This window comes from Danio aesculapii, chromosome 7 (assembly GCF_903798145.1).
Source record: "Danio aesculapii chromosome 7, fDanAes4.1, whole genome shotgun sequence".
Classification (NCBI taxonomy): domain Eukaryota; kingdom Metazoa; phylum Chordata; class Actinopteri; order Cypriniformes; family Danionidae; genus Danio; species Danio aesculapii.
This window is the reverse complement of record NC_079441.1, coordinates 27980079-28124257: the sequence shown is the minus strand read 5'-3', so window position 1 is coordinate 28124257 and position 144179 is coordinate 27980079. Positions and strand designations below refer to the sequence as shown.

Here is a 144179-nt window from a genome sequence, read left to right as displayed (position 1 = left end):
GGAAGTGACAAACTGGAAGATTTGGATGTGTATATCAGGTGTATATTTGTAAATGCACATTTTTCCACTGTTTTGGTCCACATTACCTTAGAAATAATCTTTCAAGAGTTCACACTTAGATAATGCTTGACTATGATAGCACGTTTGGCATGCTGTCCCGGGAGAGAACCCTGAGCTCGCAGATAGATGAGCCCAAGGTTCCCGCCTGGTCAATGAGTATTAGGAGGGATAAGAGATCAGGAGTTTCTCGAGTGCCCCCTTTTGCTATGTATGCGTTAAGTGCTTGTGACTGTATTACGATTCACTTATGTACATGTTTTAGACAGTGGGAGGAAACCGGAGGACCCGGAGAAAACCCACGCAAACACAGGGAGAACATGCAAACTCCACGCAGAGAGTGCCGACTGGCTCAATTAGAACTTGAACCTGTGGCCTTCTTACTGCGAGGCAGCAGTGCTAACCACTGAGCCACCGTGTTGCCCGATCATGAAAGAGGAGGAGGGAGAAGGGAAGGATAGGGGGGGGTTTTCCAAAAACGGAGATAAGGAATGAAGTTTAGGCAGGATATTTATAGTAGTTTTAGAATGATCTGATAGGCTAGCTAATGATTAGCAATGAGGATCAACTGTAGTCAATCATATCACGTGCTCCTCTCAAAATTAGTTTGTAAAACTTCACTAAGAATAACATACTGATACTAACATCTTAAAAACTTCACAGGACCTTTAAATGAGTACATTATCGGTGCTCTTGCAAACATAAAACTGCCCGAAAATGTCGTTTTGCACCACCCCACTTCTGTAGTTTGCCTCTTTGCAGTATTATGAGTGTAAACTCAGTTTGCTATGTTGTCGTATTGGTACTATTTGCCTATTTTTTAATTTTGAAACTGATCATATGTCACATGTTGTTTTCCCATCTACTGCATAGTAGGGAAGGATGTGACTTTTGGATTCGGCCAGTTACTTCCTACATTATCTTTCTGAATTAATTAACACTTTTAAACAAAAAATATGCTCAGCATAAATATTGCGTAATTATTTATTTGTTTAATTTTGCTGGTCCACCAAAAGACATTTTACTGACTATAAGTAACCCAAAACCTAGCCACCTAACAGTCACCTAGTAATTTAGTGACTAATAGTTAATCTAAATTTCTTATTAATCCTATTTAATAGAATGTCTAAACACACCATCAAAATAAAGTACACTATAACTAAACATTATATAACAGGTAACACTTTAGTTTAAGTACCAATTCACACTATTTACTACTGGTCTATTACATGCTTATTATTAAGATATTGGCTTTTATTAGTACGTAAAAAAGTATGATCTGACTCTACATCCCTATTCATACCCAATACTTACTACCTTACTATTAGTAAGCAGCAAATTCGTAGTTTGAGCTAAAATGCTTGGTTAATAGTGTGACCAAATGATAAATACATGATGTATTAAACTGCATCATATAGCATTGTTATCTGTAGATAGATTTTCAATATGAAACATTCTGCCATGCCCTAAAGGATTTTTCCATTTGGCTGCCTTGTTGATGAATACCCCTCCTGTACACTAGTTTTTTAATATCATATCAAACAACTCATTATCCAACCATGAAAGTTTCACACAGCAGTGTTCTGTAGCATCACCACGTGACTGCATTAAATTTCATGTTTAATTATTAGTGATTTTGTCCAATTAATATTTCATTAATTATTTGAAAGTCTGTGCATGCGGGCTTTGTAAATATTATTAATATTTTAGTGGTCATAAAAACTGTGAAAATGACCACACACTGGTAGGGGCGCAACTACACATTTACTGAGGGGTATGCGGGTTCAAGTTTTGCGAAAAAAAGTTACCAAAAGGCCTTATGTATCAATATGATACATAATTTATAAAAATGTGTATATGGTATAAACAATAGATCTTGATATAAAGATTAATAAACATTTCCGTTTTAAAAAAAAGTGAATATTATGACTCATTTTGACTTATTATGAATCATTATAATCAAGTAAATAAAATTCTTATAGGGGAATTTTTATTCCAAATATTATTTTCTATTTTATCTGAAATATATTCAGGTCATAAACATACATTTTGTGTGATCCCTCTTATTTTGGCAAAATAATTAATTAATTAATAATAAATAAGGAAATAATTTCAGATTAATCTTATAACGTTTGACCTCAACTGTACTGTATGTATGATTTGACAGTTTATTTAGATGAAAATGTAAAAAATCTAAATTTACATCCACATGAACACTTTACACTTGGCTGTGTGACTGCATGTTATTGTGTTAAATGATTTTGAATTAAAACGTGTGTGCCAACGTATGCAACTCATCATTTTTTATTTAATAAAATACAATATTATACTCGCATAAAATGCAAAATAATTTTTTTTTAACAAAACACATTTGTTTATTTTTATTATTTGAAACTTTTAATAAGGATAATTTCAAAAATCGTTTTGGCACAATGGCGCCCCCCATGTGTGGCGCCCCTATGCACCGCATATACTGCACCGCAATATACCCTCTTTTTGCGCCCCTGCACACAGGCATACACAAAATCAGTATTTACACATGCAGGCTCAACTGAAGGTCCTTTTTTCCTCTCTTCCTACTGAATTGTCCATTTGGCCATTATGTTTGGCCTCTGCCAGGTAAGAGTCAACATCTCATTCATTAAGCAGCTGGACCGAAGCCAGGCTATTAGTCTTCCGTGACAGTTTTCCCACTGGTTAAGGCAGGTGGTTCAGGACCCTGACGCAGCACATCTGCAGATGATGTACTGTTGCAGAGGTACAGTACAGTGGAGGAACATCTGCTTTTCTGTAAAGCCGGGACTTTAATTTCCTGGTGATCAGTGTTGTAATTTATCTGGTTATCAGTTGTGTTAGGACTTTGTAATTAGACCTTTTAAACGGCCATCTTATCTTGATGAACCGAAAGGCCGGTGTCAGACAGGAATATTTAGTGAACCAACAATGAACCCTTATGCATCTCATGTTGCCTTTTATATCCAGTAGCAGAACTGATGTTATTTAGCTCATCGTCTGGGTTGTTACCACAGACCTTCGTGTTGAAGTTATTCTGTAACCACAGTGACCTTAGAGAAGTACTAGTTCAGCTTTTGATAAATGTTCAGTATGTCCTGTTCTCGTGTTCTTGTTTTCTTGTTGATCAGAAAATGTTCAATAGTGCGGGGAAAGTTAGGAAAGCTCATCCCAACTGGAAATTAAATTTGAAAATATATATGTATATTATAATTAATTAGGTCATATTATAGTGATATCACAGTGATATTTTTTAACTAAGAGCTAGGGTTAGGCGATGTCGACCAATTTGGCATCATACGATTTCTAATGGGAAACATCACTATGGACGATGGCATTGTCGTCGTAGGCAGCGGTGAATTAGTAATTTATAAATAATTAATTAATTCATACCGGATTAATTATTTGTAGCCGTTTCAACTACCTAACCCGCATGGTCTTTGTTTCACCCATAACCAAATCATAAATAATCAAAGATAAGTTACACACAAATTACCACCTGTCAGTCACTTTTTCTGCAGGACTCTGGCATGAATAGGCAGAGTGATCTGTGTCGTTATAATAGCGTTGAAAAATTGGTTGGTGAAAAGGTGCATAACCAACAGTATCTGAGCAGTATCGCTAAAATGACAAAATACAAGTGTGAAAGCGAAGATTGAAGCAGTGTACTGATGCCATGACACGTTACCTGATAGATTCAAAAGACCGAAAAGTTGTTAGATAGAGACAAGATTAATTAAATATCACGTTTAACAACTATAGTGAGACACGATCCAGCCGTACATCCTTGATAAACTGTCTGACGTGCACTGCTCTCTGGGGTTTTGTGCTCAAAGCACCCACTGACTGCCTGGAGCCCAGACGTTCACATATGTTGCAGCGCATGCCTGTTTGTGTGGTCACGTGATGTGCATTTTCTGTGGTATAGAGGGAGATCTTTTCAGAAATGCTAGATGAAACGCCAGTGTGGACGTGGATCCTTTTCGTTCTAAATGCCATTTAAAACTAAGACATATTAGTGTAAACGGGGCCTAAGTGTGTATTTTTTGTGAGCGGGTTGCTGCTGCCACGGGGACGGGGCGGAGGATCGCGATGCCGGCTCAGCGGCGATGGATGATGGCATCGTTATCGACTCAACCCTACTAAGAGCTGTTATTTTTGTTTTTTAATTTCAAATTGTCTTAACATTTTAATATGTAAACTGTTATTAAATAATTGTATTATTTTGAAAGAATCCTGCTTACTAAGTCTGCATTTATTTGATTAAAAACTATGTAAAATATTTTTACAAATGAAAAGCTTTTTACATTTAATATATTATTTAATTTAGTTCACATCTGTTATAACTGTTAAAACATGATTTTAATACTTTAATTTAGAAATCTATCTAATATGCTTATTTGGTGCTCAAGTAAATAATTGAATCATTGAACAAACAGTGGAAAAAACATGTATGTTTCACAGGTTTCTTCAATTACTAGTACATTAAAGAAGAGCAGCTTTTAAATAATTTTATGAATACATTTATATTGATTATTTCTTTTTTATGGAAACAATGTAGACGTCTTACTACTCTTGAATGCATATTTTCTGACAGGAATTAATTTTTAAACAAGGCAAGAGTGCAATCCCATAAAAGTGCAGAATGGAGTGTAAAGTTTAGTGAGTGACATAATGACAATGACAGCTCATTTCCATAATGATGACACAATGTAGCAAGAGCAGTGCAAATTAGATTGCACATAAGCAGATCCCATGATAATGGAGTGCAGGTGATCTGCTAAAGCACTGGCACGAAATGGGTAAATGACTTGCTTTTTCTAGACATCAATGGTTATATCAATAACTGATTACCCTTATTATAGTATGATTTATTTAAATATCCTCCCATATATGTTGCATTTGAAATGAAACTTCTATACACATGGAATACTATATCTCTTTTTTATCTGTTTTTCGATTGAGACATTAAACTGAGATCTTGACTCTCTGTGGTCATTCAAAATCAAATGGCACTTCTCGTAAAGAGTAGGAGTGTAACCCCGGTGTCCTGGCCAAATTCCCTCCATAGGCCCTTACCAATCATCCCTATCTACTAAATTGACTCTATAACTGTCTCTCCTCGCCCTATATAGCTGGTGTGTGATAAGCGCACTGGTGCCATTTTTTTGTAGCTGCTGTAACATCATCCAAGTGGATACTGCACACTGGTGGTGGTGTGGAAAGACCCCTGAAGCGCTGTGGGTGTATGGCCATACACGATAAATGCACTATAAAAACACACATTACATTACATTACTACTTTTTTGGGTAAATCATGACAGCGCTTTATTTTGTAATTTGCAATTTTTACTTTATTACCTACTCCTAATATCTTAAAATAACCTTTTAAAAAGTTGGACAATTAGCAGTGTTGGAGAACCTTCCCAATAGCTAACCATGGTGTCATTTGTGGCACAAATATAGAGTTAGTGAGGGCCTGTTTACACATGGCCACTTCATGGTCCGTTTTCTCTGATAATAGAGAGTATGTGGTCAAATGTAAATGTATTTACTTTTGGCCACCTAAATGTGTCTCTTCTAAACCGATATGATTCCAATCATTAAATCCTGTGCTATATGCAAATATAACTAGTTCAAAGTGCGAGATACACTTAGAATTTTATTTTTTTAAATTGTTTTTACAGAAAAGTAAGCTATACAGTTGAAGTCACAATTATTAACCCCCTGTTTAGTTATTTTTTCCCCAATTTCTTTTTAATGGAGAGATTTTTTTCAACACATTTCTACACATAATAGTTTTAATAAGTCATTTCTAATAACTGATTTATTTTATCTTTGCCATGATGACAGTATATCATTTTTGACTAGATATTTTTCAAGGACACTTTATACAGCTGAAAGTGACATTTAAAGGCTTAACTAGGTTAATTAGGTTAACTAGGCGGGTTATGGTAATTAGGCAAGTTATTGTAAAATGGTGGTTTGTTCTGTAGACTATCGAAGAAAAATATAGCTTAAAGGGGCTAGTAATTTGGATCTAAAATGCTTAAAAAATATCAAAAACGGCTTTCATTCTAGCGAAATAAAACAAATAAGACTTTCTCCAAAAGAAAAAAATATTATCGGTCATACTGTGAAAATTTCCTTGCTCTGTTAAACATAATTTGGGAAATATTTAAAAAAGAAAATAATTCAGAGGGGGGCTAATAATTCTGACTATAACTATATATCTTATTCTGCATACAAAAGATGTTATATGTTGACTACAGGAGGCTTTGTACTTGAGCGAGTAAAACATTATCACAATGCACAAAGATCCTCTCATAGCATATATTTTTGTTATACAGACACATGCAAGACATCATTCAGAATAATAAAGGTACATTTGTGTATAACTTCCGCCAAAAACAAACACTTCATTTGTCTAGTATTTTTGCCACAGGTATTTGATGTGTCTCTGTTATTAAATCTGTCATTTGATATTAACTTAACATTCTATATATATCACTTAATGGTTAATTATTGATCAAAAACATAATGAAACAATAAAATAAAATTTAAATATGGCGTTGCATTTGTGTTGCATGTTACATTAGCGCTGTTATATCTGACTATGACAATCTCTTGCATCTTTTTATCTATTTGTTTTACATTTTGGGAGTAAAAAAATCCACATGTAGAGATGCATTCAGACCTGTCCAGTTTTTTATTTGTTTTTTTTATGGCGTGCATCCCAGACCACCTCCTGAAGCAGTTTGAGCGATCAGATTTATATGATCATTTTCATGATCAGATAGCTCTCCGATCAGAAAAAAAATGTCTAAACAACAAACTGGTCTGAGTTCTTCTCCTTCACTTCTCTCACGTTGCCTTTCAATCGGCTTCTTACACTGACATTCAACAGAAGATGTGAGTGGAGAGCTGAGTGGGTCTGTGTCTGTGTACACAAGGAGAGTTTTAGGTGTGACGCTTGCCACATCCAAACAGGGCGAACCAGTTGTCCACATCAGTTTAAACTAGGCATTGTTTGCGCTGCGGATCTCTCGTGTCATCAGTTGACATTTGCATTGTCATAGGTCTTTGTTGAAGAAAAAGTGAGAGCTCCCCCTGAGATAACATCTGATTCAAATGCTGTTTAAGTCGACGAGCTAATTTTGATGAATCTCAGACGGGAGGGAAACAGACAGACATGGTGACTCTGTGGCCCAGGGAAATCTGCATGCAGAGTAAGAGCGATGTGGAATTTTAAAACGGAGATGACGTCAATAAATCCATTACATTTTTCCATTTAACTCATCCTCCGTTCTGTTAAACACAGCGGCCTTTACTGAAGCTTCCAGCTGCAGTTATAAACACATATGCTTCCTCCTTCAGCAACTAGTTTGTCAAATAAACATCTTTGGAGTGCGATTGAGCAGAACAGCTCTTTAAGAAGCTTCATCACCATGTCTGTCACTGTTAGGTGTCTGCTTGAATTGTAATGTTATGGCTGGATGTCATGTGTGTGTGATTTGGTGACTCAGATGCATTAGCTGCTCTCGGTTACACCACTTCCCTTTAGCAGGGGAAATGGCATGCTGCAATTATTTACCTGGTATCTAAGGTGTCACGCTGCCACTGGCAGGTGCTATAAATAATATAATAATATGCATCCCAGTTTAGAAGATTGGTTTGTCCTCGTAGTTTTAGGATGGATTTGTAGTTTTTGAAATGTATATAGGTCTGCTGGTGCTTGAGGGAAATGCTGGGTTGTTCTTCTTTTAAAGAAACAATTCTATTTAACAACAAAAAACTCTCCTACAGTAAAACAGTAGATTTTTAATTACTCCCAGGGTCCCAGGGTTGGTTGTTAGACCAACACTTAACATACAGACTATGGACAATTTAGCTTAACCAATTCATGTCTTTGGACTGTGGGGGAAACCCAGAGCACCCGGAGAAAACCCACGTGAACATGCAAACTCCACACAAAAATGCCATCTGATCCAGCCGAGGCTCAAATCAGCGACCTTCTTGCTCTGAGGCGACATCGCTACACACTGTGCCACCCAAACAGTAGAGTTTTACTATTTTTAAATCCATTCAGCCTTCTCCTGGACTGGTGGGAGCATTTTTAGCTTAGCTTAACATAAATCATTGAATCAGATTAGACAATTGCATCTTGCTCAAAAATGACTGAAGAGTTTCTGATTGGGTTAATGCATGTTGTGTACAAAACACACCCATAACTTGAGAGAATAAGAACAACCTTTGTTGAACGTGCCTGCCACTGACTGCGTTTTTCCATCTGAATTAATTTGTTTGTATGTGCTTTAGACCAGTGTTTCTCAACCACGTTCCTAAATGACCACCAGCTCTGCACATTTTTCATGTCTCGCTAATCAAACACACCTGATTCAGATCATCAGCTCATTAACAGACTGAAAAACTTGTAATGTGTGTGACATACAAAGGAGACATCCAAAACATGCAGTGTTGGTAGTCCTCTAGGAACGTGGTTGAGAAACACAGATTTAGACCATGTGCTCAGATTGCTAAAATAGAGAACAGGATATCTTTGAACAAATCACATGAATCAACAATTTCATTAATAAAGACAAGATCAATGTAGAGAACATTCTCGTCGCCAGAGCTGTGAAGGCAGACATCGTTGGTGCCAGGGTGGCCAGAGCAAACTTTGACGCTCTTGCCACCTTCGGTGTTAACACACAGTTATGGGTGTGTTTTGGGTGCAACATGCAATAAACCAATCAGAAACTCTTCAGTCATTTTTGAGCAAGACGCTAATGGTCTAATTTGATTCAACGATTTATGCTAAGCTAAGCTAAAAATGCTCCCACCAGTCCCGGAATAGGCTGATTGGATTTAAAAATTGTAAAACTCTACTCATAAACTCTAGGGGAGCTTTTTGTTGTTAAATAGGATTGTTTCTTTAAAGAAGAACAAATCAGCATTCCGGTTTATTAGATTTACCTTACTAGTACCACTTTATTAGGTACACCTTACTAGTACCAGGTTGGACCCTCTTTTGCCTTCAGAACTGCCTTAATCCTTTGTGCCATAGATTTAACATGGTACTGGAAATGTTTCATGATGACATGATGTTGACTGCACATCAATGAATCTCCCATTCCCCCAAATCCAAAGGTGCTCTATTGGATTGAGATCTGGTGACTGTGGAGACCATTTGAGTACAGTGAACTCATTGTTCTATTTATATCTTCTCTTTTTCGGACCATTGGGCTATTCAATTAGTTTGTCATGTGGGCCAGTTCATAAAAAGCATCCCAAATGAGGGGCTGGAGAGATATGACTTGCAATATAAGTGATGACACAACAGCAAATAAGAGCCCATATGTTGTATTTTTGTTCCTTAAGACACCCAAGTTTTATTTTTCTACATTAAAATGTTAATAAATTGTATTTTGAAACTACATAACATCAGTGCATTGTACAATGTGGCTTTTTTTTTTTTTTTTTACAAACATTTAAATGTTGTATTTCAGAGCAGAACAAAAGCAGTGCATTGCTGAAGTAGGCTTCTTCTACATTCAGACACATTCATATTTTATTTTTTGAACTGCATAACAATTATGGATGCAACAATTATAGATTTTGTTTGTACAATTATATAGTCTGAAGAATAATCATGGTTTCACAGTTATCATGTCTAATGTAAATTTAAGCTTTATATTAGGTAAGTGTTTAAATGAACAGTTGTTATCATCTGCGTTCATACACACATAATCATTTTAATGTTTATAACACATGTAAGATAACACATCTTTTGTTTACATTGCACTGAAAGCCGCTACTGTGTAAGATCTTTTCTGCTTGCTGCATCGCTCCACTTGCGCACATATTTTCATATATTCTTACATTGGAAATAACAAACTTGTGTGCGGAAAAGACGGGATATGTGAATGGCCTGCTGCTATAGTTAATCCAGTGTGCGTGCGTTTTAGCCTTGGTGTAGCTATAAGCTCAGAACTTTAAACTAGGGCACAGGTAGCATAACTTTGTTTAGTTGCAGCAGGTTCGTTCCGTGCAGCAGAAACGTGGCGTTGAAAAGCCTTAAGCTTGGATATCCAAATGTTTTCAGCTGCTCGCGCCACTCGCTTAATGTCAGGTGGCTCACACTCTGTGCAGTCTTCAACTGCAGCTCATGCTGTGTTGAACAGACACATGTCACTTCATAACTATAGCGGGCCCGTTTTTCGACTGAACTAAATTTATTTTTGATGTACGTCACACTATTTGGAGGACGGGAACAAATTGCCTCGTGGGCCAAGTTCGGCCCGCAGGCAGCCAATTGAATAGCCCCACTGTAAACCCTATAGATGGTTGTGCGTGAAAATCCCAGTAGATCAGCCGTTTCTGAAATACTCAAACCAGCTCGTCTGGCACCAACAACCATGTTTAAAGTCACTTAAAAATCACTTTTCTTCCCCATTCTGATGCTCAGTTTGAACTGCAGTAGATCGTCTTTTTGATGTCATTTTGACAATTGAAATTTGTGTTAACGAGCAGTTGGACAGGTGTACCTAATAAAGGGACCTTTGAGTGTATGGTTTGATTGAGTGAATCCATGACTCATTAAAGGCGAGATCACATTTATAGATTGGTTCTCTTGGTTCAGGTGGTCTGGAACAAAAAATGTACATTCAGTCCTGGTTCACTGATTGCTACTAACCACAATTTTTTGATAGAAACGAGTAATCCAAAACAATGCTGAACATACTCATTGTATATGCTTATGTGCGTGCCTTGTAGAGAAGTCAGGACAGCTCCATGAATTACTCTGCTGCATGCAAATGAAGACTTGCTGCAAAGAGACTTGTTTCAGATGCGTGTAATAAACTGTAATGAGCAACATTGCGACTATGACAAGAAAAACCAGGCTTGCTTGAGCTTTCTGTCCTTTTTTGTTCACATTTTGTGACATCATGTGCTGTTTTTGGTTGGCTTAGATGTCTTTGGTCCGTGTTGCATTCATATTTTACTTAAACTGCACTAGCGTATGTTTAAAAGCAAATCAAGACCTTTTGATCTTGATCTATATTTTTGGTGTGCATCAGGGTTCAGGCACTGGCATACACATTTATTCAAATACACCACACAAACACTATATGACTGCTTTTGTTAGTTTTATAGAGTCATGCGAGTCAATTATTTTAAAAGCCACCCATAAAGACAAGCAAATGAATACTAATGAATCAGTTGAATGATTTGAATTGTCGCCACCAACTGGCAGTTTTACTTTTGTTCTGGTGCTTATAGCTAATATTGCCCTTTATCACAACTGTGAGAAGGGTGAATTTGTTTATAACTCATCCGTTTCGTTTTTTTTAAGTTATAAGTGGTGTGGCCACTTGAGTAAGTCTCACTGGTCGCTGTCTCGTCACCTCAGCTGATTCTGGCTGATTAGCCACTGAACTCTGCATATATATTGTATTTTTGTTTTGTTTTGTTTTATGTGGCTTTACACAGCCAATTGCCTTTTGGAATTATTTTCTACAATTATCAGATAAAATGACATGCTGTGTGCACTTAATTGTGCTCACAAACCACTCACTTTGCCTCCATTTCCCAGGTAAGTGAAATTATATACTTATATTGCATTTCTATAAATCTATTTGTTTTACTTAAGATAATTTCTCATTTAGAATTTTCTTTAGACCTGTAATGCACTCCAGAATCTGACAGATTGATTAGCTAAAGGCTCTAGAGCAGTCATATGAAACGTTGTCATACAGTGTTATGCCTGGATTTCATCAATAGTCTTGCATTTACTAACACAGACTATATTTAAGGTATTTGGAAGTAATTTGTGTTTTCCTCCTGTAGAAAAACTTCATAAGAACAATTCTTAGTGGCTCAATGTATTACAGCAGTGTTTTTAAAAGACTAAATCCTTTATTGATATAGTACAACCAAGCACATGTGGTCAGAACACAAACGAGTCGCAGGTAATGAAGTATTAAGCGTTTCTCCCAATGAATAGTCTGTCTAACCAAAATACTAGCTGGTGTCTGTAGCTCCACTAACGCTCCGCCTCTTTGCCCTTATTTGCTCACTCCCAGTGGCTGCGATGACACGCGAACAAAATGGCAGCGGTTGGCCACGCCTACTTGTAGTTTTATTTGCACTCCTCAGAAACCAATGGGTGACGTCAAGGATACTATGTCCATATCTTTTAAAGTCTATGATTAAGACACTGGCCGTCTCTGTAATCGCCTACTACACAGTAGGTACTGCGTTTGAATTTAAATGTACTGACCCATTAGAAAAATATGTTCTATATAGTACGAATGTGAGTAGTATGAATAAAGCTACTAAAACGTACTACATCCGCCATTTTGTCATGATCACGTGACCTACTCATGTCAGTTGCGTCACTTCACTCCCATTTATGAATTCTCTCATGGTGCATCATGGGATAGCATTGCGTCCATCGAATGTGCACTTCAGAGTCTCGTCGGAAGTAGTAGGTCATCCGGGTACTTCTCGCATACTGCATTTGGGCATACTACTCGGCTTACATACTCTTTTTAGCGTACTATATAGTTTGGAAATATGCAATTTTGGATGCAGTGACTGACTGGCCACACCTTACTGGATTTGTTTTATAATTTAAAGATTGAATGATTTGGGTTAGTCAGTGATTCAATAAATTATTATACTATTCAACTATTATAAAAAGACAACCTCTCGTTTAGGCATGGGACGATTTGGAAAAGTCAAGGTTTTAAAACCACCAAAATTTTCTGCTATACCGTTCTTAAGGTATGTGTAAGATTTTTATTTCTATAATATTTTATTCATTTTTATTTTATTTAATTACATTTTTTTTTGTTTTTTAGGACAAAAGAATCTCCAGCAGAAAAGATATTCAATGATGCCGTTTTAAATTGTAAAGAAATCTGTGTTTTTGAAACTAATGAAGACAACAGAAGTCAAAGATACATTTGAATTATTTAGCCTGACATGTTTACTGCTCCAAATAATTATAAATGTTTCTCAAAATAAAATACTTTGTGTTCAAAGGGGGAAAAGTGTTTGTTTTTTACCCAGAAATTTAAAAGGAATATATTTTAGAGCACTAATCACAATACCTTGAAACCGTTAAACCGTGATATTTTTATCCACGCTCATCCTACCGTCAGAATCTTTTATTGGCCCATGCATGCTCTCGTTTCATACATATATATGAATCTATCATTGATTCACTCATTAAAATATTTTGCATTTATTTTCAATAAACAGCATTAGTAAAAAAAAAAAAAAAAGCTCTAGCCATTTATAAAGACAGACTCTTGCTTTAGGAATAGTTTTAATGACTCATTTAGAAATTGTCTTCCTACCTGCCATCACCTTTAATACATTTAATAAGTCAACATAGATAAAATGTTCTCATTTATAGAAAAATCAATTAAGGGACAAAACTATCACCGGTTCATAGAAAAATTGATCAGTCATCAGTTTCATCACTGAATCTTGCAAAGTTTGCTCTTTTTGGTGATCTAGAAAAGACCACCATTATTTTTTATTAGCGAATGTCAAGTGTACATGCATTTTGACTGTTAGCGTTCTCAGGATTACACGTTTAATTTGGCCCTGGAGTGAAAACAGGAGCGCTGGTCGTTCGGAGAGAGAGATGCTCATGGAATTGTTGTTAGTGGAAACCTGGCAGTTGCTGAAATGAGTAATTTGACAGATGCAGCATCCGGACGGGAGGGAGGAGAGAGCTGAGCCGTGGGCTTATGTAAGATGAAGCTAATCCTTAGTGATTGGGATTATATAAAGTCTACATTCAAAGTGTATTTTATTCTCTCTCTTTCTCCCTCTCCTCTTTCTCTCTGTTATAGTAGCTTCTGCTATGTCTTTCACCCCTACCATCTGCATTGGTTTTAGTTGTATGTATGAAATGCATTATCGTCTGAAGACATTACAAAATACAATTTTTACATATAAATTTCCCCACTTTAATATTTTATCATATTTGTTGCTGCTCAAAGAGGAAGAAACAGTCTGAATTTTGATTATATGCGTTATTTGTATGTACCATGAGGGGGCGATACATCATGACCTTCTTCTCATGCTGTGAAGTGTGATCAAATCTTGTAGTGCCGCTGAGAGTGACATCTCGTGGGTGATTCATAAAAGCGACTTATTATGTAAGAATCTATACTGACGTCTGCCCGCTACGCATCTGTACATTAGCAGATGGTTTTATGAACAGATTATTGACAGAACAGCAGTTGCTCTTAGCTTCAGAATGCACACAGTGGGGGCCGAAAAATATGAGATCATGTTGAAAATATGTCATTTAAACCCAGTTTCAGTCTGGAAATAAGCAGGATGTTTGTTTGAGGGTTTTAGGGATTTATTATGATGTAAAATGATTAATGCATAATTCACATGATTAATGACAATAATTAATTGAGTTTTATTTTATTGTATTATATTTATATTATTTGTATTTTATATTTATATATATTTATAGGACTAGGCATGGGATGATAACCGATTTCAAGGCTTACTGTGCTTTGCAAAAGTCAAGGTATTAAAACTGCAAAAGAAATTCTGTTTCACCATTCTTACGATATATTTAAGTAGTTTTTTCATGTTTCGCGATTATTTTATTTAGTTTTTTTAGGGCAGTAGTATCTCCAGCACAAAACACACTTAAAACTACTGGTCAACGCAAGATTCAGGAAACATTTGAAAAACGAATCACTTATAAATCAACATCAAAGCATGCTGTAGAGCTGAACAGTGCAGTTGCTTCCCTTTATATCCAAACACAAGAAAGATATCCAAAAATGCCTTTAAAAGTTGTAAAGAAATCTGTGTTTTTGAAATTGTTGAAGTCAGTAGAAGTGATTTATTTTAATTATTTAGCCTGATATATTTTAATATATTTGAAATGTTCCTAAAAATAAAATATATTATGTTCATGTACAAAATATGTTCTTTTTAAATGTCTGGGTAAAACGACAACTGCTTTCCCCAGGCATTAAAAAAGAACATATTTTAGAGAAGTAATACCGTGAAACAGTCATTTTTATTTATTTATTTTTTAATTTATCCCAAGGTTATCATACCATCTTCTTATACTAGCCCTGTGAAACCGTGATATTTTTATCCAACGTTATCATATACCGGCCCAAGCATATCCACTTCCACTTTCCACTATCCTTCAAAAAAAAAACTAATCGAAAAAAATATAGTAACATTTATTTTGTTTACTTATACTTTTCTATCTTTAATATCAGAATAAATATATAGATTTTTTTTCCATAAGTGAATGTTACATTAAATGACAGTATAATACACTGTTAAACCCAAATAGTTAAGGTAACTCAAATCATTTGAGGAAACCTATTGCAACAAACCATTTAAGTTAATGAGTACTGAGAACTTAATCCATTTGAGTAAACAATTTTTTTAGCACAGTAAATCCAATAAATAAAGAGAACTCAAACCAACTGAGTACTGTAAAACCCAATAAATAAAGGCAACTCAAACCATTTGAATAAACCGATTGCTTCAAACCATTTGAGTTAAAAAAAACTAATCTATATGAGTACTGTGAACTTACTCCATTTAAATTGAAGTAATGAGGTATTTAATTAACTCATTTCCTTCAACACTGAGTTCAAAACTCGTCAAATGAGTAGTATAAACCTTCAGTCAATTTTGAGTTAACTACACTCATTTCATTTGATAAAGTTGGCTGTTGGGTTTTACAGTGTACTTTCTCCATTACTTGGATTATTTCTACAAAAGTTATTTGAAGCATTAAAGTGCACGCTTGCATTTAATATGCTTTTGATTTAAGGCTGCACAATATATATCTTTCAGCATCGATATTGCAATGTGCGCATCCGCAATGATCACATCGCAAATATATCCAATGTCCAGTCTGAATTATAGTTGAGCAGGAGCTACAGAATGGTTTTTAATCACTGTATTTATACAGAATTTATATGATTTATGCAAAAAAAAATATTAAAAATGTTGTCTTGTTTCTAGTTCACATATCTTCATTTCAAAGCGAAACCAAGATTATTTGACTTACCCTACTGTCAGATAATTTAGAATGTTGTAAGGGAAAACTCTTAAGTTTGACTTATTTGTTCTGAAGTTGAAAATAAAACAATATTTTTACTTGCTCTAGGACTGGAAATTAGACAAAACAAGTTAAGAAAAGCATTTTTTTTTTTGCAATGTGGTTATTTAATTTTAATTAATTACCTGACTACTGTTAGACTCCCAAGAAAGCCGTCAAATAGAGCTATTCAAACCATCTTGTGAAACTGTATTCATATCGCAATATTTATCGCACAAAAATAAAATATTGCAATATCAGATTATTCCAATATCGTACAGCCTTTCTTTCAATGCATAAAAAACTCACTTCTGTAATTTAACGCAGAGGCATGCCGTTACACATTTTGACAGGCAGGTCAGTTAGCCTATCATAGTGTTCGTACCAAACGTTTTAATTGGACAAACTTCTCTTGGTCCTACACCTTTCACAGGATATTAGTATACATGTAAATATGTTTGGACCACTTCATTTAATGATGGCAGTTCATTCCGCTGTGGCGACCTCTGAAATGGAGACTAAGCCGAAGAAAAATGAATGAATGAATGAATATTTTAATGATTGCTGCGAGACTTTCAACTAGCACTACAAAAATTGTTTTGTAGACAATCACTTATTGACATTATATTTTTGTTTTACTGATAAACCTGAAAAAAAAACTGCGTTTCTCAAACTGTTGTGCATAGCTAAACCTTTGAATTCACATATCCCAGAGTCCTGGAACCAGATTTTTTTTAATCCCTTTGGAGCTTTAAGCTCTGTTATCCTGCTGCTAATACACACTCTCCATGATCTCTTTATGTGATCTCTCGCTCGCTCTCTCCCTTTGGCGCATAACCGCTATTTTCCTCTCCGCAGTAGGAGCCGAGAGCCCCCTCATTACACCCGGCAGGGGAACATCAACATGCTTTTTTACTCTCCGAGATTAACATGCACAGCTGGTCATGGGCAGCGGTGCTGGCAGTCCACTTCACGACCGCTCCTTCTCGTCCCTTTATCTTCCTGCTTGTCTTCTCCTCCTCTCTCGTTCCTCCTCGGTGTGTGTGTTTGTTGTTCTGTGTAACCCAGTACTGCTCTACTAACCCAATTTGGCATAATCTCAGTGCTGTGCTGTAATTCACAGTGGGAGTGTTTGTGTAAGTGCTGTCTGAATCACCGTGGGTGTGTGTCTGTGAGCGAGTGTGTGCTCCTATTACGTAAATGCGATCATCATCTCTTTTAAGCCTGTCAGCCAGAAATAGACTGATGGAAAAATACAAAAGAAAGAGTGGTGTGTGAAGGATGTGAAGAAGGAAAATGGACTGGATGAAGGTGATTAAATATGGTGTGCAACTCAAGATTGGTGTCGATGTTCTCCATTTCCTCTGAAGCGTCGCGTTATGGCATTAATTCAGCTCAAATCTGAATGTCAAAATAATGTTTGAAAAAAAACAACAACAACAACATCCAGAGGGTTGAGTGACAGAAGTTGCTTTGTGGGCATACGCTCAATTCCGCAATCTAGTTCAGTCCGAAATGAAAATGCTGGATTTCGCCCATAAGGGTTTCGTTCATTTTTTGAAACACGAGAGAAGATATTTTTCATCAAATCATTGAGAGATGTCTGTCTCTCTGTTGAAAGTCTACTCACTCAAATCTCAGACAAATCAAAACATTGGTAAAGAGACAAATCCATATGAACCAAGCGGTTTAATCCAAATCTTCTTAAGAGACTCGACCGCATTATATGATGAACGGATTTAATTTCGGCTTTTGTTCACATCTAAACATTGATCAGCGAACATAAACTAAGCTCAACCATGCATGCTTGACATGCAAGGGCAACCTCATTGGCTCTTGCAGAAGCTCAGCCGTGTTGAGTGACATGTAAGAATCCACCTCATTGGTTCTCGTTCGTCAAGGTAGCATGATTGAGCTTTAAACAATGCTGTAAACATTATTCATTGGTCAGTTTGTCTCTTCAGACAACTTCGATTTAAGCCCTCAATCCATTAATTTTTTTAAATCTATGAATTCATCAAGAATTAGATTTTTGATCTTTTTATAAATGTTTTGAAGTGTCAGTTTTGGGAGAACAGTCATTCTGTGGCACAAAAATCTAGTTAATTTTTATGAACAGCCTTTTCTGCAAATAGAAAAGATGGACTGGACACAAACTATAGATAATATCTTATTAAATGGCATACGCACATCCATTGTTTATCAGCTATTGTTAGCAGATGATAAATTATGAGGCCCTTCACTCTGAGGCCCTTTACATTGGTAATAATGTTGAGTGTAATTACTTACAAAGTAACTAGTAACTGCAATTAAATTACTTTTCCATTGATGGTAAAGAATTACTTTAATTTTAGAAAATTTAATATCAGTTACTTATGTAGTTTCCTTGAAAACTGTGCATAATGTTTAACTTAAAGGGCACCTATGATGAAAATCATCTTTTGTAAGCTGTTTAGACTGAACTGTGTGTAGGTATAGTGTGTCCACAGTCATATCGGGGTGATATAAACACAATAAGTCTCTTTTTAAATTTCCTGATGTTAAAATAGTATTCGAATCCCTCCAATTTTTAGGCCCACCGCAACGTGAGGTAGGAGTGCGGTTTCCCTGCCCACTGAATTGATTGACAGTATTAACGCGTATAATCATATCTACAAGACAGGACGCAAAGCCACTGGGATTAAAAGATCTGTTCAGCTCTCTGTGATCATCAAATGTGATCAAGAATGAATTTTACGAGTTTAAAACGTTTTTAAAACAGTGCATGTTTGTAATGAATTACATTGATTTTACCATCTTTATCACCACAGCCGCATGTCAGTACAATTATAAAAGTTAACGCTTCAATCGACGCTGGTTTGTGGACATTAAATAAGGTTTATTTTGTACATTAAAGATATCCATAAACAGCAGTGTATATTAACATGTATCCTGTCGCATTTGCCGTGCAAAAATGGTGCAAAGTTAAACGCGCGCACGGTGTGTGTGTCTGTGTGTGCGTGAACTTTATAACGACATCGTGTGTGACTCATCGTTGCAGAAAGGCTTGAATTAACGCCACAACAAATACATTAAATAATCAGTGGTTAAGTTATTACTGTAGTATTTCTCACAAACATTATGTGAGATCTGCTTCCTCCATGTCTGTCACTGTGCTGCTTATCTGGCGCCTCCGGAACGGTGGAAATTAATGATAGTATATGCTATGTAAAAATATGGTGTCGTTACTTTAAAACATTTAATGTTTTGATAAGTATAGTGTTTTAAAGTTTTCTTAAGCAAAACATTCTTCATAAAAGAAATATAAAAGGCCTTGTTTGACTTAAATCTTTAATTTATAAAGAGTTTAGTTTCTATTGTCTATATATTTTCAAGTAATAAAATTACTTTTAAGACAAAGTAATTAGAAAAGTTAGCTTCGGCTTCGTTTACACAAGTGCATTTTCATCTTAATATGGCATTCTACCATGAGAACGCTCATTGTCTGTTTTGCCATTTTAAATGTGTTTCAGAAAAACAATCTCTGTCCATACTTTACAGCCTAAAATGATGTTTTCACATACTGTTCAAAATAAACCTGATTTAACGTCCACAAACACAGAGTCCTAACGTAGCCACTATGTGGATATGCTGATACCAGCAGTTATGAATTACACAGCGATTTTACTGTCTTTATTGCAAACTGTTTTAAAAACTCATTCTTGATCACAGAGAGTTGGAGCAGATCTTTTAATCCCAGTTTCTTTGCAAATCCTGTTCTGTAGACATGTGTATACACGTTACTACGGAGACATGTTAATGCGCACCTGTCAATCGATTCGGTGGGCGCACTCCTAAAGCACTCCCACTGTATATCAGGTTGCGGTGGGCCTCAAAATGGCTAGGATTTGGATCATTTTTTTTAAAGTCATGAAATTTTAAAAATGAGACTTGTTGTGTTTATATCACTCCGATTTGACTGAGGACACGCAATACCTACACACAGTTCTGTTCAAACAGCTTCCAGAAGTTGATTTTGCATCATAGATGCCCTTTAATGATGTCATTAGTTATGTTTTTCAGTAATTTCCCCAACACTGACTGGTAAGCACATTGTTGATTATACATATGTATCTTATATTATGAAATGCATAGTAATTTATTCATCAACAAATACTTAAACTAATCAATAATATCTCATTACATTAATTCATATCACTAATCTGTGTGAACTGGTTCATTAGCATATCCATTGTTCAAAGGTGCTTCAAAAGTACCTGTAAAAACCTGGCACATTAATATGGATCATATTGTCACAGTTACATGTTTATCTGCTTTTAACAGTGGCTTCAAACACAGTCTGAACTATCCTCTGTATTTTATTTCTTTCATGCTACAATGATTTGCGTTTGACTTTGATGAATTGAGGGGTTCGTGATTATGTTGGAGCCGCGGGGAGTGTGTGTACAGCCAGTGTGAGGCCTGTCATGCATATCAGTGTGATCTTCAAACTGAAGAGAAAACCTGTCATCGTCGTAACTGACAGCCACTGATGCCAACACTGTTAAAGAGTTTAGAGAAGCACTGAAAGAGTCACACAGAGTGCAAAAGAGCGACTGACTGAGCTACAACAACTTTATGAGCTGCATTCCTGTCTCATCTCATGGTCTAGAAGATCATGGGTGAGAAAAGTAAGTATTGTGAGCATGTGCGTTTGAACTCTCTGACCCCTGGATTATCCTCAGTCTTGGACTACATTATATACAGTGCCTTGTTTGTTCAAACAAGCAGTCAGATAGTGATCGGTAGACTGTTTTTAGAAGAATATAGACAGACTACTGTATTATGAGGTTTTGAAGCCATTCTCTTAATAAAAAAAGTCAAGTTTTTTATAATTAAAAAAAAATAATCTAATAGCTAATTTCTTTTGTCTTTGCCATGATGGCAGTGCAAAATATGTTACTAGTATACTAATATTCAGCTTAAAGTGCAATTTAAAGGCTTATCTGGGATAATTAGGTTAACTAGGCAAGTAAGGTTAATAAGGCAAGTCATTGTAAACCAATTGTTTATTCTGTAGCCAAACAAGAAAAAGATCTTAAGCGTGCTCTTGGAGGCTCTGTCTACTGGTGATTATTAGTTTGGAATATACCACAGCCAAAATATAGGGTGCCTGTAAGAAAACTGTACAAGTTTGGTTAAATATGATAGAGACTGTATCAGATATGTTTCGATACTGATTTTGTACCTGTTATTGCAGTATTACTGTTTTTATTTTATTTTACTTTTTTGATGGGTGGATCTCGGGCTTTGTTGTATATAGTTCAAAATCAAAAATGTTCAATAAAAAAAGGAAGAAAAAAATCTTAAGGGTGCTAATAATTAGGGTTGGGTACTGAAACCTGGTGCCATTATAGCACCGGTGCATTTGCAACCGGTATGTACCAGACCGAATCAGCATATGAATTTCGTTGCCTAATTTTGGTACCACTGGTGCTGCGACAAGGACGTAAGAAGCATCAAGGGGTACATCAAAGGCACACATAGGTATCTAAACAACTTTGAGGAATACGAACATCGTATTGTTAGGCGTTTGTTCTTGTAGTTTAAATAAAGAAGGCAAAGCAGTATGCAGTATGGCGCTTTTTTCCAGTAAGCGACTCCCTTCATGAATGTGCATAAACTTATTTATCTAATTTTCTTAAACTAAGCGATCTAAAGTGTGGCTATATTTTACAAGCAAGGATTCTGACACACCAACGTGAAGCTGATGCTTTAGAATAATTGTGTGTGAGGGGGAAGCAGGTCAAACATATCAAATTTGAGGGGTCATGGAAGCAACTTTGTCTTTGACAACTTCACGTCCGCATCACAAAATGCGGAGTTTTTTTTCTCCATTCGGCGTGCAGAGTCAAATTCCATTAAAACAACACTCTTCCACCAGACCATACTTTATATTTTCACTCAATACCTCAGTTCGTCATGGGGGCATGACTGAGATGTTCTCGAATGAAAGTGAAACTGGCAAGCTGCAGTTAAAGTCGAACAATTGTAAATTAACATTACTCCAGAGGAAACGTGTATAGCGCGGTGACGCAATGATGTTAATGGGTCTATGTGCTATAACATGTAACATGGAATCATGAAAGGAACATTCCACAAGTAACTCATGTAGGCACCTTAATCATGTTATTGTCTTATTCAGAAAAGACAAATCATTAGATTACGGATGTCCATGTAAACATAGTCACAAGCCCCAACCGTAGAAAAAAGGTATTCCCTGATTTTGATGACCGCCTTTCCACAGGTTAGTAGTAAGCTAATGTAATTGCATAATGCAAATTTTAAATTCATGCTAACAAACAAATGATCAAAAGAAATACATTAATGCAATTCAAATATATAAAACATGAATTGATGTATACTTTACACTTATTATAAATATATCATTATTTTGTTAATTTATAATGAATAAAATATATATATTTTTTGTCTAACAATTTTGTGGCTCAAAAGTATCGGTTCAGGCACCATTTTGGCACCGGTACTGTTTTAAAAGTATCAATTTAGCACCGGTTTCTAAAAAACCCCAAATGATACCCACCACTTATAATAATACTGCCCTTTAGCATGTTTAATCATTTACATTAAAAAACTGCTTTTATTCAAACTTCAAGAATTTTTCGAGAAGAAAAAAATAATTAATTTGAAATACTGTAAAATGATTTGGTAAACATCACTTGGGAAATATTTGAAAAATAATTAAAAAAAACTTTAAAGGAGGGTTATTTTGCAGAATATTCAAAATAGTTTCACATTACAAGGATTCTTAACCGCATAGATTATATGTCATTCTGTTTACAATGTGGGTGATTTCTTTCTTTTTTTTACCAAGAACATGTTAAATAGGTCAACAATGACACCGGCAATATTTACTAGGGATGCTCTGATCAGGATTTTTGCACTGATACCAAGTACCGATTCTTTGTCATGGTGATCGGCCAACACAGAGTACCGAATCTGATGCTTTAAGCTTTATAATGTATTAAGCACATTTTCACACTAAGTATCATAATCAAGTGGCAATATCTCCTTACCTCAGAAAATAAATTAAGGATGTTGCATATAATCCCTTAAACGTGTCTCTTATAGCCATTGTGATGTGAACATGTCATGGTCAGAAGCAGATTTACTGAAAATAATAGACAGAACAAAATGGTAAGAAAAATGACAAACAATGCAATTTGGAAACAATGCACTTGATTACTTAAAGGAAATAGGCAGATAAACTGTTTATTGCAATAAGTATTTCACAAGAAGTTCGATTATTAAATATTCATGTTATAAAGATTGTTTTATTTATGTAATATTTCCAGCCGGGTTTTAGTGAACTTGCAATAATGTCAAAAACACAGAACTTTCAGTTCTTGTATTTAAAAAGGCCTAAATACATGCAAACTCTTCAAATATTTTGCTTGTCTTCAACTAACACACACTTATGATCAGTTCATAATATCGGCTAGATCAGCGAGTACTGATCGAGTCATTAAATGTGATTATCAGCCAATACCGATCTCTGGCCAATCGATCTGAGCATCTCTAATATTTATACCAGAATATTACATTTTACATTTCTGTTGCAAATAAATGCTGTTTTGGAATGTTTAAAAATTCAAAGTCTCCTAAAAATGTACAATGGCTAACACAAAAATTTTAAGTAGCACACATTTCTAACACTGGTAATAAAAAGAAATGTTTCTTGACCAAATCATATTAAAATGATTCTTACACTGAAGCATTTATGGCTGCTGTAAAATCAGCTCTGCGTGAGGAAAAATATGAAGATATTTTATTAAAATTCGAGCAGTTAAATTTTTTACAATATTACAGATTTTAATCTATTTTTAACCAAATAAATGCACCCTTGAGAAACCATAACAGATCTTACAGACACAGAATGCTGATGTGTACAGTAGTGCATGTAAAATGTATATTCATTTTATACAGTCCATTCATTCACCGGTAAGCAGCTTAGGTTGTAGAACTGTAAAAATTCAGCGTAAGATGGAGGAGGTTTTGGGATTTGCATTGTTTGTTCAGGAAATGAATCTTCGTGTAACATGTTTTTGACTGAAGATCCTTCTTATGGTAGATTTTGTGCTCTCAGATTTTCATCATTCACATCAAACAAAAGACTCCCTCAACAGCGCTATACTTCATAAAATACAAAAGCTGTTTGTCTAAAAACCATTATGTTTCTGATGGCGACATCAGTTCCTGAGCATTGTGAGAATACTAGCTCAGCCTGATTAAACATTAAGCCAGAACAATAAATTAAACATATCAGATTCCCAAGTGTTTCCAAGTTAAAACCTCAAATATTTATGCACCAACCCCCCCCTAACACAGCAGCTCAGATGAATAATGATATCTGTTTCAAAATGCAACTCTAACCGCCAGTCATAAGCTCTTCAATTGGTTTAAAAAGTCACTGTGTCAAACTCTCATTAGGTTTCTGACTCCGAATGACTTTGACAACCTATTACTTCTTAAATGAGCAGGGCCTCAAAACTATTCGCAGTGTCGAAACAGTCACCCAATCTCACATGAACCCATTCAACTCAGGAGGACAACATGATTACCAAGGTGTATTTGCTTAGATATAATCAGTGAATTAAGTCATCAGACCCTCAGGGCTTTAGCAGAAGAAACCATCTGTTTATTTAACGAAAACATCAGTAGCACAGTCATCGTCAACAGTAGCGCTTATTAATTGGTACAAGTCAAATTGACGACTAAAGATCTATCCATCATAAGTGAATTTATTAGACACTTTATTAGATGATCTGTCCTCTCAGCATCCGGTTTAAACCAGATTGAGAAAATAACAGAGCGAGTAGTTTTAGCTCAATCCTGAGGCGGTTTCTGTGTCACTCAGCTCGGACTAATCTCTCAAAAAGATTGAAGGCACACATGTTCTCCCCTAAAAGCCATCCTAAAAAATTTAATAACCCAGTGTGCCCTGCCAACTGACACACATTTATAAAGCCAGTGGGTGTGTTTTAGCAATCTGCTTCTTTTGCAGGCCAGTAGGTTTTATATAGCATGTGTAATTATGCTGTTAATACTATTTGATGAGTGTATATGTCAAAATAAGGCTGTCAAAATAAAAGCTCAGTTTAACCATACTATTGTATGGTAAAATATACTTATACCAATAATGATAACAATAAAAATTATTTTAAAGAATATGTCGCACTTTACTGTAAGCTTCCAATAAGTAAGAAATAAAGCACATTCCAAGGCAGTTGTTATTGTAGAATAAAGTCCCAACAGGCTTATAGGCAATATACTTCTAATACTTTATTTTGCAAAACAACCACTTGGATGGACTTTATTCCTATTATTACACGGCCACAAAACTTAAATTAAATCATTGTTCGAAAGCATAATAATTCGTTAATTTTTTAATGACAATTAAAGCTGACCAAAACAAAAATGGCTGAATGAAGCATACACTAACCGTTGTATTATTTAGTCACAAGATGGCAACAAACAGTTAAGAACAGCAGCGAGACAGACAAGCAAGTGGATGTCAATGTGGTCACTAATGATCAAGATGATTTGAAGTACCCGGATGAGCCTGTATTATTAGTTTTAGAAGTTGGTAATGACTGACCAATCAGAATCAAGTATTTCAGACAGCAGTGTAATAATGAAAGGCCATGTCCACACATACACTAGTATTTTTATGAACAGTTTTCACCGCTTTCGCTTTTCAAAAACAATTCAGTCCACATGAAATGCAAAAAATGTGATGCATGTTAAAGGTGTCCCATTTCACTCCAAATGGGAATTAAGTTTTTGCATGAATAAATTGCATACAAATCAGTGCAAATGTGAGAACAGAAGCGAATTACCATCCTGCAGGCGAACGACATGAAATATGCAATGTGTTTGCCACGAATGTGCGGAATTTTACGCGTCTTCCATGTTTATTGTAAACCTACCTGTGTACATCCCTAGTAATAAGACAGATATGTGATGCAAATGTGCTTTGAGATAAAACCATAGTACTGTATAAGAAACCTTCCAGAACGAGTCTTCATTTATTAAAAATCTGCGTCATAATCATCATTTCCATTAGTAAGAATAAAACTGAAGGTGTTTTACTTTCACTCATGTTTATTCTAGCTGAAAACTGCAGCAAATCACATGTAGTATGAGTACATTTGTGGAGTTTTACACATGTTGGATGAGAGGCGTTCTCATTGCTTCAGTAGATATAAGATAGATTATTCAATTGTAATTTTTTTTAGAGGAACAGAGCGCAGGCATTTATCAATGCAGAGATCAAAAAAATCTCACAGCAAGTCAATTTTACATGGTATCAAACCCGTCCATCTGACTTTTGCTTTCCTTTAACGTTACTGCAGTCGAGTCCTCTCAACCTTCAGCCATTTTTGTCTATGAACATCCACATGCTCTCTGTTCATAGGAGCCAAACTCGGCATGGAAGAAGAATTACAGGGAAATTTCAATGTGAACAGTCAGAAACAAAGAGACTCAGGGGGAGGCTGTTCGAGACTGAGACCGAGGAGTTAAACCAATTAGGAATGGATGGAAAGAACAACGACTTGTCATTTGGCTGCTGAGCATCATCAGATCTGAAGCCCCTTCTTTCTTAGCGTTGAGAAGATGGGAGGGAGACAAAGCGGGATCTTTTCTTTCTTTCTGCGCCTCTCCTGTTTCATTTCATAAATAGATGGATAAATAAAGGTTTGCAGTCAGACTCGCTCTTTTCATCATCCTGATTTTCAGCTGGAGAGGAATATTGAATGTGCCTCCTCAAAAGCCGCAAGCCAAAACGTTTGTTCTGGTCCGGCTGAAAATAAGAGATGAAAACGAGCTGAGAAATGAGAAAGCTTTCTCATCAGTTTAATGAATATGCTAGTTTAATTAGAAGCTCCTTAAGATCATGTAGTCATTTTCTGCGTACAATATATAGATTTGAATACAGCTGCTTGAGATTTTCAACATTATTACTTTCATATTCAAAATGAAACACACATGTCTGACGTCTAAAAGTGCTCATCTTTTTTTACATCGTCTTCCGTGAAAATTTCAATTAGTTATTCCTTTTCCTCATGCTCAATGTGTGCTGTGAGTTGGACATGAGCATTTTTTGTCTAATTTGTGAGCAGAAGGAAATTAATTTGGCATAAATTGCTTGTTTTGTTGATTGGCAGTTGCTATTTACCACTTGTATCTGGTTTCGACAGTATCACAAGTCATGATAGATTGTATTTCTCTCAGATGGACATTTTACATGACAATAGAGCTGGCTGGAGTACAATAGCCCTGATTAAAGGGAGTGGATAGATTAATGGCGATTGACTGCGCTGGCCTGAGTAACCCTGAATTTTAAAATATAAACCAGGGCCTTTTAAATAAACATCGCTCTGTCATTTCAGTCACTCATATAAGTACTATATGTTTGTTAGTGTAATTTTTATTATATTTATTTACGTCACAGCACATCATTGACTGATTAATCAACTGATGTTTGGCATTTTGGGATAATCAGCTGATTGCTAGTTAACTAGCTCGTCAGATAGTAGCATGGCGATGTCTTTTAAGCGGTTACATTCTGTTGCATATGATGTACATGTAAGAATGCACAGTGCTGCACAGACGATTTCTTAGCTTGGTTCAAAAGAAAAAGCAACTCATGATCACTAAATACATTATGAAATACATTGATAAGTAAAGCTGCGGTGAAAAATCAATTCTGAGATTTCCAAAATGCTCATTAATTTTTATCTGTACACAAACGCTCACAAGGAAGAATGCTTGTGCATTCAACCAAAAATGATAGATACACAAAGACAGTTCACTCCCATTACTATGAATGGGGAAAAGTGTGGCGATCGGTATGGCCGCCACAGCGAAGGAACACAAAGGCATTTGTTGACTAACATGACAGAACTGTGTTTCAGATCAGTCTTTTTTCCTTTAGGTTTTTCTTTGCTTCCTTCAACAAAGCACTCTTAAGATTCTTTGGCCAGCCTGTCTTGGACAGGGGTGCCCAAACTCAGTCCTGGAGGGCCAGTGTCCTATATAGTTTAGCTTAGTTTAGCTGACCCCAATCAGCATAACTGAGCCAGGTAATCAAGTTCTTGGTATAAATGTTCTGACAGGTGTGTTGAGGTAGGTTGGAGCTACTGTAAACTCTGCAGGACACCTGCCCTCCAGGACCGAGTTTGGGCACCCCTAGTTTTGGCATTCATGTTGGTTTTGGTTCTACAGTATATTAAGTTGTTTCATCTCACGGCAAGTCATTTCACTCGGCGGCCATCTTTGGAATGCCTCTTGGGCAGTATGCTCGGACATTCTGAATTGCATTAAATTATTGGAACCACCAATAAAATTAAACAACTTTCTCATAAGTTTAGTTTCTAAACGTCCGAATCAAACAAAATTGGTGTATTTTCAGGTTGCCCAAGCAGAATTCATCTAGTTAAAAGTTATTCTACCACTAAAAATTTTAAAGACGTTATTCATAATGTGAATTTAAAATGTTCTGTATTTTTGTTTCATGGTGTTCTTAAATCTGTAATATATACGGGCTCATTAATATAATTTGGTTATAATAGGCCTACTGGAGTGTCCCCAGAAAAATGTGTGTGCATACCTTCGTATTCTGTTGACAGCCTTAATCACAACACAAAATTTCAGTCCATTCACATTACAAATGTATGTCTCAGTTTACATTTTTACAAAACGTAAGTTACGGTAATGTCTGGGTACGTTTTGTTGCACATTTTAGATAACAAATCCACTAGAGGGTGCTGTCTATATTTTTGTAAATCTGTAATATGTTACTTAAGCAGGTTGCACACCAGAAGCGCCACTCTGCGGCACACTGCGTAACGCCATGCAGCGCCATACATTTCAGAATTCTAAACATAGGTTTCTATTAGGGTACACACACCGGCGAAGCAAGTCGGCGGCTGTCAGCGGCGCCCAGCCAAGACTCAGGATGCTGTTCATATTCCTGCCGCACCACAGAGCGCCATCTGATTAGTTTCATGTTAAATATCATGCGAATGTGCGCGTCTGGTGTGTGATACTTTTAACTGTCATGTGTGCGCCGAGCGGCGCTTCTGATGTGCTGATGAACATTTGTTGCACGTTTGAGATACACGTCCTTCTTAGACATGTCTACAAGGAGGCTGGGCTTGTTGCACAGATCACCTTGTTAACCACTGACCTCAGCTCCTCCCTAAACCCAGCCAATGGTGTTTTCAAAAGCAAAAGTAAAAGAGATGTGCACTGGGAGCTTGTACTTTTCTTCATTGCTTTTGTGCCATCTCTTTTGGGAACCCCAAGGCTCTGCATGGCACAACACCATACAAAGTGAGCTACAGAGCAAACTGAAAAGTATCATTAGTGTGAAAAGGAACAAATTTTGTTAGCATCAAACTTCCTCGTAGCATACATTTTACCTAAAAACTGGAGTCAAATGTATGTTTAAGTACGTTTTTGCAGATTCACAAAAATGTAGGATGAAACATGTATTTTGAATGAGCATGTGTTACAAAATTTTTGCAAATGATTTTTAGGTTGTATAAAATACACCCTAAACAGTCTTGTTTAACATGTATTTTACTTCTTGTCTTTTTCAGATGTGTCCTCTGGAAAGAAAACACACACTTGTAAGTATGATCTTTATGCAAAAATGTTTCTGTCACATATTAAACTTGGCTGTGAGATCAAATGATAAGGAAAGTTGTTACAAAAGCTATTGAACAGAGGAGGAGATCCGGAACTTATAGAAAGTTAAAAACAAAAAGGAGAATGTTGACACTCAGTTTGGCATTCACCTCTCATTGCTTTAATCAAATTCTTTGCGTTAATGTTACAGAGTGACAGTGAATGCTTTGATGTTGAAGAGAGCACAGATCAGATGACACTGATGATAAATGTTGGCTTAAAAGCAAATATTTCTGTACGATTTTATTTCCTAATGAGTTCTTGTTACACCAACTGTAAGTTCCTTGTGAGATTTCTGTGTAACTGATTTTTAAAGTTGTGTTAACCAGTTTGTCAGTGGTGTAACTGATCTTTCTCACCTACTCTCAGCCACACCATGTTTACGCACCGAGTTTCTCTCTCAAACACAATCATAAAACATACATTTTCATGAGTTGCCATTTCTTTAATTATTTCTGTTATTGCAATAAAAAAATAAATATATAGATTTTATATATATATATATATATATATATATATATATATATATATATATATATATATATATATAGTGTGTAGGCTTGTCACTGTTTCTATGTTTTGTTGTATGATATATTGCACCAAAATATATTGCGATAAACGATATTAATGTCATTTTTATGCCACTCATAATGCCAGAATGTCAATATAAATCATCACAATGCAAGTACACTCTTCCAAAGAACACATTATTTTACTCTTGACAATATTACATTTAATTATAATCATTTTAACAATTTAATAATTAGACATTGGAATCGGTCGGCGCCAATAGCCTAGTGGTTAAGTGCGCTGACATATAGTAGCACTACGGTGCTCCCGGCGACCTGAGTTTGATTCCCGGCTCGAGGTCCTTTGTCGTCCCTTCCCCTCTCTCTGCTCACAATACTTTCCTGTCTGCAACCTCTACTGTCCTTTCCAAATAAAAGGTGACACCCCCCCCCCCCCCCCCCCCCAAAAAAAAAAACAAAAAATTAAAAACTGCTTTAAAAAAAAATAAAAAATAAAAAAAATAAACCTGCAAGGTAATATGTAACCGAGGCCGCAATATCTGCTATCAGAGCTATTTTCAGTTGTCAGACACCCACATGAAAATATACTGTAGTAATTTATAGTAAATACAGTGTTTTTTTAACCATACTGACACCTCTAATAGAGATATTGCACAATCAGCTAAAATGTTGCTAGAATTGGTTTTTATGTATGGGTGATATATATTGCATGACCAAAAATGATTGAGTACATCCTGTGTGTGTGTTTATGTGTGTATTTTATAATATACAGTTGTGCGCAAAAGTTTACAAAAGTATACACAAAGTTTACAGTTCACATCAGGAAACACACACAGTATTGAAAACCAAGGGTATGTAAACGTTTGCACTGGGTTATTTTAATCATTTCAGCCATGTTTTTGTTTTCTGAACCATATGTAAACAACTTTTATGTAAAATATCTTACTCAAGACCAGTGTTGGGGATAAGACATTAAAAGTAATGCGAGTTACGTAATAATATTACTTTTCTCAGTAAGAAGTACAGTAATGCATTACTTAAAAAATTAAGTAATAATATTTGAGTTGCTTTTTTGATTTTTTGATTAATTAATATGCTTTTAAAAAATAATTTGCTGAATTAAAATTAGTGTAATCACGTTGAATCACACTCAATGAGAAAATGAGCTCCCTGCAGGAACAGACAATAACCAAGTTGGCAGAGCCTTACTTTTCTGTGATGGAGGTATTATTTTGAACACATTGAAGAAAAGGGGATAGTCCCAATTAACAGTGCTGTTACTGAACAGGTGAGACAAAAACACAAAAGTAGCAAACCCATTGCTTTCAACTTTCATTAATCTGTGTGTACAGCATGTATAGCATCAGGAAGTTCTCAGAATGTAACATTATTCTATATATTTTTAATTAGTTTTTTTTAAGGTAAATGAAGGCGTGGGTTATACAGTGCACCAATAAATGCAAAAAAAGAAGAAGGAAAAAAGCTCTGCAAGTTCTGAAAGAAATCACGCCTCAGTCATGTATGAAAAAGTATCTCAAAAGTAACTCACAAGTACGGAAGTGACAAGAGGCCATGCATTAAAATATTTTTTCTCTCTTGTTTTGTCATGATCACGCTTTAATTATCTCGTGATCTTGACATACTGTAACTCACTTTGTCGTGATCTTGACGTAATTAAAAGTTGTTTTCTCGTAATCTCAAGGTAATTTTCTCATGATCTCGACATAACAAATAGTTATGTCGTGATCACAACTTTTTTATTTTATTTTTTTGCTTTTATTTATTTAGGTATTATTTATTTATGTGTTAATTATTATTATTATAATTGTTATTATTTATCTTTAATTGATTTTTAATTTAATTAATGATCGATCATGGGATTTTGTGGAAATTAACATCCCTAATACAGACCAACTCAGTTATTTTAAATGAAGAAATTTAAAAACAATCCTTTTCTTGCACTTTTGGATCCATCAGGGCTGCTTTGAACAGACGTGAGGCACCTTCCTCATATCTGTAGCACAACATGTCCAGCTTAACTACACTGTTTCTATAAAAAAGCCTTAACTTCCGTATAAGCTTGTGTTTTGCACAATTCTCAGCTGTATATGCATATAGGGCATCCACGCAGAAAAAAATAGTAATAATAATAATTAATAAATTAAAAAAGTCATGATCACGAGAAAACAAGAGAGAGAGAAAAAAAATTGTAATACATGACCTCTTAGGACTTCCGTACAAAAGTAATGTAACTTTTTGGGGGAGTAACTTTCCCCAACACCTCTCAGGACAGTACTAAATGAAGAATAACACACATTTTGTATGATCTCTTTCTTATTTTGTTAATATTATGGGGTATGTAAACTTTCGAGCATGATTGAATATTTACATAAATATTGTACATATATTTTGGAAAGATTTAGAATAATTTGCATGGTTGAATCCTTATTTACTCGAAATCTAAAGCAATCTAATTGTTTTAAAAAGAAAATTATTCATGATATTTAAAAAAAATAAATTAATTAACATACATGACATAATAGTATTGCGGTGTTCTACATGCCAATTCAAAATTAATAGTAGCTGTTTATGGCAACAAAAGAGAACTGTTTCTTATATATTGGTTTCATGCTGAAAGGTTTCGCCAACATGACACAAAAACATAGGTCAAGGTGAGAGAAGCTGCTGAAGAAAATGGCTGCACCCCAGTGGGATGCTTGTGTGGTTTACCAACAGAGACTTCCTGTTTGTGCAGTGAATGATTTGAAATCCCCTTTACAGTCTGAGATGTCCCTTGAATACTGACATAAACAGAGTGTAAATATGTGAATGGTTTTCACACTGTTCTAAAGTCTACAGTAGTGTATGTACTGCATTGCATTCACATTGAGTTCAGGTTGTATTTTGGTGTCTTTATAGGAATAGTTCTCCCAAAAATAAACATTTACCCTACATTTACTCACCCTGAAGTGCTTCCAAAAGTTTATGATTTATTTTTTTCTTCTGTTGAACACAAAGATATGTATTTTGAAGAATGTCCCAAAAACCAATGACATCCATAGATGCCAATGGCTACTTGTGTCCAATATTCTTCTAAATAACTTCTTTTGTGTTTAACAGAGGACTGAAATTCAAACAGTGGAGCGTGGAGAGGAGTAAATCATATTTGGGTGAACTATCCCTTTAAATAAGAGGTTTTGGTGTGATGGAGTGACTGAGGGTGTTTGCACATGTGTGCCTGTGTGTCTTGATGTTTGTGTTGGAGACGCCAAGCAAACAAGCAGCAGCTGTGAGCATGTATGAGCATGTCTGTCCTGCTGAAGTTAAAGCTTGCGTTCAGGATTGCGGAGGGATGAATTTCTCCGTAGAGAGTGTCTCACACAACACAAGCCCATCCTCACACTGCTGTCAGGCCCGTGAAACACGAGACCGGCAGAAGCAGCTCCAGCATCTCTATTTCAACTATTCAAGCCTCAGTTGGGCAGCATGTGGGTGATGTTTCTAGAGGGAACGGGATTTAGAGGATCGGGTTTAGAGCAGTCCTTTTCAGAAGAACGGCTTTGAGGCATGAGATAGATGTGCATAATACAGAGTTTCACTCTTTTTTTTGTAGGGATATCAGCAACCAAATCAATATGCGCTAATAAAGGTTATATTTAATGTTATCGTAATCAGTCTGATAACAAAAATAGACCGATATCTGAAAGCTGATAACTTATGTTTTAATTGTGCTGGGTGAACCTCTTCATGCTTGCTAGCTGGCTTTTTTCTTAATGTTTGACTGGTATTTTGATTTTGGTTAATGTTCAGTTGCTTGTGGCAGTTTTTTTTTATCAAGCAGTAGATTTTATGTATTAAAGAAAGCAGTAGAGGTGTGAACCTACACTGGTCTCACGGTTCGTTTACGATTATTATGCCATCGATTTGGTTCAATTGGATATCTCAGTGAATCACGGTGCATTGACGATGCTTTCCATACACAGTTTTATATTTTCACAGCAATTCTTGTATTAAAATGTATAAATATTAGGGCTGTCAAATTATTTAAAAAATTTACGTAATTAATCACACTTTTTATGTAATCAATCATGATTAATCACGAAACTTAATTAATCACGAAAAGCCGTATTTATTACATAAATAAAAACAGGCATTTAAGTGCCATTTGAATTTCAAAACAATCAATGCCAATAACAAACAAAAATGATTTCCATGTTGGATTCTAAGTGGACTACAAACACACACACACACACACACACAATGCGCGCAGTACAACGGACCCGGTGAGCGAGGGAGGGATCCCTTCAGATTCATCAACACGCATGATCGCGTTCATCAAATTTGCTTAAACTAAGCATTCTAAAGTATGGCTGTATTTTACAAGCAAAGATTCTGACAGAGGATCGTGAATCAGACACTTTACAATAGGGAGGGAAACAAGAGGGAGTAGCAACATGCCAACAATGCGCCTTAACACACCTCTTTTCTAGACCGGAATACCCGTAAGTCCACAAAGTGGTGCAAATGGATTTACTATTTAAACAACGTACCACAAAACGTGAAATTTAGGCTTTTGCTGGTCTAAAAATAGCAGCAAATTACGTCAAAAACGTGTTGCGCCTTATTGCGCCAGGTGTATGATAGGGCCCTAAATGTGTTTGCCTTTTGTTTTTGCAATCATGCAGATAGAAAATGAATAAAAAAAATCATTTGTGCATTTATTGGCTAATATGTCAGCTATCTGCCTCCAAATCTATTTATTGTATCGGTAAAAAATGCATATTGGTGCATCACTACTTTTTTGTTTAAATTAGAGACAACTTCATAGGTTGTTATGGGTTAAGTTACTTGAGCTTCTGACACAAATATATATTATAAAAGCACTGTATATATTAATGAATTTATTTGAATAATCTTCTAAAGGGTCGGTGACATACTCATGGAGACTTGTATTATTACTGGATGAATCACTGTTTTTAAATGTATCTCTTGAATGAGTAAACCAATTAATTTTTTTTTATGGTTAAACATATTGGCTGTCTAATTATATAAAACCAATATGTTTAAGCAATTAAATTAATGTGATTGGCACAACCTAGTGATCCAAATAAAGTACATCAAGTAACCTGATGTACATTATTTTGATCACTGCATTGGATATCATTGTTTATATCTGAACCATGAACTGTTACACCAGTACTTCTGTGAGTAATTTAAATGCTTGCATCAGAAATAATTCCCTGTGGTCAAAAAGACTGAACTGGTTTCATAGCTATAAATGTCAGCAGATTTCTCTGGGTCAAACGTAGATTTGACTTGCAGTTGCACTTGTTAAGGGTTAAAACAGACCAGGAAACCGCAGTCATTGTTCAGATGGGTTTTTTCAGTAATACAATTGTATGATTATGAGTAGAAAAGTCTGAACTGTGAGATTTGCATAAAATAACAGTTGCAGTTTCTTATTATTTTGTTTTGTTTTTTTTGTTTTGTTTTGTTTTTGTTTTGTTTTGTTTTGTTTTGTTTTGTTTTGTTTTGTTTTTTTTTGTTTTTTTTTTGTTTTTGTTTTGTTTTGTTTTTTGTTTTATTTTATTTTGTTTTTTGTTTTTTATTTTGTTTTTTGTTTTGATTTGATTTGATTTGATTTGATTTGATTTGATTTGATTTGTTTTTATTTTATTTTATTTTATTTTATTTTATTTTATTTTATTTTATTTTATTTTATTTTATTTTTTGTTTTGTTTTGATTTTATTTTATTTTGTCTTTTGTTTTGTCTTTTGTTTTGTTTTGTTTTGTTTTATTCAGAAACAAGCTTCCATTTAACTCTTTCTAAAAAGGGTAACTTCGCCCAAAAATTGTAATCTGTATGAATTTCTGTCTTGTAACAGATGAGAGACACAAATTTGGAACAGCTCAAGTTAGTAAATTGATGACAAAAGAAGGTCATTTTTGAGTGAACTGTCTCTTTAAGTTGAGATTGTTGACACATGTTGCCTGATGAAGTTAGCTAACAGGTTCTTACCTTGAGCTTCAGTGTTATGTAATATTTCACAACCACAGAGATGGTTTAACATGATACTTTGATCAGTTAGCTGTGTGTCGTCTTAGCCTAGACCTTTTGGCCGCAGTGTGTCAGAGACGGTGTTGTGTGTTGTGCTGGGCTCTGGCCAAATCATTAGCATTCAGATGGCTCCGTTCCCCTCAGATTCAGCCAGACCTGTATAAGGCTGCATGTGCGTGTGTTTGTACCCAACGCACATATGGGTAGCATTTCAAATATGCCAGTTATCCTGTAGGCAAACACATGGAATTTAAAATCCCTGTTGTGCCGCTCATAGCTTAACTACATATGGCTTTACTATTAGTCAATATGGTCTCATATGGTGTCTTTACTATTAGTCAATATGGTCTCATATGGTCTTTTTACTAGTAGTCAATATGGTTTTCAGTGGCAGATGATGGTGTGAAGATAAAATGATAAAAGTGCATGTGTATAGTCTAGAATTTGACATAATTTATGTTTGTTATATGTATATATGTACTATAATTTGTATGTACAGTGCTCAGCATAAACAAGTACACCCCATTTTGAAAATAAATATATTTATTAAACAAAACAGGTTTATTAAACAGATATGTTTATTAAAATAGTATTTTAGTCACAGAACATCTTTAGAAATGGAAAGAAAATACAATTAAATTCATGCAAAATATTGCGAAAATGAAAATTACAAACTACATTTCAAACATTTTTAAAAAATTTTTTGCTTTTCTTGATTTTTGCAATTTTTAAATAGTTATTTAATATTTTTATATAACATAAATTTGATTGTACTAGATCTTGAACCATTATTGTAAGTTATTTTGTTAGAAAAGCTACAGATTTGGCTTCAGTACTGACTAATACAATGTATATGCACAAATAAAATATTGTATAGCTGCCTATAGAAAATAATAATTTAAATTAGAGATTTAGGAGGTTTGTATTGCTGAGCACTGTATGTACAAGTTTACATACTGTTGTTAACCATACATAAACAGTTAATTATTGAAATATATACAAGAGGTAATTATTTTATTCGTTCAAATTAACCTTTTTTTAACCTTTATGTGTGCGTGTACTTAAATACACATAAAATTAAAATGTGTCTTAAGTTATTTTTACATCATGTTCATAATTATGTAAATTAACATTGTGGCAAATTTTGAATGATGTAATCTTTCTTTTGCATTTCACATATGTTTGCATTAAACAAACGTCATACATGTACATAACAGTAAGTCAACTAATAACTTAATAACTTATCCGATTTAAGGTAATTATTTTAATTGTTTTGCTAACTTTCAAGCTAGTATTGCATATTTGTAATGAAATACACAGAAAATCTATCTATCCATCCATTAATCGTTCTATCCATCTAGTGTTCTATCGTTCTATCCATCTATCATTCCATCCATCCATCCATCTATCCATCTATCTATCCATCCAGCGTTCCATCCATCCATCCATCCATCCATCCATCCATCCATCCATCCATCCATCCATCCATCCATCCATCCATCCATCCATCCATCCATATGTGTCTGTCTGTCTGTCTGTCTGTCTATCTATCTTCATAATTATGTAAATGAAATTAGCATTGTGGCAAGCTTGTTAATATATTAAATTAAAATACATATGTAGTTTTACATTCCACATATTTTGTTTCATTAAAAGGAGATCATACATACACAATTTATTTGCAGTAAGTTAAAGAAATCAACATAACCTTGGTTAAATTGATAACTAATGTTAATTTCCCGAAAGCCATAAAATCTCCAAGGTGAAAAGTTCATTTTGACTGCTTTCAAAACATTTATTCAGCCCATTGTTTATGTCTCCGGCTTTTCTAGCTTCTCGGTAATGTGTAATGTGTTAGGTAATAATAGAGATGACGTGCCACCAGAGATATCAATCATTACAGATGGTGTGATAAATGTGATAGTAGGTAGCCAGTGCCCTGTGTGTCACATTACACCACTCTCAAAGAGGAAGGAAAAGTCTTTTAGCTTTGTACCTGCATATGACTTCCTGCACACAGCAGAGTATCACTAAAAGAAAACACATTGCAGAGCAGTGCAAGGTGAGCCAACGCCAACCCTATAAACCACACAGACTCGCTCACTAATCCCCCATTGGATGACACGGCTGTCACTCAAGGCTTGAGTGGGCGGGAAGAAAGGGTTTAGTCCTTATGTCACGGTCACATGGATTCTCATGCGGTAGAGACGAGAGGCACAGCAGCGCTCTAGTCAGTCAGTCAGAAGCTCAGCGTTTACGTCCAAACCTGCACATGCTCCTCTGACGCTCCTCTGCATGGCCACTGAGCCTCAGGATGTACTTAATGATCACAGCAATGAAAGGTATAAGGATTTTGAAGTTTGCCATATGTTTGTTTGTGCATGAGAATGTTCTTGTTTCTGTAATGTTTTGATCCCTTTTTGCATGTATAATGTGCTTCCAGAATGTCTGTTTTGCATGTTCATTTACATGTTTTGAATGGCAAATGGGATCTTTTGTGATTTGTTGTTATGCGCACTGTGAAACATCATGAGAAATTGCCCTGAGCTTAAGTTAATAAGTCAGCAAGTGTGTGATGTGATGCGATGCGATGGCGTCTTTCTTGACAGCTCATACATGGGCAGCCATGTTGGCTGTTTGGCATGGCATGGGAATGTTGCCATGCTGGATGATTGGGGAATGTTGTTCCACTGACCTATTTATGGCAGGCAGGGGTGGACTGCCATAGGAGCGCCTAGCTGTTTATTCCACCAACGGCTGTGTCTTACTTAATCCCCCCACCCCCTACTCTGATTCACCATACACACACACACACACTCACAGGCAATGCAAAGTCTTGCTGGCAGCTGTCATTATCTATTAGCGATAAGGTATAGGGCAGTGGAACATCTGTGCGAGCCTCCGCTGCTTCTCTTTCAGAGAGATTAGAGATTATTTCGGCACATCTGACGCATCCTCCCACACTGTTCTACAGATCAAGCCCAAATGTTTGGTCGTCGGTGATGTTTATTGTCTTGTTGTGAAAGTGCCGCTCTTTTCCTTTGGCTGACCCGCTGACATCAGGACCAGAGGTTAACGAGATTGAAGAGTTTCGCCCTGAGTAGACATGACGGGATTGTGAATAGAGCAAACTCATGGAAAAACATTGGGTTAATATAGGCAGCCAAGGGTTAATGCTCATCCCATTAGTGATATAATTGTGGTATCAGGATGCTTTTTGGTTTAAATGATCGTATATATACACTTGTGTGTTTTAAATTGTCGCTCTTGTTCTGTTACAACCACTCTCCAATTGGAGGGTCTATTGGTATATGTATGGGCTATTTTTGATCTTTTAATGTAATGCTGGAAAATAAGCTTACGAAATTCAAGCATGAACGCAAAGGCAAGATGGCGGAAAAAATATGGAGATTTCTGAAAGCAGAGTTTAAATCTCGTCTTGCTAGTGTGCTTCAAAAACACGTTCATAATGTTTAAGAATTAGGTCAGTAGGCAGAGGGTACTGTAGGTGGTCTTTTGTGCCTGTTTGTACGCAGTCGACTACGTGAGTGTGTATACCATGAAAGCAATCCAGCCGAAAGCATTTTGACGATGACTGGAAATCTTTGGAGATGGAGAAGCTTAAAATATTTCAGAAACTATTTATACTGTATGTGTATTTATTTAGTGTTACACACTTGAGATGGGATTGATGAAAGTGCATCTCAATACCAGGTGTAAACTGGCCCTTTTTGAGAGTCTGTGAGCTGGTGTATGTTTGGGCTAGGTATATTTTTATCAAATATTAAAAAATAGACATGACAAGTTTACATAGAATGCAGATTGAGACAGCAGAAAAAAATATGGAGAGCAGAAGCCTTCGTTTTAGCTCTAATAGTAGAAAGACCATGCCAAATACTGTTGTTGTGGTAAAATCAGCACTGTTTTTTAATGCTTTTTCTGCTTCAAGCCTAACTTCCCGTTTCAGATGGCTAAGTTTAAACCCCATCTGGTTGGTGCACTTCAACAATGCATCCCATAATGTTTAATAATTAAATTTAAGTAGGCTGCCTTTTGTGGCAGTTTAAATGCTTGTAATCATGGAAGAGTTTACCGTATGACAGCAGTCAGATCAAATGTGTTTTCCTCTGAAAGTGGTCAAATGTGGACAAGCTTGAAATGAATGAACAAAAATTCATCTTGTTTAAATGCATCACATCGCAACTTTATGTTTTGTTTTTTCACCTTAAAATCAAACTGTGCTTGGTTTCCCAAAACCATCGCTAGCCGACTAAGATCAAATGTTCCATCATTACTAAGATAGTTCAGCGATTCATGTTTCCCGAGTCCAACATTCGCAAACAGCATTGCAAATTTGTGAGGTTGGAACTACACCTGTGGTTAGAAGCATAGTATCTTGTTGTGTTTTATTTCGAGTTATCCCCCTTATGCCCTTACACCCAACATTTCACCATCCACTTTCAATTGTTTTAAGAGCTTAAAATGTTCTTGCTCAGATTTGATGTCATTTGCTCTCAAAGTTATTTTTATTACAGTTTAGTTTAACGATCTTCCATTTGACAATTGAGGTCTCTTCTTGAATGCAGCAGACTTTTATTATTTACATTACAAGCGATAATCTGGTACATTTCTGAAGATTGGAAACACATAACACACATTATAGTACATGCAAAAGGATTTCATTTATATTTAAAAAGTAGGCCTATCTTTACTGCCTGCATACAGTGTTCAGTGTATATGAGTGCACCCCTCACAAATCTCTCTTTTAAATTCATATTTTTAATAGGCAGCTATACAATATTATGTTTGTGCATATACATTGTATTAGTCAGTACTGAAGCCAAATCTGGAGCTTATCTAACAAAATAACTTATGATAATGGTCCAAAAACTAGTGTACTCAAATTTATGATATAGAATTTTTTTTTTTTTTTTTTTAAAGAGGACAAATCAAGAGAAGCAAAATATATATATAATTTTTAAATTTCATAATTTTGCTTGAATTTTTTCTGTGACTAAAATATTATTTTAATAAATATATCTGTTTAATAAGTCTGTTTTGTTTGAATGCAGCAAAACTCTTTGCCTATATTCACTGAGAAATGGATCAAAATATTCAAATTTCAAAATGGGGTGTACTCCATTATGCTGAGCACTGCATATGCAGAATTTCTGCAGTGTTTTGAGTGTAATGTCAGATATTTTAAAAGTAAATCAAATAAAAAAAAAAAACATGGCACTTTGTACAGTGTTATCTCTGAAACCAATTGTAATATTTTGGACAGCAAAAATAAATGAATATTTTTGATGCATATCATTGTATGGCCAAATAACTGGTTTGTGTATGAGACTATGTTTTTGTGAGTGGTGTTATGTTTTTTTTTACAATAGTAGGAAAATATGGAATATTCTCAATAATATGTGTTAAAGAAATTAAATTGTGTTTTTTTTAATTAAGCATGGAGGAAAAAAGATATGCCAAAGCAAGCAAACAAGCTAATTGTTTATTACTGATATGGATTAAATATAACTTATTCGCTCACTTTCCTTGGTTTATTTCCTGCTTTATCATCAGTCACCACAGTGGAATGAACCGGCAAATTCTCTGGTAATTTTTACACAGTGGATGAAAAAAATTTAATTAATTAAATATATATATATATATATATATATATATATATATATATATATATATATATATATATATATATATGTATATATATATATATGTATATATGTATATATGTATATGTATATATGTATATATGTATATGTATATATGTATATATATATATATATGTGTATATGTATATGTATATATATATATATGTATATGTATATATATATATGTATATATATATGTATATGTATATCTACAGTGCTCTGCATATATAAGTACCCCCCCCCCCCCTCACAAATCTCTATTTTAAGTTTGTATCTATAATAGGAAGCTTTACAATATTATATTCGTGCATTTACATTAGACTAGTCAGTACTGAAGCCAAATCTGGAGCTTATCTAACAAAATAACTTACCATAACGGTCCAAAAATCTAGTACACCAAAATGTAAATGTTGTAGAAAAATATTAAATACAAATTTTAAAAAGGAAAAATCAAGAGAAGCAAAAAAAAATTGAAAATTCAGTTTTGTAAGCTTGAATTTAATTGTTTTATCTTTTAATTTCTAAATATGTTCTGTTACTAAATATTATTTTAATGAATATATCAGTTTGATAAATCTGTTTTGTTTAAATGCACCAAAACACATTGCCTATATTCACTGAGAAATTGATAAAATTATTCATTTTCAAAATGGGGTGTACTCAAATATGCTGAGCACTGTATGTGAGGGGTTGTAGGCCCTTAGAATGATCCTAACTTACCCCCTTTAGCAGCGCCCCTGTGTACTGTGTTTGGGAAAGCACCCCTGGCTGTTTTCAGACTGCAAAGTTTAAATGTCATCTGGATGATGGCTGTTTGAATGCATTCAACCACATGAAGCTTTACACTACCCAAAGCAATCCAGCAAAATATGTTTTCGATAACCTGTGGAAGACTCCAAACATGGATGAGCTCAAAACATTTTGACTCTTTCGAGTTTTACAGAGCAATGTTACCACACCTTTAGCCATGAATGTTAATTGTGTAAAAAACGAAAGGGCTTGGTCATCATTCATTACCAGCCCTTACTGGAGCAATTTCATTTTTAAGTGTTTGGATTTCACTCTGATTACAGATAATGACATAATGAATGAACATGTATCGGACTAATTAGAAGATAATGATATAATGTCTAGGTGTTTGCAGAATGCTTTTATGTTTGATGGTTCGGTTCAAGACTAATATGCGCCACGATGTTCTTTTCTCCTTTGTTATGATGGAGTGTTTATCTCAACCCGATGTGAGTCAGTGTTGTCAACAGATTACGGCAGCCCCAAACGGTGGGAGGGAAGGGGGAGGGAACGTGTATGTATGTGTGTGTGTCTGCGAGTGTCTGTATTGTAGTTATGTGTGTGTATCATTTGCAGACTTTGACTTTGGTTGGGCGCTGTGTTTTATGTTTCCTACTTAGACAGCATATCAGCACTTTCACACCGGGAGAGAAACTAAACATGCTAAAACCACAAGCTCTCACGAGGAGGAAGCGACACAGAACAAGAGAGTCTTAGGTGTGAGAGTGTGTGTTTGCGGATTATGGTCCACACTTGATTGGTCTGTTGGTGCTCGTCTGTAAAAACTGATTCCGAAAAGATTGTTTGGTGTTTATGCAGAGATGTGGCTAATGACCACTTGACTAAATACTTTATGCAATATAAAATACTAATTATAGTGTATGTTAGTAATGCATCTGATAAAGAAATTGAGATTTGTATATACGGTATCAACAAAATTCATTCATTCATTCATTCATTCATTTTCTTTTCGGCTTTCTCCCTTTATTAATATGGGGATGCCACAGTGGAATGAACCGCCAACTTATCCAGCACATGTTTTACGCAGCGGATGCCCTTCTAGCTGCAATTCATCTCTGGGAAACACCCACACACACTCATTCACACACATACACTACGGCCAATTTAGCTTACCCAATTCACCTGTACCGCATGTCTTTGGACTTTTGGGGGAAACGGGAGCACCTGGAGGAAACGAACACAGGAGAAGATGCAAATTCCGGCATCACTCCCTACTGCGCCACCACGTCGCCTATTAAAATATAATACATTTAAGATTATCATATTTTCAGAGTATATTGATACAATATAAATGTATCAGTGTTTGTACAGATCAATATATATCAAGATAAAGGTAATTATTTTCTAAAACACAGTTGAAGGTAAAATTATTAGCCCTTCTGTGAAATTTGAATTCTTAAATATTAATTTTCAAATATTTCCCTAGTCCCGTTTTTTTCAACACATTTTTAAACATAATAGTTTTCAATTTAAACATTTCTAATAACTATTGTTTTTTTTAGCCATGATGACAGTACATAAAATTAGAAAAATTATTTTGTAAATAGTACTCAGTTTAATATGCGATTTAAATGCGGCTTAACAAGGTTAATTAGTCAAGATAGGTTAATAGGTGCATCATAAATCGCATACTTGTGCACAATGCTATGCTATTTTGTAGTATAAATAGTGTCAGTAGTGCGTTCACACTGAAAACTCTAAAAAGAATGAGCAACGGATGATTCAACCGTTAAAATGAAGTGTGGAATATTGGACACTTCACGCACTCAACGGCCTCTGCTTTGCTCAAGTAGTGTAAGGGTGGAGCTTTCGAGCACTCATGTTGGATTACTTTATTTTGGAACGTGATCACAATATTCTCTTACGAGGGTGATTATACTGCCTCCCGATGGTGAATATGGTTATACTCATGGCAGGTATTATTTGATAGTTTGGTCATTTATTTCGCTAGTTTAGCAACCGTGAAACGTAATCTGGGAAACGGTTTGAATTTCCGCTTATGTTTGTGTTCCATTTGGGATGACACTACATTCATACTATATACTATGCTATTAAGTGTGTAAGTGCATAAGTACATAGTGCATAGTGTATAGTGTGCCATTTGGGACTCAGCTAATCAGTCAAGTCATTGAACAACAGTGGTTTGTTGAATAGCCAATCGAAAAAAAAATCTTTAGGGAGCTAATAATATTGACCATAAAAATGTATTCTTAAAAATGTTTGCATGTTCTCCCTGTGTTCATGTGGGTTTCCTCCGGGTGCTCCAATTTCCCCCACAGTCCAAAGACATGCGCTAAAGGTGAATTGAATAAACTAAATTGGCGGTAGTGTATGTGTGTGACTGCAGGAGTGTATGGGTGTTTTCCAGTGTTGGGTTGCGGCTGAAAAGGCATCCGCTGCGTAAAACATGTGCCAGATAAGTTGGCGGTTCGTTCCTCTGTGGCGACCCCTGATTAATAAAGGTACTAGGCCGAGAGAAAAATGAATGAATGAATGAAAAGTGCATTTATTTCAGCCAAGCAAAAGAAAAAAAAACTCCAGAATAAAAATTATATAATAGGAAATACTGTGAAAAATGTTCTTAATCTGTTAAACATCACTTGGGAAATATTTGAAAAAACAATGAAAATTGGAGAGCTAATAAATTTGCATACATACATTTTTTTTTTTGTTCAACAATTCATTCATACATTAAAAAATGGAGGGTTCCACACAATTCATCCTTTGTGTCCCAACTAAAATCAATTCAGTTTATCAAATTTACGTGGATTGAACATAAAACAAAGTTGATCCAACGAAGTTGATCCAAAAAAATCTGTAGAATTGTGTTGTTTTAGCTCATTTTAATGAAGTAGCAAATTTAATTTTACAGCAACATTTAAGACAGCAAAAAGAAGCAGTCATTCTATACCGATTTTCAGTTTCACAAAGGCATTTCCTTCTGTTGTCCAAATGAAAATCCCAAAAGGCCATCTACTGTATCATCACACTATTGAAATGAAGAACGTCCACCACAATCAAACCTCCTTCCCCCATCCATTGTAATGTGCTGCACAAATAATGCATCCACAATCCTCATCTGTAAATGGCCTTGATGAGCGTTTCTTCTCTGTTCTCTGAAACAGCAGCTTCTGCGCTCCGCGTTCTTGCATCAGCGGCACCTACTGCTGCAAGACTCTTCAGCTGCTCTGGGAGAATCAGCCTTTGATGTATTAATCCATAATTCAGACCAGATTAGCGTCTTGTGCTTCAGAGTAACTAATTACTGCCGATTGGTTTTACATATCTAATGAGAGCGAGCGAGGATGCCCTTAATGAATACAGCAATGCAGAACCAAAGGGGATTAGCCCTTTCTGTAATCATGAGAAAATAGTCAATTCTCAAAAACTGATGCCTTTGCAAACAGAGCCGAAAGAACGTGTCGTATGTGACTGAGAGAAAGAAAGAAAGAAAGAGAGAGAGAGAGCGCTCTGATGGTGATGAGATGCGTTTTACTTTTTCATCCTGTACTGTATGCGCCTCAGGGCTGCCGGAACGACTGCATCGCTCTTCTCTAAATGGATTTCTCCTTCTGCTTTATTCCCCCAGCACCCCTTTCAACAGCACACCATCTCTGCATGCTCTTCCACAACCAACCACAGTCCAACTGTGGTCCACTAATGGCACAGAATCCAATGCACACAGACGCCATCACCATTTTGATATTTACCAAAAGCACTTGGCAGATAGTGAATGTATTTTACGTAAATGTATATAATATTTAAAAATAAATTCACTTGAGTCAAAGTACTAAAGTTCTTTATTATCAATGTGCTTAGACCAAAAATTAAAGTTGTTTTCATTTACTCATTCTTGACATACTCTTCTACTATGGATGCCAGTGGTTTCTGGTTTCCAACATTCTTCAAAATATATGCTTTTGGAGAGTTGGGAAGAGGGCCTTGAGAATATACATGCATGCTCAATTAACGTAAGACATAGTTTAATTCAATTTAAAACCCTGCATACTTATCTAAGGAGAAACTGCATAAGATTTTCCCTCCGGTATCTCCACTCTGTAAGAGGTGTAAAACAGCAGAAGGATCCCTAACCCACTTAATATGGTTGTGTCCTAATTTACAAGAATATTGGGAAAATATATTTTAATGTTATTTTTAAAGCCCTCCAAAAAAATCTTGAACCATGTCCACTTATAGCTGTTCTTGAGATATTTAGTAACTTAGCGATGTTTAATAAATATGAAAGACAAGCCATGTTATTTGGTATGGTAATTGTCAAAAGGGTGATTTTGAGAATGTGGAAAAATGAATCTGTACCTAAATTTGGTATGTGGGGTAAACATGCTTGAGGATAGGAGAGGATGAGATGTATCAATAATGATGAATTGGAGAAATTGAATAAAACCTGAGGACAGACATTAGAACACTTTAATGCACTGGAAGAAATGCAAACATTACTAAGTGACCCCTGTCAATAACATAGTTATTAAAGATTGAGTGTAATTGATATTCGCTATTCATATGTGAAATGTTTTTAATAATGTGCCCAAACTATTATTTGACAATAAAACTATGGATAATGCATTTTTTTTGGTAATACAAGAATAATGTTACTGTATAATTACTTTTATTTATGCATTAGCTGGCCAGCTAAATTATACTTTGCTTTCATGTACATTTTTTCCCTCTGTGTTCTGTTGTTTGGTTGTTCTGTCATATGTTAGTGTTTTTACGTATTGCATTTTATATGTATTATTGTATTGCTTTTTTGTTTTTTTCTCTTCTATATTTTGTTGTGGTTTTGTTGTAGTTTTACAAAATGCAAAGAGCACATAAATGAACATATGGAAAATAAATATATATATATTTATATATAAAAGTTAAGAGTCAGTAAATGATGACAGAATTTTCATTTTTGGGTGAATTATCCTTTTCAGAATAAAAACAAAAAATAATTTACTTAGGAAACGTACAATATTTTAAAAAAATTGAACATTTATGAGCATTCAATTCTGTTGTTTTTACGTTTAACCTGGATATTTTAGTCCCACTTCTTACTGTATATTAAGTGACCTAAACTACTGTGTACTTGCATTTTTAAAAATGCTATGTAGTTGTTGAGTTCATATTGTATTACATAACATGAAGGGTTAAGGTTAGGGACAGGTTTGGTGGTGTGGGTAGGTTTAAGGATAGGTTAAGGTGTGTGGAATGTGTCAGCAGTGTAATTATAAAGGTAATTACATGAATTAGTTATAGATGTAATTACATGCAGGTGTTATTAATATATAAGTACAATGTAAAAAAAAAACATTTATGTACACAAAGTGCATTGTACCAAATAATGAATTTAAATGTAAGTAAACATTAGTTAAAGCCACTTAATGTGAAGTGGGACCCAGTCAGACATGTGGGCTTAAACAGATCAACCTTTTACAATTGAATTACTTCACAAAAAAACAAAACTGTTCATGAGCTAAATGTGATTTACGTTAAGAAATTAGAAAATTCAGCATTAAAAGCTGAAATTTGATGCTCGTCATCCATTTCAGTAAATCGTTCGCCGGAGACTTGCTCAGATTTGTTTGAGTTGTAAATTGGAGAATCACTCTAAACGAATCATATGAATCAGTGAATTTATGAATCAGACATGCTATTGCATCTCTATGCGGATTACAGGTTCTGCATGTCGAAATAATATTTTCATTTGCAACATTTATGAAATAAATAGTGGAGTAGAAAGTACAATGGTTTGTTTTTTGAAATGAAGTGTAGTAAAACTGTCGTTCATGAATTAAATGAGATTTACATTAAAAAATTCAGCATTAAAAGCTGAAATTTGATGCTCGTCATCCGTTTCGGTGAATTGTTCAACGGAGACTTGCTCAGAATGGATTGTTTGAATTGTAAACTGTAGATTCACTCTGAAAGAATCATCTGAATCAGTGAATTTATGAATTAGATATGCTTTTGCATCTCTATGCGGATTACAGTTTCTGCATGTGGAAATAATATTTTCATTGGCAACATTTATGAAATAAATAGTGGAGTAGAAAGTACAATGGTTTGTTTTTTAAATTGTGGTGAAGTAAAAGTAATACAGCTGACGTTCATGAGCTAAATGTGATTTACGTTAATAAATAAAAAAATCGAGCATTAAAAGCTTAAATTTGATGCTCATCATCTGTTTCAGTGAATCGTTCTCCAGAGACTTGCTCAGAATGGATTGTTTGAATCAGTGAATTGTAAACTGTAGACTCACTCTGAACGAATCAGTGAATTCATGAATGGGACACTCTGTTGCATCTCTAAGTGGATTACGGTTTCTGCAGGTCAAAACAACACTTTCATTTGGAACATTTATGAAATGTAGTAGACTTTAAAGTACAATAGTTTTTTTTTTTAATGTTAAGTAAAAGTAATAGTTTCCTAAAATAAAACTACTCATAAAAAAGTACTTGTTTGTAAAAAAGTCTGTGTGAACTGAAAGTTGCATAATGTTTATTTCAGCACTTCATGCTGAAACTGAATATTGATAAGGGGGCGTGGCTTACTTTTTGTGCATCATTCCCTCATAGCAACTAATGGTAAGAGGGGCGTGGTTAAGAATATTGTGGCTGAAGTCCTAAAAAGTACTTAAAGAAAGACCACCACTCCAAATGAGGAAACAAACGGTCAGACTTTAATTGAATTTTTTTTTTGTTTTTGTAACTTGATTATTTGTTCACCTAAAGAATAACAATGTGCGCTAGCAAAACAAACATTGTAAATTTTGATTTCACACAAACTTGAAGATGCTTAAAATTAGACTAAAATACAGTAGAAAACACTGTAAAAACGTTTAGCTACTGTCCAGCATTGACCACATGGCTGTTGAGAGAGGATGTCACACTGTAGTACACAAATGGATGTCGGCTGTTATGAGAGCAGATTGTACTTACAGATGATGTCACTCCCGTGGGTGATTTCGAGTCATTGCCATTTTTTCTGCTTGAATAAATGGAGTGTTTTGTGGGGGGTTTTGTACCGTGTTTTGCCGTAGCTAAAGCCTGAGGTTACTCTCTACACAACAAACCTCAAGTGCTGTTCTCTCTGCATTAGCTGACTCAAAGGTCAGGAGCTGTGGAATTAGCCTTGATGTGATTATGCTCTCCACTAATCAGTTTAAAGGAATAAAAGAGTGTTTTCAAGGGTCAAAAACACATGTGCTTTACCAAACAGCCTTATTGATTTGAGAATTATAATAGTTTTTGTGTGGTTAAAGACCTCTGAGAAAAGGCCTTTTGAGTGTTTTCGCAATAATAAATAGAAGAGGAATAATATAGGAAAAAGTTAACTTTACGTAGAGTTGTGCAATATTTTATTGTCAATGATATTATTGCAATTGTTGTTTTGACCTATAATTAAAGTTATGAAAGCATATTTATAATTTTAAAAAATTCCCTCGAGCTTTTTCATAAGATGAATGAATATTCTGTCAGCATTTACTCACTCTTGTTTCAAACTTGTTTGAGTTTCTTCTGATGAACACAAATTAACATTTTAAAAATGTTGGTAATCAGTAGCTATTTATAGTATATTTATTTTAATTTTGTTATTTTTTATTTGCCAATGGTTACTGGTTTCAAACAGTCTTCTAAATAGAATATTTTGTGTTCAACAGAGAAAACAAATCCATTACAAAATAAAGTACTTTAAATAATGTTGTAAATTAGTAGCCATCTATAGTATTATTTAATAATTAATTAATTAATTTATTTATTTATAAAAAAATTTTATTTATTACAAAATAATGCAACTCAAAAATGTTGTAAATTAGTAGCCATCCGTAGTATTATTTATTTATTTATTTACATATTTTTTAATTATATATTTATTACAAAATAATGTACCTCAAAAATGTTGTTAATTAGTAGCCATCAATAGTATTATTTATTTATTTATATTATATTTTATTTTTAATTATTTATTTATTACAAAATAATGTTCTTCAAAAATGTCGTAAATTAGTAGCCATCAATAGTATTTATTTATTTATTCATTTATTTGTTTATTTATTCATTTATTTATTTATTTTTATTATTATTTATTTTATTTTTAATTATTTATTTATTGCAAAATAATGTACTTCAAAAATGTTGTAAATTAGTAGCCATCCAGAGTATTATTTATTTATTTATATTTTCTTTTCTTTTCTTTTCTTTTTAATTATTTATTTATTACAAAATAATGTACTTCAAAAATGTCGTAAATTAGTAGCCATCAATAGTATTGTTATTTATTTGTTTATTTATTTATTTTTTGTCAATGGCTACTGGTTTCAAACATTTTTCCAAATAGCATATTTTGTGTTCAACAGAGAAAAGAAACCCATAAAGGTTCGGAGCCACTTCACGATGAGTAAATAAATGAACTTTACCTTTTAAGAAATTTCACATGAAAAATCTCCCTGAAAAAGTCACAGCCTGAGTGTGTTTGTAATGTAAATGGAATATTGATTTTATTCAATAGTTTGGCTAATAGGTAATACTGGGTGAGTTACAGTAGTTAAAACTGGCATTTAAAACAATAACCCGGGTTCAGGCACAGTGTGGAAAAACGTATATGACATATTCCAAATAAGTTTCCCAAACAACGTTTTTGATAGAACAGAGGCACCAAGTCTGATGCAATTGGCTCAGAACTGTTGCTGTGCTGGGGATGTTGGGTTGCTCTAACAAACAGAGCAATGTAACAAATCTCAAATGCCTCTACATGTTAAGAAAATATTGCAGCATAGAGTGTTTTTGTTCTGAAAGTGTCTTTCTGTCTCTTTGTAGCTCAGATTGAGAGTATTCCCTGTAAAATCTGTGGAGATAAATCATCAGGGATTCATTATGGCGTAATAACCTGTGAGGGATGCAAGGTAAGACAACCAAAACACACACACGTCTCACAGTCATGTCTAATCAGAAGGATCACAGAAAATTGGTCTTTTTTTATAGTCAGTTTTTTTTTTTTAATTAGGACTGTCATAATCATCATTGGAATCACTACTGGTTAAAAATTTGAGATCAATAAGATCTGTAATACTTTTACATAGAATGAGCTGAACAAAATAAGCTTTCCGTTAATGTATACTTTGTGAGAAAATAATAATATTTGGTTGATAAAAATCTTAAGTTACACTTTATTTTAAGGTGACGTAGTTACTTTGTAAGTCTTAATTTAACTACTGAGTAATGTTAATTAATTATGTCTACTTACTATATGGTTGGTGTTAGGTTTAGGGTTTGTTATATGTAATTGCAGGGTGTTTGCAGGGTGTTCGCAGGGTGTTCTTAAAGTCTTAAATTTCAAAAGCAAATATTCAGGCCTTAAAAAGTCTTAAATTCACTGAAACATTGTGTTGTACTGTATGTCTTAAATCACTTTAAACAGGTCTTTATTTTCCTCTGTCCAAGTAAATCTAGCCATTCCGACATCCATCCAATCACCAACAATCCATCACCAAAATCAGGGGCAAAAAATAAAAACAATTACACAGTTCCTCATCATAATAATAGAACAATTTATCCCTTTGTTAACCTCCATTCATACACAGTCTATTTACAAACGTAAGGTGGAGTAGACATTAGGCATGGGACGCTAACCATTGTCAAGGTATACCGCGGTTTGGAAAAGTCAAGGTTTTAAAACCGCCAAAATTTTCCGTAATACCATTTCTAAGGTATGTGTAAGATTTTTTATTTACAATTTTTTGTTTGTTTTTTAGTACAACAGTATCTTCAGCAGAAAAAATATCCAAAGATGTTTTAAATTGTAAAGAAATCTGTGTTTTGGAAACTAATGAAGACAGCAGAGGTCAATGATTCATTTAAACTATTTAGCCTGTCATGTTTACTGCTCCAAACTGTTATAAATCTTTAAAAAAAATAAAGCATATTGTTTTCAAAGGGAAAAAGTTTTTAGTTTTTTACCCAGACATTTAAAAAGAACAGATTTTAGAGCAGTGAGCACAATACCAGGAAACTGTGAAACCGTGATATTTTTATCCAAAGTTATCATACCGTCAGAATCTTATACCAGCCCATGCCTAGTAGACATACTATTTTTAAATAGGCATGAAACTTAAGGTGTTAAAACAGAAATGTTTTAGGTTGAATAGAAGTTAAATGATAAATGTTAGATGATAAATATAGTTTTTAACAATGTTAAAAAAAATAATAAATGAAATAAATATAAATATATATATAAATACATATAAATAAATAAATATATGTATGTATGTATGTATGTATGTATGTATGTATGTATGTATGTATGTATGTATGTATGTATGTATGTATGTATGTATGTATGTATGTATGTATGTATGTGTGTATGTATGTGTGTATGTATGTGTGTATGTATGTGTGTATGTATGTGTGCGCGCGTGTGTGCGCGTGTGTGTGTGTGTGTGTGTGTGTGCGTGTGTGTGTGTGTGTTTTTATATGCGTGTGTGTGTGTGTGTGTGTGTTTTTTGTTTTGACACAATGGCCCAACTAGCCATTAGAAATAATCATTAGTTTTTAGCCCTGTATAAGTCTAAAATTTAATTCATAATGGTCTTAAGTCTTAAATTTAACTTTATAAAACCTGCATAAACCCTGACGTGGGAAGGATTCATTGTAAATACTATAGTAATTGCATGAAACATGTGTAACTAAGTCATCTTAAATTAAAGTGTTACCAAAATCTATTTGAAAATCTGGAATCTGGGCGTTCAAAAATGATCAAAATACGGAGTAAATCACCTTGAAAGTTGTCTAAATAATTGCTTAGCAATGTTCATTGCTAATCAACAATTTTGGTTAAGATTTATTTACAATTTATCTTCTTTTTTTCATTTTATGTCTTCATAAACCTTTACATTTTCACTTAATATTCTAATGTTTGGCATAAATGGAAAATCCATAATTTTAACCCATACTATATATTTTGGACCCAAAATATACCTGTGCACTCTAAGTTTTGTGGTACAGAGTAGATCACTGACACCAAACTGATTGTGTTCATTATTATTAACACAATTATAGACATTTCAAACTTTTGTACACAATTTTCAAATCATTCAAAAAGTCAAATTATTAAACCCTAAATTATTTGCCATTTACACCAAAATAAAGATTAAAGTGAAAGCAGAGCGTTTTGCTTTCTCACTGCATGTCGAAGCCTCGTTTTCACTTTGATCTGAGAGTAGCATGAAGCAGCACAGAAAGTGCACGAGCACAGCAGAGAGCTCTAGAGGCATTTACACTTCATGCATTCTTCATCTGGAGCTCACATAACGCACCACTGCACTGGGGAGAAAGGCATACAGATGCACATTTCATGACATATTCCCTTATTTGGATGAAAATATGCGACTGCAGTCTGATGTGATGTCACCAGATATTACAATAGGCCATGTATTATTTAGTCACAGTTCTGATGGAGGAGTTATTAATTCAGTCTAAAACCTGCTGCAATGCAAGCATCAAAGCTGAATGTAGAGGTGACCTATGGTTATGTTCTCTCGCTCTCTCTCTCTCTGTCAGGGTTTCTTCAGGAGGAGTCAGCAGGGCACTGTGTCATATTCATGTCCTCGGCAGAAGAGCTGTCTGATCGACCGTACCAGCAGAAACCGCTGCCAGCACTGCCGTCTGCAGAAATGCTTAGCAGTGGGCATGTCAAGAGATGGTAGGCACTCAAAACTCGCAGCAGTCTGAGTGATGTGCACACGGCAGCCGGTGTGTCTAATTCTGGACAGAGTGTGTGACAGTAGGGCTTTTACTGCAAAAAAAATCTCATTCCTTTTCTTCATCGAAAATCTTTGGCTTGTGCTTTGATGTTTTTTTTTAAGAAATGGTATATGCTAATGTCTTCGCATGTATTAGAATACTTTGATATTTATATCAGTTTCATCTTTGTGGTCCTTTAACGCTAGGGTTTTCAGTGTTATACACGACACATACTGTACCACCTTATCAACCGCTATATATGCTAATATATTAAAGTAATTTGTACTTTTAATTTTTAAAGATTTAATGTATACTGTTAAAAACATATGTTATAAATGGGTCTAAAATATCATTTGAAAAACGTTGTTTATTACTATTGTTATTATTATTATACGTGTACTGGTTTATGTTATTTACAAGGATGCACAATTTTAGAATGATATGGGTATGAACTAGGAATACAGTATTAAGATGGTTTATGAAGACATGCTTTGATTCAAAATGCTTTAAAATCATACTTAATGGTAGGTCTGTGCGATTAATCGCAGTTGAATCTCAATTGCAATTTAAAATGTTGCGATTAGTTAATCGCAAGAGACTGCGATATGAAATACATACAGTTGAAGTCAGAATTATTAGCCCCCCTGTTTATTTTTTCCCTCAATTTCTGTTTAACTGAGAGAAGATTTTTTTTCAACACATTTCTACGTATAATAGTTTTACTTACTCAATTCTAATCACTGATTTATTTTATCTTTGCCATGATGACAGTAAATAATATTTGACTATATATTTTTCAAGACACTTCTATACTGCTGAAATTGACATTTAAAGACTTAACTAGATTATTAAGGTTAATTAGGCAGGTAAGGGTAATTAGACAAGTTATTGTATAACGATGGTTTGTTCTGTTGACTATCGAAAATAAATATAGCTTAAAGGGGCTAATAATTTGGATCTTAAAATGGTGTTTAAAATATTTAAAAAGTCTTTTTTTCTAGCTGAAATAAAACAAATAAGACTTTCTCCAGAAGAAAAAATATTATCAGACATACTGTGAAAATTTCCTTGCTCTGTTCAACATAATTTGGGAAATATTTAAAAAACCTGACAGAATAATATTAAAATTCAGAGAACATCCTGTAGGATTTTTAGAAGAACAAACTTTTAAAAAGTCAGCCACTGATATGCTGCAGTTTTTTTATTTTTTATTTTTTTTTAACTCAATCATACCTCAGACATTTTCATTTTACGAGCCAATTGAGTGAGCACACTTTCGTTCTGCCCAATCAGAATTGCACAACCAAATTATAGAACGCCCACAATAAAAAAAACAGGAAAAAAACAGGAAAGCACGGACAAGTGGGATGATGTCATTTGCCGCTTTAGAATCATTAGTAGATGAATTAATTTAATAAAACAGCATTGTAATATGGGAATATTTTGGTTTCAAAACCACGTAAACCAGTTCTCCACATATACAAGTGTGTGTGTGTGTATCTGTTATTTGAAAAAAAATTATATAGAACATGTAAGAGAGCAATTGAAAAGTATCAGTTTGTCAGGATTTACTGAATTTATAGGTGTGGGTTTTAGTAAAACATTAAAAAAAATGTAATCTATAAAGATCTGATAATATTACTTCCGAATTTCATGTACAGTGCTCAGCATAATTGAGTACACCCCATTTTGAAAATATTTTTTATCCATTTCTCAGTGAATGTAGGCAATGTATTTTGGTGCGTTTAAACAAAACACATTTATTTAACACATATATTTATTAAAATAAAATTTTAGTCACCAAACATATTTAAAAATTTAAAGATACTACAATTAAATTCAAGCTAAATATTGCAAAAAATATTACAACCTACAAAATTTCACCTAAATTTTTCAAAAATTTTTTGCTTCTCTTAATTTTCTTTTTTTAAATTTGTATTTAATATTTTTCTATAACATAAATTTGACTCTACTAGTTTTTTGGACCGTTATCATAAGTTATTTTATTAGATAAGCTCCAGATTTAGCTTCACTACTGACTAATATAATGTATATGCTCAAATATAATATTGTATAGCTTCCTATTAAAAATATGAATTTAAAAGAGAGATTTGGGAGGGATGTACTTGTATATGCTGATCAATGTAAATAAATTGTCCTTTGTGGAAAATTATTGTTTGTCAGAAAAACCTACTTTTTTTGTTGTTGTGATGATATCAGGGTTATTATACCAAATAGTTAAAGTTAAAAGTTAAAACATTGCTACTGTCTGAAAATTTTATATAAAATATTTGAAAACATGCCACTTATTTTGTTATTTTAAAAATGGGCAAAAATGTCATACAATTGCTTTATTTAAACGCATAAAAACCATCCAAGGACTTTGAGGACACCACAAACAGCACACTCAATACACAAATACACTTCATTGAACATGTACCTAGACATCACCTTTTTTGAAGGACACTATATACTGTATAGCTGCAGATTAACTACACTGCCGGTCTGGAGTAATGAAGCTGAAAATTCATATTTAAAATCACTAGAATAAATTATTAAACTAAATTATAAACTTTTGAGATATTATTTTATAGTGCAATAATATTTCACAATTATACATATTTATTAAATAAATGCAGCCTTGGTGAGCAGGAGAAACTTATTTTAAAACATTTAAAAATCATAATGACCCCAAACTTTTGACCAGTAGTATATGTTTATATATATAATGTCCGCCCATACACAACTCCTTAACATTTCTAATTTTGATTGTAATGGAATAATGTGCTTGTTTTAGCTTTAAAACAATAATTATTGTGAAAAGCACTATACTAATAAACCTGATTCAAATTCAATAACTGTAAATCACAAATGCATTTACTGATTTATTTTTTATCAAAATGTATACATTAACTTAACTAAATTTCTTATTTGCCTTGAACATGGTCCACGTCCATTTTTTTTGACCTCATAAGACCAGAAATGTTATTGTGAAAAGAAATTGTGAAGTGTTAGAGAGACTTTAAAAACCAATATGTGATTATAATGTGTTAAATGTGTGCTCACCCACAGCTGTGAAGTTCGGGCGCATGTCTAAGAAGCAGAGGGACAGTCTGTTCGCAGAGGTTCAGAAGCACCGTCAGCAGCAGCAGGAGGATAAAACTGGTGATGAGTCTGAGAAGAACCAGGAAAGTCAAGCTCCAGGAGAAGCAGAACCGCTCACACCCTCATACGCCCTGTCCAGCAACGGGGTCACAGAGATCCCTGATGACCTCAGCGGATACGTCAACGGCCAGACCCAGGAGGAGGGCAAGGCAGACTCGGCCATCGGGGGATTTTACCTGGACATTCAGCCCTCTCCAGACCAGTCGGGTCTAGACATGGATGGCATTAAACTAGAACCTGTGTGTGACCTCAGCTCAGACTCTGGCCTAGATCAATACTGCTGCTATAGCAATGGAGATGCTTCACCTCCTCATGATGATTTAGGTAACAGCAGGGTGTTATAAAGTTTTGTAAATGTCTTAAATCTCAAAAACTAAACTTTAGGCCTTAAGAAACCTTAAATTTACTAATATTTTGTGTTGGCTCTTTTTTTTACCAGGTCTTAATTTTCCTTTGTTTACTTATAGCTATCCAATCTGGCCAACACCCATACAATCACCAACAATCCATCTCAATAAAACTTTTTACTTACACAATATAATATAATATAATATAATATAATATAATATAATATAACATAACATAACATAACATAACATAACATAACATAACATAACATAATATAATATAATATAATATAATATAGGCGACATGGTGGCTCAGGGGTTAGCACTGTCGTCTCACAGCAAGGACGCTGGTTTCTGCCCTGGCTAGACCAGTTGGCATTTCATTTCTTTCCCCCCACAGTCCAAAGACATGCCCTAAATTACTGGGTTGCAGCTGGAAGGGCATCTGCTGCGTAAAACATATGCTGGATAAGTTGGCGGTTCATTCCACTGTGGTGACCCCTGATAAATAAGGGACTAAGCTGAAGGAAAATGATTGAATGAATGATTGTAATTTTTTAACCGTAAAGTTTTAATTATTTTCCTGACAGTAACATTTGTTTCAAAGTTCTCCATGTATTTACTGTATTTACCATGTATTTACAACAGGAAGCTGACCTGTTGTGCATACATTCAGTTTATTATAGTTTTTTTATACCTTTAAAAGATTTTTTAATTTTATTTATTTTTAAGAGAGGTTATGTTGAAAAAAGTGTATGTATACAACTGGAGCTTGCTTGTTTTGACACAATATTTCAAATATTTTTCTCAGAATTAACTCAAATATAACATTTTTAACTATTAAATTATTATTATTGTATTATTAAATTTATTAAATTATTTTAAAAAGTTTGTTTGGGCAAATAAATATAAATTCCTCAGTGTTTAGCCCTGCATGAGTCTAAAATTTCATTCATAATGATTTTAAAAATGTCTAAAAAGTCTGAAATGTAACCTGCTGAAACCTGTAGAATCCCTGAACAGTTATAAAATGTCATTTGCATAAATATATAAAAAATATTTATAAATATTTTAGACAAATGCCAATATTAAATAATTTAATATAAAGCTCCAATAGTTAACATTAGTTCATTAAACTGAAGTCATGATAAAAACTGCAAATGCTTTTATCAATCTTAGTTTATGTAAATTTCTTTGGTAATGCTTATGTATATGTTAAAAATCATAGTTGTTATCTGATTACTAATCATAATCGTTTTATTAAAAGTAAATAACTAATGAATTTCATTTTAACTAATATAAACGTCTGACTGGGTCAGTTGGCATTTCTGTGTGGAGTTTGCCTGTTCACCCCATGCCTAAGTGCTTAGGTTTCCCCCACAGTCCAAAGACATGCGTTATGCAACTAAATTGGCCGTAGTGTATTTGTGTGATTGAGTGTATGGGTGTTTCCCAGTACTGGGTTGCAGCTGGATAGGCATCCACTGCGTAAAACATATGCTGGATAAGTTGGCTGTGCATTTCACTGTGGCGTCCAATGATGAATAAAGGGACTAAGCCGAAGAAAAATGAATGATAATAATGAATGAATGAATGAATAAAATGAACATAGCAAATGTCACAAACCCAAGCAGCTATAATAAAAATCAATAACAATTTTCATTTTAAAATGATTTTGAATTGGTTTTATATTAGTATTTTATGTTTATGATATTATTTCTGTATTGTTTGAATTATTACATTATTTCTCTAATGCTCGTATGCAAATGTTTTGCTTTTTAAATGATAGAAGATCTATTATGTTGGCATCATTTGGTAGGTAATTGCAAAGAAAGAAAATATTATCTAATTAAATAGCATATTTTCTCCCTAAATAATTCTAAAGACTTCTGGCATTACGGCCATGATTGACAGCTGTGGGGTTTGAACCAGCAGGGGTCTGTGAACCCGCCTCCATGGCCCATTGAACATGTCATTAGTATGAAGTGCCTCATTAACACAGACCAGTCAAAGAGCAGCAGACAACATACTTGCTTTTGACTAAAACGAGTCTTAATGATTTTGTTTTCGTAAATGTAACGTGGCAGTAATATATACAGCTACGGATGTGTCTTGTGTGCATTTTACAGAGCCAGGAATGTGTGTCAGCTCCAGCTGTTTGACTCTATTTGTGTGTTTCTGACATAGAACATCTGTCAGAGAACATCTGCAAGTCTCACCTGGAGACGTGCCAGTATCTTCGAGAAGAGCTTCAGCCCAGCAACTGGCAGACAGTCCTACAGAACAGCCTGGAGGCGTACCAAAAAAAGGTGTTTGCTTATGTCTGTCTGACGCCGTGTGCACCTGGTATTAAAGATCTCTGAGGTCTTATCTCAAGTGGTCAACTGAGACACATCGTCTCAATGGTTCTTTTACATCTGGTATTAAGATGTGTTTTGGTGAAGAGCATCTCTTATAGATAAGGAAGCCTTTTTCTATTTACACTTAGCATTTTAATCTGTCTCTTTCTTTATTTTCGACCACTTTTCTGATGAATATGGCTGGGAGCATAGGCAATGTTATTAACGTAATACTGGGGGCTGCAGTAGGGCTGCACGATATTGGAAAAATCTGACATTGCAATGTTTTGTTTTTCTGCGATATATATTGCGATATGAATGCAATTTCACCAGATGACTTAAATAGCTCTGTTTGGTAAGATTCAGATACAGAAGTTGAAAAATAGCACTACATAGCATATGTAATTGTAACTTAATTCACTTAATTGTATAAGTAATTTAATAAACTATTTTTCAAATAGTTCAATTCCATTTGACTGAATGCTTTAAACTCTCTTGATATGCTCGTACAACCCTAAAAGCATGTAAATGATAAGCATTTGCTCCATTATGGTAAAGCTCTCCATTGACTCCATGTTTTAAACTGTGGCTCCTGGTCAAATATAACCCAAATTCAACATTCAGATCCTGCTATGTGATTATTGCAGATACACATTGCACTATCAATGCTAAAATGATGTATTGTGCAGCCCTGCTCGGCAGTAGTTATTTATAGCTCTGAAAGCATTCACTAGCATTTCAAAGCCATTTCAATCTGCTCATCCTTCCATTTGTTCAGCTGATAGACGTGGCTTTCAAACACTCCCGCATCCATGTTGTCAGATGGAGAACATGAATCAATGATCAACCTAGCCAATAATAGACCTTTCTGTTAAGTGTGTGAACACAATGGTTAAGCCATCTCTTGCTCTCTCATTGGCTGCACGTAGTCTTGAGTGGGCTGACCAGTCCAGACATTTGACATACTAGATATTTGCTTTTTGTCTCAGCAAGTCTCTTTATGCGTCATTGAGTAACTCACACAAGTTTTCTTCCGATCATAGCCCAAATCAGGCTTAAAATCCTGTTGTGTGAACTGGGCAGAAGGCATAATGTTGTTTTGATATTTACCTTATTTGCTAATGGTGGTATAAAAAGACAACATTTTTGTACAGACACCTGTATTTACACTCTAAAAAATGTTGATTTTAGAGGTCTGCACAGGACTATTATTTTAGTCCTGCTCCTGCAAGGTTTTATTTCACTCCTGACCGCTCCCGCCGTATATTCAGCCTTTGTTCACCCGCTGCCCGACCTGCCTCATTTTCTACACGACTGGACTGTTTGTGCTAAATTTAGATTTGGATTCCAAACTCTCACATTTAAATTGAGTACTACCAAAAGAGAGAGATGCCAGATAAAACTGTAGGTTGTGCAAGTATTGTTTGCCCCTTTGTGATGAGACATGAGTGGCACCTTAAACCTGAGGTTCCAGTCTTGTGACTGCTAAAGGGTAAAATTTTGAGGTATTATCACATCGCGCAAAGGGTAATTTTTTTCCACTTGCGTCTATGACTCATGAAAAAGACTCCCATACATCAGATTTGGCTGATGTGGGTTTCCTAACGGTAAACTGACCATTTTCTAATGCAAGCTGAAAGACAGCACATGTTCACTTTGGTCTACCATGGTAAAGCCTGCTCTGAGCACTGTATGCAGGTGATGCACGCACAGACTGTGTGAAAAAAAAGCATGTGCAGAAAGCACTGGTCATGTTCTAATTACACCAGAGTTTCCGATGGTTGTTGCTAGATCGCATATAGTAGCGGCTGGAAGTTAATGAGAATTATTTAGATTTTTTATTAAATTTCCCATTTATTGTATTTTGTTAACTCTTCCCCCACCCCAACCCTAAACCTAACTGTCACAGCAACGTAACAACTGTAGTTGTACTGAATATTATTTATGCTATCTATTAAATTACCCAATAAATTTTATTTTAACGACTACCACCACCCCAACTTTAAACTCAACCATCACAGTGCTGTAAAAATAATCATTATTGTTATACAGTGTCATAAAAAATGCTGCTATATTGATGTGCATATTGCACTTCCAGCCGGATCTGATCTGACTTTACTGTTACTGACCGCAACCGCGTTTTATTTAAATTTATTCCCACGCCGCAAGAAATCTGGTCAGGTCCTGTGGCTCCCACGGGAATGCAGACCTCTAGTTGAAACCCAACATTGGAGAAAATAGAGTCCAACCCTATTTGAAAGTGTCATTTACATTTAATTGAAAAGCCCAACAATTGGGTTTGTTCGTATAAGACTCATCAATGGATCATGACAACTCAGCGTGTTTTTAAAGTATATTGTGGTGCATTTGTGAATGAATGGATTTGATTATATATCGCATTTACTGTATTTTGTTATACACTCAGAGCGCTTTTCAATCACAAGGGCCCACATAGACCGCAGGTTGAGCACCCCCTGCTGGCCTCACTAACACCACTTCTGACAGCAACCTAGCTTACTTAATTCGTTTTCCACACAGGTGCTAACCAGGCTCAACCCTGCTTAGCTTCAGTGGGCTGCAGAGTGATTTGGCTGTGGTGCGACTGTGTAATCGGCCTGCTGAAAATGAATCTTAATATCAAGTGTAAACATGGCAAATGTCTCAAATTAGCTTCACGTCTACCAATGAATTTTGCAGATGGGAACAAGTACTGCACATGCTTTATATTACATATTAGAGTAGAGTGTTAATAAATGTTTCAAGAAGTATAAGTTCAAAGTAGCATATTTTCCAGAATAGAAACATGTTTTTATTGGCATATTGGAAAATGATCTGAACAAGAGCGCGAAGCCTGCTCATGGTGCAGTTTTCACTCTTTTACACATTTTATAAGCTCTTCACAAGTTCTCGGCTGATAAAAATACCTTGATATCTGCACACATACAGCTAGTAGACTAAGCCTGACATATAGCATTGTTTTCAGGATGTTCAGTCTCAAAAAATATGTCATAAAAGCTGATTTTATTTATTATTGTTATTATTATACTTTAGCATCTTTAGATTCTGCCATGAAAGTGTGAATGCTAAGTGAACCCAGGGCTAAAATATTGTTTTATTTATTTATTTATTTATTTATTTAATTAAACCAAAAGAACTAAACTGCATTATGACACACCCTATAGGCCATTTTGAGGGATGTAAACGAAAACAATGGTCCCAACGTATTTCCTTTTTTTACATTTTTGATTTCTATAGCTTCCGAGAATCCAAAAACAGCCACATATAGATAAATAATGTTATGATAGCTGTTTTAACATTAAGTTATGATTGAATTGCCTGTTATTACAGTAATGAAATAGATTAATAACAAGCAGGAAATGTTCATGGGCCAAGGACATGACCACATTGAAATGGTCTATATTCAGCTGTTACTATGTTTTCTGAATAATATGGTAATTAGTTCTCGTGTTCTCCACAATTTCTCAATGTCGTTATATGTACAGTACATATGAATGGATGGACAGACAGGTGCATAAATACACTGAGGGGAATAGTCAGGTGTGTGAGTGCGTGTGTGTTAACATCCTCTCTCTCTGCTCCATCTAGTCTCAGGAGGACATGTGGCAGCTGTGTGCGGTGAAAGTCACTGAAGCTGTGCAGTATGTGGTGGAGTTTGCCAAGCGCATCGATGGATTCATGGAGCTCTGTCAGAACGATCAGATCGTGCTGCTCAAAGCAGGTGCACCTCAGATAAACCTCTATCCAAGTGAACATAACCAGCAACAGCACATCAGTGGACTGACAAACTGCGGCAGGACTCCTGAATTATGAGCGTGTTTTTTTTTTCTGTTTCGCAGGTTCTTTAGAAGTGGTGTTTGTGAGGATGTGCCGGGCGTATAACTCCCAGAACAACACTGTCTTTTTTGACAGCAAATATGCAGGGCCGGAGGTCTTCAAAGCATTGGGTGAGCAATAAAGTGTTTATTTACCCCAAAGAAGAAAATTCTGTCATTAATTACAGTGTCATTTCAAACCCATGGAACTTTTGTTCATCTTTGGAACGCAAATTAAGATATTTTGGGTGAATCTGAGATAAGGCTGTGCAATATATCATTTGAGCATCGATATCGCAATGTGCAAATCTGCAATAGTCACATCTGAGGATCTGCAATGTCAAGTTGAGGTTAATATAGCATGACGTAATCTAATAGTGTGAAAGATTGTCTTTTTTATTTGGATGTGTTTTTAAATCATGTGACTAAGATTTGTAGTAAATTTAAATTATTTGGGCACAAAAAAGTTTGCCAATTTAACAAATATATTAATTGTGTTTATTATTTATACAATGAGGACTATATGATGTTATTTTACATTTGATTATTGAGTTTCTGAACCTCAATACTGTTAAATGCCATCGAAATCCATGAAGCGCTGTTTATTTCATTTGATCTTTTACTATTGTTTTCATCTATGCTTTAATTTATTTAGTATATTTTTGTATAATTTTGTTTATTTTATGCAAATGGACTTACCTACAAAATCATCCCAATCAATGTAAAACTATGAAATCATTCTAAACAGTTATTCAAGTCATCTTGTGTATTTCTATTCATATCGCAATATATATCGCATAAAACAGAAAATCGCTTGTTTTTTCCAATATCGTGCAGCCCTAATCTAAGAGTTCTCTGACCCTCCATAGACAGCAAGAGTCGCGAGACATTCAAAGTTCAGAAAGAAACCAAAAACTTCCTCAAAACAGTTAGTGGCTCAATTGTAAGAGAGAACGCTCCAAAAGCCAATGAGTGTTCATTACGTATTGATCTTACAGTAATTTAATTATATTTAAATAGCACAGCAAATCCAGTTTTGCACATTCGTCTAGTTTGCAAATTTGGATGGAAATATAGCTACTGATGAGAAGAAACTATTGAATAAGGTTATTTTTAGTTTCATGTTTGCACAAAAGTATTCTCATAGTTTTGTAACGTTACAAATGAACCACTGTAGACACATGGACTGTTTTGAGGACATTTCTGAACTTTAAGGTCTCGAGACTGTGAAGTGTCATCAAAAACATCTTAATTTCTGTTGATGAATGGTCTCAGGGGTATGGAATGTGATGGGGGAGAGTAAATAATGACTGCATTTTCATTTTTGGCCAAATTATCCCTTTAAGATCGACTTTCTTTTGCTTTTTTAGTGAAAAGGAAATAGCAAATGGAAATGCAAAGCTGTAACCAGTTTTTATGCTTTTCTAGGCTGTGATGATCTTATCAGCTCTGTGTTCGAGTTTGCTAAGAGTCTGAACTCTCTTCAGCTCAGTGAAGATGAGATCGGCCTGTTTTCAGCATATGTGCTCATGTCTGCAGGTGAGGGAAGAGATTCTTTCATGGGAGTTGGGATTGCATCAGTTTCTCTGAGTTTCATGTTTTTTGTGTCTGTCAGTGTTAAATTAAGAATTGGTTTAAATTTCCAGTTCAGCACCTGGATTTGAACTAGTAAACCTAATTCCAAACAGTAATTTGAAATTTGATGTTTTTAAATGTTTTGCAACAAAAAAGAAGCATTTTTGTAACAAAATAATTAAATCCTGTCATTGTGGATTTGCTATTGATCAAAAATCCCAAAATTACTACCAATAAGAAATGTTTCATGAGGACCAAATCAGAATATAAGAATCATTTCTAAAAAGATCCTGTGACACCGAAGAGTGAAGTAATATTTTATCTTAATTATTGAACTTTTGTTTACTCTTTGTTAACTACTCTAGAAAAAAACATGTTTACATTAAGTTGTACATTAAGTGTGAATTGAAATTCAGTAAATTAGTAAATTCCATGAATGTTTCTCATTATAATTTCAAATTAGCTTACTGAGAGGTATCATTTACACTGAAGACTGTAACAGTAGTAAGATATAATTCAAAACATTTATGTGCGTGTAAAAAGCTAGAAGACTTCATAATCACAACTATAATACTTCTATATACTACATAATTGCAATAACAGCACACAGAAATTGCTGAAATGCCTTTTTTTAGATAGCGAATGATGAAAACATTGACAGCCAATTATAAAACGTTCTTTTTTAAAGAGCACAAACGTTTAAAATGACAGGCAACAAACCTGCATGATGTTTTTATAATGAACAGAACAATATAAATCAAAGACCATAGACATACAAAGGCCATTGACTCACATTACTATGCATTCAGTTCTTCCAGTGTTTCTAAGTGTGTCCTTTGGATACCATTGAAAAGCCGTAAAGGAGATTGATGTCACGCCCATCTGATTTCATCAAAATATACAATGTTTATTTTGCTTGCGCACATTGTTATTCTTTAGGTAAACAATTATCAGTGTAAGTTAATCCACTGAAAAAAAAGTTTGTTTTGGTAATCTTTCATTACAGTCTGACAATTAGCTTTTGCTTTTGGAGTGGTAGTCCTTCTCTGTTGACATCTATTTGCTGGCTTCAGCAACTATATTCTTAACAACACCTGCCTTACCATTAGATTGCTACAAGGGAATGATGTGCAAGAAAGAAAGCCCTGCTCACTGCTCAGTTTACTGTTTCAGTTGGAATATATCAACCTACTGAAATAAGTCTCAACAACTTCCCGTTCAAGTCAGCTTTATTGTCAATTCAGCCATATAAACAGGACATACAGAGAATTGAAATTGTGTTACTCTCTGAGACTAACATATATTAATACAAAAAGTAGAATTTTTAAAAGAAATTACAATAAATACAATTACACACATAATATAATCTAAAAATTTGTAATAAAGTAAAAAATACAAATTTGTAAGCAACGCAGACTTTCCACAGACTTTACAGAACAACAATGATAGGACAGGTCAGTTCTGATTTTGTAGCAGATTTGAAATATGTCATTTATTTGCGAGTTCAGCAAGCAGTTATTGAGATTTCAGGATTCCCCAACGCTATCTCACGGCAATTCATAACTTCTTGATTTAGTGGCTAATTCATATAAATTTGTACATTCTTATTCATACAATTTGTCCATGCCTCAATGACAGTTGGGTTTAGTGCTTGGATTTGGTGTCATACCCTTAAAAATCATACATTTTCATATGACTGAGCTCGTATAAATTTGTACGAAGTTCAGTCGATGTTTGTCCAACACAATTGCAAGTCATTTCTTACCATTTATATAAATTTGTATTTGTGGCTAATTGTTATAAAATAACCAAAATATTTAATGCCCTGGAGGTGTTAAACTGTACCCTTTGTGTAAATCTGATCATACAGATTTTTACAAGTTAGCCTGTAACGTTAAGAGATCACTTTAAACTTATTGGTTTTCTATATGTTTATGTGTTGAATAAAGTGTTTATGCATCATTTTTAAACTTGTGATAACATGTCTACACAATTTTAAATAAGAATTAGGAGCATTCATTTGCTGTAAAGTAAATGATAACAGATAAGAAACAGACAAAATGTAAAAGAGTTATGTTTCCTCATAAGATCAGGGTAGATTGCCCTATTGATTAAGATAGGACTTTGGTCTTGGATGATCTGCCATGCCAAGGCGTTGGAAATATGGCAGCAGACTGAAAAGACATTTCTTAAAAAGGATATTGATATTAATATTGTTAATATAGTTATCACTCTTGGTGTGAGTAGGGCCTTAAGTACTTTCCTGTGTATTTTATGGCAAGCCAAAGAGGTCATTCGCATTTACAAACAAAACGCTGCATTTAATGGCGCAAATGACATTTTAAACGCTGGTAAACACACTGTGCTAATTGCAAATGATGCAAATAACAAGCATAAGCCATTTTAACGTTTTAGTGTTAGTAAAATGCGCGACTTTAAACGTGTTCCACTTGCCACAGGACGCCGTTTTGATCCCACAGAAAACGTGAATCTGTACAGTGGCTAACATTGAACTCTTTATATATGTGTTAATGTGTGTGTAGATCGCTCCTGGCTGCAGGAGAAGACCAGAGTAGAGAAACTCCAGCAGAAGATTAAGATCGCCCTGCAGAACCTCCTGCAGAAGAACCAGAGGGATGAGGGAATTCTAACAAAGGTAACATGCACACCTGAATGGACATTTAGTCATTTATTGCATCAGCTCACTGTTTGTCCAACACAATTGCAAGCCATTTCTTACTATTTTTATAAATTTATATTTGTGGTCCTGAGGCGTTACGTTTGTGTGTGCGATTTCATGCTTAGTTTTACTTCAAACTGTACCTTTTGTGTAAATCCGATAATACAGATTTTTACAAATTAGCCTGTAAAATAAAGAGATCACTTTAAACTTATTATCAGTTTCTATATTTTTCTGAAAAGGTATGTCTTTTGGAGTTAAATGTTTATGTATTTTTAGTAAACTCTTGATATGCCTCCATAATTTTAAATAAGAATTTGGAACAATCATTTGCTGTAAATTACAATAGATCATTATGAATTATTGGTAACACTTTAAAATAAAGGGCCATTAGTTCATGTATTTGAGCAATTCCAGCATTATGGATGTGATATTTGCAGTAAAAACTTAAAGCGTAAATTCACAGAGAAAGTATATGTTAAGGTTATATTGAAACATCTGGTTTTTATTTTCCAAAACAACTCACCACAGAGTTATGGGAGCAGAAAATATCAATCTGTACATTTTTTTAATATTTTAAATGAGGATAATAAACATGCGTTATGGATGTGACCAAAAAAGTCAGCAAGTTTACAGTATAAAACACACTTTGTAGAAATTCTGTGAATTAAACTGCAAAACCCAAAATAAATAATGCTAGTCAAAAGGATAAGAGTTGGCTCTATTAAACAAACATGATTGATTTTATTTTATTTGACATTTTTGCATTTATGAGAAAAAAAGCTTCATTATGGATGTGACAGATGTGAAATTGCCACTTTTTTTTTTATCAAATATAATTGTTTAAAAAATTGACAGAGACATTTTTGAGTATTTTTCAATACTGTTAAATACAAGCCTAAGCAAACAACGTAGAGAGGATGTCACTATTTTGCTAAACTTTATTTTTCTCATGGAAAGGTTGACATTTGCATGGAATTGCTCATTTAGTAACTTGAACTAAATATGAACACAGATATAATTAATTCAATTTGTGAGTGTGTATTTATTTGTACTGAAGTATTTTGCTGCCCATGTTAATCTATCCAACTTCTCATGGTCTTGCCTGGTCAGTAATGCTTGTATTTTTGATCTTCCCTTTAGCTTGTCTGTAAAGTATCCACAGTTCGGATGTTATGCCGTCGCCACATGGAGAAACTGAGTGCATTCAGAGCTCTTTACCCAGAAATGGTTCACACACGTTTCCCTCCACTCTATAAGGAGTTGTTCGGCTCAGACTTTGAGCAGATTCTGCCTCAGGAGGCCTGATAGAGACTTAATACTGCACAGATTCAGAGAAAGAGAGATAAAAAGAGAGAGAGAGAGAGAAAGAGAGAGAGAAAGATAATACTAACATGCTGACAAGAACTCTTAAGCTCACTTCAGCCTCAGTTCATGTACACTGCATTCTCACAAAGCAGTCCAGCCACACTTTGCCCCAACGGGACGGTCTGAAGATGCATAAAAAACTAACAAACAAACAAACTTGTAACATGCATCCAAGCGTTCTTCAATGCTCCAGCGTAATCTTTCAGTCTCCAGCTCTGACTGCATGAGGACACGCCCACTGCGTTTGACTGACACACAGCGCCCTCTAGTGGCAGCTGTAAGGAAATGAACGTCTGGAGCTGTCTTTCTTTTCTCCGGTGGCACAATAAAACAGCCCATGTTGGTGCTACCATCACAGCACTGCCCTTTACCAACCTCTTCCACACTTCCAGCAGGGACATCGATTGGCAAAACCACTGCCCAGCCCAAGGAGAAGACGCTCGCTCGCATGACATGGGACTCAAACTAAGAGACCTGAATCACTCTCATCACCATCAAAATGACATATTCTGAGGCAGTGAGCTCAAACACGCGCATATATGCTTGTTAGTTAAATCATGCAATGTATGATGTATAGAACCTAACGAAAGGTAGCACTTTGTGTTTTTCCCAGCAATAAACGATTTCAGTTCAATTCGTGGAAAAAAGCTGAAGGAACATGCTGTTGTTTTAGGTCGGTGAGATCTGAAATACTCGTCTGTGTTTTCGTTAAAACTGTTAAAGCCAGCTCGTTTCGTCTAGCCGGTGGTGCGACGCCCTGTTGTGCCATAGTGATTCTGTAATTAGATTTCCATCAAAGCGAGAGATGATGGACAGATGAGGGGCATGTGTTGACATTCCAGGGGATCTAGCGGTTCGTATTAAATGTCATGGGGATGAAGGTGGTTGGTGTTGTTCCTAACTGACCCTTTTTGAGAGACGTCTAGATGTGTGTGTGTTTTATTTCTTTGCACCTAATAATGCAAGGACGAGTTGAGAAAGTCACTTGTGTTTTTCATTCTTTCTTTAATTTGCAGTGGTGTACACAGGCTTGTTTTTTAAAAGATGTTCTAGTTTTGTGTCGACACTTTTGTGCCCCAACACTCGCATTTGAACCAAATTGAATGCATTTAGCACGCAGCCTACGTACAAGAACAAGCAATAACCTTAGTAAAGATCTAACATCTTCGTTTTGTGTTTTTGTAAGGGCTGGCACTGTAATATTTATACAGTATTTACCTGTAGTATTCTTGTTCGTACCTGTTCCGTGAAAGACAATCCATCAAATATCTGACCTCATTAATGGGTATTTTGAGACTGCTCAGGGAAAACTATTGTTTTATAGTTGAGGAGGTGAGTGAACGTGTCCGAAACTGCAAGGAGAGTGGTTTGAAAAAAATAATGTGTAAAAATAATAATAATATTAATGAAATATTGTGAAATTGTCCTCTTTGAGCATCAGGGTCAGGTGTGTAAATGAAGATTTATCCAAAACAATTCTGAGCAGAAAGCAATAATAATGGCATAATCATGTTTTGAAAATGAAAACTGCATGCAAATGCTTTAAAAGCAGAACTTTGTCATGTGTTTTTGTTTGTTTTTTTTTTAAAAAAACGCTAGGTTTGGCCTTTTCCGATGTTCTGATGTCTTTGTTCTTTTGTTTTTTGGCCTGTGTATTCTCTGTGAATATCTTTTTAGCAATCCTTAATCCCACTCTCTGTGCTGGTTATATCTAACTTTTCGGTTGGCTGTTGAACAAGTATTATGGCACTTAAATGGTTAGCGAATTCATTTCTTAGGCCCATCAATTAACCGCATTGGTTTCTGACCTTTTAAAGGTTCGCTAAGGATCCTAGCTGTTTCTTATTATTATGACATGTGTAACGTGTGGTGTTATCTGTGTGCTAGTCCAGAGGCCTGGAATGTTCTTTCTTTAATTTGCCAATTATCCTTTAAATGTCCATCACTAAGGCAGTATTGTATTTTCCTCTTGCTTTGGTTTTGGGGCATGAGTACTTAATCTTTCTATGTATATGTTAAGGCAAGAGTATCACAGTGACACAGTCCCTTTTAAGGTTGTCATATTTTCACTGACAAATGACCAAATGTTTTGTATGATATACACACACACACACCGTGATATGCTAATTTGTGAGTAATGCTAATCATTTGAGTGGATCACACAGTTTTTACTGAAGAAAAACTTCCTTTTGTTTTGGCAGACTTTGGGTTTTTCCTCTGTGCGTTTTCCATCCTTGAATTTTAACAGACTAATGAACGGTCTTCTTCTGTTTTAATCCACAAGCACTCTTCAACTAGTTCTCCAGTAGATCTGTAGAAATAGTCTATTTCTTCCTGTTTGTTCGTTTTGAGGTATTTTGCCTTTGTTTTGTATATACACCTGTACAAAAATGCAAAAGTATTGTTTTCTTTGAAATACGGTTTTCATCTAATGTTGTGATTTTTGTATTTAGAGGTTTAACCCCCTAAATTACTTTTATTAAAAGCGCATGTCACACATTGACAAATGGTGTGTTGAACGTGCTGATAACAATAAAAGAAAAATCCCACATCTTGTCATGAAAATTACGCTTGTCTTTTTTTTCTTGCTCTATATTTTTATGCAAATTGGATTATTAATTCATGTTGATCGATGACTTAAAGTTGCTACATTAAAATAGCCTTTGTTAATTCTCATGATGTTAAAATCATATTGTAACAGTGTGACGCTGACAGCAGAGTTGAGGATCCACACAGGCAACGGTCAAACAGGTAGCAAACAGGAACATAAAAGTAATCCAAGATCATAGTCAAAAAACAGGTGAATGGTCAGGGCAGGCGGCAAAGAATTAATATAAACGATAAATACACTATAACAAATGCCGGGTTCCACACAATCAGTTTGTGTTGAAACAACATGAAGGAATTAAGTCAACTTACTAATTTTTAAGAATTTAATTGGATTGAACATAACATAACATAACAATTAGGTTGTCTCCAAAAAACCCTCAGCTCATTTTAAATTAGTCGTTTGAACAAACAGCAGACTTAATTTTTTGTGTGTAGGGATGGCTGACATGAAACTGATGTTTCGACACAGTATCGCGATCCCAAAGTGTAAGTGTTTCGAAACACTTTATTAAAGAATGATCTGAAACATCCAGGTCACCTGACTAGGATGATTTGAAACACCAGGTCACGTGACTAAAGCGATTCAAAGCATTGGCCATTTCAGAAGTGTTTCGAGATCTGGTGAATCTGCATTTGACTGACAGGGTCGGTCATACAATATGATCTCATGTAGCCTAGTGGACCGTACATGCGCACAGAGTAACAATGCTGTAAATGACCCAAGTTCAAATCCCGACTTGTACAAATACACTGTAATTATTACTTAATGTGTTTTATTAATGTAATTTTTTTTATGACCAAAACAAGACATATTTATTCAGAAAGTTTTCATTCGGATGTCAGACCAATGTTAAAATAAAAGACATTACAGCAGCAAAGCATTAAAAACTAACATCCATAGCTGCATCTTCCAGGATTTGAACCGATTATCATTGGAAATCATTGGAAACCTTAACTCTACAACGTGAGGTTTAATACCTCAATTTGCTTTACAGTTTTCTTGCTGAAAGTTTCAGAGCGATACATTATGAATGACCACTGGGTGTCACTCTAGATACGGATTTTAAAATATTTCGAAGCATCAACACATTTGCTTCGACTGTTTCAGTGCTTCATGAAACCTCGCTTTGCCCACCACTAATGATAAAACAAGGCAAGGATGAAAACACAAAGACTTGACAGGATTAACACTTCATAATGCTATAGGTTACCAACAACAAAACTCAACAATGTGTATTAGAATAAGAGCTGTATATATATATTGTACTGATAATCAGTTCATCATGATATTCCAGCTGTGTGTGAGTAATCAGAGGGAATCAGGAACTGGTGTGTGTGAGGTGCATGATAGTATTTGTAGTCCAGTTCAGCGACAGGTGTGTAGTTCTCCAGTGATCTGCCCAGGCTAGATTGCTGGTGATCATGACACATATACAGATTTTCAACATGTTACTTGTCTGCTTGAACCTAACGAGTCATTGTTTTGTATAACAATCATGACTTTTTTTTTTGTTGAAACAATATTGCATCTGAGGGCATCTGAGGTTGAGAAATGAGGAGAAGTCTCAAATCATTTTTATGATACTAACAGAGCTAAATTTATTATTTTTTTAAGTATTTTTGACACCACATGGTAATCAATGCATACACAGGTCCAAAGTGAACTCAAAATGATCTTTTAATGGTTACAAGAAATCTGAGGAAAAGCATCGGGTATTTTGATGGTCTTCGGATTTTTATGTGGTTTTCTGATCTCTGTAATAATTAGAAAACCTAAAGGTGCCATATACTGCCTTGTTCCATTTGTTAAATTGTTCTCTGATTTCTACAGAGTACATGTATGGCTGAGGTAAGTTAAATCTTACATTAGGTAAGTTTAAATCTCTAGAAATGGAATGATATGCTCATTTGTTACTCCTAAATACTCCTAAAATACTACTAAATATTACTAATAAAATACCCCTAGAATGTGAAAGACCATATTGTGACCATATTTGGATCACCAAACGGCAGCCTGAGCCATAATAATGTACTTTCAATGTAAAGTAAGAATGTGGTGCATTTTTATACTGTTTTTTGAGCCCATGCAACAATAGTGTCCTTTTCTTAGCTGACGGGAGTGTATGTAAACATTACAGACATATAAGTGTCCAGCCAAAGTTCATCTGCTGCGTAGAACATATGCCAAAGTAATTGGTGGTTTATCCACTGTGGCGACCCCTGATAAAATTCAGGCACTAAGCTGAAGGAAAATGAATGAATGAGTGTCCAGCCAAAATAGATTTAGCTTTCCTTAAGGATTTATGAGTCAGATTAATTGTCTGTAGTCTAGAAGCAATTGATACTGCCTAATCAGTTCAAACCTGGATCAAAATTCAAACAGCGAGATGATGGAATTTGGAAGATTGACTGACCCTTAGGTATGCGTATGCAATGACTCACCTCATTATTATGGTATGGCATTGCGTAGTGCTTCATGCATACAGTCTGTTTCCATGGAGGCAAGTCTAAAACAATGATTGCAAAGGAAGCAGGTGTGGCTAAAATAAAATGTACTTTTACTAATATCTATTCTGAGCTACCGTAAGTCACTGTCAGTTTGCTGTAGTTACTTTGATTTTGCTTCAGCATGACACAAAGTGTTAAATAGGCATTTAATAGATGTTTTATACCACCACCACCCCCCCCCCCCCCCCCCCCCCACCCCGAAATGCTCACCATTTCCTCACACTCAAATGGTTGAACACAAAACAAGATATACTGAAGAATGTTGGTAAAAAAGCGGCCATTGACATCAAAATTAAAAACAAAAAAATATTATGTAAGTTGTTAATGGCTGTTTTTTTTCAACATTGTTCAGTATATCTTCCTTTGTGTTATGTTATGTTATGTTATATGTCATGTCAAGTCATGTCATGTTGTGTTGTGTCGTGTTGTGTTATCGAGGATGAGTAAATGATGACAGCATTTGCCTTTAGGGTGAACTATCTCTTTAAATAGATTATTGGAGTCTTCTATAGTGTGAAATGTGTGTGTAGATGTCAGTGTACTGTTGCTCTGTCTATAAAACCCAGCCCTTTGTTATCAATGCTGCAATGTCTGAGAACAGTCACACATTGGCAGAGAGTCTGATGATTGAGGAATGTTTCTCCACCTTCTGCAAACACACATCCTGTGAATCCCTAAACTACCCTCGCTGTGCCAACACAAGTGGTTTAGTGCAGTTATACATCTGAACATATGACATATACACATTTAACTTTCTGTTCTGACAATTCATCAGGGGAGGACTTTGGTTTATTAGAATTAGAAACTAGAATTAGAAATCTTTATTGTCCACACATGTGGAAATTCGTTTTTGGCCTCCCAAACATCACAAATACAAAAACACAGAGCACATATAGCTTCCTACACCATATATTACCAAACACACAACCCTGGCTATAAAACCTATAAAACCACAGAATAACTTACAAATTACTTCATGGTCATTTATTCAGTAGTAATAGCAGACCGTATAAAAGATTTCCTTAAAATATTTGTTTTTGCTGTGGGTACTCTGTATCGTCTACCAGAAGGAAGCTTTTCAAATCATAATAAAGAGGATGAGTAGAGTCCTGAACTATCTGTGAGGCTTTCTGTCTGGTCAGGTTTATATACAGTTCCACAGGCTGCTTCTGGGGGTCCAATATGAGCTTACTAGCTGTGTTAACAATCTTTGCAAGTTTAAACTTGCTTCTAGCTCCAAGATTTCCATACCAGCAAAAAATATTATAGGAGATAATACTTTCAACCTATCCACTTCATTTATAAAGTCAAATGTCAATGCTGATCAACTACTGTGCAAGTGTGTTTTCATTTTTTGTAATCGAAATAATATTTAGATGTTTTTGTCAGAGCAAGTTTTCCATGTCAAACTTTCCTTTGATTAATTTTAGATTGCATGTTTTTTTTCTCTTCATTTTTGTGTATACTCAAATACATTAGCTTATATTTTGATGATTTTTTGTGCTATATTACAGCCATATCATCCAATACATGCATCTAAACCAGAGATACCCAAACTAGGGCACCTTTGATTTGGCCCACCATTCCATCTGAGAAGAGAGGGAGAATGATGGGGATGGTTTAGAGATTGTCAATTCAATTTCAAATGTAAGCCTTTGTTTGTTTTAAGCTTTGTTTGTTTGGTAAAAGCGAACTGAAATTAAATACTTTAATTAAATGGTGTAAATTAATCAGATTTTGTTTAAATCTCACCTGACAATGCAGAGACTTTGGTGAGCAAATGAAGTCAAAGGCAGATTCTGCTTGACTGGTGTATTTGGCATTGAACTCCACTGTGTTATAAATGTGATTGTTTGGTTTTTGGCTCGTTATACTTAAAAGTTTGGGCACCCCTGACATCTGTAATCTAGTTATTTACCTTAATAGACAATAAAACAATGAAGGTGTTTACGTGAAGTGCTTTCATGTAAGAGTTTTCTGTAATTTTGGATCACTTTAATTGCAGTTCAGCAGTTTCACTTTTACTCATTTCATTCATGCCCCTGTAACAAACTGGGGTATTAGATGCAAATAAGGAGTAAGGACTGGTGAGAGTGTTATGGAATTTAATAACACATGCCAAATGGAAAGAAAAAACTTCCGCATTTCCCTATGTGTATGTGTGCACTGTCTTTTACTGACAGCCATGTGTGTGGATCTTGTCGAAAAATATGGCGAAAAGTCCTACATGACAGTAATAGTTTGGTCGCGGTGTTTAATTCAATAATGCCACTAATATCTGCATACTCCACATGTCTTAATTCCATTTCTGTTTAGTTATGACTTTAGTTGGTTTAAGGTGATCAAAAATCACTGTTTCAAGCTTATGTAGGCCTACAGTTCAAAATTCATGTTTAACTGAATAAACAGTTAGTAAACACAAGTACATCTTATTGAACATCATTTATTTTCATCACCAATTATCATATTAGAACAGTTTCTCAAGCAGTTTGTGATGCATTTTGGTCTAATGGCATTCAGCCCCTGGTCTAATGCGTCACCTGGCTTGAGAAACCAACGCAATCTCACGGCAAGTCATAACATTTTGATTTAGTGGCTAATTCGTATGAATTCGTATGATCTAATTCGTATAAATTAGTATGATTTTCTCATCACCCAGAAACAAGCTTCGTTTTCGATCGTCACGTCACGAATAAGCAAATTATTTCAATATCAACGTTCCTGTTCAACACAAAATGTTTGTCCAGAAAACTCAGTTAAACATGTAGACATAACATTTTAGCGAATACTGTTGACAGATTAAAAGTTATTCACAATTCTTAGTATATATGACAGAAAAAGTACAGTGTGCTGAACAAATGGTGATTTTGTTTTTTTACAGTGTAGGGTTGGGTTTAGGGGCAGGGTTGGGTGCCATGCCTCCTTTTTAAAATCATACATTTTTGTACGACTGAACTCATGGCTGAATTAGCCACTAAACTGAAAAAATAAATAAATATATATATATATATATATATATATATATATATATATATATATATATATATATATATATATATATATATATATATATATATATATATATATATATATATACGCTACTAAAAGTTTGGGGTCTGTTTTTTCATGTTTTTTAAATTATTCTGTTCATCAAAGCGACATTTATTAAATGTAAAAGAAATAGTTAAATATTTATTAACATTTTAAATAACTGCTTTATATTGTGTGTAGTTTCAAATTAAATTATTAGTCCAGTCATTATTGCTTTTATTACTATTACCATTAATAATAATAATAATAATAATAATAATAATAATAATAATAATAATAATAATAATAATAATAATAATTACAATAATAATAATTACAATAATAATAATTAATATTAGAGTGATTTCTGAAGGATCATGTGACTCTGAAGACTGGAGTAATAAAGCTGAAATTTCATTTTTAAAATCACTGGATGAAATTATTAAATTAAATTATAAAGTACTTTTGAACAGTTATTTTTAGTGCAATAACCTTTCACAAGCTAGCAGCTTGGTGAGCAGGAGAAACTTATTTTAAAACATTTAAAATCATAATGACCCCAAATTGTTGGCCAGTAGTGTATATGTAATAGTTTAGTTTGACAGTAACCTTAACAGTAATAACTATGATATTTTGCCAATGAGATTACGATACATTTTTACAAGGAATGTGTAGTTCAGTAAATGATTAACAAATAAGTGACTTTCGGGTCTGGATCTTGAGTGGGTGTGAGTGTTGATCGATAGGAGGAGACGTGAGTCATTGGCTGGGTTCATTTAAAAAGGAAATCCCATAAAGAGAGATACACCTTTACACTCCACAGCAACTAAGGTAAGACACTGAACCTCTGTTATGATTCTTCACTGATTCATCAAAAATATCAACTGAATCAACTCACTGCTGCAGTTTTATGAATAATATCCAGTCTGTTATTGCTGATTGCACTGCTACTCCTTTTAGTTCAGAATAATCTGCAGAAATAGTAGTGGTCTTGCTCTATGTGTGGATGGGTGCATGGTGTGTGTGTGTGTGTGATGGTCAGAGGTTTAGTTGTGTATGTATTGAGTGTGTGTTCGCTGGGTGTGTCTGAACAAAAGTCCAGCAAACCTTTCACATTTCAGCTCATAATATATAATGCAGAGAGACAAATAATTTCTTTTTAAAGGGATAGTTTACCCTAAAATTAACATTGCCTCACTAATTACTCACCTTAAAGCAGTTTCAAACCATCACAAATTTATTTTTCTGTTAAACACAAATGAAGATATTTTGAAAAATGTTGGAAACCGGGAACCACTGACATCCTTAGTAGGAAATAAAATTACTATGGATGTCATTGACTACCGGTTTCCAAAATACCCTCTGTGTCAACAAGAAAGAAACTCAGATTTGTGACTAGTAAACGGTAAATGGTGGGTTCTGGGTAAACGATCGCTTTAACCTCCCTCTGTCTTGTTGCTAAGGCACAATAATACAACAAAAAATGCTGTTAGTCAGTCATTTCTATCCTATATCTTAGTGACACCCTTATGGGCCATAAAATGCTTATTGACTTGCACAACAGCTTGTGATGATACTGAACTGGACCTTTATCTTCTCAGTCCTATTATTCACAGTGTCTATGACAACCATCAGTTAGACCTTTGAAACTAAGGGTGAGGTTTTATTTTACAGTGGCTTAAACTCTGATTGTATCTCCTGTTTCATCTACTCATCCTTCACCTTAGATGATTACAAGTGTTCTCTGTCCTCAGCAGGAAAATGGCTTTAGTGTCTGAATATCTGACGAAGCTCACACTGAGTTATGGAGGGGTGAGTAAATGCAAATAGATACCATTTTGGTCACACTTTATTTTGATGGTCCATCTGTGCACATCATAGTAGCAGTTTCTCATTCCTTCCAACAAATTGCAAATGTTTTTGGACAATGCAATAGCTTTCATACAACTCTGCTGTTTTATAACATTATTATTTATTTCACGTCAGACAAAATTAACTAAAATTGTGAATGCTGAATAGTCATTCCATATAAAACTAACACAAATGTTGAACTAGATGTTAAAATATGTCAAGTTAATTTTATAAAAAAATTAAAAAATAAAAAATCCTGAAAATGTCTTCTAAATTTAAACTTCATGAATGACTTACAGACCTATGTATGATGTAGGTTCAGTTCCAATATGTACTGCAATATTGTTTACAGTTGTGCACAGCTTTACCCAAAGGAAGTATATGTTTGTTGGAAATAAGGGCGTATTGATTCTGTGAATAAATCAGAATTGCAAAGAGCATATGCAGTAAAAATGTGAAGCATACATATTCAGTGTCTTGTACTCAGATACCTCACTAAATGCAGTGATGTCTAACTTTACTGTAGTTTTCAAATGGCTGTGCAAATAGTATATAGTGCTGTCTTGAGCATTTTCAGGAAGTGTCACCAAAATCTGACTTCTTTTGCATTGGAAAAAAAACAGAGTCAACTGTCATAATGAACATGTCAAAGCCATTTGACTATCGTGTTCATAAACAATGGTGTCAGGACTTTTCATCTTGATGACACTGATACTTTCATTGACATCAATACTTGCTTTTGAGGAATGAGCTATCCATTTTGAGCAAGTGACACGCTTTTGCAGGTTATCAACTAGGTTTTGCAGTTTGTACTAATTGTTTTGAGAAATGCATTAACTGTTGTGCAAATGTAAATAGTGTTGTGAGAAACGCACCAAAGCCACTGAGAAAAACTGTAATAATATATAATATTTACACAAATGCAACAAAGTACATAGATATTTTTGTTCTAATCCGAATATTATATGTGTATCTATATCTATATTATGTTTTCCCCCCAGGAGAGAGAACCTAAGTGCCCTACAGTAGTGGCAGCTTATGATTTTAACCCAGAGGTGGATGCAGCCAAAATAGAGACCGCCATCAAAACCAAAGGTGCCAAAACACATTTCAGATTATATTTTGCACTATAATATTATGTGTGGAGCACAGTATTGAGTTCGCAGTGACATTTCAGAATAGTTTGACTGGACCATCTGAGTGATTGTTTTTATATTTGCTTAGCAAACAAAATTATCATTGTTCTTTTGTTTGGCTTTATTGAACAGGATGTGCGGTCCTTTAAAGTGATAGTTCTCTCTGAAATAAAAATTCTGTCATCATTTATTCACCCTTGTTCCAAACCTATCTGAGTTTCTTTCTATTGTTGAACACAAAATACAATATTCTGAAGAAAGCTGACAACCTGTAACCATTGACTTATCATATTTGTCTTTCCCATGGATGTCAATGGTTACAGGTTTTCAGCTTTAAAAAAACCCCACATATTTTATTTTGTGTTCAACAGAAGAAAGAAACTCATAAAGGTTTGGCACCGCTTCAGGGTGAGTAAATAGTGAGTATTTCTTTGGTGAATTATCCCTTTAAGAATGTTTAAATACGATTGTAAATAAAAACTGATGTCTTGCACATGTAAGCTGATTTATTTTTATTTGAGAATTATCTGAAAATGCATCTTTTAAATTCTGTCGTTAAATATTCCACTAAATAAAGTTGTGCATACAAGTGAGTGTGTGTGAGTGGAACTGTGCACTCAAATGTGTGCCAAGTAGTGTCGGCATCAAATTAACTATTGATGACTGTTTAATGATTTTATACTAGGAAATAAAAAAGTGCTATTAGTCCTTCACACCCTTATCTTGATGTTCTCTGTCTTTCCTTGTCAATCATTATCATCTTTCCCTTTTTTTTTTTGGCTACATTTCTTCATTCAGGTGTTGACGAGCAGACAATCATTGACATTCTGACAAGACGCAGTTACTTGCAAAGGAGCGAAATTGCATTTGAGTATGAAAAGCGAGCAAAGAAGGTACAAAAATGTACAAAATCGGTTAAGATTGATCATTAAGTAAAAAAGTTTTAGATTTGTAATTATGCTATTGCCAGCGGCGCCCCTGATGGTAATTGATGTTGTATTGTCTTATGTAATAACCCGCTTCTGTTTGTGATGTAGGATTTGGTGAGTGCCCTGAAGGGGGCGCTCTCTGGCTCTCTGGAGCATTTGATTCTGGGCTTGATGAAGAGCACAGCGCAGTATGATGCTTTTGAATTAAAAGCGTCAATGAAGGTACGTTTGCATTGATCTCATTGTCTTGACTTTTATATTCTGAGCATTCATTCGGATTTGCGCTACTGTTGAAAAGTATGGGGTCAGCAAGATTTCCTTTAATTTGGCAGAATTACAATAAAAACATCTGAAATAAGATTTCCTATATTAAATAATATTGGTGTAACTTTAGGAGTAATTCTAAATGATTCTGGTTTGGACTATTTCTTATGTATTATCACAGGTGAAAACAATTATGTTGCTTAGCATTTTTTGAGTAAACTGTGTTTATTTTTTTAAAGGGACTGTCTAATCTATTTAATTTTGGAATATTGGTAGTCAAATTTAATCAGTTGGCCATCTTTTAAACACAAAATTGCTTTGTGAGAGGGAGCAGCAGTATTTTTTTACAAATGGCTGTGAACTATATGGTTTTATGTCCACTTTTAAAAGAATCTCCGCAGGTGAGTGGACTTTACAAACCACCTGTAGGACACACTCTCATCTCTGTGTGCACCAGACACTTTCTTGTCAACACACAAAAGAAACTTGTATATTTAAAAGCTTACACTTATCGTAGCATATATACTGCTACTCTCTGATGATTTTGAAGCTTCTTTTATCCTCACTTGTAAATCACTTTGGATAAAAGGGGAAATTTACAGCATCACATTAAAAAAATTGTGATTTTTGAGGTAATTTGAGATGCAACTTTATAAACAATCTGGAGACACCTGAGACATATCTTAAAAGAGCATAAGAACTTACCCTTTAAAATATTTTAGATGTCTTTTCTGTCACTTTAGACCTCCTATGCAATTGATTGTTGATGCAGGGGTGTAAGTGGGGGAAAAGGGGACAGAGTGCATAGAGCCCTGGCATTTTTTGCATAGAGCCACTAATGACTAGGGGAACCCACTAAAAATATATTTTCTTAAAAAAATGAAACTGACAACATACTAATCAAACTTTTGAATAAGCGCAAATGTATATATAATTGTAAAGCTCATTCAATTGTTATACAATTGCTGCTTTAATGGTGTGAAAGAATTAGTTGACATCTGTTAGAATTAGTTGGCTATAGAAGTTTGCACTGTCACTGACATACAGTTGTATTGATTAACTGCATGGTGTTTTGCAGGGTCTGGGTACCGATGAAGAGAGTCTGATTGAGATGGTTTGTTCTCGCAATAAAGAGGAGCTGGCGGAGATCAAGAAGGTTTACCGAGAAAGTGAGTGGCACTGGGCCTTAGAAAGCATAAAAACACACAGACACTGATATTCATGTATCTTCTTGTTTTTCCCAGTGTTTAAGAAGGAGTTGGAAAAGGATATTTCTGGAGACACATCTGGAGATTTCGCTAAACTGCTCTTGGCCCTTGCACAGGTAGATTAGGAAACAAAACATTCACACAAATGTAAACAAGAAATGTCATATAACTATAATTAAAGTGATAGTTCACCCAAATATTTAAAGGCGCAGTATGTAAGTTTGACGCCCAGTGGTTGAATAGGTATTGCATTCCTGTATCAAAACACACATAAACGCAGATTGAGGACCACCAGGAGCGAGCCTGACTATCGAGCTTAAACACTGATTTAAATTGTGTTCTAAATAAAAGCAACGGCATGCGATAGAAGGAATGTTTCCATATTGAAAGGAGTTTTTGTCCTAACCAACACCTCAAATTTATATTCTGGAAACGGCTTCTTTTTTTGCAGCTGAACAACAGAAAACAATGATCACCTCAGGTACACCTCATGTGCTTTATTTAGTGTTAAATGCTAATAATGTGAGTTTGAATGCCATTTTACATGCCATTTATTGCCATACTACTGAAAGCAGCAGCAGATAGTTCCCCTCAGATCTTGAAAATAAAATAAACCGTTTGAAATTAAACTTTAGAACTCTGAAATAATGCAAAACAACACATATCTGTGATTCAGCATCTACATTTAATAATGTTAAATAATTTTAATATGTATAAATTAGATCATAAACCTTACTATTTTGTGAGTGAGAGCAAATTCTGTGCTTCTGAATGGCTGTATTTACATTTCTGTCATGTTTCGTCTTGTGCAAACAGCCAAATTGCTTATCACTGCAAATCGTGTCATGTAGCGTGTTGTTAGGACATGGGGTTACAATGTAACCTGCTCACCTAATGTTTATGTTCATAGTATTCATATTATTTGCTAACTAATAACCACCTTATGTGGAACTCTGAATCTGTGTCTCATTTCAGAGTCTGCTACTGCCTACCTAAGGTCGCATTTTCCAACAAGGCAACCCAGGATGCTGAAAAGTGCACAGGTTAAAAGAACCCGTTGCAGTGTTGCAGCTTGTAACCCACATTTTTAAAGCAGAATATCTGACTTTTGTTTTTTAGATAAACAAGAATGTTCACTTGCATGTTTCTTAAATATCTGCAAACATATTATGGTATTTTTTTGCTTTAGAAGAGTCAAAAACTTACATAAAGCACCTTTCATTTCTGGCATTATTTGCTCACACTTAAATGGTTCTAAACTTGTTCAAGTCTTATAAAAGAAGACCAATGACTTCCATATTAAAGTCATTGACTTTATTAGTATTTGTTCTATTTGTCCTACTATGGAAGGCTACCAGTTTCCAATGTTTTTTAGTGTAAATTTTTTAATTCAAGAGAAAAAAAGGTTTGGGAACATAAAGGTTTTGAACCACTTTTCAATTTTGGAACCAATATTTTTTTTTTTGGCTGAACTATCATTTTAAATTCAACATTATAATACACTGAAAAAAAATGATTCATAGATTATTCCTTTGATACTTTTTCAAGGTAAGTGGTTGTAAACTATTTTCTTGCGATGAAGTTAAACAAACAAATTAAGTTGAACATATAAATTCAATTTGTTTGTTTAAATTCAACCCATATGAATTGTTTGCAATGATTTTGCAGAAATCATTTTTTCAATGTAGTTTTTCTCAATTCCAGCTTCATTTGCGAGTTGCAGATTCTATATTTTAGTGCTCACATGTATTTATGTTCAAAGGGTAAGAGAGAAGAGCAGAGTAGCGTTGTGGATTATGAGAAGATTGACAATGATGCAAGAGTGAGTAGATTAATCTGAGAAAACCAATCCATTTACTGTAATTTTTGCATGTTTATAATAATAATAATAATAATTGTTGTGCATTGATATTATGTAGAAAATTCTTGAATGACAATAAGTATACTTTGTGAACTCCTGTGTCAATTGTGTTCCAATTTAGACTCTTTATGAAACCGGAGTAAAGCGAAAGGGAACAGATGTAGTCACCTGGATCTCCATCTTCTCCGAGAGGAGTGTTTCACACTTGCAGAAAGGTGACACATGAACAGAGTTGCTTTTTAATGTCAACTGTCATGATCATCTTCTAATCACAGCCTCTTTTTGTCAGTGTTTGAAAGGTACAAGAGGTACAGTCCATACGACATCAAGGAGAGCATTCGAATGGAGGTGAAAGGAGATCTGGAGAAATCCTTCCTCACACTAGGTATCTATCAGCTGTCTGTTCTTCACATCATCTGTCACAACTCTGCGAGAGGTACAGAGGTGACAGATTTGATGATGGTTTCGCCTGCTGGCTCAATTACTCTTTCACACTCTCACTAAATCCGTGGGAATACATCTTCATGTCTTATTAAGCTTGATCAAAAGACGTTTGGTGAGGAAATTTATTTGAAAAGAATAGGATAATGCATTAAGAAAGAAACTCCAAGATTTGGAATCCATTGAATTTATGCATTTACTGACACTATGTGGTGATTATAGCGGTTGAGAATTACATGGCGATTTTTCTTCCTTTATTACAAACATGCTCTGTTTTAAAACGTTTTAAACTTATAAAACTTATAAAAAGCACAGAGAGTTGGAACAAATATTTTAATCCCTGTTTATTTGCAAAAAAAAAAAGTTCTGTGGACATGTGTATACATGTTTTTATAGTAATATGGCACCTATCAATGAATTCGGTGGGTGGGGAAAATCTCACTCCTACATCACATTGCGGTGGGCCTCAAAATCACTGGGATTTGGGTCCTATTTTAATGTCAGGAAATTTTAAAAACAAAGCTTGTTGGGTTTAAATCATTCCAATATGACAGTAGACACACTTTACCTTCACACAGTTCTGTCCAAACAGCTTACAAAAGTTGATTTTCATCATAGGTGCCGTTTAAGTGTAATTTTTATGCATTTATCTGTTATATAAATTATACTGATAGGAAAGTATATTTGGCAAATACTTGTGCTTATTGTTTTGTTCAAGATATTTTTGACACTGTAAAAATTAAATGTTCTTAGTAGTAAGTATTTGTGGACTGTATAAACCAAAACATTATTGCTTAATAAGAGCATAGTAGTATAACTAAAGTGCATTATTTGCATGAATGGTGAACTAAAACTAAAATAAGAAATGTAAAGTTCTCTTAAACGCTATCTTCTTCTTTCTTTTCGGCTTAGTCCCTTTATTAATCCGGGGTCGCCGCAGCGGAATGAACCGGCAACTTATCCAGCACATGTTTTACGCAGCGGATGCCCTTCCAGCCGCAACCCATCTCTGTATATATATATATATATATATATATATATATATATATATATATATACATACGTACATACATACATACATACATAGATACATACAGTATATATGCACATATGTTTACCTATATATTAGTGAAATGTTTTTTTTTCAAAAGCTGCTAGACAACATAAATAAAAGTCCATGTAGAATTTACATTTTTTATTTACTTAAGAACAATCAAATAGTTCAAGTAAAATATATAGTACAAGCACAAAAATACAAAAATAAAAAACTACAAATTATTTTGTTTTACATTTCCTTCTTTTCTATTGTCTTCAAACAAGAAAGAATTGACCTTGTAAATGCTTCAGGAAAACATGTAGACATTATCACTTTCCATCTCCTCTCACTTATTTGCCATAGTTAAATTCCATAACATGTCAATTACATGTGATAGTAAAGTGTTCGCACATACATACGGTTTTTTTTTTTTTTGCATTATTTTAGTTAGTGAGGTATAGGCATCATGTATGACAGTTGCCAAAGTGAGATATGAGCTATATAGGAGAAAAATCTTGTATGTACATATAGGGCTTAAATGTGGATATAAAGGAGCAATAGAAGAGACCTATATGGCCTGTATATGCACATATATGCACTTCAGTTTTTCCTATATGTGGCATATATACACAAATGTATAGCATATATATTATCATGTATGTGCATACAGTATATACTGCATATAAGTTTCATATATCCTCATATAGGTTTTTTCCATGTGGGAAGCCTATACTTAAAAATAAATAGGCTTCTTGGATTTTACTTATAGGCTACTTAATAAATCGAACTTGCAGTATGCTTCTTTTTAGTAGGTAGGGAACTGAAGAAAGACTCCTGTATGCAAAATCAAAGACATGTAACCTTGCTTTGTTCTTATTTCTGTCTTTCTGCAGTTGAATGCTTGGAAAATAAACATCTGTATTTCGCCAGCAGACTCAGTGACGCCATGAAGGTAAGTTTAACGTAAAAAGGGGAAACTATCTGAATCTGAGTAGTGTTGGGCAGGTTCATCGGTGGAAATGTGTGTCTAAACTGGAGCTTTCGTTTTTAATGTTTGCAGGGGAAAAGTGTGAAAGACAAGATAATAACCCGCATCATCGTCTCCCGCTGTGAAGTGGATCTGATGAAGGTCCGCATAGAGTTCAAGAGGAATTTTGGAAGATCTCTGCACCAGACAATTTCAGTAAGTGTCCAGTTGTCTTTCTTTCTCTTCTCTTCTCTTCTTTTCTTTCTGCGCTTCATTCTCTTTGTGTTTTTGTGTTCAGGAGCACACTAAGGGTGACTATCAGAGAGCTCTGCTGAATCTCGTTGGAGGAGAAGATTAAACGTAATCAATAATCATCTGCTGTATGTGTCTAGAAGTGAACACCTTCTCTAAAAACTCACTAAAAATGCAGTATTACTATGTTCATGCTTTGTTTCATCCTGTACCAGTATGATTTAAATTACAATGATGGAATGCAAAATTACGAATTATAATTGATATTATAATTAAAAAGTTATAATATGTTCCTATTAATAAAAACAGTTGTAAGTACATGTAGTTTGAACTGTGATCTGTATCCATTGAGTAAACCAATGTCTCTCTTCTACCACTAGACGTCACTATAATTATACCTCCAATATATCCAACCAAGACAACAAAAAGTACTATTATAAAAAGTAGGCCTACAGAGAGAGAAATAAAGACAAGAAAAATTAAACAAGAGGGCACATGAAAAGGAAATAAATAATAATGAACAATATTAAAATGGCTTCACATTTAGTAAATTTACATTTATGGATGTAAAACTTTAAGAGATAAAGGTTTATACAAAATGTCATTAAATATTTGTTCTTTAGTGTAAAAGCCTTAATCGGAGTGTCTATAATATCATTACAAATATTCTGGATAATTAACATAAAATTCCCAAAATAAGGGAGCGACACTTTCAGAGATTTCACAGAAAGATCAATTGGTCATCAGTTTCAGTGAGAGATTGCGGAAATCAGTGGTGGGCAGAGTGAGGCTTCATAAAACACTGAGACAGTTAAAGCAGTTGGTGCATTCCAAACGGGACTAAACTGCTTGTGTGAAAATGAAACTTGTGATTCATATTTCTACACTATTAGCAACTGACAGTGGACCTTTGTTGTCTGTGAATTTTAGCCAAAATTCAACACCCTAAGAATGTGTTGAGTCCGCCTTCTTTTCTGTGTTTATTATTATTATCATTGTACGATGATATCTAGGTCAAAAGATCTCTCATTTCACTCATACCATGACTTTTCATGAGCATTTTCCGGATAAGATTTTTTCATATCGATTTACCTTCTTTACAACAAGGTGTTCAAGCTTAGTTCAAGAGGTCAGATCTTCTTTACTTTATGTGTTCTGCTTCTGATTAAGTATAAATACTGATTTTTAGTATCTATTAATTTTAGACATTTCCAAAGTGTTCCAAAAACAGATCTAGAACCTCCTTTTGCAGCCAATACAGCTTCAATTCGCCTTGGGAATTACAGATACAAGTCCTGCACAGTGGCCAGAAGGATTTTGAGCCATTCTGCTTGCAGAATAGTGGCCAACTCACTACGTGATGCTGCTGGAGGAAAATGCTTATTGACTCGCTCCTCCAAAACACCTCAATGTGGCTCAATTGCATTTAGATCTGGTGACTGTGCAGGCCATGGAAGATATTCAACTTCATTTTCATGTTCATCTGTCACCAGTCATGCTGGGTGCATTATCACACTGATACATGGCACCAGCTTCAGGATACAATGCTTGAACCATTGGGTGCACATTATCCTGCGCAATGGTTCGGTAGTCTTTGGCAGTGACACGCCCATCTAGCATAAGTATTGGGCCCAGGGAAAGCCATGATATTGCAGCCCAAACTATTACTGATCCACCTCCATGCTTCCCTCTGGGCATGCAACAGTCTGCATGGTATGCTGCTTTGAGGCTTCTCCACACTGTACTGTAACTCTCCCGGATGTGAGAAAGACAGTGAAGGTGGACTCATTACAGAACAATACATGTTTCACATTGTTCGCGCCCAAGATTTTTGCTGCTTGGCACCACTGAACTGAAGGTTTGGCTATAGCAGCCCGGCCATGAATATTGACCCTGAGAAGCTCCCGACTAACAGTTTTGTTCCAAACAGAAGAGTTGAGGTGCACATTTAATTCTGCAGTGAGTTGAGCAGCTGTGGTTTCATGTTTTTTAATGCAACACGGGTTAGCACCCGAACATTTCTTTCAGACAGCTTCCTCTTGCATCCACAGTTACTCCTGTTGGATGTGGGTTGTCCTTGGTGGTATGCTGACATTAGCCTGGATACCGTTGCCCTTGATATATCACAAATATTTGCTGTCTCGATCACAGATGCACCAGCTAGACACACACCAACAATTGTGTTCTCTTTTGTCACATAATGTTGTGTGCATTGCATGTTTTAAGCAAAACTATTATTATTACTACTCAGGCAAAACTATTGCTATTACTGTGCTAATTAAACCATCACACTCTGCTCTTACTGTTGGAATGTGCAATCAATGAAGAATGGCCACCAGGCTGGTCAAATTTACCCATGAAACCCCCAACACTAAATTGGCCAGTGTTTAAATTTCATTGTCCAACCCTTGTATGTTAATTCTGACAGTTTACAAACTGTTTTACTGCGATACTCGAAAGGCTTCCACGTGTTTACAGTTGTGGCAAAAATAATCATTATGACCCTAAGTTGAATAAAAAATACTAGGAGAAACATGTCACATTGGGATATTTACTTATTCTCCTTGATAGACGAGATATTTTAATTTTCCAAACATAAAAATATGTTTACACTACAGTGCTGTGAATTATCATAATCATACCAGATTTATTTTAATCAGAGATCCATTTTGTTCCATTTATTTTATTTAAAAATACAAAAAACAAAAATGAAAAATATCTTTATGAAGTTAATACATTACCACTGAACAGAACTCACTTGTTTTCATTGGAACATTGCCTTTATTTGATCCATTGGTATACACTTTTGAACAGCAGTAAGAAACAAAAACATTGAGTGAAAGCTTATTAATGGTTAATATTAGTGGTTGATTTTCTTTTCCAGTTCTAAACACCATGACCATACATATTTACTGATTACAGATCAATATAAAAGATATATAGAATATGCTAAAGAAAAAACATTTTAGCAAAATATTATTATGCAACATTCAGCTGTAAATCACTGTGGTATATCCTGGAGTGAAGAATATAAAGGTTTTTTTTTTTTTAATTTTCAGCGATAGAAGAGAAGTACAGCTGCTTCGGTTATCTCTTTGGACGCACTCCATCCTGCATTAATACCATAACCATCCCAGTCAAAACCTGCAAAGTCGCCACACTGTCTAGGAGACGCCTCAGGAAAAAATCCACCTCCACCAACACAGAACTGCAGGAATATGAGTACATTACTAAAAATCCACTTTTTCAAAATACATTGGCATAAAAAGTCAATTTTTTATGTAATATTGTAGTTTCTCTCTCTCTCTGGAACTTTTAAATAATGAAGAATAGTCTTAACTCACATGTTCAGAGTTACAAGCAGTCGGTTTAACACCTGAGCAAAGAGCCAAGGCTGCTTTTTCAGTATTGAAGACTCTGAATGTGATGAATCCAGGGTCAAAGTTTGCTGAAAAAACAATCATTAAATTGAATTGTTTTTCATGGAGATGTAGTGATACTTTTAAATAATACTTCAACACTTAATAGTCTGTTACATGATGTAGAAACTTTCTTAAAAAGATGTATTTGAATTATTAGATCAAGAGGAGTTGCCATACTTCTTGAGTTGGGACCATACAGTAATTTGGTAGACTCTGTACTTCCAGTATCGTACACTATTGGAACAGCTGGACCATTATCGACGTTGCATGACCCCAATCCATACCTCACAGGGAATTTCTACAGAAGTTAAGATAAAAACCAATTTCACAATAATTTGCCTGTTTTTTGTGAATGTGTCAAACATTCCAGAACTGGTATCTAAAGTGTTTCTGACCTTGAATAAATTGAAAAGGTTTCCTCCATGTAGGGTTAGGAAGCGATTGTCAGTGTGGTATCTCAGGATGGAGGCAGTAGACCAACGCTCCAACTCAATATTATTAGGAACGTGCCACACAGACACATCCTGAGCGGGAATGTCAAAGTATCCAGGATTCTGTGACAGAAATGAAACATCTAAAGTATATTTATTTCCTTAATATACTGGCTGTTGAATGCTTGATTCGTATTGGCTGATGAACATTCTTAGTTGCGCATTTATTTCCAGATAAACACACAGCTAAAGTAGTGCCAGTCGGTCTTGACAACATTACAGTTTCATATCGCTATGCTGAAAAATGTCAGTTATTTCACAACCTACAGCATTCAAATATCAGAACAAAATAAAAGACTCTGGATGAGATGCCATTAAGTTTGGTAACCAACTTTGCATTGACCACATCACCACCTTAAGTGTTCATTATTTGCTAATAATTCATTGACCCATCATCAGTTATTCCTTACTTTTTTAAACTAGGGAAAAGTAATAATTCTATATACCTTATAATCGTCACTTGTAGAGGCCTCTACACTTCCAAATGTGACTGTATTTGCCCATGTCCCTTCACCATTAGGCCTGTTTTGGTCACTACCCTGCTCACTAGACCAGCGGTCACCAACTGTACACTTTCCGTACATGTTGTTTTCATGAACACTGGCCACCAGCGTCCACCCGCCGCCTGCAGTGGTCATGTCACAGTATGTCTGGTAAAGGACTCCTTTTGAGGAGATCAGGTAGTACAGCCCATCTGTGTGAACAAAGCATTTCTTAGCTTAATGCTGCTGATGTTTATATCTATATATATATATATATATATATATATATATATATATATATATATATATATATATATATATATATATATATATATATATATAGTACACACATACGTCATAATGAACGTACCATCGTAAACCTGATACTTGTCATGAATTTCTTTGCAGCTTCGGGCAGCATATTTAATTCTGCCCTGAAGTTTTGCTATTTCAAGATTGGGGCTGTCATCGCTGTTTTTGTTGCATGGTTTTTCTTGGTTGTCCACTGCAAGATGAGATAATAAATACTTAAAAAGAAATTTTTAAGATACATTTTTTAATCCAAACATATTATTGCAAATTACTTACAAAATATGATACTTGCAGCCTCACAGAGCAATAAATTGAGTGAGAGACTCAGAAAGATGCTGAAAAACATTTTTTTTTTCCAAAAGTACAGTCTGTGAATATAAAAAGAAAAGTTATTCTCAGTTACACTCAACACTGCAAAGTTGAAATTGTCAGTTATTTTTACAATGTTTTTTGTGAAAATTCACTTATTAAAAACAATGTTTTTTAACATTAAGTTTTATTTGTATGGTTCAAGAATTCTTACGGGTTTTTCTTTTTATCTTGTCATGGGTTCCTTTCTTCTGAGTTGGCGAGATCTGTTGATCCTTCAGGTTTCTAGATGAGTCCAAAAGTAATATCAAGGCATAGTGAAGTTCAGTATTTATACATAATCCGATGCGGAACACGGAAAACAAAGGAGATCTGATACTGACCTCTTGAACGAAGCTTGAACACCTTGTACCAAGTGAAAAATATGATTAGAGCCAAAAAAAAAAAAAAAAAAGCTAAATCATAAAGAAAATAAGTGATGGAATGAGTGAAATGAGGAATTTTTTGACCTATCATTTTACAATAATAAAAAACACAGAAGAGAAAGCATACTCTAGACTTTCTTAAGGTGTGGGATTTTGGCTAAAATCACAGACAATAAAGGTCCACTGTCAGTTGTCAATAATGAGGTGATTATATGCATCACAGATCAAGCAGAGATTAATTTTCACAAAGGCATCTTGTATTTAGTCAGCATGGTGAATTTGTGTGACCCACAAGAACTTCTTGCACAATTTATGTGGCGAAATCTTGCCATAATGAAAAATTCTTAGTTGTACACCTATTGAAATGACAGGATTTGTCCATGAAAATTCATTAAACTTTGGTACACAAACAGATTGTCAGTTACATTAGTAAACTGTTTTGTATGAAGATAGCAGTTTTAGATCATTACATTCCACTGAGATGTGTATATTACATGTGACTGATAGAATAAAGAAAACTGTATATGGTAGCAAATATTGTGGGATGGTCATGCTGGACCTCCAGAAGGCATTTGATAATGTAGATCATACAATTGTAATATATAAATTAATTTGATTAGGAGTCCCTAAAGTGAGTTCAGTTCTATTTGGATAAGAAGCAAGAGAATTGATATTAATTATATTCGATCTGGTGCCCCTATCCTTCGGTTGTGGAGTTCCACATATTTTAAGTCCCTTATTATGAAAGATAAATTGTAAAGCTCTCAAAATAAGTTCACACAATTTGCAAACTAGTTTCAGTTTAAATACAAATTAGTTTGAATAATTTTAAAAGTTCATCCTAGAACGCATTTGGGTAAAGAATGAGAAGGATCTGGATGTAGACTTGGTGCAGTTGCAAGGTGAGCTGCATGCAATGCTTTTCTATGTACACCCCAGCCCTACCCTTCACAGTGATGTGACTAGCTTCATTGAGTGCATTGTGTCTGACATTGCATCTCTGGTATATGCAATCTCAGTCTCAGTTAGCAAATCCAAGACTGCATCCAGATACTACTGGAGAAAGCAGTTGGACGAACTAATGACTCTGGTAATTATTTTTATGTTCTTGTACGTGTTCTTGTTCTTTTACTGTTGTGTCTTTGACTTCAAATACTTGCATCAGTGCTGCTACTACCTGTCTGTTGACTATCTACTGGACATTTACTGACTAGTAACTATGCTGTCTGTGATTTTGGCTCCTTACAGTCATTCAACAGCATTTCTTAGGTTTTCACTTCATTTTTATGGGCCTAGTGTGACAACAGATAAGCAGATAAATATATCTTAAAGTAAAATAACTGTCTGCTGAAAGTTTGGTTAAATGCTGCAAATAGTTCATTTGAACATTCTTGCAAATACATGTCTGAAATGTTCCTAACTTAATATTTGTTTAAAGTTCATTTTAAATTATGTTGTGTTGCTACTTATAGGCATCTGAATGTTTCCTGAAAGTCTATTCATAAACTTGTTAACAACTACATGCAGACAATAACAACAAAACAAAATCTTGGTGCTAAATGTACTGAAAACTTGTTGAGGATTTGTTACGTATGTACTAATACTTTTGAACATCTACAACTTAATTTGGTAGCACGTAACTTACCAAAAGTTTAATAAATATTGAGGATATGTGGCATATTTACTATTACACTGTTGAACATCTACAACCTAAATGTTGAGAATTTGTTGCATATCTACTAATACTTTGTTGAACATTTGTTGAAGATTTGTTGCATATCTACTCATACACTGTTGAACATCTAGAACCTAAACTGGCAACACTTAACTTACCGAAAGTAATAAATGTTTACTTGTTGTAGACATTGTAATGATTGACTAAGAACATTTAAAAGACAATCTACAAATACTACCCAGAAGTAAACAGTAAACAGATAAGAACTTGAAAAGTAACTTACGGTCTGCGGACTATCTAAAGGGGGACTATCAAAATAAAGTGTTACCATTCTTTGTATTATTAGTGAGGACCGCAATGGAAATAAACCAAGGGTTTTTATCATCGTCAGTTTACTGGTTGTATACTTTAAGTTGTACACTTGGAGGTGTCGTATACAAGACATACTTGTTATTTTTATTTATATTTTTATTCTTGCTTGTTTTTTTTAACCTGTCAAATAAAATTCCACTTAATTAAATTCAACACAATGCAAACACGACGGATTTAATCTATAAAAGAGTTTATAACAGTATTTGATATTGAGCAGATCTACAGCCTGAAGGAAACATCAGTTTTATAATTCAAACAGCTTTGCAGAAAGGTTTAGATGATGCTTAATATACTTGTTACAAAGACTACATTTGAGTCAATGGTGCTCTTTCTGACTTTCAGTATTGTTCCACTGGGTCCCCTAAAAGGCCTCTCACCTCTTCTATATGCCAGAGTATGTACTGGAACTGTCAAATCATAAAATATGCTGATGATTCAGTGATTGTGAGTCTCCTCCACGATCAGGATTTGGGGCATGGTTCTGTTGTGGAGGAATTTACTTATTGGTGTGATAGATTTTCTCTCCAGTTGAATGTAAATAAAACCAAAGACATGGTGATAGATTACAGGAAGATTTCTCCTACCCCAGGATAACAAATATTAAAGGCTTGGACACTGAAATAGTTGACACACATAAATATCAAGGGGTCGTTATTGACAATATGTTGACATTTCGACCTAACACCCAGGCTGTCTATAAAAAAATTCAACATAGACAGTTTTTTCTGAAGAAACTTCAGGTTTGTCCCTCTATAATGACACTGTTTTATAAACAATTTATTGAATCTGTCTTATCTTTTTGCATTGTAGCTTAGTATGGTAATCTGAGTGTGTCAAATAAGAACAGGTTGAGTAGCCTGGTGAAGGTGGCGGGCAGGATAATTGGTTTTAACCAAACTGGTCTAATAGTAATTTACTATATTTATATTTTAAAGAGAGTTCAGGGTATCCTATGCACCCCGGATTTTAGCTGCTGCCATCAGGATGTCATTTTAGAGTTCCTATTTGCAGTCCAGGGGGGAGGGAAATGCACCTACAAAATTATGTATTGTATGTTGTGTGGTAATATTTTGTTAATGTGTACATGGAACTTCGTCTGTGTTAGGGCACCTTGCTGCAGTTTTAGTTTACCAAAACGGGATAATATAATTGAGTCTGATACTTGAAGTCGCCGTTTGAAAAGAGTGCTGATGCAGTTTGTTAAGGCTCCACTTGATCCTTGCTGAAGTTAGTTGATGAGAGATAACCAGTCTGAGGATCTTTGATGAATGGAAAAACAAAGCCTTTTCATTCATTACACTTACCTTTCCAAGGGAAGTTTTACGATCCTTTGTCCCTAAGCTTGATGATTTGCATATGCGGGAATGGTAACAAGATTAGATTGAAATTATGTGGTCATAATTTGGAAATAATTTTTTTTTTAGGTTTTATAAATAACTTACCTTTAAAACATTCACTTTCCTTAGACTTAGTCCCTGGTTATCAGGGGTTGCCACAGGAGGAATTGAACCAGCGATCTTCTTGCTGTGAGGCTACAGCGCTAACCACTGAGCAACCATTTTTTTGCTTGACCTAAATCAAGGAATGCCTTTTTAAAGCTCTCATCCAGTTTCAATGCTTTTTCTGTTTTCACTGCTTTCTGTCCTCTAAAGCACAGCACAACAATTAAACTTCCATAAGAATGAATTAGAAATGCTCTCTGATGTACTCACTATGTGTGCAGAGGAAATGCACTGTCGGACGTCTTATTGTTACTCCTTCAATTTCTTCCATCTCCTTCATTTTCATCATTCTGCTTTCAACTCTGGCGCTGTCACAAAATGCCATCACTTTAACATTTTCCACACATTTTTCTCTTTCCATGCATCCTTCTATCCCACGAACTCCCTCACCTGGGGTTTCACTTAAATATCTACTACTGATACTTACTAATTTTCTAAGTACTCCATAATTTACTCACCCCAAGCTATCTTTGCTGTATAGAAATTTTTTCTTTCAAGTGAACATAGTCAGAGTATAGTTTTTATTTTTAATCTGCCTCTTTCGTTCTGTATAATGGTGTTGGGTAGTCGTTTCCAAAAGCACATAAATGCATTGTAAAAGGATGCAATTTGCAGCTAGAGTGTTAATGTGTCTCTTATGAAGCATATTGAGGTGTTTTTGTGACAATATTACTAATTAAAAAATAAATTGTAATCTATTATGACATGTGATTCATGACGTAAGATGCATTCATAACATTTTATATATTACAGCTTTTAAGAATCCTGACAATAGTAGCCACAAAACATTTGGAAACATGCAGGCTGGAAAAAATTGAAGTAAGATTGAACAGAACCCACTATCTTTATTTGAACACCGTACATTTGTATCCACTATTGAACAGCAGGAAGAAACATAAAGAATGAGAGGTTTTAGATCTAGCTGAAGCTCAATACATGATTAATATTAGGCAGATTTTCTGTTTCAGTTCCAACCACTACGACCACATATTTGTTAATTACTGATCAATATAGAGGATATACAGCATATATTAAAGAAAAGCATTTGAGCAAATAATTGCTAATGCAACATTCAGGTGTAAACCACTGTGGTATATCCTGGAGAGAAGCATATAATGGTGGTGTTTTTGAGTTTTCAGCGATAAAAGAGAAGTACCGCTGCTTCGGTTATCTTTTTGGATGCACTCCATCCTGCATTAGTGCCATAACCATCCCAGTCAAAACTTGCAAAGTCCCCACTGTCATGGATTGGTCAGGCTCTCACGACCCCCACTCACGAAGATCACCATCACCTGACTTCTAATGAGCACACAGCTGCATCACATTCACGAGCACCAGATAAAAGCACAGCACTCCAGTCGCTCATTGTCCGGGCTCGTCTCGACGAAAGCGGACAACTGAGCGACCACTCAGCGTAGTCATCCTCAGCTAAAACAAACGATTTACTTACCTGTTCTCTTTGTATTCCTCCTAGTCTTCCTGGTCCTCCCGAATCGTCCTGTCTTCCAGTCCTTCCAAGTCTGTGTCATCCTCTGTCAGCTGTATCTGGTGTGTGCTGTCCATCCTCGTGTATTCCTGTTACCCAGCCACGGAGGAAAAGACCCCAACATCATTCCTGATCCTCCTGGCTATCCTTCATGTGCTCCTTGTTGTCATTTAATAAACACCCTAACGTTTCCTTACCTCTGTCTCCTGTCCGCTTCATAACAGAAGCCCGGACCTATAACGACGACAACATGAGCACCCCCGATCACCTTCAAGAGCTGGTGGACCAGTTGAAGCGGATTCTACAGCCACCAGCTCCACTTTCCAACGCACCACCAGCACCGAGCACTTCCGCCTCCACAGTTTCTTCTTCGGCCCTTCCTTCCAGTCCCATGGCCCGACCAGCGCCCTACTCAGGCGGAGCGGGGGAGTGCAATGGTTTTCTGTTACAATGTTCCCTCATATTCGAAATGCAACCTTCTCTATATCCCACAGATAAGTCGAAGATCGCCTACATCGTATCTCTACTCTCTGGACCTGCACTTAAATGGGCTGAGACGATCTGGAACCAAGCCGGGCCGGTCATGAATTCCATCACTACCTTCACGGAGTATTTCAAAGAGGTGTTTGGACGTTCTGATGGGGAAGTAGCCGCTGGAGAGCAGCTGTATCATCTAAAGCAAGGTACTCTATCTACACAGGAATATGCTCTCCGGTTTCGCACTCTAGCAGCTGCAAGTGGATGGAATGAGAGATCGTTGTTGACCACGTACCGGCTCGGCTTGGAACCCACTCTCCGAATCCAACTGGCCACATTAGATGATACAATGGGTCTGGAGAGATTCATCCAACATTCTCTCCGATGTTCCGATCGTCTCCGTTCCTATCAACAGGACACCATCACCCCCTCGTCTGCACTCCTCCAATCGCCTGAGTCAACAGCCTCTCCAGAACCAGAACCCATGATAATAGAGTCTGGAAGACTGACATCAGCGGAACGACAGAGGAGGCTGACCCGGGGTCTGTGTCTATACTGCGGTGTCAGTGGACACACCCGTATGGAGTGTCCCCTTCGTCCCATTCGGACTTCAGTGAGTGTATTCAGTACGAATATTGAACAATGTAAACCACTTACTACCACCGTACAAATAACTACTGCCTCTATTTCTCTCCTTGTCACAGCCCTCATCGACTCCGGGTCAGCAGGGAACTTCATCTCCCAATCCCTCTGTCGTCAACTCCACCTCCGTACTGAGGCGTCCTCGCATATATACCAGATACAACCGATAACCCAGTGCACTCGATCTTCGACCCGTATCCATCGACAATGCGAAGACATCCTTCTTCAAGTGGGGTTGTTACATCAAGAGAGGATTCAATTTCTGGTTCTGGAGGGTGCAAATATGGACATCATTCTAGGGCGCCCGTGGCTGGTGAAGCACGATCCCATCATCTCTTGGGGCACAGGAGAGATAAAGAAATGGGGATCTGGATGTACACCTGCCTGTTTTCCAAATCTCCCTCTTCAAGGTCGGAACCCCATTTCTTTGTTTGCAACATCGGTCGAGAGCCCTCCTGAGAAGCAGTCTATCCACATTCCTAAGGAGTACAGCTCCTTTCATGATGTCTTCTGCCCCAAGAGAGCTTCCCAGCTACCGCCGCATCGGCCATGGGACTGCGCGATCGACCTAGTTCCAGATGCCCAGTTGCCAAGAGGTAGGATCTACCCGCTCTCGCTTCCAGAGAATCAGGCAATGGAAGATTACATAAGGGAGGCTCTGAGTCAGGGGGTACATACGTCACTCAAAATCACCAGCCGCCTCAAGCTTCTTCTTTGTGGCCAAGAAGGACGGAGGGCTGCGTCCATGCATCGACTACAGGGTCCTAAATAACGGTACAGTAAAATACCGATATCCCCTTCCTCTGGTACCAGCCGCTTTGGAACAGCTCCGAGAAGCTAAAGTCTTCACTAAATTGGACCTCCGCAGCGCGTATAATCTGATAAGAATACGTGAGGGGGACCAATGGAAGACAGCATTCGTGACCCCTACTGGCCACTATGAATATGAGGTCATGCCTTACGGTCTGGTCAACGCCCCCTCCGTATTCCAAAACTTCATTCATGAAGTCCTCCGGGAGTTTCTTCACCACTGTGTAATAGTGTACATAGATGACATCCTCATTTACTCCCGGAGTGAGGCCGAACATCGCCAACACGTTGCGGAGGTCCTACACACATTGAGAGAACATCACCTCTACCTCAAAGCGGAGAAATGCTCATTCCACCAGAAGTCGATTCATTTCTTGGGATACATCATTGACCAAACCGGTATACGTATGGATGGGAAGAAAATTGAGGCTGTTCTATCCTGGTCAGAACCCACTTCCATTAAGGAGCTCCAGAGGTTTCTTGGGTTTGCTAACTTTTATAGACGGTTTATCAAGGACTACAGCAGGATTACATCACCTCTCACTAATCTCCTCAAGGGTAAACCCAAAGGACTGGAGTGGACCAAAGAAGCAGCCGCAGCCTTCCGCCTTCTTAAGAAGGAGTTCACAAGGGCCCCACTCCTGACTCATCCTGACCCAAATCTTCCTTTCGTGGTGGAAGTGGACGCATCCACCACCGGCGTCGGGGCAGTATTATCTCAACATCATGATACACCGCCCCGACTGCATCCCTGTGCCTATTTCTCTCGGAAGTTGAGCCCGGCGGAGCAGAATTACAGCATAGGAGACAGGGAGCTTCTAGCAATCAAGCTAGCCTTGGAGGAGTGGCGTCACTGGTTGGAGGGAGCCAAACATCCGTTCCAGGTGATCACAGATCACAAAAACCTCCAATACATCAAGAGGCCAAGAGACTATGTCCACGTCAAGCCAGATGGTCACTTTTCTTCTCACGTTTTGATTTCTCCATTTCCTATCGTCCAGGACCCAAGAATCTAAGAGCAGACGCTCTCTCTCGTTTACACGAGCATCACGATCATGAAGAACTCCCAACGAAGATTCTTCCCGAACACATCTCCATTTGTCCGATCACCTGGAACGCTCCTCCAGTCGTTGCCACTCCGGAAGCCCCTGCTCCGCCGGGATGCCCTCCGCATCGGCAGTTCATACCACCTGAACACCGGGTAGATCTGATCCACTCCTTACATACCTCGCTAGGCACTGGACATCCAGGGATCAACAATACTCTCTCGCTAGTATCCCAACGATTCTGGTGGCCAAACATGGCAAGGGATGTGAGGCAATATGTTCAGGGCTGTAAGGACTGTGCCCAATCCAAGAGCCCACGTCATCTACCCGCTGGAAAGCTCCATCCCTTGCCGATTCCGAACCGTCCCTGGTCACACCTAGGAGTGGACTTTATCACTGACCTCCCTTCGTCAGAAGGTAATACCTGTATTCTAGTCATAGTAGATAGATTCTCAAAGTTTGTCAAACTAATCCCTCTGAAAGGTCTTCCCACAGCCTTTGAAACTGCCGACAATATCTTTAATCAAGTCTTCAGGTCATTTGGTATTCCAGAAGATATTGTGTCGGACAGAGGTCCACAGTTCATCTCACGTCTATGGAAAGCCTTCTTCAAGCTCCTAGGTGTGGCCGTCAGCCTCTCTTCTGGATATCATCCCCAAACCAACGGGCAGACAGAGAGGAAGATTCAGGAGGTGGGACGGTTCCTGAGGACCTTCTGCAGTGGTCACCAGAACTCCTGGAGCCAGTATTTGGGCTGGGCAGAATATGCCCAAAATTCACTGCGGCAACCCTCCACCGGACTCACGCCATTCCAGTGCGTCCTGGGCTTCCAACCACCGCTCTTTCCCTGGGATGGCGAACCATCTGATGTCCCCGCAGTGGATCACTGGTTCCGGGGAGAGCGAGAGAGTCTGGGACGAGGCTCATCAACATCTGCAGAGGGCAGTCCGTCGAAGCAAGGTAACCGCCGATAGGAGAAGGTCTGAAGAACCCAGATACACACCCGGACAAAAGGTGTGGCTATCCACCCGGGACATACGCATGCGACTGCCCTCTCGCAAGTTAAGTCCCCGATTTGTTGGTCCCTTCACCATCGTGGAACAGGTTAACCCCGTCACCTACAAACTACAATTACCCTCTCACTACCGTATTCACCCTACATTCCACGTATCACTCCTGAAACCCTATCACGATCCTGTTCTTCCCTCCACAGAGCCTGACCACGAAGAGGAACCCCCTCCTCCACTGCTCCTAGAAGAAGGAGCCGTCTACGCAGTGAAGGAGATCTTGCGTTCCCGACGTCGTGGTGGCCAGTTGGAGTACCTGGTGGACTGGGAAGGGTACGGCCCCGAAGAAAGGACATGGGTTCCCAGAGCTGATATTCTCGATCCTAGTCTCATGGTGGAGTTTCATGAGAGCCACCCTGAGTTCCCAGCGCCTAGAGGCAGAGGGAGACCACCACGGCGTCGGAGGTGTCGGCCCTCAGGAGCGGGCCCTGGGGAGGGGGGTACTGTCATGGATTGGTCAGGCTCTCACGACCCCCACTCACGAAGATCACCATCACCTGACTTCTAATGAGCACACAGCTGCATCACATTCACGAGCACCAGATAAAAGCACAGCACTCCAGTCGCTCATTGTCCGGGCTCGTCTCGACGAAAGCGGACAACTGAGCGACCACTCAGCGTAGTCATCCTCAGCTAAAACAAACGATTTACTTACCTGTTCTCTTTGTATTCCTCCTAGTCTTCCTGGTCCTCCCGAATCGTCCTGTCTTCCAGTCCTTCCAAGTCTGTGTCATCCTCTGTCAGCTGTATCTGGTGTGTGCTGTCCATCCTCGTGTATTCCTGTTACCCAGCCACGGAGGAAAAGACCCCAACATCATTCCTGATCCTCCTGGCTATCCTTCATGTGCTCCTTGTTGTCATTTAATAAACACCCTAACGTTTCCTTACCTCTGTCTCCTGTCCGCTTCATAACACCCACACTGTCTAGGGGACGCCTCAGGAAAGTATCCACCTCCGCCAATACAGATCTGCAGGAATATAACTGATTAAAACTCCACTTTCCAAAAAATATTGGTGTATAAAATGTACATTTGTAATGTATTACTGTAAATTTACTTCTTTTTCTGTGCTCTACATTATGAAATATTGACATTGGTGAGTCCCATTGTTACGTTCTCCAGCTGGAATGCCTACGAGCCCCACTACATGGCTTAATATTCTACATTCTTACACTGCAGGGGTCTCATTTATAAACGTGGCATGCACACAAAACAGATGGGCAAATAAGCACCACACACACCTTCACTCAGTCTTGTATCATGGTATGTGTACTTCCTAGCCATTCTTTGTTTGACCCCAATTGTTTGACCAACAACCATCATGTCACAAATACTTTCTATAGGTATTGATTTAAGTAATCAAGAATAATCTTAACTCACATGTTCAGTGTTACAGCCAGTCGGTTTAACACCTGAGCAAAGAGCCAAGGCTGCTTTTTCAGTATTGAAGACTCTGAATGTTATGTATCCAGGTGCAAAGTTTGCTGGAAAACAATCATTAAATTAAATATATCTCAACAGTGGTGGTGTTTTATAACTAATATTCATCACTGAATCACATACACTGTTACATGGCAAAAAAAAAAAAAAAAAAAAAAAAAAAATATATATATATATATATATATATATATATATATATATATATATATATATATATATATATATATATATATATATATATATATATTGGATGGAGGTGTAGCCATACTTCTTGTATTGGGACCATACAGTAATTTGGTAGACTCTGTATTTCCGGTATCATACACTATTGGAACAGCTGGACCATTATCGACGTTGCATGACCCTAATCCATACCTCACAGGGAATTTCTACAGAAGTGAGAAAAAAATTGTTTCATAACAATTCGTCTGTATTTTTGTGAAATTTAGCAAAACTCATTACTGGTATTTATCTGACCTTGAACAAACTGAAAAGGTTTCCTCCATGTTGGGTTAGGAAGCGATTTTCAGTGTGATATCTCAGGAAGGAGGCAGTAGACCAATTCTCCAACTCAATATTATTAGGAACGTGCCACACAGACACATCCTGAGCCACAATATCGAAGTATCCAGGATTCTGTGACAGAAAGGAATTGGACCGTTTTTTTTGTTTACTACTCTAGTGTCTTTATTTTCCTATTATAGTACAGGGGCTGTTGACTACTTGGATTTGAATGGCTATGAACATTTTTAGTTGTGCATTTATTTTTAGAAAAACACACAGCTAAATAGTTTCAGGTCAGTCTTGACAGCATTACAGTTTCATATGACTACATGGAATAGTGTCAGTTATTTCACAGCCTACAACAGCCAAATATCAGAACAAAATAAAAGACTTTGGATGAGATGTCATTAAGTTTGGTAACCAACTTTGCATTGACCACATCACCACCTTTAGTGTTCATTTTTTGCTAATAATTCATTAGTTCATCGGTTATTCTATACTTTTTAATAGGGAAAAATAATAATTCTATTTACCTTATAATCGTCACTTGTAGAGGCCTCTACATTTCCAAATGTGACTGTATTTGCCCATGTCCCATCACCATTAGGCCTGTTTGGGTCATTGCCCTGCTCGCTAGACCAGCGGTCACCCACTGTACACTTTCCGTACATGTTGTTTTCATGAACGCTGGCCACCAGCGTCCAGCCGCCGCCTGCAGTGGTCATGTCACAGTAGGTCTGGTAAAGGACTCCTTTTGAAGAGATCAGGTAGTACAGGCCATCTGTGTGAACAAAGCATTTCTTAGCTTAATCCTGCTGTTACTTATATTTAAAATCTCTATCTCTCTTCCTAAATATATACATCATAATGAACATACCATCATAAACCTTATACTTGTCACGAATTTCTTTGCAGCTACTTGCAGCATAATTTGCAAATATTTCAGCATATTTAATCCTGCCCTGAAGTTTTGCTATTCCAAGATTGTGGCTGGCTTCTCCATTTTTATTGCATCGTATTTCTTGGTCATCCACTGGAATGTGAGAAAATAAAGACGTACATTTTAAAATCTTAAGCTAAATTTGTTTCAGTGCAAGAATATTAATAAAGATTACTTACAAAATACGATACTTGCAGCCTCACAGAGCAATAAATTCAGTGAGAGATTGAGAAGGATCCTGAAAAACATCTTTTCCAAGAAGGACAATCTGTGAATGAAAAGAGAAAAGTTATTCATAGCTGCATCAACACTGCAAACCCAAATTATCCGTTTTTCTTTAGCATTTTTGTGAAAGATTATTTACAAATTCTTTTTAAATTATTATTTTACATGTTCACAATTGTATAGTGAAGAAATTCTTACATATTTGTTTCTTTTGTTCTTGTCGTGAGTTCCTCTCCTCTGAGTTGGTGAGATCTGTTGATGCTTCTGGCTTCTGGATCAATCCAAGAATAAAATTAAGGAGCTTGGTATAGCCTATTTACACCTAATCAGGAGTGGAAAATTAAAAAAAAGATCTGAGACTAACCTCTTATATTAAGCCAAGATTAAAGCCCATTAAATAAACAAATGAAGAACATGCGTCATAGAATGAGTGAAATAAGGATTCTATTGACCTAGAGATCATTGTATAATAAAAAAACACACTGAATTTAAAGCATACTCAAATCTTTGTCAGGGTGTGGATTTTTGGCTGAAGTTCACAGACATAAAGGTTTATTGTTAGTTGTCACTCAAACATCTTTCTTTTAGACAGTTCATTTGTATTACCAACAAGACTTTCTTGCACAATGTACTGTATGTGGCGAAATCTTGCCATAATGGAACATTCTTGATTGTGTGGAGTTCTATTAAAATGACTTGATTTCTCAATGAAAAATCATAAAATTGCTAAATATGTAACACACACTCAATAAATGACATTTACTCTTTGTTCAAACTATTTATTTAGGATGAGATGAAACAACACAATTCTTGATTCTCTAATTTTTGGGGACAATCTAATAGTTTTATGTTCAATTAATTAAAATTTGTAAAAACAAACAATTTATTAATTCTTTATTATTTATACAGTCTCTTATTTATCAAGGGTTGCCACAGAGGAATGAACCGCCAACTATTCCAGTATATACAGTATGTTTTACACGGCGGATGCCCTTTCAGCTGCCACCCAGTACTGGGAAGCATCCAAATACACTTACATTTACACACACGCACACACACTCATGTGGGGGGACAACATGCAAACTCCAGAAATTCCAACTGGCCCAGCCAGGACTCGAACCAGCAACCTTCTTGCTGTAAGGCGACAGTGCTAACCACTGACCGTGCTGCCGTAAAAACGAACATTCATTCATTCATTTTCTTTTTGGCTTAGTCCCTTTATTAATCTGGGGTCGCCACAGTGGAATGAACCGCCAATTTATCCAGCACATGTTTTTTATGCAGCGGATGCCCTTCTAGCTGCAACCCATCTCTGGGAAACAACCATACACACTCATACACTACGGACAATTTAGCCTACCCAATTCACCTGTACCGCATGTCTTTGGACTTTGGGGGAAACCGGAGCACCTGGAGGAAACCCACGCGAATGCAGGGAGAACATGCAAACTCCACACAGAAACGCCAACTAACCCAGCCGAGGCTCGAAACAGCGACCTTCTTGCTGTGATCATGTTATCCCAACACAAATCAGTTGTGTGTAACCCAACATTTTTTTACAGTGCACTTTTAGCCTCAAAACAGCTTTTATTGGATTCAAGCTCATTCATTTAATAGTGCTTGATTTAAGTGATAGTTTATCAAAAAACAGAAAATGTACTCACTATTTACTCTCCCTCAAGTGATTCCAAACCTTTATGAGTTTCTTTCTTCTGTTGAACGTTAAAGAAAATAGTTTGGAAAATTTTGGAAACCTGTAACCATTGACTTTCATAGTAGATAAAACAAATATGGAGGTCAATGGTTATCAGCAATTTTTAAAATGACTACTTTTGTGTTTAACAGAGTAACAGAGTGTTTAACAGGGGTGAGTAAATGATGACAGAATTTTCTTTTTTTTTTTTGGTGAACTAAGAGCATAGCACTGAAACAACACGTACCGCAAAGATGATGAAAGATAGAATTGCAAAGGTTTGATTGATGCCAAGAACCGAGAAGTAACGTGCCACAGGGTAACCGTGTGCCAAAACACACAAATGCATTCTTGGCAATTTGAGAGCATGTGTACGTGGCAGGTACACCTGTGAAAAGCCTCATGTGCCCAGATATTGTGATATGCTGAGGAAATACAGTTAAAGTTATTATGTATAAAGGGTTTATTGATATACAACTTGTATGTATTTTGCTTTTTAACTTCTTTATTGTCACATTAAAAGCACAATTAAGCAGAAACTGAGAAGTTTGTTTTAAATCGAAGATTATCGTGTACAAAAGCTTTATAAACACTACAATAAAAATGTATCATAATGATTCATAATAAATTCCACCAACACTCGCACTTAAATACTTGAGCTAAATATATGACTAGCCTGATCTCACGTAGAAACGTAACTTTTTTCACGTTTTTATCAGTTTAGTGGCTAATTCGCAGCCCTCATGTAAACAATAATCAAGAGCAAGGAGTGGAAGTGTGGGGATTGTATTTCCAAACGCTGAAAACCCACAAGCCTACTCTAACAGTCGCCCAACTAGCACATTCACTGCTAAGTGTTTTTAAATTAATTAATTAAACTAAAACTCATTAGGAACTTTTGTTTGGTACTTTTAGAGCAGGAACCACGTGACTGAGTTGTGGCGGTTAGGCTTTATTAAAATATGCTACGTGTTTATCTTATCTCGGTGTTTAACTCGAGCTGTAATTAAACAATATGATTATTATTATTTCTTCTTTGCTTTTGAACTTTCTCAAAATTCAAACAGAAAGGAAATAAAAACGCCAAAACTAAATGCCAGAGGGAAAACCAATAAACTGGTAAGAATTGTAAGAGCTGAATCAGCAACAGCTAAATATTAGCTGTTAGTCCAATGTGACAAATTCGAGAGCTGATAGCTAACTTGTTTCTGATATTTAAACTGACACGATAATATTGTTACCTTGTGTAATAGACTATTCACTCAGCATCCATTATGTTAACTATAGTTTATTTCTTTATTTGTTATATGTCACGATGTCATCATAAAACATCCCTAACGTTACTCTACATAATATAGTCCTGTGGTGACCTGTAAATTGTCTGTCGAACAAAATATTAAGCCTAAATAGGATTTAACCATACATATGAGATTAATCCAGCAGTTTTGGGGAAAAACTAAAAACCTACAAGTAAATGAGAATTAATTGTTCAATTGTGATTTTGTGTACAAGAAAAAGGGACCATTTTGGATTAGTTTTATCATTACAGGACATATGAAAATGTCTAGGATTACATTAATAGATAAAGTGGATATGCTATAGAGATCTGAAATTAAATACTATGATCTTGTCTAAAGTAAAGAAACGAAACTTCTCATTTTATAATTGACTGTAGTTGAACCACATAGAATAAACTAGTCATTTAAAAAAAACACTGAAAATTTGTAACGTTTTGCTTAAAACATCAAAAATGTTTGTAATGTTTTTTTTTAGGAATAACCAATGTGGCCCGATTCTGACTGTAATAGGTAACTGCCACAAGAGGGCAGTACATTTACTTGAATTGTTCCTTCAAGTGTCTTCAACTGGAGATTTTCCAAACTACTTCCTCTTGCTGACAAACTGGTATGTATTTGTGTTAACAGGCTTTTAAATTTCATTACCAAGTCCCAGTGCACTTTAGCAGAAAGGAATGTGTTGTGTCAAACGGCATGCTCTTGTGTATTTGTCATTTTAGTCATAGGTATTTTGTAACAGTGTTGGCACTATAGACCACTGGCACACACACACACACACACACACACCGTGTCGACATTCTGACCCTTGGTTATTGTAATAGAGACTTCCAGGTCAACTACAATGCTATGATCACAGTCTGAGAGAGCATGAATAATAGATAGTATGCACTGCTGTGGGTTTTCGGAAGGTGGATGGTAGTAAATCATCACACGTGACAGTTTTTAATCTTCCAGATTAATGTCATTCTTCAAGATGCAGGGAGGAAAGAGTGATTAGTGTGCTTGACTTTGTCATTGCTCCTTTCCTTTATTGTTCTTCTCTAATATACACATTTTCTTTTCTGAAAGCTCCAAAAAACGCTTTATTCAACAAAAAAGGTATCTATGGCTTTTCAAGGTTTTTTTAGTAAAATTTGTATTATATATATATATATATATATATATATATATATATATATATATATATATATATATATATATATATATATATATATATTCATACATGTATGTATGTATGTATGTATGTTAGGGCTGCACAATAAATCGTTTCAGCATCGACATCGCAATGTTATCATTGGCAATAGTCATAGGATATGCAATGTAGAGTTTGTATCATAATTTATGATTTGCATGTGTTTTTGATGCCTGTGATTCTATAATGACTTTAAAAGCATTCAGGTATAAGAAATTGTACCATCTGTGACCTTAACTACATTTAATTTAATTCTTTTCATTTTTATCATTTATTTACTGTACTTGAAAACTGTTAGACTCTGAAAAACGCTAAAACACTTTATTTCAATTGTATTTTTGTCTTGATTGTATTTATAGATTGTTATTCATGAAATTATTCACAACACATGCAAATACAAAAATGCATTGCAAATAGCACAGACCTCAACGTAAATTTTATAGATTATTTATTCGATTTTATTGAAGTGCACTTCCACTGCAGAATCATCCCAATCCATTTAACACATTTTTTACATTTGTAAGTTCATAGGTTTCTTACGATATGAATTTCTCACATTTTTCTCTTTCTTACTTTAAATTGTAAAATGTTAATTAAAAAAACATTTTATGAATTTTAGAATGTATATCTTAATTAAACCTATTCAAATGCAGCTTCTCTGAAAAGAAGCATGCTTTTTAAAGCTTAAATGTTTTTGTAATAAATTAAATGCTGAATCTAAATATTCCTTCGTACACTCACCGGCCACTTTATTAGGTACACCTGTCCAACTGCTTGTTAACGCAAATTTCTAATCAGCCAATCACATGGCAGCAAATCAATGCATTTAGGCATGTAGACATGATCAAGATGATCTACTGCAGTTCAAACCGAGCATCAGAATGGGGAAGAAAGGTGATTTAAGTGACTTTGAATGTGGCATGGTTGTTGGTGCCAGATGAACTGGTCTGAGTATTTCAGAAACTGCTGATATACTGAGATTTTCATGCACAACCATCTCTAGGGTTTACAGAGAATGGTCCGAAAAAGAGAAAATATCCAGAGAGCGGCAGTTGTGTGGGCACAAATGCCTTGACCAAACCGGGTGCCACTCCTGTCAGCTAAGAACAGGAAACGGAGGCTACATTTTGCACAGGCTCACCAAAATTGGACAATAGAAGATTAGAAAAACGTAGCCTGGTCTGACAAGTCTCGATTTCTGCTGTGACATTCGGATGGTAGGGTCAGAATTTGACATCAGCAAAATGAAAGCATGAATCCATCCTGTCTTGTATCATTGGTTCATGCTGGTGTTGGTAGTGTAACGATGTGAGATATATTTTTTGGCAGACTTTCTGCCCATTAGTACTAATTGAGCATCTTTTCAAGGCCACAGCCTACCTGAGCATTGTTGCTGACCATGTTCATCACTTTATGACCCGAGTGTACTCATCTTCTGGTGGCTACTTCTAGCAAGATAACGTGCCATGTCATAAAGCTTAAATCATCTCAGACTGGTTTCTTGAACATGACAATGAGTTCACTATGTTACAATGGCCTCCACAGTCACCAGACTTCAATCCAATAGAGCGCCTTTGGAATGTGGTGGAACGGGAGATTTGCATCATGTATGAGCCGCCAACAAATTTACAGTAACTGTGGGATGCTATCATGTCAACATGGACCAAAATCTTTGAGGAATATTTCCAGTACCTGTAAGGTGTACCTAATAAAGTGGCCATTGAGTTTATATACTTTGTATGCGTTTCAGATTCAATAACTAGAAAAAAATATTGTATGAATATTATTTCTATAGATTAAATTAAACAGACATGCACACACTCCTATAATATACAAATATAACATAAAAATGTATACCTATATGTGTGTTTAGTTTTTACTTTATCATTACATAAAACTCATTCATCTGATATTTGTTTCTAAATGATACTGAATTATTTTTTGTGCAAATGACTCTGCAGCTACAGGCTATTGCTGTGGGCTGGCATCTATAAATGCCCGCCAGCACACCCTCGCAGACCTAAACACATATTTGTATTACAAAGCAAACTCAATTGTGCCATAGAGCAACCCTGATCAATCAGTCATGTGCTCAAAGACAAACCCAATCATAAAGGCACAACACACTCACACAAACGCAGCACTTCTAATGGACTGGAAGAGCGGAGGAGGCCAAACTCCGCAGGCCACATATAACACAAACGCTGGACGTCTCATTGAATTAGTATCACAGTGTGAAAGACAAAGCACTGGCAAATGTAAATGAGGCCAGACATGCAATACTGCTGATTGGACCGATATAATTAGAATCATATTGCCAGGAGTCTTATTAAGAAGCAAGGGACATAAATAAACCGGGAAGATGAGTTAATAGCAGCCAGTTAAAGTAGCTCTTAAATATGCTAAGGCCAGCTATTCCTGTTTATCCATGGCCCACTGATAATCTGGTTATTGATGTGCGAGTGCTATCAGAGGTGAACGGTCCCATCCTTGCGCTGCTGGATGCACTGGCTATTTTAATTTCAATTATTTAGCTGAGTAATTAGGGTGAAGACAGCAAGTGAATGCCATTTCTCTGGCTTAGGAGAGCAGTCACTGTAACCACACAACTGCGAAAAGTTATGCTGAGTTAGACATACAGGAAGTGTTCAGAACTGTGGGGTCAGGTCTTTTTTTTAAATAAATACTTTTATTCATCAAGATGCATAAGCGTTTTTTTTATTAATTAATAAACTTGTCTGATAAACTAATTAGGGATGCATAATATATCGTTTCAGCAATCGATATCACAATGTGATCATTTGCAATAGTCACATTGAAAGTATATGCAATGTTGAGTCTGGATTATCATTGATCATTTTGCAAGTGTTTTTTGAGGCATGTCACTGTGTGAGGGTTTAAAAAGCATTTAGGAAGAAGAAAATGTACCGTTTGTTACTTTGAAAAAATAATAATTATTAATTTTATGGAATTGTTTATAGAACAAAGACTATGCAATGTTATTTTACATTTGATTATTCAATTACTGTATACCTGAATACAGTTTGACTCGTTGAAAAACAATAAAACGCTGTATATTTAATTAGCATATTTTTCTTTATTTAATGTATCTATGCTTGTAGATTGCTTATTATACAAATATTGTGGTCAGTAATATAATTATTATATTTATTATACAAGACTTATTGTGTAAAATAAACAAATAAACTTGAATTATATTTCATGCACTCCCCTACAGAATATTCCCAATGAATCTAAAATTATAGATTCTTTACAAACATCTATTCAACTCATCTTGTGAAATTATATTCATATTGCTATATATATATATATATATATATATATATATATATATATATATATATATATATATATATATATATATATATATATATATATATATATATATATATCAGAATGAAAAAAATATTGCAATGTGTAATTTTTCTAGTATCATGCAGCCCTAAAACTAATCAATGAATGCAGAGGAAAAAGTATTAAATAATTTAGTTTTGACCAAAAAAATGTGTGTTCAAAATGGAAATAAAAATTCATTCTTAAACACCAAATCAACATGTTTTAAGGCTTTCTGAAGGATTACAGAGGATTGGCTAATTAAACCTTTGCAGAAGTAAATTACATAGTGACGCGGTGGTGCAGTGGGTGTTTTCCAGTGATGGGTTGCGGCTGGAAGGGCATCTGCTGCGTAGAATATATGCTGGATAAGTTGGCGGTTCATTCCACTGTGGCGACCCCTGATTAATAAAGGGACTAAACCGAAAAGAAAATGAATGAATGAACAGAAGTAAATGACATTTAAATGATCTGTAAATATCTCTAACTTTTTTTTATCCCACGACTGTGTTTTTGTTACTTGCAATTCTGGTGTATATTTTACTGTTCTCTTCTGAGTTCTCAGTTTGCTGAATTGTGACTTTAGTTCTCACGTGTGTGAGTTAATAGGGTCCCTCAATCTTACAAATACCAGTTTATAACTGCTCTCATAAATATAAATAATGTTGTATACTAAAAGTATTTAAACAAATTTATGTAGTCTTTGCAAGCATTAGAGACCTATTTCATATACTAAATTAAAAGTCCCATTATGGGCCGTAAACTTGGAAAGGTATCATGCATGTCTGTCTTTTTAATGATCGTAGATGTTAAGATTGAAAGTTAAAATTAGTTTGGCTGTCTTTCCTCTTGTGCATGTACTTTTATGGCTTACAGACCAGATTTTAGCATTACTTTATATTTGTGTCATGTATATTGCAATGTGAAATAGTTTTGGATGCATCTCTAAGAATGTTTTAAAATGCGAGTAATGCACACACATACTCGCAAACACACACAAACTTTAAACATTAACATTGTTTTTAAAAGCATTTAATCCCAAGTAAATAAAAAAAAATTTTTAAAAAAGGAAAATATTTTTTACTATTGAAAATAACTTTTCTATTTAAATATTTTTAAAATGTTTTTTTTTGTGATTTTGAAGCTGGATTTTAGCATAATTACATCATTAGAAATAAAAATATTCTGATTGGCTGCTAAAAAAACTTCTTCCTCTTCTTCTTCTTCTAGAGGCTCGAACCAGCGACCTTCTTGCTGTGAGGTGAATGTGCACACTGCACCACCGCATTGCCTGTATTATTAACTTATTTATTTATTTATTTATTTATTAACTTAATTGTTAATGAATATTGATAGCAGTAATAATTACTGTAGTAATTATGCTAAAATACAGGAGTAAAAGAAGTAAGTTACATTTTAAAATATGTTCAAATAGAAAGCATGTAGTTTAATTTATAATTTGTAAAATGATGCTGATTTGAAATAAATTCAGTCTTGGTGAGTAGAAAAGACTTGTTTATAAAACAAAACAATATCTTGCTGTTGTAAAACTTTTGACCGGTAGTGTAAGTATATAATGAAAATTAAGTTTTTGTAATTTAATAAGCAAACAACAGAAGGAAGAATGCATTCATATTGGGACTATTAAATACAGCTTAAATAAAAGAGCAGCTGTGGCTGCATGCATCTCATTATGTGCACTTTAAAGTGATGCAGCACATTGCACTGGCCTCTGCTGCTTTACATATAGATGCTGCGATTCTGTCATGGACCCCTATTCTGGTGACACCCGGCCCTTTCCTAGATTGCATGTATAATTTATAGACAGGGGTGCCTTGAGTTCATTTGCTGTTGTTTATATCAGCTTTGTACTTTTCTTAATGCTAGTTGTTGATTCCTCTTGAGCGTGTCAAACCCTCAGTGCTAATAATTGATTTGGAGACTGAAATTTCTGCACAGGTTGTTCTGGCCAAGAAGAGCGTTCACTCGCAGGGCCCTTAGAGATGAATATATGATTTCCCCCTCAGCTTTATGAAAGAACAGAAAGAATGTACAATGTATTGTCATATCCTGATTTCTTATTTTGAGTGAGGCGTACGCCACATGATAGAGTGGAAATGACTGTCAAATGATGGAAACTCCTCAGGCCTCTTACACTTATGCTATCTGTTCTTAATAAAATCTGATTATCAAGCCAAATCAAGCCTAAGCTTCCTGCTTCGCTACTGTTCGGACGTCTTTGCCTACTGCTCCGCTCTCTGCTCACTTGCTTTTATATCTTAAACCCTAATTTTAACTTGAGCCTATCAGCACAGTGCTCAAACGACACAACTTGACGATCAGCATCGATTCTACAAACTTTCTGGAATATAGCTTTACTAACAAGAGGGGAATTATCGTCTAAACAATCCTCCCGCTACCAGCTATCAGCTGCTCACATTCCTGAGACGGGAAAACACGGCTGTGAAAATGCCTCTGGATCGGATTAACTGGTGCATGCTGGAACTAAACTTTCACACTCCATTGCCGCAAGCCCCCAGTTACCAACCAAAAAGCGGCCTGCTCCACAACCACCTCTGAGCCCACGTGGAAGAGCCCTCCGACATTTGCCCCACCGCCAGGGCCCAAACAACAACGCACCATCCTCAGCTGGTGAACAAAACTGCTCTCCATGATGTGTCTCGGGTGCCTGCTTAGATAACAGTGTCTTTATCAGATGTTTACAGAACAAGCAGGAACCCAGTGTGCCTGTAGCTTTCTCTACACATATATGTGTTGTATTACGTGACAGAAAACCGAAGACTTGTTCAGGCCGTATAGTAAATCACTCAAATCTTGTGTCTATTAAATATAAATCTGAGACTACTGTAGCAAAAACAGCTAAAACTGTTAAGTTAGCACTTTTAAACATCCGATCACTCAACAATAAGTCACTTTTAGTCAATGATTTTATCAGCTCAAATTGCCTTGATTTTATGCTTTTAAATGAAACTTGGCTAGATGACAGCTGTAGTGCAGCAGTTCTGAATGAAACAGCTCCTTTAAACTTTGACTTTTTGAGTGTTTGCAGAGCCAATAGGAGAGGTGGAGGCATTGCTGCCCTGTTTAAAGATGTCTATGAGTGTAAACAAGTGTCATTTGGTGACTTTTTGTCTTTTGAATATCTGAGTATAGCACTAAAAGGTGCTCCACGTATCTTACTGATCATTATCTACAGACCTCCAAAATATTCTCCAGCTTTTATTGATGATTTTACAGAGCTGTTATCATTAGTAACCTCTGAATTTGACTATTTTACCATTGCTGGGGATTTTAATATTCACATTGATAATCCAGAAATCAATGCTGTAAAAGAACTGATGACTGTTTTGAACACTTTTGATCTGACTCAGCATGTTCAAGGACCCACACACAATCGTGGACACACTCTTGATCTACTTATAACTAAGGGTTTACACATTTCATCAACTGTTGTTAAGGATGTTGCACTGATCTGATCATTTCTGTATTTTCTTTGATATATTGATCACTCCAGCTATTAAAGACAGATCTGTCTCTGTCAGAAAGAGATGCATAAATGAGAACACTAATGAGCAGTTTATGAAGGCCATATCGCTAGCACCAAGTATATCTGCAGACTCTGTTGATTCTCTTCTTGATTTGTTTAACTCTAAAGTTAAGAATGTCATAGATGACATTGCTCCTGTTAAAGCCAAGAAGATAACTAGCAGCCAAAGGGGTTCCTGGACTAGGTCCCCAAGAATTCAAATGACGAAAAGACAGTGCAGAAAAGCTGAGCGTATGTGGAGAAAGACGAAACTAGTAATCCATTATAATATCTATAAAGACAGTCTTCGTGCTTTTAATATGGAACTAAAAACTGCTAGGCAGACTTTCTTTTCAAGCCTTATAAACAGCAACGTAAACAATGCTCGTAAACTCTTTGCAACGATAGAGAAACTCACAACCCCCCCCAGTCGGATTCCCAGTGAGCTACTCTCTGAAAGCAAATGTAATGAGTTTGCTCATTTCTTTACTGACAAGATCAATAATATCAGAAAGGCAATCAGCTCATCCAATCAGCCAAATTGTGTCGACGTCAGACTAGCTCAACCACAACTTAAGAAATCAGACATTATGTCCGATTTCATGGCAATTAATGGCAAAATCTTAGAAGAGATCGTGCAAATTATGAAAACATCAACCTGCAGTCTTGACACGCTCCCCACATCATTCTTTAAAACGGTGTTTACCTGTTTAGAAATGGATCTTCTAAAAGTGGTAAATGCTTCACTTCTCTCGGGGATTTTTCCTAACTCACTTAAAACTGCAGTTGTTAAACCCCTCTTGAAGAAGAGCAACCTAGATAACACCATATTGAGCAATTACAGGCCCATCTCAAATCTCCCTTTCATTGGCAAAATCATTGAAAAAGTTGTTTTTAACCAGGTGAACAAGTTCTTAAACTTCAAGGGGTGTTTGGACAATTTTCAATCTGGTTTCAGACCACATCACAGTACAGAGAGCGCCCTTATAAAGATAATCAATGACATCCGCCTAAATACAGATTCAGGCAAACTAACAGTGCTGGTACTGCTTGATCTCAGTGCTGCATTTGACACTGTCGATCACAGCATACTTCTGGATAGGCTGGAAAACTGGGTTGGGCTGTCTGGGACGGTCCTCAAATGGTTCAGATCTTACCTTGAAGGGAGAGGATACTATGTCAGTATAGGTGACCATAGGTCAGGGTGGACACCCATGACATGTGGAGTCCCACAAGGCTCGATTCTGGCACCACTCCTGTTCAACCTTTATATGCTCCCTCTGAGCCAAATAATGAGAAAGAACCAAATCTCCTACCACAGCTATGCTGATGACACTCAGATCTACCTAGCCTTACTGCCTAATGACTACAGCCCCATTGACACCCTCTGCCAATGTATTGATGAAATTAACAATTGGATGTGCCAAAACTTTCTTCAGTTAAACAAAGAGAAAACTGAAGTCATTGCGTTTGGGAACAGAGATGAGGTTCTCAAGGTGAATGTGTACCTTGGCTCTAAGGGTCAAACAACAAAAAATAAGGTCAAGAATCTTGGTGTGACTCTGGAGTCAGATCTGAGTTTCAATAGTCATGTCAAAGCAGTTAGTAAATCAGCATACTATCATCTCAAAAACATTGCAAGAATTAGATGCTTTGTTTCCAGTGAAGACTTAGAGAAACTTGTTCATGCTTTTATCAGCAGCAGGGTGGATTACTGTAATGGCCTCCTCACTGGCCTTCCCAAAAAGACAGTCAGACAGTTGCAGCTCATCCAGAACGCTGCGGCCAGAATTCTGACCAGAACCAGGAAATCAGAGCACATCACACCTGTCCTCAGGTCCTTACACTGGCTCCCAGTCACATTTAGAATAGATTTTAAAGTATTATTACTGGTCTATAAATCACTAAATGGCCTAGGACCTCAATACATTATAGATATGCTCACTGAATACAAACCTAACAGATCACTCAGATCTTTAGGATCAAATAGATTAGAAATCCCAAGAGTTCAGTCAAAGCAGGGTGAATCGGCTTTCAGCTACTACGCCCCTCGCTGCTGGAATCAGCTTCCAGAAATGATCAGATGTGCTCCAACATTAGGCACATTCAAATCAAGACTGAAAACACATCTGTTTAGCTGTGCCTTTACTGAATGAGCACTGTGCTACGTCCGACAGATCGAACTACTATGTTTTTCTCTTCTTTTTAACTCTTTTATAACACATTTTATCAGCTTTTATTTTATTTTATTTTTATTCTGTTTGTTTTTATTTCTCTTATAATTGTTTCTTTTATTCCTGTTTATGTAAAGCACTTTGAATTGCCACTGTGTATGAAATGTGCTATATAAATAAACTTGCCTTGCCTTGCCTTGATTATCGGCAATTCAGTATATTAAAAGATCTATTTATAGTTACCAAAAAATAAAATAACCACAGAGTTAAGGGATTAGAAAAATCGGTGTAAATGTGTTTTATATTTTAATTGAGAAAATTGTCTATTGTGAATGGATGCGAATGAACCCTTGTGCGCTGTTCAAGTTTACTACCTTCGTACTGAAAAATTTTACCACCATCCTACTGAAAATAATTTACTACTAAAAGCATCCACTAAATTGAACTGCTATAGAAATGCATCAGATGAATATATTTTTAGCATATCTGTTATTCAACCTCTGATCAGAACTACTAAATGTTTTTAACATTGACAGGATTTTAATTCTTTAATTGTCAAATGTATAAATGATGATACTTGTTTGGTGAAGAAACACAAAATTAGTTCTTTTCAATATAAAAAGTAGTTGTGGACTGGATTTTTTTTACCTTTTATCACAGTCTTGGACATGTGAAAGATTAGTAACAACATTGCGTTTGATGCTTTATTTTTTGGGCAGCATACGATTTTCGTTTTTCCCTAATTTACTTTCTTGCTGCCTGTTTTTGCCCAATTGACATCAGTTGGCACCATTAACCCTTTAGATAGGCCTTAGTTTAGATAAAAAGCTTAGTTTCTGGAGTTATATGGGGTATATCAGCAAATTAAAGTGTGTGTATGTGTCTGTAAGTGTGTGAGAGTGACCTTTGCACACTTACCTTGATGTGTCTGAGAAAATCAAAATATGCATCTTAGCTCTCAGAACTATATGGAGTAAACAAAAACAAAGACTGTGTATTTCTGCATATGTATGTATATATATATATATATATATATATATATATATATATATATATATATATATATATATATATATATATATATATATATATATATATATATTTATATGCATAAATACTTATATTATATTCTAATATATATGTATATATATTTGATAAATCAAATAAAATCATTTGAAAATGTTGTCAGAGACATATTGGTGTATTTTTCAGTACTGTAAAATACAACCCTAGACAAAACAAAGGTTTCGAAAACATGTCAAATATGACAAGGCTGATATTTGCGTGGAATTGCGCTTATTAGATCTGTGCAATACGACAAAATACATTGTATGGACAAAATAAAAAGTCTATCATTTCATATTATGCTCTGTTATTTATTTTGGGTTTCACAAAATACGTTGTAATACTTTTTCATCATTTATATGAGCACAGTATTACACACCATTATGGTGATACAGACTGAAACATGAGTAACAACATTGTGAGAGTTGAAATCTTGAAAGCACAATGCTTACATTTAGCATTTTATTTAGGGACTTTTGTTGTTGGACTTGCAATCATTAGTTTTTGAAAAGCGTTTTATATTAAACATTCATAAAATATAATGTTTTATTTTTCTACATTTGTAATCAATCATTTGCCTTGAAGTTATAAATAAAGTGAAAAGATATGATCACATATGAATGAGCACATTTCTGAGTATATACGTCCTTACGTAAAAACAGAAATAGTCCTTTATATGTGGTAAATATATTGATTGAATAATACTTAAGTTTTAGCATATGCTTTATCCAGCTGGTTTAGTTTTTGTCAGCTTTGCATTTTTGACTGTTTGGCACCATCTTGTGACTGAATAATGGTCAAGTTAGTGTATGTTCCATCAGCTGTTTTAGTTTCTAACAGCTTTGCGTTTAATTAAAGTATTAATAAACTATTGTCTCAGAATGTTTAAGGATATTGGATGACTTATATTGTGATATGAGATTTTTTTTTCATATTGCTCTAGCTCTTATGCATCAAACGGGATTAAAAGCTTATAAAAATTGATCCTAGTTTGTCACTTGCTGTTAGTTTTAGATCAGTGTTTTCTAAAGCACTGCATGCTATATAAATACAATATGTTCAGAACAAACATTCTGGTTTCATCTATATTTACTCTCTCATTTCAGACGGCTTGTTTGATGCTTCTCTGTCATGAGGAGACGTGTTGAGTGCTCGTTGGGGACTTGTGTTTGCCCTGTGGCCATGAGAAGAGCGCAGTGCTTTCTCTCAGCCTGCAAACAGAGACGCTTTCATTTCCGCGCCAAGTGCTTCTGCCCTGGGTGAGTTTCCCTTCTTTCTCTCTCTCTCTATTTCTCTCTCTCTTTATCCAAACACACTCACTGCACTGCTTCTGTTACACACACACTATCAGTAAACAACAGATTTAGGCCTAAAACAATGTTACTCCCGGTGGACTTCAATTATTTATAAAATCAAACAAGTACGGCTGTTTGTTATGTGGGCGGCCTTTGATGAATATAAGATAAATGCCCTGCCACAGTAAGCAATCCTGCTTCCTTCCAAAGCTAAAACAAAGTAAACTCATGAGGAGGTCATGCGCAGTGTCCCTCTCCCAGTGTTGGTTGACCTCGAAAAAGGCTGATTTCTGTCAGTCATTGGTTGTTTTAGAGGAAGTTTTTGTTAAAGCAGCTTAAAACATAAGAGAATAGTTGTTGGTAAAATAAATGTAAATACTTCTATTCAAGGGTTTATTTAGTGATGAAGTTTGTATTGAAGGCCATTTCTGTAATATCAATTTCTGTGACATATAAAAAGTCTAAATTATGACTTCTTATAAATTATGATCTTAATGCAATTTTGTTAATTAAATGTCATGAAGAATTTTAAAGTCATTGCTATGACTTTAAGAAATATATTTTGATAAATAAAATAATTTAGACTCTTAAAGTAATAATTACGAAATCATAATTAAGACATCGGAAGTCATAATTTTAACTTTTTATTCTAGGATTATGATGCAAGTATGTCATGATTTAAATTAAGCACTGTTTTCTTTTGTTGTAGAAATTGGCTTCCATAATTTTGTTCACCAAATCTGCATTTGTTTGTTTGTTCATTCGTTTATTCGTTCATTCGCAGGTGTCACACAATACATTGTAATGTTGTTTCATAATTTATATGAGCGCAGTATTACACACCACTTTTTTTTGTTGTTCTTGGACTTGCAATCATAAGTTTTCATTCGTTCGTTCGTTCGTTTGTTCATTTGTTTTTAACCCATTAGTGTGCAATTTTATTGTATTTCATCTTGCATGGCCTTGAGGGTGAGTAAATTAACAGCAAATTTTCATTTTAGGTAAACTCTCAAATTTTTTGTGGATTTCTTTTTGGATGATTTAATAAATACTAATAATTCAAAAGAACAGGATGAAAAAAATATTTTGTACCACAATATAAACTACGATTGCACAATATTGGAAAAATCTTATTGTTGCAGTATTTTATTTTTTCTGTGATCAAAATTGCGCTATGAATATAGTTTCAGAAGATAGTTTGAATAGAATTGGACGTCTAACAGTAAAATTGAATAATAATAAATAATAAATGCTTTTCTTACTTGTTGCAATATATCAAAATATCAAAACATTTTTAGAGCAATAATATTTTTTAGTTTTCACTGTCAGAAAAAATAAGTGAAAATTATCAGCCAGTGGAGCAAGTAAAATAATCTGTTTTTGCTTTGAAATAAAGATATTTGGACTAGAAACAAGACAACAATTTTAAGTAGTAATAACATTTTTTGCATAAATCATATAAATACAGAGATTCAATACAATTCTGTAGCTTCTGGTCAACTATAATTCAGACTCAACATAGCATATCTTTGCAGTGTGACTACTGTGGATGTGCACATTGCTATATCAATGCTAAAACTATATATGGTGCAGCCTTAATATAAACTAACTTTTGTCATTTCATCCAGTTGTCAGTAATGCATCCTTAATGAATTATCTTTGTATAATTTTTGTTTATAATATTTTGCTGATCCCAAAATGGACTTTTTTTTTTTAAGTCGATTTATCTGATTTAATTAAAAAAAACATAAGGGTGTTTTTAACAATAAAGCGGATATATATGGATTGAATCTTTAGAACTGAGTTTAAATTATTTATTAGCATTAATGGTTTAACTTCCGTAGAACCTCTCCATTCCATGTTCTTTATAGTGTAAAAAATGTGTGTGATTTGTGTGAACAGGCAGCATGGTGGCTCAGTGGTTAACACTGTCGCCTTACTGCAAGGTCGTAATAAGGTTTGAGTCGCAGCTGGGCCAGTCCGGGCCTGTGTTTTTGTGTGGAGTTTGCATGTTCTCCCCGTGTTTGCATGGGTTTCCTCCCGGTGCTCCGGTTTCCTCCACAGTCCAAAGACATGCGGTATAGGTGAACTGAATAAACTAAATTGGCCATAGTGTATGAGTGTGTGTGAATGAGTGTGTGTGGGTATTTCCCAGTACTAGGTTGCGACTGGAAGGGCATCCGCTGCATAAAACATATGTTGACATGGTTCACCGTTCATTCCGCTGTGGCGACCTCTGATAAAGACTAAGCCGAAGGGGAATGAATGAATGAATGAATGAATGAATGAATGAATGAATGAATGAATGAATGAATTTGTGTGATCATTTTCAATATTTTCCGCACTAATTAAAACATCACTTATTTAAGCACTCTTTTCTGACAGGTTCTTTAGAAGACCAAGCATGGTTCCTCTATGGCTCACATTTATTTTTTAACAGTTTAACAGAATAATTATTTCTTTTTGCTGTTTCATGAAATGGCATTTTTATTTTCTAGTTATCCAGACATAATTGTTGGATAGCATATGCACGCATAAGCATCTATACACTTAATCTTTCTTCAATTTAAAAGCATCTCCGCAGACAGAATATTATGCAGGCTTTGTATTCAGACACTGCTTTGACACAATCTACATTGTATAAGCGCTATGCAAATAAAGGTGAATTGAACACTTTCAGAATTTTGTTTTAGACTTTCCATCTGCATATTTAAACCAATAGAATAGTTTAAGGTTTGCGTAGTAGTGTTCACAGATTTTTTATTGAATGATATTGTGCCGAACCAAGATGATCCGTCATATCCATACAGAAGCATGTGCTGATCTGATGTGGATAAAGTGAGTGAGTGAGTGTGTGTGTGTGTGTGTGTGTGTGTGTGTGTGTGTGTGTGTGTGTGTGTGTGTGTGTGTGTGTGTGTGTGGTGTGTGTGTGTCTGTGTGTGTGTGTGTGTGTGGTGTGTGTGTGTCTGTGTCTGTGTCTGTGTGTGTGTGTGTGTGTGTGTGTGTGTGTGAGAGAGAGAGAGCTCTTGGAGTAATTGATGGAGTTAGATGGGCATTTAATGTTGCGTGTTATGATGCTTGAGATTTTATTACAGAACTTAATTACTTTTTTGTCCTTTGTTTTCTTTACCAAACAGTCTTGCCACAATAAACAGAATAACATCTCAGGAAATGCTTAGGTGAACATTGTACCGTTCACGTAAGGAAATAAATAAATAATTAAAGATGTGTTTTCTGCTAGTCAGCGCTATCCTCAGAAGCCAAAACTAAGAGAAATGTGTGGGAGTGTTTGATTCATGATGATTCAGTTGTGTATAATGTTAATAATATTCAGAATATGTGATATATAATTATGCAATCATTATATTTACGAGTACTGCAGTTTTTTCAAAGGGTAGTGTGTAATGTAACTATCATTTAATATCATACTCATATCATATAATATAGATTATTTAGGAGTTCACACAATAATGCCTCAGATCTACACACTGTTTCATTTCTGAATGAATCTGTTTTTTAAATAAATCGGGTGGTGAACGCTACGGTTACTAAAGTAACCCTTCGTTCCCCGAGGGGGGGAACGGAAATGCTATGTGGAAACTTCCACTATGGGGATTTCGTCAGAATCCAATCATCTGAAAGAGTATAAAAACGGGCCAATGAAATGCCAATGAGTTGGCAGCGTCAGCGTGCACAGCTGGCGTCAATGACAATCAGTCATGCTATAAAGACGCAGCCAGTGCCATGCTCGACATCCTTTTCTAGCTGAAGAGACTTTCACGCTCAACAGCTAAGGGACAATCGTTGTGGCGAAGGAACATAGCATTTCCGTTCCCCCCCTCGGGGAACGAAGGGTTACTTTAGTAACCGTAGCGTTCCCCTTCGGATGGGGAACTCCAATGCTATGTGGAAACTTCCACTATGGGGAAATCTATGGAAAACGCCACAACGAAAGAACCTTACTGCGTCCCTGGCGAAGGGTGTGCCACGCAGTAGAGCGAGCGCACCTACAACGCCCCGAGACACAGTCTTCCAACGTGTCCCCTGGCCCTCACTTACCTGTTCAGAACAGTTATGTTTTTCGGGGAGTCGCAATAACCCAGTAAAATAGGTTTTGATACGACAGTACGTTGGGAAAGCGTTCAGTCCCGATAGGGAGGACGCTGCGGAGCTCACCTGTTACCCAGAGGGGAGACCTGGTGACAACCTATGGACTAGCCCAGAGATGGGGAGTCCTTGCATAAGGATGGTTAGCGGGGAGGGAAGACACGAGCCTGCCCTAGAAGGGGGGACTATACCGTGGCTGAGTGAACGTATGGGATCGCCAGCGGGGATCACGCATAGCAGGCACCTATACCCAGAACGCGGGCTGACCAGCGGGCATGCCGACAACGTAACGGGCCAACACCTGACTCCTCCGCTGAGTCAGGTGCTGGGGGCCTCGGAGGAACTCTGCAGGGTTCGCCAAAGAAATGGGGAACTAAACTGACAAAGCTGAAAAAGCGCACGTATCTCCGGGTTAGGGAGAGTGGCGCAGCAAGCGTGTTTCGACACCTCAACCGAATCGTTTCCTCAATCACCAAGGGTTGCCTAATACCCTTGAGGAAACCGGCTCCACTCGCAGATTGTAACCTTGCAAATGTATTGGGTGTCACCCAACCCGTAGCTCTACAAATGTCTGTCAGAGAGGCGCCGCGTGCTAACGCCCAGGAGGATGCGATGCTTCGTAGTGGAGTGCGCTCTCACCCCCGGGGGACACGGCTCACCCTGGCCCAAAGGCGAGGGAGATGGCATCCACTATCCAGTGGGCCAACCTCTTTTTAGATACGGCACTTCCCATCTGCCGACCACTGTAATGGACAAAGAGCTGGTCAGAGGATCTAAGGCTCTGAGTGTGGTCCACATATATTCGCAAAGCGCGAACAGGACACAACAATGAAAGGGCTGGGTCTGCCCCCTCCGCGGGCAGCGCTTGCAGGCTCACTACCTGATTCTTAAACGGCGTGGTAGGAACCTTGGGCACATAGCCGGGCCGGGGTCTCAGGACAACGTGAGAGTAGGCCGGCCCGAATTCTAGGCACGAGTCACTGACCGAAAATGCCTCCAGGTACCTAACCCTCTTAACCGATGCCAACACGACCAGCAGAGCTGTCTTCAAGGACAGAAATCTCAAGGATACTGAGTCGAGTGGTTCGAAGGGATCCCCACGTAGGCTCGTAGCACTACCGCGAGATCTCAAGAGGGTATGAGAGGGGGGCGGGGGAAAACATCCGCCTCGCACCTCTGAGGAACTGGATGATGAGGTTATGCCTCCCCACGGTGCCGCCATCCACGCATCATGATGAGCGGAGATGGTGGCCACGTAAACCCTCAGTGTGGAGCGCGACAGCCTTCGCTCCACCTGTCCTGAAGGAAAGAAAGCACAACACTGATCTGGCAAGATCGGGGGTCTTCTCGGCGAGAAGCGCACCACTCAGTGAATAGACTCCACTCCAGGGTGTAGGCATGCCTCGTAGAGGGTGCACTAGCCTGAGTGATGGTATTAACCACCGGCACCGGTAGGTTACCTAAGTCTTCCTCGTCGCGTCTTATGGACCCCACGTGGAGGTTCCACAGAACTAAGCGAGGGTGCCAGATGGTGCCCTGTCCCTGAGAGAGTAGGTCCTCTCTCAAAGGGACTCGCCAGGGGGGGCGTCGCGAGGAGGGAGAGTTCTGATATCCAGGTCCGGTTGGGCCAGGGGCGCAACTAGCAAGACCTGCCCCTCGTCCTCCCTGACCTTGCACAGAAACTGCGCGAGTAGGCTCACTGGGGGGAGTGCATACTTACGCATGACTCGGGGTGGAGTCGCCATTCTCCCGGGGAAGGAGCTGCCGTGAGAGCCTGTTGGCCGCACGGTTGAGCCCATCCGGGGTGTGAATAGCAAGCAGCGACTTCAGCCGCGTATGACTCCAGAGGAGCAGACGGCGAGCGAGCTGAGACATGCAGCGGGAGCGTATACCCCCCATCCGGATGGAATACGCTACCGCGGCCGTGCTGTCCGTCCTGACCAGCACGTGTTGCCCCCTCAGCACCGGTAAAAAGCGGCGCAGAGCGAGAAACACTGCCAACAGCTCTAGGCAGTTGATATGCCAATGCAGCTGGGTTCCCCTCCACAGGTCCGCAGCAGCATGCCCGCTACACATGGCCCCCCCCACCCCATACTGGAGGCATCTGCCGAAACGACAGCCTGCCTGGACGCCTGACCTAGGGGCACACTGGCCCGTAGGAAGAAGGGGTCCTTTCCAGGGGGTGCGGGTGCGGTGACACAGCGCAGTGACAGTCACTCGGTGTGTGCCCGCGTGCCATGCGCGTCTGGGGACCCGATCGTGAAGCCAATGCTGTAGTGGTCTCATATGGAGCAATCCGAGCGGCGTGGCCGCGGCTACGGATGCCATATGCCCCAGGAGCCTCTGAAATAATTTCAGGGGGACCACTTTTTTTCCTGTCGAACTCTCTCAGACAGTTCAGCATTACCTCGGCGCGCTCTCGTGAGAGGCGCGCCTCCATAGTGATCGAGTCCAGCTCCAACCAGAGAAAGGAGATGCTCTGCACGGAGGCGCGCTTGCTCTTTTCTCGGTTGACCTGAAACCCCAACGGGCGGAGGTGCCGGAGCACCTTGTCTCTGTGCATAATCAATTGCTTCGGAGAGTGGGCTAAAACTCAACCAGTCATCGAAATAATTGAGCGTGCGGATGCCGGCGAGCCGAAGGGGCGCGAGGGCACCCTCCGCGAGCTTGGTGAAAACTCGCGGAGACAGAGAGAGCCCGAAGGGGAGGACCTTGTATTGCCACGCTCGACCTTCAAACGCAAACCGCAGAAACTGCCGGTGGCGTGGAAGTGTGGAGATATGAAAATACGCGTCCTTCAGATCTATTGCTGCAAACCAATCCTGAGGACAAACGCATCGCGTGATGCGCATCTGCGTAAGCATTTCGGAGCGCAGCCAGTGAAGGCAGCGGTTCAAAATGTGCAGATATAGGATTGGCCATAGCCCGCCGCTTTTTTTTTTTTTTTTTTTTGGGGGGGCACGATGAAGTGCGGGCTGTAAAACCCGCGCTCCATCTCGGCTGGAGGGCCGGCTCGATTGCATCCTTCGCCAGGAGGACAGCAATCTCCTCTCGCAAGACAGGGGCGGACGCAGGACTGACCCTGGTCGCCCGTGAACCTGGGAGGCCGTTTAGCGAACTGAATCGCATAGCCGAGTCTGGTCGTATGGATGAGCCATTGGGATGGGCTGGCCCGCGCTAACCAGGCAGGCAGAGCCCCCGCAAATGGTCCCACCCGCACGATCGCTTACGTGCCAGCGGCGGGGCAGCGTGGAGTGAGTGGGCTCATCCGGGGAGCGCTGGGGTCCCACAGGAGAGCAGGAGAGGAGATGTTCTCGTCTCGCACTCAAACTCCAGGAGAGGGGCTGGGAGTGGAGAGAAAGGAGACCGTTCTCTCGTGCTCCATGAGCCATTGGCGAAATGCACCGATCCTGCGAGCTGGAAGGCATAGCGTCCCAGACTGGCAGTGTTCGGGCTGTCACATCCGGAGGAGGGGAAAAGTGCTCTTTCACTGAGGATTTTGATGGCGTTTTTTTTTTTTTTTTTTTACGCCTTTAAATAACGTGCCCCGCCCTCCAGCGGGGAAAGAGCAAATTCCCTCCTCCCCAGATGGCCCGCCTCAGGGACGCTTCGCGGTCCGTTTTACCGAACTTAGCGGCGCCCTGGGCGGGGGACGCTGGTTGCCTGCGCGATGCTCGGCGCAGCCGCGTGGCCGGAGGCGCAGGCGGGGCGGCGAAGCAAAGCTGCGGGCGGGCGTCCTCTGCGAAAAAGCAGCGGATGTGGATGGCTCGGCGGGGGGGAGCGGTCATACAATCCCGCCGATAGAGACCTCGCCCATCGCCTCCGACTGCTCTTTCACCGGCGTGAATTCCTGGGCGAATTCACTGCCAGTGTCGCCGAACAGGCCAGCCTGGGAAATGGGTGAGTTAAGAAGCGAACTTTGTCAACGTCACGCACATCACCAGGTTTAGCCTGAGGTGGCATTCCTGGATCACGGATGTGATCATCGTCCTTCCCAGGGCACACACAGCCGACTTTTTTTTTTTTTTTTTTTGTAAGAGCATAGTCGGTTGCGGTGCGGAGCGCATGCTCAGTCCTGGGTCAGAACCATCCTCGCGCAGCCGGGCCAGCGCCTGCGCTTGGTAGCGCTGGTAGGTGGCCATAGCGTGCATGGTGAGGGGGAAGGCGCACGCAGCACACTGCGTGAGCCTACTGTGCCCATCCAGGAAGAAGGGGATGGGGAGGCTTAGAAGGTCTCGCCTTCATCCTCCACATCACACCCCTCTAATCGGTCCGGCCGCGGAGCTGGGGGATAAACCATCTCCAGAGCCACGGCCGAAGCAGCCTGGGAAGCACAGCCGCAAAGTCTGTCTCTGGATTCGACGCCGCGCTCAAAGTCCCGGCGGGAGCGAGCAGGTTCGAATCCTCGTCAGACCTTGACAGCCCAACCTCCAAGGATGGTGAGGATGGAAGCGCACGCAGATCGGGCAGAAAAAAGTGCCCTCAGGTCAGCGTGAGTTTACTGTGCACTTCCGGGAAGAAGGGGACGGGAGGCTTTGAAGGTCTTGCCTCCTTATATCCTCCACATACACCCATCTAGTCGGTCCGGCCGCGGGGCTGGGGGATAAACCATCACCAGACCCACGGCCGAAGCAGCCCGAGAAAGCACGGCCATCATGTCTGCTTTTTAGATGCTAACGCCGCGCTCTCCACCCCGGAGGGAGGGAGCGAGCGGGCTCGCATCCTCATCAGACAATGACAGCCCATCCTCCGATGCAGCGATGGACATCTGACCCCCGGTGTCATCAGGTGAGAGAGCGACCATCCAAGGACGGAGCGCTTCTCTTCACCTGAAGCTTGGATGGAGCGCGTGGAGGAGCGAGAGGTCCACGGCCCGGGGGCGGCGGATTTACTCTCACTGAAACCCTCAGATCTGTCCGAGTGCCAACCGCAGTGCGGGGGACAACTGGGGTGGGTGGCTCTTTTGCAAGAGCGAGCCGCGATCTTAACTGCGCAACAGACATGACATCAGTGATGGCATGCACTGCCCGCGAGCACCGCATTAACATGCTGGACCCCCAGACATGAAACGCTGTGCTCGTGCCCATCATCCGGGGATAGGAAACCACCGCATCCAGAAACGCACGGTCGGAGTGACGTCTTGAAAAAGACGCGCTGCACGACCGTGTTGCTCTTTTAGGAAAGCTTTTTTCCTATATACAAACCGCTCTTGGAGGACCGGACCCAAAGGACGCCAGGCAAGGGAGAAATACCCAGCTCGACCATCTGCCACTGCGTATACGCGCTCTGGACCGGGAGAAGCTGCTTCTCGATCTCTCTCTGTAGACACAGGTTGGAGATACCCTCAAAGACTCTCTCAGAAGCTTCGTGAAAGGCTCTGAAAGCGAAAGGATGTCGAGCATGGCACTGGCTGCGTCTTTATAGCATGACTGATTGTCATTGACGCCAGCTGTGCACGCTGACGCTGCCAACTCATTGGCATTTCATTGGCCCGTTTTTATACTCTTTCAGATGATTGGATTCTGACGAAATCCCCATAGTGGAAGTTTCCACATAGCATTGGAGTTCCCCATCCGAAGGGGAACCAATGATTCATTGAGCCAAACGTAACGAAGGCTTATTATTTATAGACCCTGGTCTATGGACAAGGCCGAAACATAAAAGATCACAAGACAAATAAAAATCACTTTTATGACCCTTTGGTGTCGGGTCTCTTTATTTGTCTTTTTCTCTTTTTTTGATTACCCAAAAACGTGAAGCCAACTACCTCGGAGTGGACCCACAGAAAAATAATAAACAAAAAGTACACTCTAATTAAACACCCAAATGAAACTAACTACACCTAATAAAATTACAAAAAATAAAAATACAAAATCTACCCCTACCTCCCTGACTAAGAACAAAAACAGGAGAGTGTTGTCCAACCTCTACTGCCTCTTACCGTGTACAATATTCTATATTTAAAATATTAACAAACAAACAAATAAACAAACCAAAAACAAAAGAGTAGGAAGGGGATAAACACAGATGGATGTACAAAAAAGAATCAATTTATACACCAACACGGGAAACACAATCAAAAATAACACTTAGCAACAGAATAATCTTTTAGCACACCAAACTCAAAACAACACGCCAACAAAACTCGCTCTCCCACCCCACACCCGTTTTTCCCTTTTTAAAGGATGCCCTGGGTTCATTCTGCTGTGGCGACCCCGAATTAATAAAGGTATTTATTGGGTAGCACGATCACCTCAAAGCAAGAAGGTCGCTATTTCGAGCCTCGGCTGGGTCAGTTGGCATTTCTGTGTGGATTTTGCATGTTCTCCCCATGTTCGCATGGGTTTCCTCCGGGTGCTCCGGTTTCCCCCACGAGTCCAAAGACATGTGGTATAGGTGAATTGGGTAAGCTAAAATTGTCCGTATGTATGTGTGTAAATAAGCGTGAATGGATGTTTCCCAGTGATGGGTTGAAGCTGGAAGGGCATCCGCTGCGTAAAACATGTGCTGGATAAGTTGGCTGTTCATTTTGCTGTGGCAACCCCGAATTAATAAAGGGACTGAGCCGAAATGAAAATGAATGAATGAGTAATATTATATTATGGGCGTCACAGTGGCGCAGTGTGTAGCACGCTCGCTTCACAGCAAGAAGGTCGCTGGCTCGAGCCTCGGCTGGGCCAGTTGGCATTTCTGTGTGGAGTTTGCATGTTCTCCCCATGTTGGCGTGGGTTTCCTGTGGGTGCTCTGGTATTCCCCGCAGTCCAAAGACTGTGGTATAGGTGAATTGGGAAAGATAAAATGTCCGTAGTGTATGTGTGAATAAGTCTTGGTTGAACAAATCACATCAATAAATTACTTGCTAATAACTTACTCATTATTAATTTCATTAATTGATTAATCATTTATCAATACTTTGTATTATTAATATAATTTCATTTTACAAAATCGTATTTTCATATAATTAGCATTATAATAATAAACAAAGTGATAGTTCACCCAATAAAATAAACAGTTCTGTAATCATTTAGTTGGCTTAAAGTTGCTTTATGTTGAAAATGGTTTGGTTACTGTTGACTTTAATTGTGTAAACTAAATTATACATAAATTATGATTAATTAGGTTTAATAATGGCCACATTATGTAATAATAAGACTTTATTTTATTTTTCGATTAAACACAGGCCTCCTATAAATATTATTTTACAAGTTTTAAATTAAACCTTGATTTACAGATTTCATATTGTTATTTATTAGCTCAAGCACTGACCGTTTAATAAACAACATAACTCTCTTTCAGGAAGTTAAAACCATAATTTGATAAGGGTTCTGGTTAAATTTTGGCCTATCATATGTCTTTTCTACTTCAAAGCCAGAGGAAGATATTCAGATAGACTCCGCGACCCCCCAGCAGTGTTAATGTGTGATGTGTGTTTTCTGCTCCTGGTGTTTCTGATGAAGAACAATGAGGATCTATCAATGAGCTCTGTGGCCTCTGTCACTTCTCCTATCCTCTCGTCTTCTGCATGCTAATCAGAGAGCCCGCTGCGCCGCCCCGCTAGATTATTATAAATGCTGTTTATGGTCCTGCTACGACAACTGTGAAGGGCACGGCAAAGAATTTATCATGGGACGGTTTCCCTAGCGTCAAAATGCGTTATGGTATTGTAAATGACCCTCGATAATGAAAGAAGATCCTCTTGCTTCCTGCAGTAAGAGTGAATAAAACATCAGGCACTTCACAGCCAGGTTTATCACTTCAGCATGGCTCATTGCAATTTGACTTCTCATTACAAAAGATTGTTTGTTGGTTTTTTTCTTATTTCACTTTTGTGGAAGGCTTATGGACAAACAAAGCATCCATCAGCAGCAGCGTTCACTCAGTAAAAAAAATCTGGCTTTTGTTCTCAAAGCAGCATCTTAAAATTTAAACGCAATCCAGCAAGCAGTTAAATTAGGCCACCACGGGCTTAATGTTTTGTCCTGCCAAACGGGTAATGATACATGCTAACGGAGCCAAACAGGGTGCAAAGCTCATATGTTTGTGTAAATCTGCAACCATATGGCAGTGATGGAGAGGCAGGCATGGCCTCGGGGAGCCGCGACAGGCATCTCACCCACTGTTCATGGCTCCTCTACAAAGACATGTGGAGAGGCTTCTCAGACCTATGGGCTTCGGCCGTCTGTCAGTTATTTGTTAACCAAGCAAGTGCTAAAATAGAAATGCTGGGTACAAATTCAATATCTAATGATATAGAAAATAGGTTCAGAGACAATATGTGTACAAGAGTTCTATACTTTGTTCTGTTTTTTTTTCCAATCCTTATTTCTCAAGTGGATGCTGACAACAGGAAGTGAAAATTTACAATTTCAAAAAGGAGGGGTGGCACCCAACACCGCCCCTAAACCCAACCGGCATTGAGGGATAAGCAAATCATACTAAATTTGTACGAATGAGATCATACAAGTTTATACGAATTAGTCACTGAATTAAAAAGTTACGAATTGCTGTGAGATTGTGTTGGTTTCTCCGGATACATTACGTTGCACATTCCAGATGACAAATCCACTAGAGGGAGCTGTTTACATTTTTGCAAATCTGATATAATGTTACTTTGGGAATGTTTTGTATTATGATTCAGATACATGTCCTTCTTGTACACGTCCACGAGAATGTAGGGCTTGTCATACAAATCACATAGTGAAACAACCTAAACCCTTCCATAAACCCTACCAATTGTGTTTTTAAAAGCATATACTTGAGAAAAGTGCACTGCAACCCACATAGTTTCACCTTGATTTTACATATCTTTTACCTCTTTTTTGGAACCATGCTTTACCAGGATACAATCAGAGCATTCTGCATTACAAGTACAACACCGTATAAAATGAGCAATTGAGTAAACTGATCATGCCAGAAAAGTTGTCCATAAGGAGAAAGATAGGCGGATAAAACATATTCACTTACAAGTCATAGGTAAATTGTTTTGTGGTATTTATCTAGTGTTAATAATAATAATAATAATAATAATAATAATAATAATAATAATAATAATAATAATAATAATAATAATAATAATTCTTTATTTATCAATAATATGTCACTTTAAATATCATTATTGTGGGAAGAAACAAAAGGTGTTGGCGTCATAATGTTCCGTAGCATTCATTTTACCTATAAACTGCAGTCAAAAGTATGTTGAATTAATTCCAATGATCCTGTGTTGAATAAACAAATATTGACTACCACCTAACACAATATTTTTAAACACACACCAGCATAATTAACATAGACTAAAACAATAATTTGGCTAATCAAGTTGAAATAAATTACATTTTCAAAGCACTTCAAATATATTCATTAATATATATATATTAATATATATTCATTAATTTTAGAATGTATGATTTTTTTGAAAATTGCTGAATCCTTACTAAGAGGATCTTACAATGTAAAATAAATCCATTCACAGATCGGTTCCGTTTGAGCTTTGCAGCTGACAGTAAAGCATTTCAGAGCAGAAGAAATTTGGGTCTTGTTGAAATACCGGCCCCCGTGTTGTCATGGATGACATACGGTTATTTTTCGTGGAGCTGAGACATATTTTATCATAATCAGTATATGAGGAGAGAGCGGGGCCTTGCACACATCATTGGCTTTTCTTGCTTAGTTAGATGGTGAAGGTCAGAGTTCTTAGCCTTTATGGTTGTTTAACTTTAAAGAATTATGGCATGTAAAGAACACACCCCATTTATTTTCCCCTCAATTGAAAACTGGGCTCTCTGAAGTACAGCAGGGGTCTTTTTTCAACTAAAACAGGGAATTAAAAATGCTTCAGGTTTTGAAGCTATTCTCTCAGCGCCATATAGATTTTATTTCATTATTTGATAGATATCATTTTTAAAATTATATAATTTTTATTACTTGCATTTTAACTAACAAAATGCAGAACATGTTTAAATTATTTTTTTTTAACAATTTTGATTTTAAATATTGACATAGAAATTGACAGGTTTAATTTTTCAGTTAAGCAAAAAAAAAAAAAGAAACAAAACAAAAATACAACAAGAATAATATAAACTCAAAATAACTTTGACAGAAAAAAAAGATAAATAAATAAATAATAATACTACTACTAAATAATACAGCAATAACGTATTTGTCTAATATACTCTCAATGTCCATCAGTTCAACAAAAGAGTCACCATCTAGATTTTTTCAAAAAGTCATAGAATACTTTACAAATAGACCAAAATATATGAATTTTGGGTAACACTTTTTAATAACTACACGCTATGAATCGTCTATTAAGCATTAGCAAATAGTTAACTCATTATCTGTTCAGTAATAACTCTACATTAAAAGACGTTAGTAAGCAGTTTATAAAAACAGCTACAAATGCTCTATTCTTGACTTATCAGCACGTTTATAATGTGCATAATGATTGTATTTTCATACTTTGTTAATGAATATTTTTTCATTACTTGAGCATTGCAGTATTTACAAACTAATTATTTAAGAATAGTTGGTGCTATTTTACGATTAAGAATGCATAGGTTAATGATTAATAAACTATTCAAATTAACATTTTTATATATTATTATTCAGGCATATACAAATTTGTATGTAAATAAATGCTTTATTAACTTAACTTCATCCAGTTTTGTGACCTAATCTAAAGTCTTGTTTACTGGACTGTCTTTTTTTCCAAGTACATGCAATTACATGTTTAGCTTCCAGCAAACATAAAATTAACAGCATTCTTTCATGTTTGGTCACATTAAAGTTAAATGGACAAATATGCAATATACACAAGCTGGGATCAAGAGGATTTTTTTTACTAATGATTTCACTTGCAATATTCATATATTCAATATTTTAATCTAAAAACAACTGACTTTAGTACACTGCATTTACATTTACTTGCTTTACATTTATAGCATGTATCAAGGATATTTGGGTTAAAATGATCATATACATACTGCCATTTATATTGAATCTAAAATGAGTGCTTGTTATCTGAGTTTGAGCTTTTAAACAAGCTTCTTGCCACTCTTCCTCAGTTATATCAGCCTGCAGGTTAGACTGCCAAGCTTGAAGTCTGTCATTAAATGACTCTTTTGATTTGTCCACCAACTGTTTAAATAAAACGGATACCCGGCCTCTAACTTTTAAACAGTTAGGTGTAATATTTTGTGCTTGAATATTTCATATTTATTAGTGGTTTATAAAATATATGAATCAGCTGTCATGAGGCTCTGCTATTAGATAAGACATTTATTTCCTCTGTTATTTTATACTAATTTTGTGTAACATGACGTCTGTAAACCACTGACAAGTTAACCAAGCAGTGATTATGACCACTAGAGGGAGAGAAAAACCAGCATTATTGGTTAATTCAAGCTTTAATAGCCTTGAGAAGATTATTTGTGTAAAACTAGTGGATTAAGGATTCTTTAAAATGTAAATTGTAAATAAATATTTATATTTATATATCATAAAAATGCAGTGAGACATCCCATTTTAGTGTCTGCATCAAATAAATAGATTTTATGTGCTAAAGTGTCTACTTAAATGTTTTAAATAACACAAGAAGTTATTCAAGGCTGAAATAATGTTCATCATAAATCAGAATTATTAAACGCCCTGAAATATTAGCCCCCCTGTTTATTTCCCCCAATTTCTGTTTAATGGAGAGAAGATGGTTTAAAAACATTTCTAAACATAATAGTTTTTTTTAACTCATTACGAATAACTGATTTATTTTATCTTTGCCATGATGACAGTACATAATATTTACTAGATATTTTTCAAGACACTTCTATACAGCTTAAAGTGACATTTAAAGGCTTAACTAGGTTAATTAGGCTAACTACACAGGTTAGGATAATTGGGCAAGTTATTGTATAATAGTTTTGACCTTAAAATAGTTCATAAAAAAATTGAAACTGCTTTTATTCTAGCCAAAATAAAACAAATAAGACTTTCTCCAGAAGAAAAAATATTATCAGACATACTGTGAAAATTTTCATCTCCATCTCTCTTTCATCTTAATTTTCATTTTCCTCATTTGGAAAATATTTAAAAAAGAAACAAAAAATCTTTAACTGTCTATTAATTAGCGTTGGGCAAAAAGTTATCACAAGTATTTGCATCCAAAATAATGTTTTTTTGGACTGTGTGTGTGTGTGTGTGTGTGTGTGTGTGTGTGTGTGTGTGTGTGTGTGTGTGTGTGTGTGTGTGTGTGTGTTTGTCTGTGTGTTATATATATTTTTGTGTGTGAGATGCCCAGTAGTAATATTTCTATTAAGAAATTTCCTGAATTACTCTATAAAAGAACAAGTGACCATATAATAATGAATTATTATTATTTTTCTTATTTTTAGGTTTTTTTCACCTTCATTGATAGGACAATGGAGATTTACAGACAGGAATATGTGGGGAGCAGAGATAGGGGAAGGATCGGCAAATGACCTCAAGCCGAGAATCAAACTCGGGTTGCCGCGAGCACCTTGGTGCTATGTGTCGACGCACAACCACTAGGCTATTGGCACCGACTATTAATTGCTTTTGATATTTTAAACAGAGCATATTAAATATGTCGTCAAATGATTCATTTTCAGTATGCTTATTGCGGATGTTTCTTTTGTTTTAGTTTTTTTGTATATAAAATGTTGTTACACTTTAATAGGTGTCTGCAGATCATAGTAAAAATATATTATAGTATTTTATTATTTAATCTGTATATTACACTTCCATTGCTTTGATGTTTGAAAATTCCTATTTGTGTTTAATCTTTTTCTTTAAAAAAATCATCTTATACTATACATTTCTGCACATGCAATGAATGTCAATGTCCTTTGCTTTTGACACACTCTCAAACCTACAGCTGGAAGCAGATAGTTTTAAGGATTTCCTACTTGGTCGAAGGAAAGCAGAGTGATTTGTGTTCTCCACTTCTCCTCCTTTTAGCGGTCAGACTTTTAGTGAGGGATTGTGTGTGTCAGAACCTCTTGTATACTTCAAAGCTACCTGTGAATAAAAGCTACCCGTTGTTCCTTTCAGACGCAAACTTGGGGAAAATTAAAAGTGCTTCACAAGCGCATTAGACCACCAGGCTCTGAATTACCACTCCAATACACAATGCGATGTATGGGCCGCCTCCTTTTCAGTCCTGCCGAGCTCCAGGGTGCGAGGCTTTCTCTCTTTCTGTAAGAGGCTTTACTGCAGTCTTATCTTACCCTTGTAACTGTCTCTTGTTGTCCAGAGTTTGGGTGTTTTGGGGCGTTTCAATGAGGCAGGAGTGGGTGACATGAGCCTGAATTACAAAATCAAACATGGATCGCTATGTATTCAACATGGCTCGGAAATTAAAATGAAGTTAAAATGATCGTTTTTTGTCATTTTTGTAATCGACTAAAATGTTTTAGCCTGTGTCGTATGATGTAAAATTTACAGAAATTTTGTGTGTGTATATATATATATATATATATATATATATATATATATATATATATATATATATATATATATATATATAAATATATATAATGTAAATATGATTGTTAGTACAGTAAACACATATTAAGTAGTTTTAATTTAGAATTATAGAAATAGATTTCATTACAAAACAAATCAAATAGTGTTCATTTTATAAACAAATAGATTAGATTTGCCAAGAAAAAGTAGGGTTGCACAATATATCGTTTCAAAATTGATATTTCAATGTGTACATCTGCAATAGGCCTGGGCGATTAATCTAAAAGTAATCGAAATTGGCATTCAGAACCTATAATCGATAAAATTTTTCTAGGTCGATTTTTTTTTTTTTGATTACCTTCCCTACCCTTACTTTCAAAAACAGTGAAAATAATTCATTTGTTTCCAAAAGTGCTAGACTGTTGGTTTTAGGTAATGTGTGTTTTAATTTTAACTGTTCAACATTGATGTTCAATAAATAATCAGAGATAGTAGATAGTGTGTGATTCCTTCAATGCAACCTTCATTTAAACATCTCTGACTTGTAATATGTGATCATATTTACTGTTCAAAACTTGTCAGTGAACTGTGAGGGCAAAAAAAATAAAAAAAATAAAAATAAATAAATAAATAAATAAATAAATAAATAAATAAATAAATAAATAAATAAATAAATAAATAAATAAATAAATAAATAAATAAAATAATTGTTCATCAATCGTAATCAAGTTAAAATGTTCAATTAATCAAGATTTTGATTTTAGGCCAAATCGCCCAGCCCTAATCTGCAATAATCACATCAAAGGATCTGTAATGTCACGTTGGGATTAATAACACTTGACCTAATCTAATAATATGTTCTAATAATATGAATCTTGAAATTATGATGGAAAAATGATCTTAAGTTAGCTAATAATATCTTAGCTAATAGCTAATAAAATCTTTAATTTCAGACAAACTAAAACAAATTAGACTTATTGTAATAAAATACTTTTGCCTATATATTGTAACATTAACACTATATGTTCAAACATTTTTTAGTTGTTCACTGGACTCAAATGTTACCTCCACAGTCACCAGATCTCAATCCAATAGAGCACTTTTGAGATGTGGTGGAACGGGAAATTCGCATCATGGGTGGGCAGCCGACAAATCTGGAGCAACTGCATTATGCTATCATGTCAATATGGACCAAAATCTCTGAGGAATATTGTTGAATCTATGCCATGAAGGATTAAGGCAGTTCTGAAAGCAAAAGGAGGTCCAACCTGATACTAGTAATGTGTGCCTAATAAAGTGGACAGTGAGTGTATATATCACTATATATCACACATATATAAAAAAAACTTTATATCCATATATAATTATTTAAAAATAATAAAGATAAATATGAAACTATTACTATTTTTTTAAAATATTCTATAACTATTCAATCCCCATTCTGTTGCTTAGAAAATATGATTTTTTTAAACTGCGAATTAATCAATGGCCAGCCCTTCCACCGATGACCAGCAATGTAAACTTTAAAAATGAGCATTAATGAAACTGTCAGAAGTTTATTCAAACACTGTGTCGGGAATCAGAGGGTTTATGAGTTCCTGAGAGCTTTGTTTGTTGTAATGGAACTTTACCAGAAGGCAATCTGTTGCCACAGTCATCAGCTGCCACTGCTTGAATAAATCATTCTCTTCAGCTACTGCTCGCTCTGTGTGATTTGCTTTGACCTAAATAGTAGAGCCCACATCGAGGTACAGTTGCCCTTTGTGTGTGTGTGTGTGTGTGTGTGTGTGTGTGTGTGTGTGTGTGTGTGTGTGTGTGTCCATCCATTTTTCTTGGAAAAAATTAAGCTACTGTCGGCATGTAGTTAAATAATCAGTTCTATAGAGTACAAACTGAGATCCTCCAGTCAAGTTTTGCTAGTAAATAATACACAATTGTTTAAATTTAAGTTTATTATTTAAGGTGAGACATTTTATTCGTTCATTATATGATGTTGCATGTATTTTTAGGCCATTTTAAGTTTTCTAAAGGGTTTTACATAGGGATTTGTGCATGCAGTCTGTTCCTGGCTATTATTATTTAATTGAATTAACAAAAAATATATAGTTTTTCTTTCTGGTTGTTTACATTTTTTGCACTATGAAGAGTCCCATAATTCCTTCTGAATAAATATTTTACTCTATTCAAAGATGAAAAAAAAGAAACAAGAATATTGAATCTGATTTGATCTATAGTATTCAGATTTTTCTGCTATAATTTTATGGATATTAATGCATATTTTATGAAATCATATATCATTTACATATTTAGAATAAAATTGGTAAAAATTTGTTTGCAATTCTTTATGTAATCAACTTTAGATGACTAGTATATACTTATTACACTGCAAAAAAGGCTTTTCTTTTTCTTTTTTTGTCTTTATTTTAGTCCAAATATCTAAAACAATTTGAAGCAAGAATTAAAAATATTGTTTTGTTTTCAGAAATAATAAGCCAATTTCCTTAAAACATTCGAAATAATCTCCCAATGGGGTAAACAAAATAATCGGATGTCAAAGCAAAAACAAGATTATTTTGCATAACCCATTGGCAAATTATTTTACTTGTTTTAGGAAAGGTTCACTTAATTTTGGCTTATTATTTCTGAAAACAAGACAATATTTAACTGGTCTAGAAAATGCTTCTTGATTTAAAAATGTTTAGATAATTGGACTAAAAACAAGACAAAAACTCTTGAGTAAGAAACGCAATTTTGCAGTGTATTATTTCGGTAACACTTTATTTTGATGGTCCATTTGAGTATTAGTAGACTGTCTGCTTAATATCTGTTGATACTGCTCCTTCAACAGACATTTAACTGACTATAAGAAACTTAGCAAGTACATGTCATCTTACAGTACAATAATCCTAACCCCAACCTAACAGTCTACTTATAATCTAATGAGTATTAGTTGGCATGCAACTTAAATTCAACAAACCGACCATCAAAATAAAGTGTGACCATTATTTCTTTCCCTTCTTCAGTATGTGTATTTAAATATGTATATAATTTAACTAGTTTAGAAACAAAACAAATGATCGATAATTACAAAAATATATATTGTGATGATTATCTCAGTTCTGTATCTGCTCTGAATGGAAGAAACTGACCTGTCAGAATGAAGAACAGGTCAGTTTCCTCCACCAATTGTGTAATAATTAGCTGAAGGGTAAAAGAGAGCAATCAAACTGGCCCTCATTTCAAAAGAGTGCTTTTATGGAGGCTTGGGTCGTTTATTCTCACACAATACTAAATGCTTCCACCCAATGCAGACCACCCTCTTTCTCGAGGCCAAGCACCTGTGGAAGATGGAGAAACCAGGCCCTGACCCTCATCCAGGTGTTCTTCACACTGTCATTACACCATTCACAGCTGTGTGCTTGTGTTTATTTAAAAGAGACAATGCACATTATTGACACGAGCATATGTAAAGTCAGACTACAAGTATAATCTTACTGTCGAAGTGCTGGTAGGTCCTGTGAGGTGCTTTGAAATGTGTATTATTTATTCGATGTTTGACAATCTCAACTGAAACCTGAAGACGGTGGGACATCCAGTATAGTGGGTCTCTTTTTTTTTTTTTTTTTTTTTTTTTTTTTTTTTTAAACAGCCAATAGCGTTTTGTTTTTATCACAGCTCTGCCAGTGAGAGTGATTGAGTTAAAGCGCATCAAATGAGAAGTGTCTTGAAGGGGGCGGGGCATGTCAGATAGAGAGCATTTGATTGTTCAAGAAACTGAAACTTAAGTATGAGATGATATGGCAAAAACAATGTGACAATATGACAAACTGTAACCTTTGGATGTTTATATCAGGTTTAAATATTCTAAATATGATTTTTGTCACTGTTTTTGGAGCACACTTATAGATATCCTAAAGATTAACATACTGATACTAACATCTAAAAACATTACTTTATTTTGATGGGACCTTTATCATTTTATGAATCACAGAGGACCATGGTTTCATCTAAAAAAATTAATTAAATAAAATCTGTAACTTTTTACTGAGATAATAGCAAATTTTCATCCTATTCTATAGACTTTTTCTGACAAATACAGCAAATGTTCATATACCATAAGCAATATTAATGAATAAAAAACTGCTTCACAAAATCATTCTAGAAAAAACATAAAAATTTTAATTTCTTGAAAACAAATAGCCCTTGAAAAGACACTATTATATGATTACAAAAATAAGGAATGAAGGAAAATAATAATGATAGTAAATCAGTATTAATGCATATAGAAACTGGCTAATGATTTTAAATTATTATGAGATTAAATGAAATAAATGTCTAACTGCGGAGTGATGAATAAATATAGAGGAAAAAAAATAAAACATAATAAAAATGTATGGTTGTTTTCTTGAAGCTGCACACGCAGGTGTCTACAAGGATCCTTAGATCATCATTCAGTATTGATATTCGATGGTGATTCTTTAATTTGTAATTGTTTTAAGTGTTCTTTATGTGTAGTTTGTTCTGTAAAGTATGTAAACTATGTCTTGTTGCTCATTTTTGTCAGGATACTGCTCTGAAAGAGTTTGTTTTTCATCTTTGAGTTGAGTCTTTTCTGGTTGAATAAGTGTTAAATAAAATAAAAATAAATCATGCTATGAACTTTTTATAAACATTTTAGTTGGATGTTGATTTATTTTTTTTAAATGTTACTATTTAATTCAAAACCTTCAGAGAACATTCAAAAGTAAAAGTTTGATAACCTTTTAAAATCAGAGATAATCAGAACTTCACGGAAACATTGGTTCGATGGGACATTTTTAAAAATGAAAGACTCAACACAACTGATTTCTGTTTTCTGAAATAATGTCAATATAATTTTTTACCAACCATCAAATCAAGAATAAAATTTAGCTCAGATTGCAGTCACTCAAGAGAATCAGACCGGATTTAAAACAAGTAATTTCATGGCAGTTCAAAGTACAGTACTCATTCCTAATTATCTGCTCATTGACTTTGAAAATACAATGACAATAGAACAAAGTAAACATGAACAAAGCATCGAGGAGTTAATCCCAATTACAAAAGGTTAGTTATTAGTTCCTGACATTGGAAAGGACTTAACACAGATGAAAGAAACCCAGGCCATTGTTATGAGCAAGCAGAAAATGTACTCTTCCTTCCTGTTCATGCAAAATTGGGAGATTTTGG

General features: G+C 36.1%; 4 protein-coding genes across 5 annotated transcripts; 2 read left to right on the top strand and 2 right to left on the bottom strand.

Annotated features, from left to right (window-relative positions):
- Nucleotides 1-38743: 38743 nt before the first annotated feature.
- rorab (RAR-related orphan receptor A, paralog b) lies at nucleotides 38744-72616 on the top strand. The gene is made up of 10 exons (XM_056461527.1): nucleotides 38744-38872; nucleotides 51823-51908; nucleotides 54562-54703; nucleotides 57817-58233; nucleotides 60444-60565; nucleotides 64202-64334; nucleotides 64453-64560; nucleotides 65857-65967; nucleotides 68547-68659; nucleotides 69827-72616. Exons 1-10 carry the CDS (start codon nucleotides 38845-38847, stop codon nucleotides 69989-69991), a joined length of 1425 nt encoding a protein of 474 aa, XP_056317502.1. The 5' UTR covers nucleotides 38744-38844; the 3' UTR covers nucleotides 69992-72616.
- Nucleotides 72617-78982: 6366 nt separating this feature from the next.
- anxa2b (annexin A2b) lies at nucleotides 78983-88464 on the top strand. 2 transcript variants are annotated; one of them, XM_056461525.1, is made up of 13 exons: nucleotides 78983-79030; nucleotides 79954-80011; nucleotides 81052-81145; nucleotides 81985-82079; nucleotides 82224-82337; nucleotides 83458-83548; nucleotides 83624-83703; nucleotides 85350-85409; nucleotides 85570-85663; nucleotides 85738-85833; nucleotides 87819-87877; nucleotides 87986-88108; nucleotides 88191-88464. In XM_056461525.1, exons 2-13 carry the CDS (start codon nucleotides 79961-79963, stop codon nucleotides 88248-88250), a joined length of 1017 nt encoding a protein of 338 aa, XP_056317500.1. In that variant the 5' UTR covers nucleotides 78983-79030; nucleotides 79954-79960; the 3' UTR covers nucleotides 88251-88464. The 2 variants fall into 2 exon arrangements, with proteins under 2 accessions (XP_056317500.1, XP_056317501.1); XM_056461526.1 differs by having other exon boundaries at nucleotides 78997-79030; nucleotides 79957-80011.
- Nucleotides 88465-91194: 2730 nt separating this feature from the next.
- LOC130231969 (intelectin-like) lies at nucleotides 91195-93206 on the bottom strand. The gene is made up of 7 exons (XM_056461524.1): nucleotides 93128-93206; nucleotides 92910-93044; nucleotides 92504-92751; nucleotides 91962-92120; nucleotides 91744-91864; nucleotides 91489-91592; nucleotides 91195-91352 (listed from the first exon to the last, which is right to left on the bottom strand). Exons 1-7 carry the CDS (start codon nucleotides 93195-93197, stop codon nucleotides 91200-91202), a joined length of 990 nt encoding a protein of 329 aa, XP_056317499.1. The 5' UTR covers nucleotides 93198-93206; the 3' UTR covers nucleotides 91195-91199.
- Nucleotides 93207-97959: 4753 nt separating this feature from the next.
- On the bottom strand, nucleotides 97960-106095 carry LOC130231968 (intelectin). The gene is made up of 9 exons (XM_056461522.1): nucleotides 105969-106095; nucleotides 105725-105813; nucleotides 105483-105638; nucleotides 105139-105386; nucleotides 104579-104737; nucleotides 104370-104490; nucleotides 104042-104145; nucleotides 103582-103630; nucleotides 97960-98373 (listed from the first exon to the last, which is right to left on the bottom strand). The coding sequence occupies exons 2-9, from the start codon at nucleotides 105792-105794 to the stop codon at nucleotides 98270-98272; spliced, it is 1011 nt and encodes a 336-aa protein (XP_056317497.1). The 5' UTR covers nucleotides 105795-105813; nucleotides 105969-106095; the 3' UTR covers nucleotides 97960-98269.
- Between the last annotated feature and the right edge of the window lie 38084 nt (nucleotides 106096-144179).

Coding starts and splice junctions, on each gene's coding strand:
- anxa2b (XM_056461525.1), top strand. CDS start 79,961: ATGGCTTTAGTGTCTGAATATCTGACGAAGCTCACACTGAGTTATGGA. Junction 83,549..83,623: donor CAAGAAGGTTTACCGAGAAA/GTGAGTGGCACT, acceptor TGTTTTTCCCAG/TGTTTAAGAAGGAGTTGGAA. Junction 87,878..87,985: donor GACTCAGTGACGCCATGAAG/GTAAGTTTAACG, acceptor TAATGTTTGCAG/GGGAAAAGTGTGAAAGACAA.
- LOC130231968 (XM_056461522.1), bottom strand. CDS start 105,794: ATGTTTTTCAGGATCCTTCTCAATCTCTCACTGAATTTATTGCTCTGT. Junction 105,639..105,724: donor GGCTGCAAGTATCGTATTTT/GTAAGTAATCTT, acceptor CTCACATTCCAG/TGGATGACCAAGAAATACGA. Junction 105,387..105,482: donor CAAGTATAAGGTTTATGATG/GTATGTTCATTA, acceptor TTGTTCACACAG/ATGGCCTGTACTACCTGATC.
- rorab (XM_056461527.1), top strand. CDS start 38,845: ATGTACTTAATGATCACAGCAATGAAAG. Junction 54,704..57,816: donor AGTGGGCATGTCAAGAGATG/GTAGGCACTCAA, acceptor GCTCACCCACAG/CTGTGAAGTTCGGGCGCATG. Junction 64,561..65,856: donor GGAGGTCTTCAAAGCATTGG/GTGAGCAATAAA, acceptor ATGCTTTTCTAG/GCTGTGATGATCTTATCAGC.
- LOC130231969 (XM_056461524.1), bottom strand. CDS start 93,197: ATGTTTTTCAGCATCTTTCTGAGTCTCTCACTCAATTTATTGCTCTGT. Junction 91,865..91,961: donor ACCTTTTCAATTTATTCAAG/GTCAGAAACACT, acceptor TAACTTCTGTAG/AAATTCCCTGTGAGGTATGG. Junction 91,353..91,488: donor CTGCTTGTAACTCTGAACAT/GTGAGTTAAGAC, acceptor ATATTCCTGCAG/TTCTGTGTTGGTGGAGGTGG.